The 144179-nt window shown below is 30.5% G+C and overlaps 6 protein-coding genes across 7 annotated transcripts; 3 read left to right on the top strand and 3 right to left on the bottom strand.

Moving 5' to 3' along the window:
• Positions 1-670: 670 nt before the first annotated feature.
• Positions 671-3755, bottom strand: LOC131842834 (odorant receptor 22c-like). The gene is made up of 5 exons (XM_059191402.1): positions 3001-3755; positions 2808-2907; positions 2259-2363; positions 1310-1468; positions 671-715 (listed from the first exon to the last, which is right to left on the bottom strand). The coding sequence occupies exons 1-5, from the start codon at positions 3750-3752 to the stop codon at positions 671-673; spliced, it is 1161 nt and encodes a 386-aa protein (XP_059047385.1). The 5' UTR covers positions 3753-3755.
• A 2843-nt stretch (positions 3756-6598) lies between these two features.
• On the bottom strand, positions 6599-9880 carry LOC131842835 (loricrin-like). Its single transcript, XM_059191403.1, has 3 exons — positions 9869-9880; positions 9090-9165; positions 6599-7254 (listed from the first exon to the last, which is right to left on the bottom strand). The coding sequence occupies exons 1-3, from the start codon at positions 9869-9871 to the stop codon at positions 6857-6859; spliced, it is 477 nt and encodes a 158-aa protein (XP_059047386.1). The 5' UTR covers positions 9872-9880; the 3' UTR covers positions 6599-6856.
• Positions 9881-15406: 5526 nt separating this feature from the next.
• On the top strand, positions 15407-21145 carry LOC131842837 (acyl-CoA Delta-9 desaturase-like). The gene is made up of 5 exons (XM_059191405.1): positions 15407-15705; positions 17882-18102; positions 18770-18900; positions 19940-20145; positions 20635-21145. The coding sequence occupies exons 2-5, from the start codon at positions 17886-17888 to the stop codon at positions 21137-21139; spliced, it is 1059 nt and encodes a 352-aa protein (XP_059047388.1). The 5' UTR covers positions 15407-15705; positions 17882-17885; the 3' UTR covers positions 21140-21145.
• A 3237-nt stretch (positions 21146-24382) lies between these two features.
• LOC131842833 (pyrokinin-1 receptor-like) lies at positions 24383-31578 on the top strand. Of its 2 annotated transcripts, XM_059191400.1 has the most exons (5): positions 24383-24733; positions 26503-27262; positions 28408-28505; positions 29703-29807; positions 31407-31578. In XM_059191400.1, the coding sequence occupies exons 2-5, from the start codon at positions 26512-26514 to the stop codon at positions 31479-31481; spliced, it is 1029 nt and encodes a 342-aa protein (XP_059047383.1). In that variant the 5' UTR covers positions 24383-24733; positions 26503-26511; the 3' UTR covers positions 31482-31578. The 2 variants fall into 2 exon arrangements, with proteins under 2 accessions (XP_059047383.1, XP_059047384.1); XM_059191401.1 differs by lacking the exon at positions 24383-24733 and having other exon boundaries at positions 26473-27262.
• A 5006-nt stretch (positions 31579-36584) lies between these two features.
• Positions 36585-39993, top strand: LOC131842843 (acyl-CoA Delta-9 desaturase-like). Its single transcript, XM_059191411.1, has 5 exons — positions 36585-36643; positions 37074-37288; positions 37932-38062; positions 38816-39021; positions 39525-39993. The coding sequence occupies exons 2-5, from the start codon at positions 37078-37080 to the stop codon at positions 39991-39993; spliced, it is 1017 nt and encodes a 338-aa protein (XP_059047394.1). The 5' UTR covers positions 36585-36643; positions 37074-37077.
• Positions 39994-62315: 22322 nt separating this feature from the next.
• LOC131842836 (pyrokinin-1 receptor-like) lies at positions 62316-128177 on the bottom strand. The gene is made up of 6 exons (XM_059191404.1): positions 128114-128177; positions 88124-88947; positions 84675-84781; positions 82891-82998; positions 70080-70256; positions 62316-62649 (listed from the first exon to the last, which is right to left on the bottom strand). The coding sequence occupies exons 2-6, from the start codon at positions 88914-88916 to the stop codon at positions 62446-62448; spliced, it is 1389 nt and encodes a 462-aa protein (XP_059047387.1). The 5' UTR covers positions 88917-88947; positions 128114-128177; the 3' UTR covers positions 62316-62445.
• Positions 128178-144179: the final 16002 nt, after the last annotated feature.

The following is a 144179-nucleotide window of genomic DNA, read 5'->3' as shown; positions in this document are numbered from 1 at the left end:
GTGAGTCTGCTAGTACTTTATATACATAGTTAAATAAATAAAATCAATAAAAAATTTAGCTTAGTTTTACTTTTATCATTTTCACTGTGTATGGCTGTTACCTTATTAATTTGCCATACGCTACAACAAAAAGTAAAAATTTGGCGCCTTAAATTACGATTTACAAGTATTCCGATCATTTGATTTTGCCAATGCCTCGTGGTAATTTCGAATAGACAAATCTAAATCTTCTACAAGTCTGAAGATTGTTTTAAACAAAATATAGGTAGGTCCTTTATAAGGGTGCAAAATAACATAATAATAAAATAACAAGTGCCTAATAGTTACTTTTTTATATATTTGTTGGCGGCCTCAGTGATCTAGCGGTTTAGGACACCTGCTTATTTCCGATGTCACGGGTTCGTTTAATCGCACGATACAAAGATTTGTATTCACTATTGTAATTGCTGGTATTGGTCTGGGTATTTTTTATGTATATTATGTACTTAGAAACTTGGAACTACATGGCGCAGTGTAAATTTAAGTTAGTATTAAAAAACAGTGTGATTTATTACATATTGTAATTATATATGATGTTTATTTATATGGTGATTTATTACATATTGTGATATTATTTACTTTTTATAATAATACATACTTATAATTACATGAAAACAGTCCCAAATGTTTTTCATTTTCGTATAACAGCATAATAAGAGTATGCTGTTCGGACGATCTGAAAAAAGCCATAAAATATTAATATTATTATGTAATCAAAGAAAATTTGAATGTCTAAAATACCTTTTGAAATTTGACCTTCAATATGATTGTATACAATATACAATATTACAATAATATTATAGTAGAGTGATATAAGTTATCTGTCATAATTATATAATGCCAAGTTACAAAAAGTAATAAAAAGACACCTATTTAAAACACAGGAGCATTCCATTGAATATTGGCAGAGCCAGCTTTGGATGCAGCCAAGGTGGGATGGGATTGTCATCGTTACATTTTGTGGCCAAATAACCCAAAAAAGCAAATAAAAAAAAATTGTCGGCTCAGTGGTATATTAAGTGAAAGTAGTAACTTATATCCGCCGTCTAGCAACTTGATTTGTAAACTGTTTTGATCGAAACGTGAGATTATAAAGAATGATGAAACAGTACAAAGTATGATATATTTTGTATTAAATAGCAACACTAAGGCAAAGGTCCAAAGACGTCTATGTATAGTAGACGTCCACTTACTAACATAATATGAGCTTGTTTACCATTCCAGTCATATATAAAGAGTGGTTAATGTAAAATTTTGCCTAATTAATTACCTGAATGAAAGATGGTAAGTTAAGTGCATGGAAAGGCCCTGCGCTTAGGTGGTGTGGACGAGACATGCCGACTGCCAGCGTTGTTAGCTCACGGCGAACTCTTGGACTCAGGCACCAGTACGCAGCTCCATTCGGTCCCTCGCCCATACCAACAGAACTCTAAAGTACACATTAAAAGTAGATATAGGTACATACTAGGTATTTTTTTATATGGTAAAGTAATATCTGTCCTTTATTTGTGGCGACTTTTTTTTGTCTATGTTTTTGTTATATAAAATGCATTTAAATGTTTATATACTTTATCAGGTATTGGTACTTTATACGGATCTAGATATGGGTGAATAATTTGTTGAGGTTCATTTTTACTTTATTTTATCGAAGTAGATATCTATTCTACAAAGTAGGCTGCGTTGGTAGCTGCGTCTAATTATATTTTTTTTTATATTGTAACCAAGGTATATTATTTGGCTTCCACTTGATTGCATATAGAATTAAGAAGATCCTAATCGGGCTGTAATTTTTATATTTAACAATGCGAAAAATCTATAGGCACCTATCTACCTACTTGAAGCGGAGGTATCAAGTGTGTCTGATGAGTGAGAGGTGCTGAGGGTAATATAAAATACGGAGATAAAATAAAATGCGACTAGTATGACAGCGATATATAATAGAAAGTGAACAATAAATAATATGTCAAAGAATATTATTATAAAATTTAAAAATAGTATAAAAACCTATCAAAGAGTTCGCTGATTGTCTTTACGCTTTTTCTATTTTAATGTTCTTCAAGGTTTGAGAGTTTCATTTGTTATGATCATTTTGTGAATGAAAAAGCAACCAATCCATAAGCATAGAAGTCACAGCTCTAATCATATTCGTCGTCTTTATTGATCTACGTAAGTATGTAATTTGTTTCTGATCTTCATTATACTAGGTACTATAATCAAACCTCATTTAGTACAGCATTCCCATATAGGCAGAAGAGGAACAACTGTGTAACTGTTGCGGACAGATACTGAAGCAATGATATCAGTTGAGTTAAGCTCAGTGTTTCCTGCAACAAAATGAACAATCCTTTAGTCAAACCTTTCACATAATATGGCACACGTCACTGTACATCATACAAATTATTTAATTAGTATTTACAGTAATTTTATCCGGGTAACCCCAGGATTTATGATTTCTTTTTTTTATGAGTACCATACGTACGTAGACAAGTGTCTAATAAGTGGAAGTTACCTATCAATATTTTTGTATAGATATAGATACTAATTTCAACTTTGTTGCATAGTTACGACTGTCCATTCATAGACTAGTGAGATACATATAAAATATACTTACTAAAAAATTACAAAGTGATTAAAGAATATTAGTCATTATTTATATAAAAAAATTTGTAAGTTCTTTGTTTCTGTAACTAGTTGATACAAAAACCGTTTAGAGGACATACTTTTCCTAGTTTATTATTGGACCCGTAAGTGTATTTTTTTATTCTTACCATGTTGAGTCTTACTGCCACGGAACATAGCGTGAGAGTTGCCACGAAGAAATATATTCCCAATATATCCTTCAGCAACTTACTCAAATCACCGATTATACTGAGAAGCAAATAGTTATGTATATACATAAAATTTATATAATTATTTTTATGTAATATTTATAGTTAGATATATGAATGAATTAAAACTTACTTGATAAGTATGTTATGCGTTTGATGACAATATCTGATAGATAATAGAGCATTTTCATCATTTTCTTTCGTAATACAACAATCATTACCATTTTTTCCAATGTTTTCACTATAATCACGTATCAATCTATACTGACCACAAAGAAATATCATTAAACCAACAGAGGATAAATCAAAAGCAACGTGTACGCAGACACAGTAGATAGATGATGCTATTTCAATAGCAACTGTTGCTATGTAACCAAATATATTACCATCAAATGGTGCCCATCCGGGTAGGATATGCGGATACACAGACTCACAACCTTTAACTTTTATGTATATATACTCAACGATCGGCGATAAAATATGTATGATAAGTGTAGATCCGTATAGTCTGATCAATATTGTGGACATGGTACTATATTTAGTGGTGTAACTGCGTATATAATAAATTAAATCAAATTCATTATCTCCGATTATATTTCTTGATATTTGCTTATTCTCTAACATTTGAACTTGATTAAAAATATATTGCCAATGGCGGTATTTGCATCGGAGAGACATTAATTTAAGAAGTCCCATCCCACAGAAAGATAAAACACTGAAGCATTCGAAGAGTCTTTTGATATTTTCTTTTGCAAAGTAAAGTTCTATAAGTTGTAAGATAAATGTTGTTACGAAGCATATCGTGGCTAAGTTTGCCAAGTAGTGAACGTTATTGTTAGTCGAACTCGATTGTAAGCCAGTGCGTCGAATAGCCCAACTGAACATTTCGACTATGTTAGGAGTATTTGACGTAGACATGATTTTTCGTCCTCGCTTCTGTAGAAACAAAAGATATAAAATAAACCTATGTATACAGGGACAGTATACAGGGGACCTATCTATACCTACAGAATAAGTAGTAGTAAGACATCTTAGTACGTATCACTTTTGCAGTTTATGTATTAAGGCAACGGTTACAGCTTACTAACCAGATGTTTGCTATTCCATTAAGAAAAAAGAACATCTATTGTTCTCCACAGCAAACATACATACTCCACCCATATTTCTAACATCAAAGCAGCTTGTATATATCTTCCAGTATTCAGTTACAACAATGTTGTACATATATTATAAATACAACATACAAAATGCATATGTATATTGTATATACAACATTGTTACTACTGAATACAGCTGCAGAAGAAAATACTTAGAATACAGAAATTTAGAAACATTGTAATATAATAGAGTCGTAAATAACAATCTAGTAATCATGTTTAACATTTTTGTGCTGAATCAAGATGTTTCATGTCTCTGAATTTCTAATACAATCTGTAGAAAATGTACGAATTTATAGAAAAAAAAGGTTAATTGTATTTTGAATTGAATACATTGGAATAAGTCACAATTTTTGTTGGAGTTGTAATACACGTAGGTATATTTTATTTTCCTTACCGTTGTTCTCATATTTGAGTACTTACTTCTACAATGCGAAGAAAACTATGCAATATTTAGTTCAAGCGAGCTTCTATTAAGTAGTACGAAAGAGGAGGTAAGTATCTACCTAATAACTAGCTAAATACGACCCTCATAACTCTCCTCATATGTAATTAATGTTGTAGTAACACGATCAAAACACAACGTAAACGTTTTTTTACATATACCTATCCATGATAAGTAACTTGATTGAAAATATTAATAATTTAATAGGAATATTATAAATGTGAAAGTGAGTCTGTCTGTGTATCTATCATTCTGTTTATATATCTATTCCGTTTCTTCCTACCTTCTTTTAGAAGATGCTTAATCTGCATGAAAATAATTTTCGGAAATTCAAAGGGAAAATAAGAGGAAACGGGTTAACGCTTTCAAAGCTGAGGTATTATAAACTATTACTGTAGGGACAAGTACGTACATTAATTATTTATCATCATCTATAGAAAATCATTATAGTATTCCTCGCTCAAAGACTATAAGAATTGCATCATTCAATTTCATATACTTCATGCAATAAATCAAATCCTAATATACTTAATTTTAGAACATTACTAAAAGTAAAAATATATAGGTGTTGGTCTGTATTTTTTATAGAAATGTGCGAATTAATTTTAAGTAGTACGGTATGGATGGCCACAGTCACCTAAAGCTTCAATGGTCACGGGGTTGGACCTATATTCTGAGATTAGACCGCAACACTAGGTCCATGCTCCGGGCGGCAAATTAGATAAACTAAGCAGATGAATACACATAAGTCATAATTTTCACGCACCTTTAACAACTTGACCACAGACAGACGAACGTCAAGTAAATTGTTTAAAAATGAATATATAACTGTTGAAAAAACCACAATAATTACCAGCAATACTAATTTGACAAATTGTATGTTAATATGAATATTGTAAAAATGTTGGGTAGAAGATAAGGAGGAGGATCCGAGGCTGCAAAGAAACAAAATAATTAATTCAATAAGTTTTAACCTAAAAAGTTATCACGATACGGTTAATTTATAGAGGTTAAAATACATAAATCGCTGTGATAAAATGCAGCGCAAAAGCAAAGTTCAATTTTGTATGGCCCGCAGTCAATTTGCTTTAATCCGAGTTGGAAGAGATTAGTGAAGGGCCATTTAGAACTTTAATTGCTGGAATTCGATCTGTCTGCCTATTAGATTTATTAAGCATCAACATTCAGAGATATCACAGTTTGTAATATGAATATTAAAATGTTATGCTCTGTACTTACGATTGAATCGTTATAATAACGAAGGATTCTGAACCGTATTTTAATTACTGTCATAAAAATGGGCGAAAACGAAGTTCGAAGTTGAAATATGAATAAAAAGATGTGTTATATGTCGATATATATAGGTATAGGCGATATATGTCGTATACATAAATGAAGTGTAGAGTAGTATTAAAAGAGTTTTACCATGTGGTTTTTATATAGTTACACTAGTAATAGTATATAATAATGCTTTTTTGTACATGCCATATAATACATAAGTAGATATTACGTAATTAAAGGAAACAGAGCAAATTAATACAACAATTAAAATTAACACTAGCTAACTAAATGGTAGAAAGTTGAGTAAATTGTGAGAATTCTGATTAGGTTAACTAGGTATTACACAGTATTATAGATAGATATCAATGCTTTCTTGTGACGTGTGTGAGTTTTCTTTCAATATTATATACAAGTTGACACCATTATACTCTACTAAAATAATAATTTAGTTAACTAAGTAAATAGTCTATGCAACGAGTATTTGAAGGTGGGAATTAAAATTGATAAAACTGTCTTTCCCTTTTCTATTCCTATCAGTAATGTGTGCTCTATGTATAAGCCCATTACTTGTATACACTGTTATATGTGTATAACAGATACTTCCTACTTTCTTCCTGTAGATAGCTAATTAAGAAATACTAATGAGATATCCACCTTTTGTACCTACCTACCTTCCTTCTTAAGATTCCTTGTGATGAATAAAATAAAAAATATAAATAAATCGGTAACTTTAATCGTACATACATTATAATAAATTGGCATAGAACAGAAATACACAATATTACAAATAAATTTATTTTAATGTTAAAAATATTATAATTGAACAAAATTTACTTATTTTACTGCTACATTGTTTTTATAATTCGCTTTAATTTTACAGTACTGCAGCATTCTAACAACACCCTTTCAATGTACAGAATAACGTCATACAAAAACAAACTTCAATTAAAGTGCACCTGCAACGAATCTCACGAACTAACATTGTAAATTGAAAACAAGCAAATAATACGTTTTATACATCTTACACATTACAAGCCAAAGCAAATATCTTTATACAATTGAAAAAAATACATATGAAATTAATGAAAAGGTTAAGAATAGATATTTTACCATCCCGATGACTGCCATCCGCTATTGGAGCGAAAATTTGAGCCTGAACCACCCCAACTATTGGATGACCTAAAACCTGAATTATAACCTCCGGAACCCCCCCAACCATCACTTGAAAAAGCGCTGCTGCCCCCATAACCTCCATCATCATATCCTGAATTATAACCATTGCCGTCATACGCATTTCTTGAACTGAATCCATTTGAGGCCCATCCGTTATTCCCAGAATATCCCCCACCGCTTCTTCCACTTGCTCCACGCCATCCTGAGCTCCCATGGCCAGCTGAACGGCCAAAGCTAGACCCAGAGCCGGCCCAGCCATCTAAAGATGAACGTGCTACCCCAACGGACGGTAGGCCGCCGAAATTACTGCTTCCTTGCCAGCCACTACCTCCTATAAAAAATTAGAAACGAAACGGTTAATTTTCAATTCTAAAGATAGATCTCTCAGTTGTTAGTGTTTTATTATTGAAGTTAGATTTTTATTGTCTTCAAAAAACGGGCACACCTATTACACATAATTCCACCTTTATTTATGCATACTTTTATTTTGGAATATACTTACTCTCCCTACTACGTTTATTGCTTCAAAACAAAAGTATAATTTTCTACGTCATCAGGTAAATCGATGGATTAGTTGTTCTGAGTATGAAAGACAGTGTTTACTTTCGCAAATGAAAACCGTAGTCCTGACGTAATGTAAAGCTAAAGAATTTTACATTATCGCAGGATTACGTTTAAAATGTAAACTAACTGTATTTCATTTTAATACACAATAACAAACTGAGATCAATAAATAGAAAAATAATTGAAATTCTCTACTAGGAGAATTTATAATAAAGAAGAAGCGGACCTCTACCTTGCCTATATTTATCTTTAAGAAGCGTACAATGCTATCTGCATTGGACGCTTTCTTTAGGTCTGTAGTGTGTATTACAAAATTTGAGTACGGAGGCATACTACCTTAATTTTCAAAATGGCATCGAGAACAATACAATGGTGTTCAGTGCTGTTCATGCATGTATGCGATAACCACCTCGCATCAAATAATTTGAATAGCCATTTACTAATGGTAATTATACTGCAATCGATTTAGAAGAACTTGCAATATTATTGTGACCACCAATCATACACCTATACTGAATGCTTGTATCATTCTTATCAGATGTTTTTTGTAATGTTTTACGCTTTTGTTATAATTGTCTTTGATAAAATTAATTATCTACGACAGAAGGTTAATATGAATTTCTTAAGACAATACAAGCATTATCTTGATCCCTAATTGTAAACTCTGGACTTCGTCGATATAAATATTTAACCAACAAGACATAATATAAGATAATTGTTCATCTCCACATCTTAACGGATCAAAATATCTTGTTTGGTCATATCTTAGTTGGTTATGAATTGGTAACTGTGTAATTAGTAACTATGTTTTTTCTATTAATTTTTGTCAAAATACACTTTAGTCAATTGACAATTTGAAATTAAACAGTATAACTTGAAAAAAAATGTCTTCCAATGAATACCATAATTTGAAATCTTTAAATAAATTCTTCATATGAGATACTCGATACGAAATCGATTAAGATGTTAAAAATATATTTTCATATTTGAGCTTGTTTCTTACAGAAAATTCTTCCCTTTTCTATTATTAAAATATATACCCACCAATTTCCGTTACATCTCGTAAATATGTTACGATATTATTTTATTTTAGGACGACTGCCGAAGGGCTCTCGGATATTTGTATGATTGTGAGGGGTGTAAAAAGCGTTTGCATCCTCGTGGAAACGGAATCTCTCACTTGTTGTATAGCGTAAGGCTACTTTTCAATACTAGAAATATACTTCAATTTATGCATTTCTCTGATTATATTATGATATGCAGTGTGTACTTGTATGGGTACCTCCTGAACTCTATTAGCTACCTACTTTAACCATGCTATGTGTAGTGTGAATATGATTAAAAATATATTGTTTATAAGTGGAAAACAATGTACTAAATTAGTTTTTTTTTCTTTACCTATAACTTTGTACCTTTGCTAACTTTATCTGTTCTTCACAGAAATAGTAGCCAAAAGAGTAACAAATCCTTTTTGGCATTTATTTTAATTTATAACTTAGTAACCGTAGTTATAAAACTGAACAAGTGCGAGCATCACTGTGTTGCTTGTGTCACTCGTTGCTATTTATAAAGGGTTATTTGTCAAAATTTCAATTAGATTACCTGGAGAACGAACTTGTCTACTGGCAAAGACTCCTGCGCTGACCAGGCAGGTCATAACGAGTAGCAGGTACCGCAGCTGTTTATAAAATGTTTAACATTATTTAAATATTTATTTTCAACTAAGTAATTATGGTTATATTATACTAATTTTACATAACCCATATATTCATCACTCTCATCACGATTTATGTTACTTTTTTCTATAATCATTGTTAACAGAACTAGTAAACACAGAATCCAAAAATGCGTGTTTTCGTGACAGTCTAATAAAAACTGCCCAATTGTTTACTGTCTAGATATCGTCTGCAAAAAAATATTTTTATGAAGGAACTACGATTTCTAATACATAAATTGAGGATAGCAATACATAAACTGTTGTTTTAATTTAAATGTAACATATAACTAAATAGTATTTATAAGAATAGAATAAATAGTGAATTGCCGAAAAATTTTAACTGACTGTATGAAGATACAGCGGATTTTGTTATAAGAAAACTGTTATACTTGCATCGGATTAAAATTTTCGGACTAAATTATATAATAACATATTTTGCCCAATTTACATAACATCTTTTTAAACTACAGAATATATATTATTCTGAAGTATAGATTTTGATTAAACTTTACTGAAAGTTAGTTTATATTACTGTAAAGTTTTATCAAAATCCATTTAGTAGTTATCCATCCATCCAACCCTCCATACTCACAAGCTTTCGCGATTATATTAGTACGAGTAATATTACATATTAAATAATAAAAAAGACTGCATAACTACATACCATTTTTAATGATCTCCGTTCTCTGTTTGGCTACTCTGTAACTTAGCGTTTAATATATACCAATGCAGTTCCATCTCAAGGAGTTTTTATACGTAAAATAGATGACATGACAATAGTAAAGAGTAATGACATACGTTTGTTTGTCACGCTTATCCCATTATTAAACTAATATGGGCCTATTATCACAGAGAACGCGGAAAGCTTTTTTGGACGTCAGTATGGAATACCCTACCAAAACGGACCTAAGACAATTTTGCGGAACAATAAAGTACCTTGTCACTTAGTTGTTGTTCTGGTACATAATATGATAATTATTCTAATGATCTCGGGAATTAATATGTACGAGCTTGTTACAGAATGTAGGCGTAGTTGCCAGGTTACAACCGAATTTAAACGGAGGTTGTGAATTAGACTGTATTTTTTTATCTCGAGATTGTCTTCAATTTTGAACGATTAACCGACTAAGACGCAATCGAACGATTATTTGTTTAGTAATGAACAGGGTCTAAGAATCCATATAACATTTATTAGCTTTGAAGTTGATTTTTATGTGTTACTTAGTGTAACGTAATTATAATACTAGCTGTTACAAGGACTATGTGCGCCAATTGTTAGATAAAAGATAGTCCATAATCATCCTCATTCTCAACCTAAGATAAATGTGTCAAATTAAATTAAAATCCGTTCAGCCCATTTAGTCGTGACAGAATAGACAGACTTCCCTATTTACAATGTCAGTTTATATTTTAATATTTACTGTAATTGAACATGCATTTAATTGAAAAGTAGGTATCTAGTCGAAATATCTGTCGCAAGATGATAAAAAAAAAAATTGTATACATATATATATATAAACTTCTGTAAACAATATCGCATGCCGTGGCAACCAGTAATTAAGTCAACACTATATACCTGAACTCGTAGTATATGTCTTGTTGGTCGTCATAGTGTGTCTTGTTGGTCGCTCAAATAAATCAAAAAAAAAAAGATTTGGTACAAAAAATATGGCATTGACGTCGATCTATTTATACACAACAGTAATTGGAACATTTCAAATATAGATACAAAATAAATTTCAATTTTTCGTATTGATTTGTAATATAGTTCAGATTTTTAAATAAATTAAACTAGTCGATCCGCGTGTCTTTGACTATGTCCCATTTACTTTGCTTTTGCAATATTTTCTCATTACAGCTCCGCTCCTTTTGTTTATAGCATAATCATATAGCCTCTAGTCTTTCTCAATAAATAGGTAAACATTCTGACTCAAAAACTTTACCTCTTTATAATATTAATAAAGATAAAAGCTATTCGATGAATTCGAGGGCAACAACTGGTTCAAAATACAACAGGATCACAAGTCCGTTGTCCAAAGATATGTATGTACTTATTAAGGATTTACAAGATGAGGGTTGAGGGTCTAACATAACGTATATTATATTGTAGTGTGAAGCTTATGAACATGACATTCGCCTGCTTACTTTTGCCGGCGTAGTGAAGGTTTTATGGATAGGTATATTATGTGTAGGTATATGCTATATTACATGTAAGCTTAAAAGGCTTCGCCGATTTTGTCCAATTGATATGTTTACACACTCTTGTCTGAATTCTTGTGCTATTACATAGTTATAAAAATCTTATTTTTAGCTTTTAACTATATTATTTGAAATCTGTTTTTCAAACAAACAATTACAAATTCAGTTTTTTTATGTACTTAATTTATTATTTTTATTATATTTATTAAAAGTAAAGAAAAGTATAAAAAAAAGTCTAAAAGTAGCAGTATTCGTTATAATTTGATATGAAGATTGGATGGTATCTTATTTGTAAATTTTGAGCAGACAAAGTCGGGGCAACAGCTAGTTGCCTTAGATGGATTGATCTTAAGAAATAAATTAATACAAAGGTCGACTTATCCCATAAGCTTGATTCCTTCCAATCAACCTTTGAATTAATGAAAAGTAAATTTTAATAAAATATAAGTATGTATTATTTCTGTGTTTAACTCGTAGACCAGTCTAATTCATAAAGGAACGGCAACACATCCAGATTTTGTTATTAAAAAATATAATTCAACGTATTCCATTTTTAAAGCATTTTAAATAAAATTTCATCGACTGGACAGATAATATTTAAACATAGTCTATAGATACTCATGCAAGTCACAAAATGCTGACTTTCTGTACAGTTTGAGCAAGTTGCTGATTACAATGTAAGCTGTCCTCATAAACACACTCCTCGGGGACGACGGTATACCTAACTGAAGTGTATTTACGAGTACTAGGTCGCCGGTGCAAAACAGCGCATTACATAAACTAGTCAGCCTTAGAAAAGTAACATTTTATTTTCTTATCTGTTTCAGACTTTCTTTTCCCGAGGGCACAAAGTAAATAAATAAAAGTAACAACGTTTTTTAAACGTTTACAAAAAGTAGGCAAACTCCTAGTTTTATTATTACGTTATTAATTTGCATATAACGAAACCTCTTTGTTCTTGTTAATTTGTATGTAGTGAAGTATTTATCGTACCAAATTTTGTACAACATTACGTATGTTTGAGTACAGCAATTACAGACGCCATGCGGCTTGTTTTATAAGGCTTAGACTTGTTTACCGTTTCAGTTAGATAATAAAAACTTTACTGGTTTCTGTACGAAACATAATATATATATATATAGGCGATATAGGTATATATCTACTATTCTATTTCTTGATTTATAAGGTACATTTTAGAAGAGGTATTAAAAGTAGAATACTTCTATAATTCCACAATTTGCTGCGTCAAGCAAAAATCTTCATATTTTTTTAAACCAGCATTTTATATCCCCTCATTTATAAGGTAAAATGATATAGTAATTATTAAATAAAGATGCATACCTTAGTCCTCAGGAATGGTAATATAATCATAATATATTACCAAAAGTGATCCCTAATGTATATCATTAATATTAGCCAAACTTGTGTTATAGGTTCTCGACAACAGATAGAAACACTTACTTTTTTGTAAATACATTCATAATTTATATAGAAATGCTTGTTTCTGGTATGGGTGAGTATTTATTTACACTGTTATTGTGGTGTAAATAATAACTCACCCAGACCGATATAAACAATCATACTCATGAAAACAAAAGTTTGTATCGTGCGAGGAATTGACCCGACTACCATCGGAAGTGAAGCTGTGTTTGCAGTCTACCGCTGGATAATTTTTCCATTATTCACGTCTGTTAATGACAGTTCTGATTTTCCATTCGGCGGGCGGTTTGTTTGTATAAAACCTTATTCCTTTCATGTATAAAATTCTATTTTATTGAGAAACTAGCTGCTGCCAGCGATTTCATAGCATAGTAATTTTTATTAGATAAAAGGTAGCATAATTCTGTCCTCGAGATACAATATATCATCTCGTCGAATTCCCTTAACCCTTTAGTCCTGCAAAGGTAATAAACAAACAGACAGGCACACAGACCCATTTTTATGAAGATTATACAACACGTATTTGTAATGTGTAGGTACATTACAAATGCGTGTTGTATAATAATATTTAATATATAAAATCTAAAACATGAATAATAATCTACAACAGACCACAATGTTCATATGTATATTATTTTATTAGGTTGTATATTCTTATTTGTGCTTCGTACATGGACGTTAAATTATGAAACTTTTATGTTTTCACGTTATTACGATACTTAATTAATCTAGAATAATTATTATACTCGTATGGTACATTTTATCTATATTCGCTATTAAATTATCCACGATATTTATATTATGAAATATATGGTTTTAATATTGTTATATCTTCATAGCAAAGTTACAAATCGTAGTAGCCATACCTACCACCGTGTCACGAAAATTTTTAGTTTCTATAACTGAAGAATCAATCAGAAGTAAAAATGGACACTCGAAGTTTTTGGTGTCGGCCATATTTGAACTCCCAGATCTTGTGGTCTAAGTATTCTTTTAAATGAATAATAACGGAATGGTGCATTTGACTGCGCGAAGGTTTATGCTGGCAGGGCACCATTGGAGGATGATAGAATGAGCATGAGGTTAGGTCAGTTAGTCCATCGTGACAAATTCACTAGAAGTTTACAGTAGTCGGTTGATCGGTGGTTTAAAGAATGGGGTAATCAGTACACCTTACTAACAATTTTCTTTTTCCCACTCTAAGTAGTATTAGTAGGCTACTAGATAACGATGCTGTGAAATATGAGGATATTATTGATGTTGTATTGTAGTTTTAATATTTAGAGATAATTCTCAAACTATTATGTCGTAAATCTATTGTTTTTTATCCGACATAATGGATTAGGTGTGAGTTCATTGTGTTCCACAAGCGTAATTACTATAATTTGTTTTTATAAAAAAAGTATCATAGCGATATTGTATCTCCTCATTGATATGACTTAATCATTCTATTAATATAATAACAAGTAATATAATAAGATGGAGTAACCCAGAATCTTTTGTCCATTATCAACATATGTATAACAACTATAGTCTGAGTAATCATAATTAATTGTCTTTACGTCATGAAAGACGGAGTAGTCAGTGGCATTGTCAACAGTCGTAGTCATAAGAATAACCCAGGACAATTCACACAGCGCCATCTAGTCTCAAGTTAAGCAGAGCTTGTCTTATAGTAAACGACTGATATAAATACTTTATACATTTAATCTTGTAAATATAATACATTCAAAATATACATCCAAAACACCTATATCGGTACAAAGAATACAAATGTTTGCACCGTGCAATGAAACGTACCCGGGACTGTCGGAAGTAAAACTGTGTACTAAATCGCTGAACCACGGAGGGCGTCTGATGTACAATACGTACATTTTGCTGGGGATGAGTATACCACCGTCTCTTGGATTAAGTGTTCATGTTATTGGTGTTCCGTCCATGGGAAAGTTAGTCGGAAATAGAAATTTATATTCGAGGCAATTAAAATAGTATAAGACTATGGTAGATATTTATATAAATACGCTGACATTGACCGTGACCGCTTAGTAGATATTAATTGTATGTTAAAGGTGTCGTTGAAATAGTTACGTTGTTTTAATGCTCTTTTCATATGTTTATGTGTGAATTCCATACACAACTTTTTTTCGGCTATTTGATTGAGAGTAGCCAGTGCAAGCTTCAGCGCTTGTTGTTATATTGTTACTAATTATGCTTATTATAAAAATCGATTATATCCTTTAAGAACTATACCCAAAATCTTCATAATTTTTTTACAAGTCTTTATTTTTTAAATGTCGTCTGCGTGGAGTACCTCAGTCTTAGTTATTTCAGTCGCCAAACAACTTGCTTTGCAAGCTGTGTTTGGATTGAAGATGTAGATGAAAGGATAGAAGGCATGGCATGTTAATCCTCCAGAATAGCAACGCATGAGCGGTATCGTAGGCTTTTACGTGATAACATGATATTCTTTGTACTATTCATGTATGTAGGAGAGGGTTACCACTTACCATCGGGTGGACCGTCAGTTGGACCGTTATTTGCCATTTCGATTACAAATAGTGGATCAACCAGACGTGGTTTAAAGCACATGCACAAATACCTAATAGAGTATTTGTTTTACTAGACCCTCTGTTCATTATAAGTATGAGACAATTGAATCGTGGCCATTTTTATGCATATTATACCTACGATAATCATACAAAGGTATATATTGAAGTGAGTGAATATCCGATTCCCTAGTCGTCTGTAATTCTTAAAATGGAACACATGTGATAATATTTTCTTTTAATTATTAACCAACCAAATACAAAAACGAATTGTATCCTTCATTTAAATTGAAATAAAACGGATTTATATTTTACGGTAAGTTATTTTTTTATAAATTATGAAGAATTAGATGATATATATTATTATTGTTTGAGAATTACTAAATTGAAGTTAGAGAATACAATTATCGAAATAGAAACAAAAGTCATTGACTTTCTTCACCTATATAGATTCTATGCGTTAGGTGCCATAAGCAATAAAAATGTCCGTGTGTAAAATCTAGGTACATATATCAACATTTTTGATTATATATTGGCCTATGCTTATTCCTTTGTAATGTAGAAACATCGAATCGTATATAAATATCTTAAGATCACACTTATTCTAAAACATTTTTTTATATTAGCGTTCACGCACTGATTGTATGTTGAAATAAATACTAAGGCATAAACATAATATTAGCGTTTTTCCAATTTTTATTGTTACGAACCAAATTGTTTTGTTTCTGACCAGGTCTAGGTCTAAGATCTACATTATATTTTGTACTCTGCTTTGTACTCTTTCGGATAGGGAAATAATCGGAGGATATCGATAAACAGTTACTGCGAGAGGTCTTTGCTGATTTATTCTGAGGAAAAGGCAAGAGTCTCTTTTGTTAATATATAGATGAGTTAAAAAACTAGAAAAAAATAAAAGTAATATAAATAGATGTAGAATTAGAAACTTTAATTTTCTGTTCACTTCCTAACTTTCGTACATATAATTAGATGAGTTTTGCTCTCTTAAAGTACGATATTTGTTTTTTGTAAAAAGAGTACAGTCAAATTTTTAAGGTTACAAATATTTGCATGTTTATAAATACATCATATGATAATCATCCAATTGTGAAGTGCATAATTTAAACACATTAACTGACCGGGTCGCATTTTATCAATTACATCAGTTTTAAGAAAAAACCGTTAGTTGCAGAAAGATTCTGATATTATTGTGAACATTATAATAACTGAACTACATCATCTGAAAGTTCTTATTGAATTTCAATCATTTGTTTATTGTTTATTGTGAATTGTTATATTTTATCTATATGTAATTATATACTGTTTTTGATATTAAAACTTTAGGTTTAGTCTTAATTAGTTACTTTACTTTTGTCTTTTGATATAATTATTATTTGCACTTCTGTGACCCATATACCGACTTCCAACGTTACGCTGTTGCGTTGACAGCAATCTCTTTTAGAGATAAGTCAATATTATTAATATTTATTTTGATTATGTATTTAAAAATGGAATAAAGAATATACATATATTACATTTTGGATATCCATTATTATTAGTAAATAACTTGACCGAATTGTACGTAGTAAGAAAATTCATCGTGTAAAATAATGTACCGTGTACAATTCATAGCCTATGCTGAATTGGGTTACCTATATTGGTTAGTTATTATCAATATAAAAATATAATAGTGTAAATTTCTGTAAATAATCAATTTATAAATCTTTTTTTTTGTATGACCAAATATATGTCATCTGTTATATGTAAAGAGGGTTAAAAAGAACAGCAAAAGTACGAAAATTATGATTTCTATTGAGAAACGAAATTACAACGACAAACGTCAATAAATATCTAAAAATCTTTCAGGTAAATCTATTACTTTTACTTATAGGGCGGTATTATTAGACTAACTCTTATTCCTAAATAATAAAAGGACCACAATTTTTTTCCCCAAAAAAATCACACACAATCAAAGAATGCTGGACTAGAATGTTTACAGATGTTTATTGTGTGATGTTAGAAAATTGTCCAATTTAAATGACATTCAAACCTATATTAAATTACATAAATACCCACAATTGTATTTTATTTGTAACATGAAACGTATTCTTTATATTGTACCTATATGTATTTTCAACGTATTAATTTTTTCTTACAAGCTTCTAACATATTTGTTAGTTTATTCTGAAATCCTACAACTGATTTATATTTATTCCGGAGAAACGGAAAAAGCCGTCTGTACAATTTCACGTTATGCTATATTTAAATACTGTGTCTTTAGAATAAAAATTAAATTATTACATGGAGGAATTTCCTGTACCCATTCTTATGTCTTCATTTTCCTATACATTTGTCTTACTATTTTTGAGGAGGTTATCACGTAACACAAATGAAAAAAAAAACATATTTAACAGCCTACTTTTGTAAATCGGTTGCAAAATTTTATTAAGTCATTTGTATTTTCATTTCTTCATTTGTATGTTCATTTCTTACAGTACAATGCCTCCAAAAGGTCAAGAAAAACAGTCCTGGGTACTATATGAGAATGAAGTGAAAGATAATGAGGATATTTACGACGTAGTTCCTCCATCAGCGGATGACAGAAAATTGGATATAGTGTGGAGAAATGTTATCATATTTATATTTCTACATACCGGGGGCGTATATGGCGCCTATCTGTTTTTTGGACAAATCAAGTTATTAACATTCATCTTTAGTAAGAAATATTATACATAATTAGTTATTTTTAAGTAGATTGTAATAACACTTTACACCCGCTTCCGCTAAGTGACGCTGATGTAAACTGGGAACCAGTGAAAGATGATATGGTGACGATGAGGTCGGGCCAATTAGCCCATTGTGTTGAAAGGAATTAACCACGATGGTTTCGCGGAGGAACCGCGTCTAGGTAGACTATATAAAAAGAATTATAACCAATTAGCCCACTAACTCTCTTCCTCCATAATTGTACATATGCAGCTTTGCAACGTAATTTTATATGGTAAAAGTAAGTAATATTAGCTAAGTATTTAATAATAATATATAAATACGTATTTATATTTGCATATGCTGCTGCTGAGTACAGGCAATATAACAAAAAATAACGTGCAGCTGTGTGCAATCGGTGTAACAATAGTATGTGACTGAATTAACAAACAAACTGACGGTCCACCAGATAAGAAGTGGTAACCGTTGTCTATATTGAATCACAGCACTACGACATTATAAGGCCCGAGGGTCTAGTCATGCATGGACATTCCTGAAATGCTAAAATAATTGAGACAGAGGTACCCACACTAACGATGTTGTACAAAGTTCATGAGTATATCATCATATATTTTTTATTCATAGTAATTTAAATTTATCATGTATTGTGTTCACAGCTGTTTTTCTGATTAACTTTTCGGGTTTGGGCATAACGGCTGGTGCTCATAGATTGTGGGCCCACAAGTCATACAAAGCTCGTTTGCCTTTACGTATTCTACTCACAATTTGTAACACTATTGCGTTTCAGGTTGGTTATTATTATTTTTTTATTACTTTTTCGATTCGCGGGTTCGATTCCTTGTACAATACAGACATTTGTGTTCCTGAGTTGTGTTATGTTCTTTGTATCGATCTGGGTATAGTCATCTTGATTTTGGAAGATCATCATGTCAGGCATGGTATCTTAAATGTGTCATAACTACATACCTTATATTTATCGTTGCCATATATCACCTAAAAATAAGCTACTTGGCAGCTAAAATAGGCGTGACCGAGCTATCCATGCAACTACGTAGGTACTTAAGTATAATAAAGAATATGTTATAGTTTTTATCTACTGCAGCAGAGCCGGTTCAAACCACTTCACTTAATAAAACAATCCCATTCATCATCCCAAGTCAACAACGAGTCATTATCTTTGCACTTTAACATGCTAGCCGTATTCAATTATATGTGTGTAATGAATAATATTAATTAATTATGCCTATATGATATACTAGCCGTATAGAATTTTCTTAAATCTAATGTTGGTAAAATAACAAAGACAGTTGTAGGACCCACCCGTGGTGTATTCTCATTATTTCTTAGCAGTCAAACTTTTTTCTTTTTCTCGGCTCCTAAGATCGCTGCGTGATGTTGAAATAAATAGCCTTTAGAATAAACTTTCTCCAGAATAAGGAATTCTATTCTTAATCTAAAATTTCAAAAAGGATTATTAATTAAATATGTTGCCTCATGTCCTGTAATTTTACTGCCTGATGTCAACCTACAACTGAGACACAGTCTACAAAGCTAGTTACGGAAACATAGCGCCATCCAGTTCCAAGCTAAGCAGATATTGTGTTCTGGGTACTAGACAACTGATATACATACTTAGATATATATTTTTTACAAATACATATACATAGAAAACACCCAGACCGATACAAACAATCATACTCATGAATACTAATGTTTACACCATGCGAAGAATCGAACCCGCATCGAAATCAATCGAAAAAGCGGTCTGCTAGATCGCTAGACCATCGAGGCTGTCAATTGATAGTATTACAAATGCTGTATTACAGGATTCTGTTATCGACTGGGCACGCGATCACCGACTTCACCACAAGTACTCAGAGACCGATGCTGATCCCCACAACGCCACTCGAGGGTTCTTTTTCTCACATATTGGGTGGCTGATGGTCCGTAAGCATCCACAAATCAAAGCAAAAGGACATACTATCAACATGAGTGATTTAAACGCCGATCCTGTACTTCGCTTTCAGAAAAAGTAAGTGTAATAACACAATAAAGAGATTTGTGTGCAAAAAATATAAGAATTTTGATTAGATTTTAACTTTTTTTTTAATAATAATAAGCCAGAACAATTCACTCAGTGTCATCAGTAGGAAATAAAGTGGAGTTTGTGCTACAGTGCTACGCGTACTAAACAACTGAAAGAAATATTTAAATACATTATTTTTTCTAAGTACATACATAATAATATAAATGAAAAATTTGATTTCATTTAATTTTCATTAACGGCATTACGACCGGGCCACTGATGTCTTCACTGAAATATATGAAATATTTCAGTGACGGCCTCAGTAGCCCGCTTTGACACATCGGTCTACTTCAGATGGTCGCAGGTTCGATATCTCGCACGGAGCAAATATTTGTGTTTCGATTGTATGATTCTCTCTTCAAATAAATGCGTGTCTTAAATTTGTTTTTTAAAACACATATGTACGTAATAGTTTTCAATTTTTACATATTTCAGATACTACAAAATTCTTATGCCGCTGGCCTGTTTTATTATACCAACATACATTCCTACTTTATGGGGCGAAACTGTATGGAACGCCTTCTTTGTACCTGCCATATTCAGATACGTTTACTCACTAAATATGACGTGGCTCGTAAACTCAGCCGCTCACTTGTGGGGCAGCAGACCATATGACAAGAATATAAACCCGGCTGACACCTTGCCCGTATCTTTTGTGGCACTTGGTGAAGGTTACCACAACTACCACCACGTATTCCCCTGGGATTACAAAACTGCCGAATTAGGCAATTATTCATTAAACTATACTAAGTGTTTCATAGATAATATGGCGAAGATTGGATGGGCTTATGACTTGAAGACAGTGCCTACACATGTCATACAGAAACGTATAATGAGAACAGGTGATGGAAGTCACTCAGTATTGAGTTGGAATGATAAAGATGTCACGCTTGACGATAAACATGAAACGCACATTGTGAACCCTGAGAAGTCTGAATGAAATAGTCTTATTAAATTACTTGATAAATGATATTAAATTTTATTTAAATAAGTGAAACCACTGTGACATCACAAATTAAAGTCATCAAGGCCTCTTTGAAAATCATTAAGAGCCGTAGATCTGATTCCAATTCTGAAAATTACATTTGTATGGCAACATCGTGATATTTATTCTTCTTCGTTTGTAATTATATTACATTTAATATTGAAATCATGTCAACGATTCATTTTTTTAATCCAAATGTCTCTTATAAGGTTATAGTTATATATTGATAATTGAATAAAATAGAAATAAACTTTTTTATAACTCACGTGTGAATAAATTATTTATTGGTACAGGATAAATAAATGTTATTTAAATTATTTATTATTCAATTTCAGTAGATCTGGAATGAAGTCAAAAACTAAATGGGTAACATAATATAAGGCATATAAGTATGGTACATAGAGCAATCCTTATAGGATATATATGTGTGTAAAAAAATCTTGTAATAATATATTATTTCTTTTTGTATTCATAACTTATGGTTATAAATGATAAAACTGCAAAACTGTAAAACTTTAGGTACTATAACTTTATGGACGAATGCATGTATATCGTAATTTATTGTAAAATAAATAATTTAATGTATTATAATCAATGTTTTCTTAGAGTTTGTGTGATAATTATTTTTCTAATTTAGTCTGTATGTCAAAACGATGTCCCAAATTTGCTGAAGATACTGTTATCTAACGACGGCAAGTGGGTGAATTTTTTTTATTTGAATAATTAAAAATTACAAAAGTATGACAACTGAACCCTATTAATTTGTCTCTAACACTTTCCTGTTTAATTACGTTATGCTACTTGACTTTCTATGAAAAGAGCAATGCTTATATTTTTTATTGTTTAATTAAAGGTTAAATATTAAAAAAAAATATTAGCTAGACTGAATTCGAGAAAAGCCATTCTATAAAGGGAGTTCAACTGATGACCGCTTGCTATTGTCCGGAAGGCTTTTCTAAATATAGAATAATTAGAAACCCGTTATGACAAAAAAAATTTTTGGTATTTTTCCTAATGTAAATGTCAAATGAACAAGTGATCTACTTGTTGAATTTGGTAACTACTATTCATGGATGTACATATAGCCGTGAAGACCAGAACTATTTTAATACGAGTCACTAGTCCACTTTGTAGAATAGAAGTATGTATGTTAACGATTGCTTATGAATGTATTACTCCATAACTACGTAATTGTTAATGATCCAGAATCAATATATCACATAGACAGTAGTACTAAAGACAATATGGTTAGATAGTCAAAATGGTAGATATATAAATATATACCTCTTTTAATTTGTATGTGTCCTACAATAATATACATATACTCTAATACCTTCATAAAATTAATACAAAAGACATAAATGATAAAATCCTACTTTAGGATCGAGTTTTCTATTTAATCCTATCCTACAGACTTATGGTGCAGTCACTGATCATCATAACCCGTCAGAGTTGATTTTACATCTGAAGCGTAATTTAAAAAAAATTTGGGATATAAATATTTTTCCGGTTAAATTGTCTTGAAACTGCGCATTCACTCGCTTTTACAAAATTAACGTAATGGCATATGTACTCGTAGGTAATTTTGAAACTTTTTGTAAACGATAAAGATGAAATATAAATATTTTTTATTCCGGTTAAAACGTGATGAGTTCTTAGAACGTTCAAGAAGTCTTGATAATTAGTGGAGGGTTCTGCGCATTCACTCGCTTTTACAAAATTAACGTAATGGCATATGTACTCGTATATTGAGGTATATTTTGAAACTCAAAAGTAAATTTGTAAACGAAATGTATAGTTTTGTTCGTTCTGAGATTTAGGTCTCATTTTTACCACACACACATACACTGAAAATATTATATTGGATTTTTTATAGCTAGAGAGTAATATTGTATAGTTAGTTGAATTTTACATATCTTCTTTAAAAGTTATCACTGTCTTAAATATGCTACAAAACAATGCCAAAAGCTATGCAGATACGTGCCAATGGCAACACTCGTATACATACGTTAATAGTAACACTGATATTTTGTTATCATGTGTCGTCTGGCAACACTAGTATTTCCGAAGGACTAAGATGATATGCCTCTGTACCCTGAAACTTAACTGCCTTAACTCACCATTCAATGAAAACCTAAAGCCTATAGCTTGCTTTGTAAGATATGTGAGACACACAAATATGTGAGACAGAATATACTAAATACTAGTCAATACGATTTTGTACAAATTGAAGTAAACAGTAGACCACGTATACACTGTAAGAGAACACAGTTGTAATTTTGTATAATTATAATAAATATAGAAGTAAGTTTTTGTATTTGTTACCTCTTAGCGCCTTAACGAGCTAAATCTGCCCAAAGCTGTAACGCAATCTGGGATACTGCTCTCATATTCCATGGCCCAACATTAAACGGTATTACTCAATCAATCTTCATGATATTACGCATACACGTACTTTGTACGGAGAAATATAAACATTTAAGTATAAATATTATTTATTTTGTACCTCGAGTTGCGTTGTGCTTGAGAGAAACATTCTTTATTCAGGCTCAGCTTAACTTCTATTAAATTAAGTTCTTTAACTAAAATGATAAATTGTTTGAATAGTTTAACAATAATTTAATAAATATTATTTTATAATATTATTATATCCAATTGCTAAAAACGTAGTATGATAAATGACCTTTTATTAAAATAGAAATGCATGTAATTTCAATTCAATACGGGGGGTATTGCATTGAAATTACACGGTATAGACGCATCATATTTTATTTCTGTAGTCTATTTGCAAAAAACGTATAGTTGACAAAAAACGTATACTCTATGCGGACGTAGGTATGACAATTATACCATCAGAACACCATATGAAAAATGGTTTACTAATATCATAATTTCGTTAATATCTTGCTTTTAATTGTTAATCTATTCAGTAATATTTTGTTTTTTCACTCAAGGTCATTGAAGAATTGGGAGCAAAACTATGAATTTCAAAGTGATGTTTCAAAGTCATATTATAACACAATATTTGTGTCGGATGTATATTTAATTTAATGTACTATACGATTTGAAATAAATACTTAATAAGTGACATACCCAGTTTTTACTTTTATTTTTTTCGTTGAAGATTATTACTACCACCCACATACTATTTTTATATGAATACATATGTAGTACCACTTTCTATAAATAAGACGCAAAAAATTTTGGTGCGATGTTTACGATTTTGGAAGATATGAGAAAAAATGTGATGTAAGTCGAGGTAGATAAGTCAATATATCTTGCGTTTTACCATGGAAACAGTTTACTGGATGTTTTGTGGAGACTCCTCAGAATCTAGCAAGAGAATTTTTTTTCATATTTTTCTCATTTTGTAGTATATTACAGATAGACATTTACGTATATAATATAAATTATACACTTACATTACTATGTCTACGAAATTTCAGCACGATATAATAAAAAAAATAAAACTACAGTAGTGCGACGACGCTCAATTGTAAGCACGTAACATTGCGCCATGTCGGCGTGTGAATATAGAATTTGATTAAGGTCGGTTGGGGACTGTTATTATTTTCTTTTCACTAGACCTTTCCACTTAACCAATAAAAACATTCAGCAATATCATTTCATGTGTATTTTTGCTATATCTATACTTACTCATTTAAGCGGAGATTATATTTAGAGTTTTCGGAGTTTAATTTTCTAGAGAAAGATTTTCTTAGATCGATACTTACTTTCTGAGTTTAATTTTCTCATAACAAAATAGCAGATTTTATTATGAAAAAATTAAGATTTAAGAAAATCTTTCTCTATTTCAAAAGTACATTATTCAAGAGTCATGTAGAATTAGTATTTATAATATATATGAAAGACATGAGCACTCGGGCGAAGATGAAGCGGGTTACAAGTGATATCATAACTGTATCTTAGAATATATTACATTCAAAATTATTCAAGAAAACTGTTACAGAGAAAAGCAGTGTTGTTTAATGAAACTTTCTGAATTTGAATAAAATTTCCTTAAACTGTAAGTGAATCATGTAAGCGTGTTTAGATATCAGTGAGAGAGTTTTGAACTTTCTTAATTTAATTTAAATATAAAATACGGATGCTCCGAAAGAGCTTAACACTTCGAGGCCTATTTTTGCAAGTTATAAGTCTATATGTGTACAGTAGACAGTAATTTCAATTAGGGATGAGCGTCTACAAACAGATATATGGTTGCCACCAAATTGACAGCGCTTGTGTGGATACGTATTCAATTACTGCCATCTTCAGGGTGTATGAAAAATTCGATAAGTTCATTTTTTCAAACTATAAATAAGTATGAATAATTTGACTGAACTATGATAAAATACTTATATGAATTTATAAATAAAATTATTTATGTTAGTTTTCTTTAATATCCACCCCACAAAAGTAAGTTATAAGTAGGTATATATATATATATATATATATTACAACTAACGAAACATTTTCTTTACATCGTAGTTTTAGTTTGACATCATATGAATAAATATAATGTATTTATCTTACTTTCTTACTTACAGTTCACATATAACCTAATATTTCTTGTTAATAATAATGTTGATTTTAACTGATAACACGAAGCTCATCATATATATTACATTTAAAAAAAAAACACTGAATAGGCGACTTAGCTTGATAGCGCTGTATTAATTGTCCTGTTTCATTATTATCTATTAAGACGGATAGAACTAGTAGAAATATTGTTGTATGTACTTAGTTACCTACTTAGGTAATTGAATAATGCAATTATAGACAGATTAAATATTTAAGGCATCGCTATAACTTTGACTAATGTTTCCTGCATTTTGATTGTATTTTATTTATTGCGACTGTATAAAGTACTGTTGCAAACGAACATAACAAATTTTATTTTTGAAACACAAACTTCGTAATATCTATAAAAATAATTAAATAGTGAGTAGTTACTATCTTTCTAATTACATCATAGCACTTGATTAATAACCGTTTTGAATTAATTGAATATAAAATATAATAAAACAAAGAATACAATTTCAAACATAAAACGGAATCATCCCATACGTTAATTTGAAGGGCTGTATGAAATTTTTCCACAGAACAGTTACTCCGCTGCGTTAGCCAGTAGAGCTACTCTGCGAAATAAAAATAAAATCGTAGCGAACACAAGTCGAGGATAGGTGGTAATATCAAAAGTACGACTTATTACTATCCGTTAAATAAATGTTGTATCCAACTTCATTTTAAAAATTGAAAAACAAATTTATAAATGTAAACTAAATGTTCAATTGAATTGAATTTTTCGTCTTTAGGCCAACAAGATGTCTTGGGAAATTGAAGATGAATATACAAATAAATCATACTCATTCTTTGGACCAGTGGGTATGGTGCTGTCAGAAGAAAATGGTTTGGATGACAAACTGTCCGTGAAGGTGACACTAAGTGTGTTCCTAGGGATGTGTATGATTTTAAGTATCGTAGGAAATATATGCACATGTGCTGTCATCGCTCGAGATCGCACCATGAGGACTATCACCAATTGCTACCTGTTCAATCTAGCTATAACAGACTTACTCATGGCTTTCTTCGTACCTATGGAAATATATTTGATATGGATACCAGAAGTCTACCCGTTGGGCGAGGAAGGATGCCGTCTACACTTCATTCTTTATGATTGGCTGAACAACTGTAGTGTACTCACGATTTCAGCTTTTTCTTTGGAGCGCTACTTAGTGATATCGAAGCCTTTCCTCCGACAAACCTTGTCGGTAAAGTCGCGTGTGTACAAAATTGTTGCCGTCATATGGGTAGTGTCCTTAGCTTTCTGCATTCCAGACATATTTTACATAGACCTGGTAGAAAAGAAAAAGTTCATTTTTTGTAATGTCACACTACCGGGTCCGCTACGATATCTAATGGCAATGGATTTGTTTGTATTCTTTGTGATGCCGATGACATTCCTTTTTGTGTTGTATGTGTTGATAGCGATCAAATTAAAATCAGCTCACTTTAAACTTAAGAATAGTCCAGTAAATGGAAATCTTAATAGAGACAAGGCCGTGAAAATGCTAGGTGAGTGTGTTCATAATGTTTTTTATTAATTACTTAAAAACTAAATAAATTTCACGTATTTTTAACAAGCTTTGTGAATTTAACCATGACACAATATTTGTATGTTATTAATTGTAACTTGTACTAAGTAAATGGCTATATCTATAATCTATATGTATTTATACCATACTACATTTGTCTTTATACCATATTTCGTTTATAGGAAGATTCCTAGTTCCAAAGTATTAATAAAAGGGATCTATTGATAGGGTAGTTTTAAACTATTTATAAAGTATTAATTCTGTCTCTAAAGTTAAAGTAAATATTTATAGAGCTGTATTATATCATACAATACAGATTATATATAATTCCGGATAATTTGAATTGATGATGTAACAAAATGGATAGATAGGTAATTAGGAAGCACCCACGCCTTTATTAGCAAGGGCCGTATTTATAATAGCCTTGTCTCTGAACCCTAATAAAACTACGTTATCAGTTTTATTTTTATGTTCGTATGCATATTAATAATATCTCTCGCATTTCAACTACATGTATGATTAGGTTATTTTTCTCAGTAACTACAAATGTAATTAGATATTAAGTCGTCACCTTGGGTGCTGAAAGTTATTTATGGTATTTTTATATTAATATTCTGAATGAATCTCAAGTGCGAATAAAAATCATGTGTGTAAGTATTGAGATACTTATACCTATAGTATCTAAGTACATTTTGTACAAAGTTATCTGCATCGCAGTCACGCCTATTTCAGTCGCCAGCAGCGTGCTTTATATACTTTGTAATCTGTTTCGGTTTAAGGCATAAAAGTGAAATTACATGCATGAATGACAGTGCATGAAGTTCACCTCATAAGTTTCAATTCATACCAGTTACAGACGTAATATTACTATAAAATATTTGTTGCATAATATGTCCGTAATGATACGTATACATAAACATCAATACGGTCATATTATATAGTCTATAGGTTGACCGTTGACATCCCATATACATAAAAAAAGAAAAATTAATTTAAGGTAGGCGTTACTTCTATATCCTGCTTTCTTCCATTCTGTATATAATTCAGTGAAGAAGTTATTTGTCCTAAATGTGGATAAACAGTGTCTTTTTGAACTTGTAAAATTTATTGGTTCCGTCCTTTCAGCCGCCGTAGCCGCGTCGTTTTTCTTCTGCTGGTCGCCATATTGCTTACTACGGTTCATGATGATATATCCTAAGTTTAGTTATGAAGATTATTATGATGTAAGTTCTACGACTTTATTTTACTTTATACTTATATTTTTCTAGTTTAGCTTTAAGTTTAGTGAATAGTGTAGGTACATTATTTCTCAGTCACAAAGAATTCTGACGAATTAAGAATATTACAGTGTATGTATGTATGTGTGTGTGTGTATGTAGAACATATGAGAAACGTTTATAGAAGTATTTACTATTAAACTAGGAGGTTTTCATAGACGTTACCTAAATAATAAAATTTCAGAGTCATGAAAATATCGACATACCTACCTACGTAATGCTAACTGGCTGCTTACGTGAACACAGACAGATTGATCTGTATCAAGGTCGTGAACTAGCCAGATGCTATAAATTTGCTATTTGCGATTGAGTATTTGTTTTATTTCAATGTTCCATTGATATTTTTAAGAGATAGGTGGATACACACTGTACTGCAGATAGAATGATTGTTTGATGATAAATATTTAGAAAAACTGTGTTTGCTTAAATTAACAAACTAGCTTTTTCTATAGTACATAAATACAATGTCTATTACAAGACTATTTAGACAGAGACCAAAGGAAAATAACGTTATAATCAGAACTTTTTGTCTATTATTTGATGTAAAAAATGTTATATTGATTATACTCGTAATTATTCTTCTGTTTTTTATTTATTTTTGGTATGTACAATTATATTATTTCTTCTTAGAAACCGTCTTTCGATAATTACATTTACCAGCCTAATATATATATACAGTCTTTTGCTTACAAATATATTTCAAAATAACTATTTTTACACATTGTGTCTATTCAGGTGATCGAGGTCATCAAAAGTTTTTACAGCTTTGCGTTCAAAAACTCACCGAATATTTCTTTATAGATTTTCTCAAAGTGCAGACAATGTTTAATTTTTTTTATGTATAATAATAATCTCAGGACAATTCACACAGCGCCATCTAGACCCAAGTAAAGCTAGCTAAAACTTGCCTTATGCATACTAGATAACTGATACAAATACATAGATATTTCTTTTTTCATAAATACATTCATATTGTACACAGAAAACATTCAAACTGACACAAACAATCATAATCATAAATACAAAATATTTGTGCCGTGCAAGGAATCGCACCCGCGCCCATAGGTAGTAAAGCGGTGTGTTAAACTGCTAGACCACCTAGGTCATCAAATATGTATAGACAACATTGTGTTATATTTGCAGATATGGAGAATAGTGAATTATTTATGTTACAATGGCTACGTCTCGACGGTCATAAACCCAATACTGTACAGTTTGATGTCAAGGAAATTCAGACAAGCATTCAAAGTAAGTACAATTTTAGAACCGAATTCACGTTAAAGTAAAACGTTTTATAATATGGACGTTATCGTAAAATGTTTACATATCCGTCATTGTATCAACCAGTACAAGTATAACAATACTATAAAGAGAGATCAGATTTTTTTAGAAATAAATTCCGGACCGCTGTAATATTCGATATTTTTTTAACTAGAGTATAAATAATGTTATTCTGAACACATAATCTACTCTGGTTATTGGATAGCAAATTGGCACAATTAAATGTTAAACTTAATTATCAGAATTGAATTGTTAGTACGTGGGTGCTGTAACTTCATGAATTTACTGTCGTCTCAAAATGCCTAGACGTTAAATATACATACATGGTGAAACAAAAATAGACTAATAATACAATTATAACCTATTTTCCAAATTATATGATCAATCTAAGAGCTAATTTAATTTTTAACGCCTGTTGTATGTCTTATTTCAAAATGATTATGTATTAAATATTTGCTACGAACTTTTTGAAAGGCATTATTTAACGTAAATCATAATATTAAATAATAATGTATAATCTCATTTGAAAAAAGTTAAGGCAGAGTTTCTTGTTAGTTCTTCTCGACTACATTCCGAAGTGACGGAAGAATAGGCAATTCTTCTGTCAGTTCCAGTTACCAATTAGATATTATCATGTAGATCAGATTTCGACTACCGTCCCATAGATGCGGACTCGGGTAGTAAACCGATAGGTTACAACGCTCTCGCTTTGACTACTTTGAATTCCAATCAGCATTGAAACTATTGCGGTAATGTTACGTAATCAGCTATGTTCCCAAATTTTATTCAAATTCCAGCAACCTATATGAACCGATTAAGCGCAATTGAATAAATCCCAAATATATTTTGATATTTCCATATAACGAAAATTCTAATATTTCTCTGTGATTGAAAAACTTTTGAAGTAGGGAGATTCAAATCGTCGTGTATACGAAGTACACGCCACACAAAGTTCTTGGTTCATGACTATTAATTGAGATAATAAATATAGACTAAAAATTTCCTGATGGTATCTCTATCCTTATGTCATTTAGTTACCTCTTTAGAGTCGTGGTGGTAGTGGTCGACTTACATCCTCTAGTGCATAACTTGGTATCTGACAAACACCATACAACTTTATGTGACAATTTATGTTTTTGACTAACTCTCTGGTAATGTTAAACACCCATCCACCACATATCCAAATTTGATTTAAATATATGTAATATGGGTAAATCAATTATTTCGGTCACCACATAGCCGACAGTTGAGGACGCCTCTTACTTGATAGGTAATCTGTTTTTTAAGTCGTTGGAACAGTTATTAGGCGTTTCGTCCTCGCTATTTCATACGGTCAAAGATATGATTTTGGTGGAAGAATTTTTTTTTAAATTGATTTTTTAGAGCACATAGGTGGGAAAGAATAGTGGCCGTCTGATGATAAACTGTTACCGTAGCCTTTGTACACCTGGAATACCACGGGTGTCACGTGTTTAGTCACTCATGTATTCAAATCTGTAATGAAGGTATTTTTTATAAATATTATTAATAGATCAAAATTTTTATTATCTGGTATCTTTCTTTCAGGATTTCTTCAAAGGTCGGACTAAAACAAGTAGACCCAGAATTACGTCAATGAGATGGACGGACTCAGGAGTGTAAGCAAATTTATATATAATGGGGCTTATATAGTCATCATTAAATAAATAGAAATAGTATGAAGGCATTTTTTATATTGAATTTAATAACGGATACTGTATGGTACAATTCTCTAATGTCTAGAATAACAAAAAAACGATGTAATATATATTATACAATATCTAAAACAATCTGAATTCGTTTTATTTAATATAATATCATATTTTGACTCAAGTTTTGTTACATTTTATGGAGTGAAATCGTAAATATTGAAGTTATAGTGAACGTAACAGATCTTATTGAAAATACCTATATATAATATAACATAGTGTTTTTTTATTGAGTTTTTTGGGCTATATATATATATAACACTATATATATATTGTGTTCGCGCTATATATATATATATATATATATATATATATATATATATAAGGTTTCTTAAGAATCAAGGATTAAGGATAAGTGACACCCCTGGTGTTTCTAACGTCCATAGGCTACGGTAATAGTTTACTATCAGATGGGCCGTATGCTTGTTTGCCACTTGCGTGGTGTAAAAAAACAAAGTTCGCTACCTGGACCCATCAGTTACAAGAATTGATGTATATTTTAACGATAGTTTTATCTCTACAGGATATTGTGTATACTTTCCAAAGGAGATGTATCGTTTATGCATGGGTAGGCAACAACCATATGTATAGTAGTTTCCTCTTCTGCTTGGCAACATCTGCAAATTGTTGTCAAGCTGAAGCCTACTTTTGCCTTATGTATGTTCTATTTATAGTGTACAGTGAGGCGTAACATAATTACTATACACATGTTTGTAGTAGATTTACAGATTAATAATACATATAGAACTCAATTAAATGAAAAGATAAGAAAACTCTATTACTTAATAGATCATATGTATTAGTTCATGTGGTAAAATAATTACATGTTGGTCGACAAAGTATTTCTTTACATCTCTAAAATTACAATGTGCCAGATGCAAAACTTCTTCGCTTAAGAGGAACAAAGCTTGCAACAATGTAAAGAAATGGAATTTTCAATAACAAGTCATCATTATAGACTATAAAGAAATCCTCGAGCATAAATTTCATAATGCGCCAATAAAGCATATAAATAAAAATCAATATCAGAATGTAAGCGCACCTCTTCTGAGAGGATGTATTTATTTCAATACTTCGACCTATTAATTATCAAAGCGAAGTTTGTACGAAATAAAATGATAGAAAAGTTTAAAAATCGGGCAAACAATCCTTTTATGTTATAGAATTCAATTCTATAACATAAAAGGATTACGTCTTCCATGTTCATAGATTGCTAACTGTCATATTGTTATTTGTTAAACATATGTGCTCTTTTTTTATTGTTGGCCGCAGCTGGCCTTTACAGCTTCATTGGACGACAGAGTGCGAGTGCAGATGGCACTTCAAATCCGCGGAACGGCTAATGGAGTAGCTGGCCTACTCCATTAGCTTAAACTTTAAACTTGGGCTAAGGCCGTCGTAATTTCGATCTCCGTATGAATTGGCCGGGACGGATTGATTGGAGGGAGCTTTTGCTCCTTTTGCACAGTTTGTGTTTCACCTCTCTTTTTGTCTATCCACGATCAAATTTAATAGCTCTTCCAAAATATGTCTTTAGTTTCGTAGCCTGACATTCTTATTACCAAGATAGATTACTTCACAACTTTCGAGATTTTCCTGTCACATCCATCATTTATCTATCGCCTCCGCCAGTCTAATATTTAAATCCCTAAACATTAAACAACCTAATTAACTCCAAGAATTAATTAAATATCGAATTAGCTCTAATGGTTTCTCTGTTACTCGTGTATTTCGTAATAGTATGTAATGTTATGTTATCTCTGGTAATAGTAACCATGAAATTTGTTTTATATTTTCTGTGGTTTATATTGTTTGTGGGTATCTTGAATATAACGTAAGAACCAAAGATATTTTTCCAAATAAGCTTCTTGGTATGTTTATTGATTGAGATGACGCCTACCTTATTGTACTTAGCAACAATTCGTCGTAAAATCTATTGAGAAATTGTAAATAATATAGGTACTTCGTATATTTTATTAAAGGCACATTTTTATTTCTTATTTGGTACGAATGTATTCAAGATTACAAAAAATCAAGTAACAAATCTATATAGGTATATAAGATATAAATAATTTTATAGAAGTAATAAGTTATAATTTTGTATTACAAAACACCTCGGTAGTAATAAAATTAATTTAATATGGAAGTACCTCAAATATATTTTGCACAGTATATTCACCAATTCTTGATGAGTTTAATTTGAATATCCGATATGAATACAATGTAATTAAAACGTGGATGATAATTTCTCACGAAGCTTCCAGTATGTTTCAGACAAGTCTCATCAACTTAATAAAGATGATTATTCATTCCGAAAAATTAAGTCGAATACGTTTGTATGACAGAAGGAGAAATTCATGCAACGTCGCTGATTTGGCCAACTCGCGGTCTCGCTCCAATTAATCTTTGCTAAACTCATTTTTAATTGCAATTTAATGGTATGTTTCATCTATGACTACTTTTATCCGTATTCCCAATATATAATTATATATTTTATAAATACAATAAAACAGTTTTGACAATGGAATTTAGATGCGATATTGGCTGGTTTCTATAACACTTGCAAAATTTATATAAACTTTGTACTTGTACATCACGGCGTTAATATAGCACAGCGCAAAATATATATTTTTTCAATATTTGAACGAAATAAATATTTCTTCACTATGAAATGCTTAATTCCTATATTTTAAAAATATTTCTTGTCAAACGACTGCTAATTTAGGTACAATATGTACTCGTATATAGGCCCGACGACACTGGCTACATAAAAACATACATGACGGTTAATAATTTGCCTTACAATTATGAAATCTACTTTAATAAGTTAGCATTAAAGACTATTTTCTAAATATTTTTGTAGATAGATAGACTCTCCGACGAGTGGACACCCTTATTTAGTTGTTAGCGTTGGAGGGAGTTGTTAGCAGTTACCAGGTTGACGTCTACACAGACCCCCTAGAAATTTCATGGTGACACGATAAGGTAACGGACCTAACTTCAATTTCATCCTAAAATATTCCACTTGTCAGCCATCGTCATACGGGTGCACCATTCTATTATCATCTGTAAAAAACAAAAACGATCTTTTATGTTGCGTCTTGTCTATTTGCTGTAATGTATGACAATAACGTCATCTAAATACAAAAACGTGTCGTAAATTACAATTTGAACGTATAATTCATAGTTTAAGTAAACATTGCTTTTCAATAACAATAAATTAATAGGATAATTAATATATAATTGATCAATTAATTAATAATACATACAGATAGTACATATTAAAGAGAGTATGATTATTAATCAATGTCCGTGTCAAGGATCAACAATTTAATGGTTGATTGCTTTCATATTTAATGCGTAAAATAGAAAATGAAGACGTATTAATAGATAATCAGGCATATATGATATGCCTCTATCTATATTACTATATACATAACTATTTATATGTATAATTAGTAAAAATCACGGGATATATATCACGGGTAACTATTTACTCAGCAAATAAATATAAAACGTGGTATTTTTTTAAATTATACGTATAAATAATGACCGCCAGATAAAACAGGTCTATTTACTCTAACATTTTTAAAAGCCAGATAACAGGTCAAACGCTACGCGCTTCTTTGTGACCGCAGTGCTGTAAAATACTACCAGTACCGCGGTTTCACTCATCCCTTAATTAAAACTGAATGGCGAACACCCTCGACCCCCGATCTATGAACAAAGAAGTCGGTTCTGTGCCATGACCCATCGAATTACATTGCCCACCCGAGCTATTTATTACTTCGTTTCCGCTTAGCGTTCCTTTTTTTGGCAGGTTTGTTCAAGAATAAGGCTATTGAATATGATAAGTTTTTTAAAATTCATTTGGCGTTGTAACGAACTCTATTAGCTTTATTGTATTATTATTGATTATATTGTCACAAACTTACGCACGTTACGTTGAAACCGTACTTAGAATAGAATAGATAGATTAGAATGATTTTTTAGTATAATTTAATGCGCTACGTATCGGGTCAGTGTTTTCAAATCATGTAGAAAACATGGTGCGAAAATAAGATCTGACAAGTGCGCAGGAAGCAGACTATAAATAAAGAAATAATAATAATTAAAGACAATTCACACAGCGCCATCTAATAGCAAGCTTGCTTAATTTGTTTTATGGTAAAACAATCGATAGTCATACTTAAATATAAAATGTAGTTTAAGGTTGCAATTAAGTAAATGCATATATCCTTAGAAATTAGTACATCTAGGAATGGTATTTCCGAGCCGATACGTTATTGAAACCTTCAAGAAAAGAACTTATTCCTTTTTAAATGGCCGACAACGTACTTGCAATTCCCCTGGTTTACGGGTGCTCATGGGCGGCGGTAATCACTTACCATCAGGTGAGCAGCAAGCTCGTTTGTTCCCTATGTTATAAAAAAAATCTAATAATGTTGTATATAGTCGAAAGGTATTCGGAAATAGAATTATTATTATAATTATATTATTCTATTATACCTACACGTTTTTACTATTTTGCTTTCTTTATATTTTCTTACCTTTTCCCTCCCTTGGGCTTCCGCAATCGGTCCAGCCGTTCTTTAGTTTTAACGAAACCACCAAACGTCATTTAATTTTCATATATGGGATTATAATAAAAAATGATGAAACAAATATTTTGAATGTACATACATTGAAAAAAGTAAGTATGTAAATTATTATAAATTATTTAGTGTAATGTAACTTAATGTAACAATGGCATTATTCTAAATCTAATAATAAAATATCACGTGTCTGAACAGGCATGGATGTATGTATTACCTTTTAACCTATCCGATTATAACCTTTTAACCTATACAGACAATTTGACCACGTCATTAATTGTTTTCCCTGTCGTCTAATGTAAGCAATTCAGTGATATATAAGAGCTTGAGAAAATTGCTATCGCCAGTCTTTACTAGGTATTATAATCGTGCATCACTGCCGATAAATACCTGAGCTCTCTCTTAAGATCAAGGTGCCATTGATAAGCAAGATTTTTGCATTCATCAAATAACTTGAAAGGGTTTCCCGTTATTCAGTTATGTGAGTAAAATAGTTTTAAGTTTTAATGTACAACTTAAAATTCACTTAAATTATACTTACTAGTTAATGTAATATATTACAGGAACTACCTTTAAATAAATTCAAAACATCTGTATTACAATACGAATCGATTACTTGAATGACAAATGTGCATGGCAAGAATAGTTCATGCACAGGATTTTCACTTTATATTAGACATCGACATCCAGTACACAATATAAAAAAAACTGACTATAAAATTATCATAATAAAAAAATTTGACGTTCATAAGCGGCTTAATTGTCCTAACTGAATAAATGATTTAATTTGATTAATTCAATCCTAGATATATATATACATAATGAAATAAACAGTTAGTGTAAAATATCTTTATCCATATATTATATACTCATTTCTAGTTTTGAGATATATATAAATATTATTTTTACAGAAAAATGGCACCACGAGGAGTAATAAAAAGACCTTATGTGCTGTTCGAGAATGACTATGTTGAAAACATTGAAAACACAGTCGCTCCGTCAGCGAATGACAGAAAAATGGACATAGTGTGGCCTAACATAATCATAATTGTCGCAGCACATATTGGTGCTGTCTACGGTGCTTATCTTTTTATAGGACACGTCTACATGTGGACCAGGGTTTTAGGTAAGATTACGATATCTACCTAAATTATTAACGGATATTAAGTTTCAACCATCTATCAAGTAAAACTACCCCAATTCGATTTTTTCTTTTAGGGTTACACTATTTTTTTTATTAAAATCTAAGTTAACCTCTAGGCAGATTTTCGTTACTTAATAAATCCCAATTAATCCAAGACACAGTGTCATTTCAACGTCTACATTCGATAATTCGTCTGAGTACCCCATCTCGAATTATATATATATATATTGTACCGTTCGTTGTATTATTACTATGAAGCAGAACAATTTGATTAATAATACTTGTACATGACAATATATTTTCTTGCACAATATTTAATTATTATGGAACAATATATGTATTATAATCATGTACTGAGATAAAAAAAGAAATGATGTTAAATTGAGTTCTTATTATTATAAAATTCAAGTAGAACTAAATAGATTCTTTGCTCTACAATTTAAAAGATATATTTATTAAGAAAGTGAAAATGATTTAATAAGAGATAATATATTCTAAGCAATAGGAGCTTGGATAAAAACACTTTATCAGCTCCTACATAAAGGACTCATTATAAAGATACATTCATTCTTTTATGAATGACAATTATTAATTGATACTAATTTTGTTTTTCTTTTACTTACAGCCTATATTCTGTATCTACTTTCCGGTTTGGGAATTACAGCTGGCGTACATAGACTCTGGTCCCACAGATCATACAAAGCTCGTTTTCCTTTACGGGTTGCTCTCGCTTTATTCAATACTATCGCATTCCAGGTTCGATGATTTTTCTTTATTTCTGCTTCTATAATATTATTAGCTGTATCGTAATCTTTTCATAGTACAATTACATTTCTACTAAGGTTCTACTATTTTATTACGAGCACAAATATAGACTTTTAATCTCAACGTTATGTAATAATGCTATGCTATCTATAATAGATTCAAACTAATTCCTTGATTCCAAATTTCTAGACCCAATCTCACTCGATACTAACAATATTGTTAAAATATTAGCACGTGTTCTGCTTTCAAACATAATTTTGAGTTTCCGTTAAATACATAACTAATAATTGGTACCCAAAGTTATGCAGAGTTCCAATTGTATCTCGTAATTATTTAAGACCCATACATTTAGATACAGCCAAAACTTGACTAAATTGCTGAAATTGTGTCTAGTTTCCTCTAGAAGTTACTTAGTAAAATTCCAGCTATATTTAACATTATATATAGTATTATAATTCTGTTTATACTTACAGAGGCCATCTATTAATTCAATAATAAAATAGTAGGTAAACTATTAAAAATATGTACAAAATTAATATACTCCTATCTCTAAGCTTACATTGGACAATATGTTATATATTTAATAAAAATTTTATCGTTCAATTTCACCTCTAGCCATTTTTACGTGAATAATTAAATAAACAGACAGTGTTAGATTCGACATATGTTTACAATTTTATTATATTTAAAAAGATTTGTATAATAAAGATAAAAAAGATGTTTTTATAATATATATAATTATAGTACCCCGTGCTCAAATGGGCACGTGACCACCGAGTTCACCACAAGTACTCAGAGACCGATGCTGACCCTCACAACGCCACTCGAGGGTTCTTCTTCTCGCATGTTGGATGGCTCCTGGTCCGCAAGCATCCGGAAGTCATAGCTAAAGGACGTACTATAGATCTCAGTGACTTATATGCCGATCCTGTACTTCGTTTCCAAAACAAGTATGTTTACACAGTACATCATTTTAGTACGGCCTAGGTGGTTCAGCGATTTAGCACATCGCTTTACTTCCGATGGTCGCGGATTCAAGTTCTCGCAGTATACAAACATTTGTATACATGGGTATGATCATTTGTATTACTCTGGTTACATTTCGATGGAAATGTCTAAACTGAGAGAGATTTCAATGGTATTACAAAACTGATGGTAAGTGATAGGTACACGTCGCCTATATACATGAACAAGACCTCACGTCATCATTGTCGAATATGATACCGCTCATGTTTTATAATTTTATCACTTTAGAACTTAGATGTCACGCCTCTTATCCTGTAATTTTACTATTTTTCTCACATTGTAATTTTACTGCTTTTTCTCACCCTACCACCGAAATAGCTTACAAAACAAGCTGCTTATTGGCCGACATAACTGAGACTGCACCCACCCAAACGACTTTTCACAAACTCAACCAATATATATTTTTGTAATAATATATTTGTTGCAGGCACTACATGAAGATTATGCTCATGACCTGCTTCATTCTTCCTACATACATACCGACACTCTGGGGCGAGTCTGCTTGGAACGCTTTCTTTGTCTGCGGTATCTTCAGATTTATTTTCGGGATGCATCTTACATGGCTAATAAACTCAGCAGCACACAAGTGGGGTAACAGACCATATGACAAGAATATTAACCCAGCTGAAATAAAGCCTGTATCACTGCTAGTATTCGGAGAAGGCTACCATAACTATCACCATACGTTCCCATGGGATTATAAAACATCCGAATTAGGTAGTCCCTTTAATTTTACTAAGTTGTTCATTGACACGATGGCTAAGCTTGGCTTGGCTTATGACCTGAAAACAGTATCTCCAGAAGTTGTTGCAAAACGAAAGATGAGAACCGGCGATGGTAGCAAGCATGACATGGAAGATGAATTTCCGTTTGTTGATCCCATTAAGTCTGAATAAAATTGTTTGATTGCATCATAAAAGCATTACAAGTATATTGTCCACTTATCTATTATAATTGTTAACAAATATTACTAAAATACTTTAATATGTACCTAAAATATCATCTATGTTTAATACATTGTGTTATTCAACTTGTAATCAGAAAATTTCTACCTTTTTTAAGCTAAACATATTTGTTACAACCTTATCTATTATAATTTGTTAACCAACATTCCTAAAACACTTTAATATGTAAACTATCATCTAAGTTTAATACGTTGTGTTCTACTTTTAATCAGTAAATTTCTACATTTTGTAAGCTAAACATATTTATTACAACTTAGTAAAATTAAGTATGATATTAATATAATGTTTTATTTATCGTTTCTTTAAAGAATCTGTATTCTATGTACTTACAAATTCTATTAAGAATTAGACACACGGCCAATATATCTCGATGTATTAAAATATTGCACTACAACACATATGTATATGTATGCAAATATAAATAAATTAATATATTCATTAAATATGTATTTTTATATTCAAATTATTCCCTCGCTTAAAAAATGTAATAAAATAGGTCGTAGGTAATGTATTAAAATATGTAGGTATTTTATTATAATGAAATTTATCTCCTGAACTGAAAATAGCACTGATTTGAAAAATTCTGACAATATTTTAAAGATACGATAACATTTTACTACAGGTAGACTGTAAAAAGTCGTCTTCATGGGTACCTCAGTTTCGTCTATTTCAGTTATCAAGTAGTTGGCTTTGTAAGCCGTGTTAGGATATTATTTCACTACCCAATTAGAGAAATTGCAGGATTAGAGGCGTCATGCCTCTATTTATCTGGATTGACGTGGGTATCACATGATAACGTGATGCCCGTAATGTTACCGTTTACTATTAGGTGTTCCATCTGCTTGTCAGCCATTCTTATTATTTTAAGAAAATATATAAATCCAGAAGACTACGCAAATGTATTTATACGTGATATTAGTAGTGGAAATATTGAGTACCAAGATATTAATCTTTTCAAAACATCGCTTACCTATTTATCATTATACTGCATAATCTTACTTAAGATATTACTTTGATCGTTTAGTTCCTGATTATAACATTTCTGAAAAGATATTAATTATGTATTCATAATTAATATATTTTTTATATAGAGATCAAAATAGTTCAAAAATTCGTTATGTATAATATCGTGAAGTGATTGAAATGATTAGTTATTATAATAAACTATATTTATATAGAGTGTTATCAAAATAGTTCAAAAATTCGCGTCTACAGTGTATAATATGAAGTGCAGATATTCATTACGATAGGATGCCATAGGCTACGGGAATTTATATCTTTCTAAGCATAAATTATATTAAAAAATTGTGGTGAATTTCATGGAGATCAAAATGTGTTCGTGGAACGTTCGATCCGAAACATATCAACACCATTTTCCAAGATTCTCAAAAACGTCACTTCTATCTTTCAATGTTGCTGTATATCTGTTTCTTGATATTATTCATCACGCCGCTGTGCCATCTTTCCAAATGTACACCTGTAAAGCATTATTTTGTAGTTGAAGCCACATCACTCATTACTTGTAAGTTTACTGGAAATTTAAATAATAAATATATCAACAATAAGATTATTAGTAATGCCCATATAGGAATATAAAATGTACAAACTGTCTTTGTTTGGAAATGGATTTGTGATGATGGAAATGGAAATGGATGGTGATGTATGAATTTTTCATAGTAAAAAATACATGTATGTTGGGAGATAGTTATAGAATTTATACGATTAATGTAAATTGAATTCAAATAAAATGCACATCGTATATTTATTTTATTCTTTTAGTCATTTGTATTTCACGCTTAATAGCCAAATAGATTCCAGAGTGGAAGCTGGCATGGAGCCAGCTAGGAAAGAAACGTGTACTGTGTCCCACGTACCCAATATTGCAGCACCAACCATTTAATAAAATAATGGTATGTTCAAACATAATTACTTTCACAATTTATGGGTTTAAACAACACTTGCCCTTTTTTAATGTTGTGAAAAAACGTGGCTCTCCCTAAACTAAGTTACATACTGCAAATTAACCGAAGAAATTCATTAGAGCCATTTATTTTTTCATAAAAAAGTTTTAAAATATAGCAGGCATTTTTTAATAGTCTACTACAAAGTTTGTTTCATATGTATTATGAAACATAAAAGTTGATCACATATTTTATGTGCAATAAGCACGTGCATTATGGTTTCCGTGTAGCTATTGCTTTGTCAGCAATATGCAATCCTGCATTTTGAAATTGTACATACATTTTATTTTTCCTCTTATGTAAATTAAATATATTCCTACACAAAATCTTAATGTTCTATAAATTCAACTTCATTTAACGTATCTGGTGATTTAACAAATAATATTCTGTGGGGTGATTAATTTATATACCTAATTAAGTACGGGAATTTTCCTTTTATTAAAATAAACTAAGCCAACGCTATTCATCACAGTACAGCCGTCAGCTTTTTCCTGCTATTCATATAACACCCAAACATACTCGTACCACATTCCCTTGAGTTCACTCTCTAACATCATTGTGCACTCATAGCAATACTAATTGAATTAAGTTATTTTATACCGTATATATATATGATGTGTGTGATACCATCAGACCATACATTCTTAATGCTTGTCTAATGCTTGAAGTTAACGTAAAGCTAAGGTAAAATGCTTGTAGTAGAATTACAGACCTGGATAAAAAACTCCGGAATTAGTTCCGAAAAAAGAGCTATAATCTAAAAAGTTACCCAGACATTAAATATTCTAACAGAGAATGAATCGTACATTTTGATAAAGCTAATCAGTGGATTACAGTGAAAGTGATAGGGATTTAGCTATGCTGAGTAAATTCATACGAATAATCGGGCACGTTCCGTTACTACCTCTGAAAAACGTAAAAACAAAATGTATTGTAATAGGGGATCATTTTTTAAATTTGTTCAATAACCTTTTCACCATATTTGCAGGCGTGTATCTTCGATTTTTGTAAAAATATTCGTTGAAGCTTTACTCCGAAATTGGTTGCAGATGAATATATATTACACACATATATAGTAAGAATTTATTTTAACACATATATTAATACCTGCACAATTGTTTATATGTGATAATGTTTCTACTTGAAATGAATAAACTATTTTAAAGATAGTAGTGTGAACTCAGATATCCTGTGACAGAAAAAAACGAGCAACCCGAAATAAAAAACCACAACAATAAATACTTAATTTTATATTTGTAATTGGAGACTACTTTTTTATTTGTTACAATTTGATGTTACTCTAAACTACTTCTAAGTAAATACATACACAATGAGATATTGTATTATATTAGAGCGCTACAAAATGAGCATTGAATTAAAATATTAAAATACCTATATAAATCTTACGAAACCCCTTTATTAAATTAATCCAACCCATATATTTTAGGTTATACGCTGCATAAAAGTTCCATACATCATCATTACTGTTACGATATTAGTAAAATTGTAACCTTAATCAAATATTTAGATTTTAACAAAGTTGCCAACTGAATATTAGTAATTCCTTGTCTTACCAGCAAAAATATTAAAGTATAGGTATCCAGAAATTTGACACACTAATAAAGAACGTCTGTCAAATTACATTCAATATTTTGAATTCAATAGGTACAAATATATAACTAAATAACTGAATATGCCTCTGAGGGTGGTATTACACAGAAGCTATTTGTATAAAAATAAAACAGGCATCTTATCTTGGCAGTATTTTGTAGTGATGTTACGATTATTATCTGTCGTTGTACCTGGTTTTCGTTTCCAGTTTCCATTTTATGATACCAACTAACTTAATTTAGACTAGGATATTTAGATTTCTGTAACACAATAATACAAGTTACATAAAGGTTCAGTATCTTTTACTAATGTCTAAGTACATCTTTTTTCATTAATACCTACATCGAATATAGTAATGAAACTACCGTGACAAAAACATAATAATTATGTTGTTCTGTGTATATTATTCATATTATTATCTATAGCATTATAACCAGCTCAGTTGCATATGCACAGCTATGTATTTACTAAAAAATAATTTATTCATGTAGGACATTTTAGCCGCTTATGAACGTCAAGTTTTTTTATGATTAATATTGTTTTCACTACCTCCACTTCATTAGTCCAGATTAGTTGATTATTGGTAAAATAAATACTCATATACTTAATTAATATATGTCCACAATTAAAACAATTAGAATAGACTAATTAATTCACAAAACTGACTCTTTTTAGAGTTCAGTTTTCTTTGTCATAAAGAAGTGCCCGTCGCGGGTGACTGCAATTCATACTGTATATGTTCATATCATAATATTCCTTATTGATATTGTAAATGCGAAATAGTATTTGTCTGTCTGCCTGTTCTTCCATGATTAAATGAATGGATCTTAATGTAATTTGATATGAAAATAGACGAATATTAGGGAAGTGATATAAGCATTCTTGTATCTCTAAAAAGTCTGATAGAGAATGAAATAAGTAAAAAAAGATAGACGAAGTCACGGGTAAGCAATAAGTATTTATTAACGAATTGTGCGAATGACAGAGTGACGTCAAATAGACAAACACAAAAATAAGACTTATTAAAATCACTAAAACTATCACAATCCGCAAATTGTATGCACCAAATATAATTAATTAACAATTGTTTCGCTTTTGTGAATTTTTTTTTATTATAAAAGCATGTAAATAAGAGCAAAAAGAAATCGCGGTGATGAACAATAAACAGCTTTATACCTATAAAATACATTAGTAAATTCAGTTGTCTTTATTTGCCTCCCCGCTAGTTCGCGAGAAGCAATAAAATCACAATTACTTTGTAGAGATTAACATGACTAAGCACTTAATCTATACAAACAGTTCCCTTCACATAATTAAAATTTAGTCTATTGCATGTAAACTTTAACTCAACAACAAAGCATTGTTTTCTATACTATAAACACAAAAGTGAGTTTGATTATTTGTGTGTTACGCTTTCATGCATTAACAACGAAATCGATTTGCATACTGTGTATGTAGTATTTAGGCTGAACAAGGAAAAGGTTATGTGGACGACGTTGAAATAATTTTTTTATAACCATAGACAATTCACACGGTGCCATCGAGTTTCAAACTGCTTCAAAACTTCAAACTGCAGTGCTTGTGATATGGGTACTAGACACCTGATAGAAATTATTTTATTGTAAATACATAGTAAACACCCAGATCAATAAAAACAATCATAGTCATGAATACCAATATTTGTACAGTGCGAGGAAGCGTACCCGCGATCATCAGATATAAGGCAGTGTGCTAAACCGCTACACCATCGAGGTCGTGAATTAGTTTAATATATTTATATTTGCTTTTATAACAGCCTATTAGTTACACGCGACTAATGTATGTCTAAATTTGCTATTATTTTGTTATCAAATTCAATTAAGACCCGTTCAGACATTTAATAGTGAAAAAGTCATCGTTATAAAAATCATTATTTTTCCAATTAATTACGTATGTAGATTTTTTTATATATATATCTACATTTTTTCCATTCGTTATCATCTATATATATAAATAAAATTGGAGTGTTCGTTTGAAAATGAATATAAATACGGTACATACACCAAAATAACATTTTATTACAAATTTTGTCTGTCTGTCTATCTGAATGACCGATTTTGACGGGACTTTTTTTGGCAGGTAGCTGATGTAATAAGGAGTAACTTAGGCTACTTTTATTTTAGAATAATAAAGTTAAATTCCACGCGGACGAAGCCGCGGATACAGCTAGTCTCCAATATATATCGTTTCAACCGACAACATCGTTATTATTATTCCACAACATTTATCATTAACTGCAAAATTGCAATACTAATCATGTAAGTTACCTACTACCACCAGATAACCAACAACTTATTTCCCATGTCAGTCCCATTCAGTATTTTTTAACTAACGAAACAAATAATAACATTTGCTAGTAAATAGTTATTTCTTTTTATTGAAACGATAAAAATGTACACAGAACCCCCTCAAAGGACCTTGTAATAAATCCAATTCAATCAGATTGCAGGAAGGTGGGTAAACAATCTGGATCACGTACAAGCTTTATGAATACATTCATGAAAGTTACACGGTTTAAGCATTACATTTATCTGTCGTTTACAAATTGTAAGCTGAAAATCAATCCACAATATAAGATCTTTAAAATTACCCAGGTAAATCTTTGTACTAAATTTACTTGTCTGCAATAATCATCTAAAAAAATATAAACTAGTACATACAATTTAAGACATCAATGAGCATAATGACAGATTTTTCCAGAAAAAAGATTATTCCAACCAATTTATGAATTACTTAAAAGTTATAAAAAAATAATTACTGTTTGTCTATTAAATAAACAAACGCTTGTAGGATATAGTAAGGACTTACCATACGCATCGAAGCAATCTGTTAGAAGCTTATGATATCGAATATTGTGATTTCAGCAGATTTTCCTATTCATGACGAGGAAGGAATGTAAACAATAAAGCATATATAATATTTTTTTCAAACATAGGCTTTTAACATTTGTTATTAGTTCTGGACACAAAAATACTTATACATAATATTAGAGATTATCATTATGTACAAAATTTGTATCATGTGTAAAATACAAATCTTATGTTACTGTGGTAATAATGCATTATATAATTAAACTTGTAACTACAAGTCTTTTTATATTACTTGTGTCTTTTTATAAACGTGTCAACTGAAAGTAAACTTTTTTAACTTGAATATACAATTTTCTCTGTTTACTGTGAAAATTATGGTAAAAATAATTAAACAAGTTGAATTTCCTTTTGAGTAAATATGTCATTTTTTTATAATTTATATATTAAAGTATATCTTACTTTCAAAAGTTCGTAATGTAATAAAGATATACATTGAACATTCTGTATTTTTTTTTTATTTACAAACCAAGTTAATGGTTGTTGTGAATACACGGCAATAGTTTCACGGAACCCCAATAGTCATCGACAAAGATTCAGGACTGGCTGGTTTTGGTTACGTATTCAGAGAACGAACGCAAAAGACACTTTACGGCGGTAGGCGGTAGATAGGAAACAAGCAACGGAAAGCAAATATCCGTTCTTTCTTTCACTCAATATACTCACTCCAAAGAAAATTTCCGACAATAAATCATGTAGTTTTCTATTTATTTTCACTCTTTTCTTTCCTGATTTATTGCTTTTAAGTATGTATAACAAATGATTCTACACATATGGAAAAACGGTACGTAGTTACATGTACATTTGAGCATCTGATATAATATAAAAAATAAATTCACTAGTGATGTAAAATCATGGATATATCGACACGTTCAAAGCAAGGTGGTGCAGAATAACACATGCAAATCCCATGGAAAACTCATTAAATAGCTTGCTTCCTACACGGTAATTTTTAGAAATATAGGTAAATAAAAAAAAACGGCTATTGTACAAACAAAGCTGTACAAACTAATCTAAACATAGAATTTAACAGTGGTTTCTTCGTAGTGAATTTCTCGGAATTCCCTATAAATGTGTTTTTTAAAGATACCTAATGCTTCGTAAATATCAAATGTGTCTTTCAATTACATGAACGGATTTCTTAACTATACTTGGAAATGTGGACCATTTTTCTTTGGTAAAATATATATTTTCAAATGCTTAAAACATGATGGATTTATACGACAAAGTTATCTATGTAAATATCTCCATATTTTAAATAATAAAGATAGCATATATAATATATTTATTGTCACATAAATTGACGATTTGATATTCTAGCGGTTTAGTACACTGCCTTACATTCCGATGGTTGCAGGTTCGATTCCTCGCACGCTGCAAATATTTATATTCATGAGTGTGATTGTTTTGTAATGGTCAAGGATGATAAGAGGAACATGAGGTCGGAATGAACAGTTGACCCATCTTAACAAATTCATCATTAATACCAGGGGAAACCAGTGGAAGTCAGCCTAGCCTAGTATATTACTAGCAATTCATATTACTATTATCCCCTTATACCTTATCCAGGGTTATTATTATTATTCTAACAAGACACCTCCAAAATTGAAGTAATATTTTTTTAGATATAAAAATAATAACGAGGCAATAACTGTATTTGTCTATTTATCTAATTATGTGGTAAGACTTCACGTATAAACGGCTGTAGAAAATAAAATAAAATTAGCTCAGATTAAGTCGTTAAAGCTGAGTAAAAGACAGGTATGAAGTAATTAATTTTATGAATAGTTACAATATACCAAGACTAATTCTAATAAAAAAACATTAAAAAACAAATGTTTAGGTGCAATGGGCACCTAAATATTCGTTAAAATAAATAATAAAATTATAGGTAGCCTTTTCAAAGTTAATTAGCTTATTTTTAGGAAAAAATAGCTTTGATTTGGGGATATTTATCTCAACTTTTTTTAGCCTATTAAATAATATATAACGTACTCTGTGAACATTTCCTAATAACTCCAACCTTTTTACATTAAATCTTAACACTTAAACAGAAACAAACATTCGCCTTATCAGTATTTTATTATATATAAAGATAATGATAATAAAGTAGAATGTATTTTAAGCACAGCTTTCATTATCATTCCTCATTTAGTAGTCGATGTAATTTGCAGTCACGTTGTGGTCAAAATTTCTCTAAATGTCCAAAACAAACGCATTGTGCGTGCCTTCATAGCACTTTCATAGCTTATGCACATTGTTATTAGTACATGCCGTCTCTGCAGTACTGGCAACACACAAATCTTGTTTTTATCGAAAATAAAATAAATATTTCATATTTTCCTGGTATACAATAAGTAGCGTGAAAATTAGGTTGTAAAGCGTTGCGAAAACAAATATTTCCTTTTATATAACTGACTTTCTATAGAGTCTTGTTCTCATTTTAATTGACAAAGGTAATTTGAAATTGTAATTCGAAGATTTGATATTAAAACAAGTACTAATTTGGTCTTGTTCTCAGAAAAGCCCATTAAATCCGAAGTATAGTTTCATTCCATACAATCATGTCGTAACTTTGTTTGTAGGTACGCTCCTCTGGTTTTTTGGTGTGACATACCAAGAGTGACACCAAGTGATAGATTATAATATAATAATAAAATATATTAATATGCAGAACGAACTATGGTAAAGACAATGTAACAATAATTGAAGTGTATTAAAAACATGATATGTAAAAAGAATTATCTAAAACTATAAATTTAAGAATAATATAATGTCAAAAGAGTTTGCGGCGGTCGGTCGCTAACACCAAGAGTCTTTATTAACTTCCTGATGCCAAATATGGAATGTTGTAAGTTTGACATACCTATGTATCTGTCTAAGATATCGTAACATCAAAACGAATGTATCGATTATGATGTGTTTCTTTTGTCTGATCTGACGTGATCGAGATGGTTTTTCAATACCTACAATTTATGAAGATATTACGAGGTCACCTTTATATAAATCATTTCTGTCGGGAGAGAATGAAAATTTTTAATTGTACAACAAGTTGACTTAATTAAGATCGTCTGTTTCAGTATAGATCTTCTCATTTTTGCGTAATAGTCTGAAAATATTTACTCCATTTTCTGGCACAGTAGACATAATTCCCTTACATTACTAACTTTGAGTTTCTCGACTCTCTTAGCAGTTGCGGAAAATCTCGTTAAATCTAAACATCACATGTTAGAAGTTTAGGTATATATGTATAACTATACTTACTGTATACGGAATTCCTAAGACGGTACACAATGATACGTTCAGCTTTAATCCAGTTTTATATATATCTATTTATATAATCTATTAGGGATTAAGTAAAACATTACAGGTAACTTTAATGATCCATATAAATGAATCCTGAACAAAGTTTGGTCCCAAATTAATTGTCTTGATTTTTACCTATGCTTAGATAATGTTTTTATTTTAACATTTCAAATTGTAAAATTGTTAAAAACTTTACATTTAAATACTACGTTATCCTCCTACATTAATTGTACATTTTTAACCCCTTTGTAAATTGTAAATTGAATGAGTAAATTTCATTTTAAGTAGCAATGTCGAAGATAACATCTTATACATTCTATAATAATAATATTTGTCTTGATTTACTCTTAACTAAATTTATTTCAGAAAATTGTCAAGTTTGTTATTCTTATTTAAATGTCTTATTTTTTACACATGTTTCTGTTTTTTACGAAGTATAATTACACTACATATATCATATGTAGATATGTGTTACATGATACTCGATTAATGCAAATATTTTATTTAAATATACAAATTTATTTCCATTCTGAATCTTTTCTCAGTAGAAGTTATTTTTTTTATCACAATCATTGTTGTTTTTAATTTTATACATGTCCCATTTTTTATTAAAAATAATAATGGTCACATTAGTCATCACACGACACTGCCATCGTACTAAAGTAATTTATTGCTTGTATATAAACATTCGTACCAACTTACAGCTAACGAGATTAATTGTCTGTCAATTGAATTTATATCCGCAGCAATTTACATGGTAACATGGTTATCAAGAATAGAACTGTATGTTTACAGCATTCGCTATTGACTGGGCTATATTTGGAGTCAAATCATAAATTTATATATCATACTTTAGATTTATTTTTGGCTTCCGTTACATTAAATTGATTAATTGTAACTACTTTACATTTATGTCAGATCTTTAAGATTATATTTCTAAATACATATATGCTCAGAAATTGTTCCTTTGCAACGATCGATATTACCTGTAGCTGTAGCTGTAGAGGCCAGCTCTGCCCAACAGCATAGGAATAGGTAAAAAAATAGTTTTAATTTATGACTTCATGCGAGTAATTGTAACATATTGTATTCATTCTAATTGAGTTCTGAAAGCTCTTACTATTAGGCCACAATGCTTTCCAGAGGACCGCGACAAAATCTACCTGACATGGTTACCAGGCAAATAACCCCCCCCCCCTCCACCTTATTTCCTCATTACAGATTACATTACTAACCTTCATACATGAGCCACGAGTCTAGCCACGAGTACATGTAATTGAATGACGCACGTAGCAGCACGTAGCTTATACTATGGCGTAGCATACTCTCAATTAAGATACGAAATGCCATAGATAAGAGAAAAACTTGCAGTTAACTATTGTACATATTTTTCTTAAAATTATTGATTTTTAATAATAATAATATCTACTTAGTTTAAAACTTTCTTCAGTATACAGTTTGATACAGTTCTGACTCCAAAACTAGCGTGAATTTTAAGAGTCAATTCCTAGTCATTATATCGTCACCTAATGACCTATTTATTATGTCACAGTTAATGATAATACACTGCAATTTCGTTAAAAAACAAAACGCATTCGATACTTAAAACATTTTCATATGGGAATGGAAATGCTTTAAGTTTACATAGATGAATATATTTCTTTTCTTTAATTTTTACTAACGTCATAAAATTTTTGCGAATATTCTAACCAAAACTGTAGATATCATATTTAATTATACTTACAATTCTCCTATTTTCCTAAATCAGATCCACAAAATGTGTGTCAAACATTTATTATAAGATATTTCCCATAGTAGTCTCCTCAGTAATTGGAAAAGTTAGGCCAGAAGTCCAGCAAAATGACTCGCGTGACCAGTAAACAAATTACTGTCCTTCAACCAAATAAAGGTGCAACGGTCAGCTGAGACAATTCTTCGCATGTAGGAAACCAAGTGGTTATCAATTATACTTAATCTTCATTCTTTAACAATGAACTTAAAATATCTACATTTGATATCTTAGATACCTCTTTCATATGACGAGTTGAGAAAAGAGGAAGCTCTTTACGAAATATTTAGATTGAAAATATATAGGTATGGTGACAATAGAATATGTAGGTCTGTATAAATTTCAAGATTTTGTTGTATTTTATAAATTAATATCGGATTAGCAACGAGGTCTTAAATATACATTTACATATTATATCTTGTATAATAATTACCAGACATCATGTTTAATATCTTTTTTATTTTGGACTTACTTTTATATTGTATTTACTGTTATTTCCCGTTTCAGTAAGAATTAATCAATTTTTCATAATAATAGTAGATATAAAGTATGTTAAGATTAATGGTAGTATACATACATGTTTATCGTTGAACTACTTTTTTATTTAAACTATAAACGCAATAAATTTCACAAAAAAGTAACATCTAAAAGCCACACAAAATATTTATCTATAACTCCATTGCTACAAAAGTTTTCTATAAGAAAACCTTAACAAATTGGCTTCCAAACTCAGCGGTTCCAAACTAGGAACCCGGAACAAATAACAACTTACCGACATAAATTTTATAGAATTGGAAATCTTTTTTTGTTTTATTGTCTCATTTGTAAAAATCAAATAAAGTTGGTGTCGTAAATTCTGATTCACATTCAAAGTCTGAAATTTATTCTTATAATAATTAACAAGTTAAATAAACGTAATTAAACAATCGTATCTAATATTCAAAACATTAGGCTCCAAAGATATTAAGGTCCAAGAAACAAATAGTTAAGTGTCATATATAACGATAAACGACTACAGTCAGTCCTTGCTTAACGACCCGAGAGAAAGTAACAGTTGTGCGAAAATCCAATTCTCGAAACTTCGGCAGTTGATTAGCTACATATAGCAAACTGGATACTTTTTGTTATCCACTAGCTTCTATATATAAAGGTAAATAAACACAATCGGTATATTTACAGGATTGATTTGTCCCTGTACCGAATTAATTGATGTTATCGAGCTCTTTGCTAAAATTAATTATTTGAAGTTACAAAAATGTCCAAGTAAGTTGTTTATTCAATAGCAAAAATCTGGACATTTGATGTAGAAAAGATAGGTATAAGAACTACAAAAAAGTCTTCCTCGTCGTGATATTATCTACGTTATATTATATGTGTTTTAGCATAACCAGAAAAATATAATACATTGTTTGTAAGTACTTTTACTATACAATTTTCTGCGCTCATCCGTTTTTCTACCATATAACTATTGGATTATATTAATACATCACTGTATATATACATATTTATGTATTGACTGAATTATAATACACATAATAATAAAATTGAATGAGGGGGGAAAAGGGGATTCTTAGTAATGTGGATTGATGGTCAAGTCATCAGTATTGCTAGTAATGTCAGGTTGACCTCTACACGGTTCCCCCTAGAAACCATCATGATAAATTCTAACTGGGCTAACTGACTTGACCTCATGCTCATCTTACTGCTCATTATCATCGTCCTCCACTGCTTCGCCAGCATAAACTATTAGCGCAGAAGGGAGCACCATCATCATCCATTAAAAAAATACCAGTACCGTACAATTTTTTTTTCAACTTCGAAGATGATAACTTCTACATTAGATTATATTCATGAGCTATATTTTTACTGATGGTTAACTGATTTTATGATTGTTAAATTTAAACTTTCGTGTTTAATATACATTATATAAATTATTAACCGGGTCTTAACACGAATAATTTTATGGCAAATAAAGGTATTGCCTCTCTCGACGTTTCGACTAGGTTGCACTAGCCGTGGTCACGAGCTGACTTGAGATACCTATTTGTCTTCATTCGTAGGACTGAAAGATGTAAATAGATCACAGCGATATAATGAATGGGCATAAGCCAGAGTGCTTATCGGGTCATGTCAATCACTTATTCTAACATGGATATAGAACGTGCCAATGCATATCCGAGGCATAGTTGTTTAGTCACAATACTATTAATGAATATCAACAAGTGCTCCCTCTAAATATTTTTTTACGGCTACCTAAAATCAAATCGAATGTATTTATCTTTTATGAAATAATTATTAAAAAAAAATTATTCCCTCTACTTGTGAACATAAGTGTAAACATGTCAAAGAAAACCAAACTCATAAAAAGTAATATAAAAATAACATCAAAGGAAGTTATGTGGAAAAATCTGTTTAGAAATAAGAGAATGAATGGAAGTATATCTACCTACTAAAGTAATGTATATTATAGGATATTCTTTATGTACATATCTCAAAGATGGTATGCCAAAATGACGATAAATAATACAAGAATTTTCCGAAACCTCTCATGACAATAGCGTTATCTATAAAAGATATTTACTGCTTTTGATTGACACTTCACCGGTATTTCAGTAGATACTATAGTTTCTATATTATCTAAGCTTCTGCTATAATTTTCTCAACTTGACAGTATATTTTACATGTACACAACTTTTATAAAACTAAATAGTGTTCATGATTGTTGTTGTAGTAGTGTGTGAGAGTAAATGATTGTTACTCTTCTTGGTAATCGCTATCATATTATATCCGAACGAAAATTGGTTCCTATATTAATATATATAATATCGTAGATTAACATATACAGATAATATGCGGGCAGCGCCGAAGTAATGAGTCAGTCCTTAAATATTTTCACAGGACTGTGTCTTTTTATATTACTGAGAATGATAAACAAGATTACGGCTTACCAGAGAAACCACTTCAGAGGGCTAAAGTGATTTCCTTGAAATCTATACTAAAATTATAAGGATGTAAACTTAGTGAGATTGAATGTTCGAGGTAATATCTGGTACTACTGATCCGATTTTGACAATTCTTTTAGTATTGGATAGCCCATTTATTGAGAAAGCTATATATGCTACATAATCACGCTACAACCAATAGGAGCGGTGCTACGATATAAATGTTGCTAAAATGTTATGCAACCGAAGTTGCGCGAGCCCGCTCATGAAAACGAGTCCAACGATTTAAAAAACAGCAGTGACCAAAATTTCCCAAACAGCTATTTAAATTTTCAGCTAATATTGTCAATATTAATCGACGGTTGACACTTCTATATTAACACTTTCTCTCAGTATGGTGATATTTCGAGAAGCAAGTATTACCTACCTAATAAAGCCTGGTGATTAATGTTCAGTTTTATTCTTTACTTTTTCTTTGGCTTCCACCACATATTGTTATTTTTTAGACCTAGTCCTTTGGTTATTGTGTGTTGTTGATCATAGATTCTTTTAAAATATTGCTCTGCGCTCGCGGTTAACCCTCGTGAATTTTATAGCCTACTTGTCATTCTGATATATAAGCTATATTATTGTAAAGTTTCATTAAAATCCATTTTATAGTTTCTCGTAAAAGAATACTCACATCCATACATCCAAACCTACAAAATTCCGTTTATAATATTTGTAAGATATCTACTACATCTTACCGTCATCGTTGGGTAATCTGACATTATATCAAAAATATTATAAAAACCACTACCATAATTAATAAATTATCTTTTGACATAATTCTCTAATTAAATTCAATGTCAACCCATGAACTCTGGAAGTAATATTAACAAACTATGACTCTTTTTTATCTATGCGAACTATGTTTATTTGTTGACGAAAAATAAGTAGTTTCGTTTCATTTCTGTTTCCAACTATGTCGATGTAATTCAATACCGAAATCTTGTCCTGTTGACTTGTCTTGTTTACTTTTCTTACTCAATGAGTATGTTTTTCTGACTATACAATATCTATTTTAGTCTTAGAAAAGGTAACAAACAGACAGACAGACGTGTACGTTTTCTCGTTTTTAATATTAGTTTAGTTTCTAATATACATGAGTACATCATGTCAATATAATATTTTATTTGGTAAGTATAAGTCAATATAGTTTTATGATATGTGATTTATTGGGGGTCGGAGAACAAATAAAAATTCAACATTTAAAATATTTTATTTTAACATTTATTTATTTAACACATTCTTATAATAATGTATCATTACTTTTTTACAACATCTATACACAGAGAAGTGTATACGAGAAGTGTAACATTTTTCGGATTATTGTAGTTTAAAAAGGTGTTACAAATATTTATGCATATGATTATAAGAAACCACTCAAATACATGGAGATAAATATGACAAATTATTTCTCTGCATCTGCTCCCATTTCTTTATTTATTTATGTAATATCTTAATACATACTACGAGCTCTGCCATACCATAAACAAGAGCGAGGGTAGCTTGTCATTATAATCCATGACAAAATAAAATAAATTCCAAGACATGGTTTATGCAAAGAAATCATAATCATTCTAAATCGAAACACTTGTACTACTATTTCATAATTTACATATCCATGTATTAGATGGTTTCCCCATATATCATTGTCAAATATCTAGCATTTCCAGGTATTGAGATCGTTTGCTTTATTTTAATAAAGAAAAGACCTTATCATGGAACACGTACAATTTTCTGTGTGATACATTCAGAAAATTGTAAATTAGATTTTAATATTTTAACAAATAGTTACCTTATTCAATTAATATACGTGACCAATATAAACGCATATCTAACAAGTGAATAAATAAAGTATATTAATATTATTATATTGTACTGCTATAGTGGCAAGAGTTGGATCTCTCTATAGTGTATTATACCTCAATGTTACATATACGCTTATCTCTGATTGTCCTATACTATATAGATTTTTTTATAAAACTTCAATGAAATAAAATGGTGGGTACAAATAAAGGTAAAATTCAATGAATGTGATATATCTACATTAATTTTCTATGATACTTATAGGACAGGTATGTTATACCATCATAAAAATACACCATTTTATAATACTCGTAATACTCAACGTTCCTGGTTTGTTAAAGATCCACACCACATATGGATGGACAAATTAGGTAAATTTAATGGATTATGCCCATTGTATTAAGTAGCAATACAACATATAACAAAATTGACGCAATTAGCTAAGTCATAAAATTTCAATCTGTACTGAGAATTATTGGATAAATGGTCAAAATTAATTTTCTAATCTCTTTAATATTATAAATGTGAAAGTTTGAAAATTAGCTTAAATATTGCGTAACGTTAATTAAAATTAGCGAACAGATAGATTATTTTCAAGTTGTACGTGATTTTATGAAATAAATTTATTAAAAGATACAAGTCTTTTTAAATACACTAAAAATTACTATAAATTTGAAAATATCAGATAACATTTTATTGTAGAAGAGTTTGTTTTAAATTGATCCAATTAACGAATATACAACATTTGTTGTTGTATTTTTTTTTAATATTAAAGAATAAGATAATTGCCGATCCTAAACAAACAATTTCTAGAATTATGTTAATTCTGCTACATGTTGTGAAATTTTGTATATAATATATTGGTAAATGAAGAATAAAATTCCGTATGTACATTTAGCTTAAAATTGCATCACGCACAAATATTCGCTAACTTTAAAAGGCAATTTATGATACAATATTTTTCCAATAATTTCATAATATATTATCAATCATTGAATGTATAATTTTACGTTTGTATTCTATAATCACATTAAGCACCAATTTGTATTCTTTTTAATAAAGTACATTTCAAATAATGATACAAATTGTAATAATAAGAATACTTAACCTGATAATGGCCAAGAAGGTAGCTTGGTGATTCTATAATAAATTGTTTTATATATCTATTATACTACAGATAATTGTCTACAAACTGATGGCTAATATCACGAAAATATTACAAAATGTACCTACTCCATATTTGCTTAAAATAATAAATAGATTTCTATTCAGACGATAAAGTAAAGTTATACGTAAAATAAGTAAAAAAAATACATTTCAAGTCAGACTAGATCACTATTGTATAAAAAAATTATTTACAATTCATAAACTATGAATGACTGTGAATGATCTGTTTAATAATAATTTATATACTAATATTATATTACATGGCAATTTATATATATGCATAATATGTCTAAATAAACTGCCACATTAAATTCTATACAATTTATTTTCTACCAAAGATCACTTAATTGGAACCTAAACATAAACATATTTACCATCACGACTGTCATCCCAGATGGGGTAGTCAGAGGCGTTGTCAACTGTTGATGTTATAGTGAACACAACACTACATGCCCATATGTCGCTTAGTATGTTATGTATCTATCCTAGTAATTCCAGAACAAAATATTTACATATATACACATAGTAATGCCCAATTAAAATGGCCTACTTTAATGACATTTTTGTCGATAAAAAATTTAGAATATCAAATCGCCAAGTCTTCCAAATTGATAAATAAAAAACTGAGATCTAAGGAGAAAATGTTTATCGCAACGTTACCAAATCAAATTTGTGTAGACTTCTTACAGAGTTTTATGGCTCACATACAATCAAGAAGGAAAATAAATATGGAAGCACCTAACGAACAAGAAAACCTATCACACCGAGTTGAAACTCAAATTGGAACTCCAAATATGGTAAACATAATAGTTTGTATTTATTTTGCAAATTAGAACGTTCTCTTCATGGATTTCATTTTAATATAATCTATTAAAGAAACCAAGAATCCATAAAAAATATTTAATTCTTCGAACTCAACTCCTAAGGCTGCTAAGCAAGAAAGAGCACCGAGGAATAAAATTAATAGTAGTATATTACGTTTTATTATTGAAGCATATTAAAATACTTCCGAGGACACATGACGTGAAAACTTATGATAACTCTTATAATATTAAATATGTATATTTTAAATACTAATTTTAAAGTTCCCTATATACAAAAATATTTTGGGTTTCGTAAGATTATTTAAAAAACGAAACCGATTGCAATAATTTATTTTTGCAATCGATTCGTAGTGTAATAAAGTTTACTCCAATATCGATCCGATACAATCCTCTCTCTCCTCTAACACGACCTCATATATGAGTTTCAGCGTGTTCCAAAATCGCAATCTCGAAGTTTAATGAAAATATCGATCTGAATGCTCTAAGCATATTACGAGTTCTATTAAATTTTCAATTGACTTTCGGATTGAAAACTCATACTATGTGATATAATATGTTCCAATGATAAGTACGTATAATAAACACCTACCTACATATAAATATATATGTATACAGCTTTTCACCAATTTACCAAAAATTCTGTTTTACGAATAAAAAACTACAACGTTAATTGTCACCTGTAGACAGAAGAAGCTCAAAATAATATAATTTCTGGTGTAATTAGAATGCCAAACATGCTGACAGTCGATTTCAACTCTCATTAATAACTAAATACGTGTTAGTGATCTGTACTAATAACATTTATCTCAACAAATCACAAAAGTGACGTAATTCATAAACTTCCTGAAATTTTCTAACCTTTATTAATAAAAGTTCGTTTGTTGTTATATCAGAAAGACCTTATATTATTTTTGCGTTTCCTCAAATATGCCATCCCTTTATTATCGTAACCTGATGTTTGTTACCTAGTACTACATAGAGCAGAAAAGGAAAGCGGAAATTTTCGAGATAGATTATTTTCGAAGTTTTTCAAATTATTACATGTTTCTTATGCGATATCTTTGTTAAAATCTGAATAGATTTCTACAAAATATACATTAATACATATTTATTTCAACTACGTATTATAACAATCTTCCTATATCTTTACATTTTGTTTCTTTCTAATCAATTCTTTTATTGAAATAACATCTAAGGAATTTATATTTGTGAGAAAATAAATAACGTCATCAAAATAATTATTTACACTATCCGCTGGTGTTTTATCTGGATGAATCTGAAATAATATTTTTTAACAAAAGATCGTTTGATTCAATTCAGATTATCCATTGATGTGAATAAAATATATGGTTGTGTGATTCTTGCAGTACATTGTTCGTTATCACATCTACTAACTGATAAAATAAATAATCTATAAAATTACAATATACATAAACAGATACATATCGAAATAGCTCTTTGCTTAACTTATAACAGCCAATCTTTTAATAATATTGCTAAAAAATTATCATGGTGTTACCTTCGAATCTTAATTTATGTACTGACAGCTACAGTAAGAAATTTTAAATTCAAGTGTGTGAATGTTATTTAACAATCCTTAAAAAACTTGCAGTCTGAAACATTGACGCATTATGTACGCTCGTTACACTGGGAGATATATACCTAATGAATAATTCATTAAAACAAATGATGAATTAATTGTTTGTTTTAAATAAGCTTGAATATCTTTTAACAAACCCAAAAAGACAAAGCCAAGTGAACAGAATAATTATAGTATTGTAGTGTAACAGGAACTTAATATACACGTGTAATTTTGTTGCTACCCCGCATCGTAACTTTAATAGAATTCCAACATATTGTACTGATATTATTAAAAATATATATCGCATACAGCAACATTGTGCAATAATCGATGCATACATACGTTATTCGATTATGATGTTGTACTAACTTCGTTACGATATAATAATATCAACATATAATAGTTAAATTACTATTATGAATACTAAAGAAGGGATAGAAATACTTAAGTACCAGACCAATACAAATAATGATTAATACATTATTTTTATAGTGCGATAATCAAATATGTAACTTTCGGAAGAAAGACGATTTTATGATTTAACCAGACTACCGAACCTAACAATAGTTATATATTGAAATTGTAAGTACAAGTGAATGTATTTTCCTATTTCGATATGATATATGTGATAAAAAATCGAATCATGCATTTATAAAAAGAATAAGTAATGTTTACATGACATTTTAAATATGGAATATAAATTATACATTCGTAATGAAGTCAATCAGTAGATGTTTTTGCTGCATCGTATAATTAGATTTGTATTTAATAAAGTAGATATGACATTACATGAATAGACCTTCATTATGAGTATTTTTAATAATATTTCTATGATTTTGATCAAGCTTCAAAAATTAAGTTTTTACTTTAATATTGCGACATATTGTTAAATAAATTATTCATATGTTAAAAGGTATGTAAAAATGTACCAAATATATAACGTAAGGTATTTTATCTTGTATTATATTTTCTTTCCAAATAATATATAGAGACTATGTCACAAATATTATGTTAGTCGATGATATACCTACTATACCTACGAAAATAGATAATAATAAATTAATGTACGCACACGCAACGCTGAATGCGCAAATGTACCTCATCTCATACACATTATAGTACTAGACGACAAGTAGGTAAGAAAAGTCACAAGCTACATAAGCTAATTTAAAATGTGAATTTGTGTCTAATTCTATGTAATAAAGAATTAAACCCAAGAAAGAATAATATGATTCACAAAATCTCTCTAAGCACTATATATATACATATTACTACAGACAGGGTCCATTACAAATAAACGAATTAAACAAATATAGACCCAATAACGGAGAATTTCAACACAATTTAACAAATAAGTGCCAGGTAGCATTATTTTTGTTTGTAAATCAGATCAAACAGAACAATAAAATAATTATATGATTTTTACATATTTATAATATCTATACGAGAAAAATATTTATTTTCCAATTCATCCATAATTATACCTTAGTACAGATAAATCTTAGTTTTACGTAATAAAAAGTAGGTAATATATTGTTTCAAATATTTAGAATTGAGTCGTGTAAAATGTTATTAATTATGTACTTTATTTTAATATTATATATATAATTAAGAACTTGCATATTCTAAACATGTATAATTTAAAAAAAACAGTTAAGACGTGTTAGTATTCGTAGTGTATGATTGAACCGGAGTGCCAATTTACACAATATTGTATATATAACAACACCACAATCTTTTCTAAACAGTTGCATAGTTCTATTCAGGATATTTACGGTAAGTAAGAATTTACCTAAAAACTGAGTTTATTAACTAGTTCTAAACGCTAATTTCGTGTGTAAAGTTATGTTTTTCTACAACCTTCACATCAATTAGATAATATAAATGTAAGAATATTTTATTGATTAACGTGATTTATAAAGATATATTAGTGACTGAATAAATTTAGCGTTTATATTATTAAATTACATTTAATGTTTTAAACATGCCGTTGTTGTCTAAACTTTTGGAAACAATGGACGAAAAAAAAAGTAAAGCGGACGGCCAATATCACAGCATGCAATTGTAATAATTAATTACTAATTAATAAACAATAATAATAACGCTATGTAGCAATAATTTGTAAAGTTTACGCAATTGACTGGATTCTGAATTGAAACAGTTCGAAATTAAAGTTTGTTTAATGTCGAATTTATAATAATTAATTTAAATTACCAATTAGTTGAAAGTAAGCGCAGTCAAATCAGAAACCCGACTAAATATTGTAGTATGCTAATTTATATGCAAAAGGAAAAATCTCTATTATTTAGTCTAATTGTATTTAAGTGATAAACCGGTAACAGACATTTGTAAAAGTAAACACCAAACTCTCCCATCGGCCTGCTGACTATTGATAAGCGTATTTCAAAAACTGGTGTTTCATACCAGTTTTAGACCGGCGTGTCTCAGGTAAGTCCTCCTATGTCACGGTTGACTTGGTACATATACGTAGCCAGTTCTTCTCCAGTCAATTCTTCCTCGACTTCTCGTAGACTGCTATTAGAGATGCTCTGAGGAGAGCAATAGGGCTGGTCACGCTGCCTCACCCAACCCCAGTGATTCATCCAAGGTGACTTCTCGTCTAACGCGTGTTCGCCTCCATCGCAGAGCTGCAATACGTATGTTTATTAGGTATTCACCATTTTTATTTTTTTTAATTATTACTCATTGAAATGACTATAGTTCATGAGGCTTTTGTAAGTTATATATAGTAGATTTAAGTAAGGACGCACGTAGTCGTAATCGAAACTTGTTACTTGATTGCTCACATTAATTGCTTTGATAAACTCTACTCGTGTTCTTTATATATAAAGTTTATTTAGCATAGTAGTCATGAAAATATATAATTTTATTTACATTCTAAGAAACCGGTTTATTTTTATTTCGTTATACTGTCGATATTCTGTTATATTGTATAGGGAAATGTTCCAACAGTTTCCAAAAATCAAACAACACAAGCATGTTATTATACAAAAAAATCGTGTAGTTACTTAATGTAATAATAATTATTTAACCACCGCAATCCAACAAACAAATTTTCTTAATAAATCTGATTTAAGTACCTGCCTACACATAGTCATAACTAGTAAGTTATTATAATATTCCTTACAGCATATACACTAGTAAATAAGTAAGAACCATGCATTACTAGTTGACAAAGAACATTAATCATATATCATATTTTCTCTATAATGTTATATTGTAGTTACAATTTCATTGGAATAACTTATTCGTGCACAAGGCAATAAAGCTACTTCATTCCATTTTATGTCCCTTCCTCACTTCAGCGCGCAAGATATATTATTTAAGAAGCTCGGATTTCTCGTATTTCCTTTCAAGTTATTAGTCATTTCCAACCAATGAATCATGTAAGATAAATCTTCAGATCTATAAAAAAATAACAAATGACATCCGAAGCACGAATATTCGACGAGCCACTCAGCATCGAGCAAGATGGCGTCTAAATTGCATCGGTTATCGCTATAAATTCAAACTTCCCTCCAAATAGCCTATAGGACTACGCACAATCAGGAATATGCAGATTTTAGGGTCCCTCTATAAAATATTGTGTATTGAGGTATCTCTATACATCATTACAGATATCCACATGGAAATTACTTATGCATTACATTTCAGCAACAGGTACAATACGCTTACGTCATTATTCGTTAACGTTAGGTGAAACATTATTATATTACCTGTATATGATAATAGCAACACCTATATATCATATTTCAACGCTCCATTTCGTCGGAAAAATATTTCCATAGAATTTTGTCAGGAGTAATTTAGAAGCTATTTGCCAATTTATTGTGTATTTTCTACACTTAACCTCCTAATTAATTACTTCGAAATATGGCTTACAATTAAATTGTCGAATTAATTAAACATTTATGAAGTCGATATATGTATGGAATATATAATATACCCTCTACTGTTAATTGGTAATAACAATGTTTATAGGTCAGATAATATATATTTATAAATCGCACATAGGTTGACTAACTAAATCATGGACTTTTAATAGCATCGTGATTATCAATAAATATAATATCAACTAAAAGTTTCATGATAATTTAATGTATGTATTTAATGGTTCTTTTAAAAATTAACAATAAAAGAACACAATTAAAGTGTATATAAATTAACATTTTAGCCAAGAATTTAGCCAGCTAAACCATGTTGATTTCAAAATCTAAAACTTATCTACAGTATACGATGTCATTATCAAATAACAAACGAAGGTATATATTTGACGGTAACCATTTACCATTAGATGGGCCGTATTCTTGTTTGCCACCATCTTAGTATAAAAAGCAATCTTCACGCCATGTCTCATAACATAAACATATAATATTGACAGTGAGTACATCTTTCTAATATTCTGATAACACCATTATGAAATTAAGTGAATGTTTGATGTTAGGTTCAATTAACATTGGATATTTAATTTAATTTCAAAACGGCTCTTTAAGGTAACGTTCGAAAATAATTTTGAGTATGAAATTAAAATTAAGTCTATATTATGTATGTCATTTCAATTAATTTAAAGTTAATTTAAAAATACAGGTTAAACTTGATTCTAACATATACATATTTTATCATTATTTCTCTATTTATAATTCTGAAGAGCTCTGCTCATATCTCACAGCGCTGTCAACGTGAATTCTGATAAAAAATATATTTGTTATTGTAGGATTCGATATAACTGTGCACCTATTTTCTAGGTTTCGCGTGAAAAAGTAACAAATACACATTTACGAGTATATAGCCCCACAAACTTTCCCTAAAACAATTATTCGCAAATTTACTAAGAGATCAATAATAAACTTTTTACAATTAATAAACCCAATACCAAACATCAAAACAACAATGGGACATCATCTCGGTTGCTGATATTAAAAACAAAAGATTTTATTAATTTTGAAAGTAAACAGTCTTTTTTCGTATTCAAACAACCAGACCCTCCGGGTATGAATCTAAATAATTGCGCCACGGTTGTATTTATGTATTATACATATTTTTTCAATTAAGTATTAGACTACTGTAGACATTATGCAATGTCGTCTGCGTGAATACCTCTGTCACACCGATTTCATTCGCCAACCTAAATATATTCTACATTGAAAGCTTTTTATTTAATAATTAAGCAAAAGTCGAGATATGACAGTGAAATTATATAGTACAGAGAACTAATGTGACGTATGGTGACGGCCTCGGTGGTCTAGCGGTTTGGCACACCGCTTCGATGGTCGCGGGTTCGATTCCTCGCACGGTGCAAATATTTATATTCATGTGTAGATATATTATTTGTATCAGTCTGGGTGTTTTCTATATATATATATCAGTTGTCTAGTACCCATAACACAAGCTCTGCGTACCGTGGGACTAGATGGCGTTGTATCCTGGACAAATATGTCCAGGCATATTTATTTATACATATGTATCAGCTTATTTTGTCCATCTTTTTATAGGATATAACTATATCTTGTTATGAGAAAGAAACGTGTAAATCTTTTTAATGGTTATACATACGCTACCATTCTGGAAGATTAAGATATCATACCCATTATCCTACGATTTCACTGCCTAAACTGCACTCTACAACCAAACACATGCAGCTTACAAAAAAAACTGCTTGTCGGCTGAAACAGTGGAGACTAAAGTACCACTCAGACTGCTGTTTACAGTATACCTACCTCAGTAAATATATTTGTGTGTAAACAAAGTGAAAGGAAAACAAAAATGAATTCTTAATTTATAAAAAGATGTAGACACGTCTTATGACGAAAACATAGTCTTAACGTAGTCGAAACAGATACAATAATACTAAATAATATTCACACTATAGGTATCTACCAAGTTTTATCTGCATCGCACTGTATCGTTTGCTAGAATTTATGAAAGGATTTCCAGTTACTTCTGTTTAACGATTGTTCATTATGAAACCCGGTTGCGCCAAGATGAAACGTTTCGTGGTTTATTGTTGCTTAATTTTCCCAATTTGATTCGTCCTAAATCCCTATTAATATATAAAGCAAGTGCTGCGCCCAACTGGCTCATAGTTTTTGGGACAGTACTTAATGTATTATTCAAATTTACGGCTAGGTATATTACCAATTATTATTATATAGCTGAAAGGAAATGAAGAAAGACATCGATCGAAACTGTTTACACATAGTACATATGTATATATAACAAATATATTTAGAAAAGCAATGAAGTAAAAACTCGTCCCAAAAGACAGGATTGTTATTTTTCAGCCCAGTATCTTATCCAGATAACGATGTAGCCGCGAGACGTAACTAAATTCGTCATACCATATATTTTTTCAATGTCTTCAATAGAACTTCTCCTTGTAAAAGAAGGATTTAGCTCAACAATACCAACTTCCTTTAGTTTCATCCAGAGTTTTCCTTCTCATGTACCAATAATAGCAGTATTATTCTTTGTTTACTTAATGAAGAAATACAATAAACATAAGTCAAGGATATTCCTTTTTTCATAAATTACTTTTTCACTGAGCGAGCGTTAACTTTTTACAAAAGAGACTTATACAGCAATATTACATCTTTTACGTAATTAACTTCAAATAGAAAGGTTTTAATTTTGCAGTATATTGTACATAATGCATAGTTGTAAATACAACTTTTCTCACTGTACGGAGATCGATCCCCAGAACATGGACATGATGATGAACAAGCGGATAATCCACTTTATAGTAAATTGTACTCCGCCTTTATATAAATATATATGAACAGTACCACATATCCGTCATTGACTCATAAGTTGCTATTCCGCGTTCTCGATAACATTTGAAAGTTATAGAAAAACTAAATCGATAACAACAAGAATGAAGAACAATAAATTAAAACATTAATATTCCAGTTCATTAAAAAATATGTTATTAATGAACATAATCTAATTTTGTATTCAACTTAATTATATGTCTTCAGAAAGTTTCCTTATTGTGATGTGATGTTACTGTGTGAAGTTTTACTAGGACGCGATAAGAAATATACTACCATTTCAGGTGATAAAATATGTCAATCAACAATAAATACTGTAATATCTTTGGTATAGGGTTGCCGCTCCAGAGAGTAGTTGCTATAACAATCTCACAGTAAAACTCAGATTGTTAGTTTTACTGTGACTCGTCTGGGAGAATAAATGGTATCATCATGTTACCAATTTATGCCCTTTACTAACAATGTACGCATTATTTTGTTTCAATCTGAAACATAAGATAGCTATTGAATATTTTGCCACAAACCGTATATTAAGCAGGACACGGTGATATTCTAATAGGTAAAATGTTGATTTATCTAAAATTATTCTCAAAGTTCAAGGAGCGCAAATAAATTAGTTAAAATAAAAACATGTTTAGAACTTGAACTATTTTTTTGGCAATATCATATACGTATTATATTACCAAATTAATTTAATATTTCACATTTATTTTGAACTAATGTCAAACAAACACTTCTTCTTGTTAGACCTTTGTCGTATATTTAATTGTAGAATCATCTTGATTAAATTAAAAATAATTAAACAATAAGGCCTCCTTTTTATTAAGCACATTATTACAAAGTGTTCCTTTTATACGTTTTACTTTTTATAAGTGCGCAGTAAAGAGTTTTATTATTATTATTCTCATAACTGTTTTATATTTTTAAATTTAATTTAACAAAGGCACTGTATCAATGTAATTAATTCATTGATGTCTATGGTGTCATTTTAGTCACAGTGTCATGTGGGATCATATTTACATTAATTTATCAGTTTATTTGTATTACGTTAACATGAAAGATCAGTTTTCAAGATACATATAGATAATTGTTGTAATAGAAACAAAATAGAGGTTGCTGGTACTGTTTTTTTAGCTATTTGTATATACATATATTTTATTTATACTATCTATATTTAATATAACATATTAATTGAATTACCTGACAATATGAAAACTCAATCTTGGATGAGCAGCTTTCAAATTAATAAAATTGGAAATTAAAAAAACAGGGAGTTTGATAGAGGGACTAGTAAATTTAATCCATATTCTTAAAATTTCACAATCAATTTGAACACTTTATACATGAGTATAAAAGCAGAATACTGATTTCTAAAACAATATCAGACCCGTTTAGATGCATTCATAACGTAGGTAATAAAATTTCGTAGACATTCTTACTAACTTTTATTCAATCAGCTATACCTAAAAGCCACCACCCTTGGTATTCCTTAGGAGTTATTTGTGTTACTCTCGTGTCGCCACAAAGTAAACATACTTTACTTTCGATTGTATTATGGTAGTTAATTTGTTTCATTCAAGTAAATAAATTCGTAATTTTTGTTCTATTTATAATACGTACCTACCTATAGAACCAATACAGAAGTAAACTCTTTAGATAAAAAATAACCAACTGGATCGATTTAGATGTTTTGAAACAACTCCGATATATTCATATGTAGGTATGGTATATGCATACAAAAATACGGTCGAAATAGTAATGTTTTAAACTTGGTTAATTAAATACAATATTTTATGAGCACTAGGCTATTATAATGATTAATTTTAAATTGCTACAAATAAAGTATATATATCATGTACCTATCGATAAAATTATACAGCTTATTTGCTACCTATCTATTTACAAAAATAACATTTAAATTCTTTGGCCAGAAATTCTTATACAATAAATATTTCTATACCGACAACAGGTTCAACAAGTATTTCACGTTACATAATAACGGATGCAATATATTTGTATCATCAACTTCTTAAAATGGGGAATACCTAAACAATTTAAATTCCATGTTTCGTCTGATTGCTTTTTGTATCCGCCCCAAATTTTGTAATTCAGGAATGTTTTTTGAAGAATACTTTCGATGAATAAGAAATCATCAATAATATTTGTTAAACAATTTCGAAGGTTTAAGGTAATGATATTCGTAAATTATAATAACAATGGTCAAAATGGCGACATTAGTAACGCGTCAGTGAAGAGGTGAGAACAAAAAATCAAAAGAAATTTCCGCGTTCATCGGGTGAAGAGGTGAGGGCGAGTGAAAATGGCGTCGGAAGTGAAAAGGGAAGGTAAATTCTGTGCCACAAAAGTAACAGCTTTTTCGAGTGTTGAACAAATCTACCTCGATTATGGGATACTTTGTAGACAAACTGAATGTAGAAATGGTGAGCCACACTAGTTCTAAACTGTCATATGTTTGAGTTGTGATGTACCATACTTATGAAATAAAAATTATAAACAATATTTCAAATAATATTAGTAAATTAAAATTTACTTTTCAAACAGTTAATTAGTCAAATTCTACTATATTTTCACATTTTATGGTCCGTAACTAAGATCTGAATATTATATATATATATATTGTGCCTACCTATACTTTAAAAACATAAACACACATACAGTTGTTTAATTACTATTTATTAGAAATTATTCATGAGATCATTCTTATAATATAATTAAAATTACTAGTACTTGTATAATTAAATAAAAACGTAAATTTCAAAATAAAAGAACTTAGGTACTTTTTTGTATTACTGTTTATACCTATTTAAGAAATAAGAACGTCATTGTAAATCCTATTTGGTTACAAATATGTATATCTGTTTTTCACGTTTTTAACATCAATATACCTTGATTGTATGTATTATCTATTCATTTCTAAGAATATTACAATACAATACAAAATATTACAATAACTAACTAAGAATATTACAATACACGCAAAACTATACAAACATATAATAAGAACATGCACATTTGTATAATTAATCATATTAATTTTCATTCTAGACTTATAAAGTAATAATAACAGTCTGATACAACTTGAATATAATGTAGAAATCTAGGAAGAAAACTTCAACTTCATTGTAAACGATTCATATAACTGGTTAAGAAAGGATATCTAAATAATGCAATGCATATTCTATTTGCGGCATTTATACAGCTAATGTAGCATTATTAGTAAAAAGACCACAACCACAAGCCCAACTAAATTTGGTTGTGCCTGACCTCACCTGCGCTCTTGAAGGCGCATCATAGAGCTGGGTGGTTGCCGTGTTGAGCCGTTGGAATCTTCGTGGATGATGTTCGGAAGGACAGGCTGCGCGTTGCTGACGAAACGCCTGGAGTGCGCTGTAAGTACGTCTCATCCGTGGTCCATGTCTCCGCCCTAACCAGCTTGATAAAGTCACCTGCAGACAAATGATAAGATTAATTGTATACTAGTAGAAATATGGCAGTGAATATGGCAATTTCGATATGACGGATAACTATGTAGAAAGTAAGTGAAGAGAAAATTGTTAGTGATAGGCCTAATGGCCCAATTTCTAACAATAGAACCAATCACATAGAACATTTCGTAGATTCCTCTGGAAGCCATGGATATATCTAGTATGCATAATGAGAACAAAATCGTGTACCGTCCACCCTATGGTAAACAATTCTAGGTCTACTAGACCAATTGATCTGACTTCTTGCTCTTACTATCATCTTCCACTAGTGTCCCGACAGCGTATAGCGAAGGTTTTGCCTTCGCTATGCGCTGGCGGCACAATATTCCTATATCATTTTTAAAAACCGTGTATGTCGGGCCAGCAGTATAAACACCCTAACTCCCTTTTCTAAGACCATTTACCTCGAAGTAGATCGAACTAATTAATAGTTATGGCCAGATGTATAAAAGTGTCACATATCTTGTCTGAAGAACCCCCAAGACAAGAGATTACATATTAGAAATATATATTATTATATTACATATATTTGAAATCAGAGATCTATTTCATTAATAGTTAATTGTAGTTTATTTTTGTGCAGTTTTTCATAATCAGAACAAAAATTACTAAATGAAACTTGCGCAGTAACAATTCACAGTACCAATTAATCCCACGAATTATTACATCCCATTACATCGTCATCAAACTTAATTGGTACTCTTACCGCCTATTGCATCTCACCGAGTAAACTAAATTTTATTGGATACAGGTCAATTAGTAGCGATTCTTGTAGTCTTCCACAGAATCCTTGTCTATGCAACAGTTTGTTTGTGAGTAAAGGATGTCAATAGGTACCTATAAAATTGTACCAAGAATTCAAGCGCCAAAATTTAATGAGTGTGAACTTGTTAAACGAGTTTCCGATATTTTTAAGCACCTACTAATACACAAAGCCCTAAGATAAACAGGATTAAAGGAAAATCCCAGCAAGTTGAGACAAAATTTCTTATAAATAATGAATTATTTCACGTAAGAATACATACTGTATCTATATATATTGTTTAAATGTCCAACGCGTATTAAAAGAGTGTACATAGCACTAGTGAACAAAATATAGTTTGTTATATAAGCGACTATTGTATATTTAAAAAGTCGAAATAGAGTAGTAAGTAGTAAATTAATTTAAGCATGTTAACCTAGAATGATATCTATTAAAATTTTAATAATTTTAACTTTTGCTTTATTAGCTGTATTTCTGTTGAGGTATGAGATAAGGCAACGAATTTACAAAATATGAAGTTATACAGGTGACGGTAGCCACTAGGTGGTTCGTGAACCCGTTCGCTTTTTATCAATCCAGTTCCTAAAAAAATAGTCTAGCATGACAAATATACAAAAAAATCATTAACACGAAGAACCGTCAACGCCTGAAAACAAAAACAAACGTTTGCAAAGAAACAAACAGTTACACTAGGTAAATATAAATAATCCTGCACAAATTATAAATATACGACACTACCTACGCATGGGTACGACGATAAAAGATTTCGTACATAATAGCTTGTGTACATCTCATTTTATTTGTTTTTCGGCGTGCAGCTATTTATTTTCCTTACACCTAATACAAAAATAAAAAAATATACAGTGCATTACGCAAGCTCTTCTGTAGGAAATCATATATCGTGTTAGGATACATATTAATTCAGTATTCTCCAAATCAGTTAATTATCAGAAAATGTTAATCTATGAAGATTACCATTTCTAAGTATAACATTTTCTAATATATGTATATTTCCAAGTGTACAGACATTAGCGGATACTTTTTTTCATACAGCAATATTTAGAACTTTGAAAATACGAAAAGAGTTTTTAACAATAGACAGAGTGATTCAAGTAGACGGTTTATACCAACTTGTATAATACACGAATATAGTACAGAAAGGTCGAGACACTGAATGACTCGTAATGCACCCGAAATCGGGGCGGGTCGCCTGTATTTATTAAAAGCTTCATTAGATTAACTCTAGAAATCATATACATCAGCTATACATACATTAGATATTATTCAATAAGAATGATATCCCAAATTAATCTCAGGGACATACTTAAAAATCTATTTTTTTATTAAATAACTGTAGAAATTTATGAGTATTATCACTGACCATTTGCTCTGTTATAAACTGCTATGTCTTACATGCGTATATACACAACTGGAAATAAATAGGCCTGAAAACCAAAAAGAAAGAGCATTTACATAAAATATTGACCATAATTTACGAGCAGCCGCAGACCGCATAAAATCCCGCCTTTGCCTTATGGCATTGCCAACACCATTTATGAATAATGAAATTGCCTTATAGAACATTTTGTTACGAAAAAGAAGTCAATTTTAAATCTTCACTTATGCTTAGTTCGTAAGCTAGTACACATTTCAGTTTTTGTTACAATTAAACATTGTTGGCGTTAGGTCTATATATAAATAGCGACATACGTACACAAGTTCTGTGTTGTCACCACAAAAAATATAAAATTAAACATTTTTTATTTACACCCTAAAATATCGTAATAGGTACATAAAGTCAATCAACCAATTAGTGAAAACTGCGTAAATGTCTATTACATACTCACAGTCATAAATACATTAAAAATATATTATGTATATTGTTTAGCGTTAATCATATAAGTATGGTTTCTCGAAGTCTCACAGCAATTATTATTATATATATATATATATATATATATATATATATATATATATGCCCACAGTATTGAGTACAGGACGGTGTCAAGTGATCAATGAATATAGGTGGGAGTGAGCTTAGTATGCTTAGTAAAATATTCAATTGTCATTTTTCTTGTATTGCAATCTACGAAGAATAAAACACTTATTATAAGAAAGATGTGATGATGTTTCCTATTATATATGGGAACTCTTCTAAAAGAACCATAATAAAAATATACATCAACAACATATCCTGACAAAAATAGACAAGACCGTGGGTTTCTCTCGATCTCTATTTTGAATCATTTTCGAATTATAATTAAAACTTAATTATTAAAATCTGAACAGTATTTACGAAGTTATGAACAAATAGAACATGGACATAATATATACGCATTACGCAAACACCTAAAACATTAATCTCCAGTCTTTGGCAAACAGTCACCTGTTTGCTAAAATTCTATTGTAGCAGAAGTGTGAGTGTATTCGATTTTATAAAAGCTCATATAAGAAGCGACCGAAACAATTTGAAATTTTAATGTTCACTGAAAGGGACAGAGAAGGGTCTGTTTATTTTTTGGTCCTTAAATAGTAATCTAGCGAAAATAGCACTACGGTATAAACAAAATAATAATTTCACATCAACAAATGTATTTCATAATATATTTTATAAATAAGTAACAATTGATTTGATAGAATTCATTAATTTAACCGAGTCTATTAATAGACATTTTCGAGATTATTATTCGCATAAATAAAGAAATATAATATTTCCCCTTCTTAATCAGTTTGTTATAGATGTTTTCGAATATTGTACGTAGGAAGAAACAGAACAGTAGATAATATTGACATCTGCAATTCTATTTTTAAATTTATAAAATTTACCTTTAGAAAATATTTGAAGGCTTTTAGAATCGCAGCCAGAATAGTTTTACATTACTCAATAAGCTGTCTTTTTGCATAATTTTAATATACATTATTTGAACTTAAACAGTTACAACAACTCTGTTATAACGAGAGTCAATCAAACAGAGAAAATCGTTTAGGTAATCCATTACATTATATATATATATATATAAATTAATTAATATAAATAATAAAAAATAAAGATGTATCTCTTCTAACATTGTAATATAGAGCAATTAAAATATTAACTATTAGTAGATTTACCGTCCTCACAAGACATGATCGTGCGCCGCAGCCCAATTGTAGCAAACCCCAACGGATCGGGAAAGATTAATGTTATTTTTTCAACGAAACTGTATACCAGTTCTCGTATTTCAATATCTTACAATAACTGCTTTCCTACAGTAAGCAGTTATCGTTTCTTTTTTATACGACTGCCGAAACGTCCCTATTCGAATGGATTATTGTGTGTTGTGTTATGAGTTTAGTAAAGGATATCGTTGTCAAAACCGAATAGATATCGATACTTCTTTATTCTATTCATGTGTTTAATATACATATTGTTCGTATTGTTGCTTCTTATTTTCAGCATCAGAATCACAGGAACTTTTCCTACTACGAGTAAGTTGATCACTACGATACATGAAATGGAGAGACCAGATGGCCAATGGTAATTATCCAGGGGCATTACTTTAATAACAGCCCAAAGGCAGGGCTATACCCTACTTAAATACTAAATATAATAACTATTATCATCGCCATCTTTCTTTCATAGCTTAATTAATTTCATTCCATAACAGTTAGGGTGGGTAAGATAGTTATTTTCTTCAATTTTTAGTTACATTTTTAACATACTTCATCACGATCTTAAGTTAATAAATATAATATCAACATATTATTAATTGTCACTTTCTTAGTCTTGAGGATATTAGATTACGTCGTCTAGTGTTTGACTATCCGAGAGCTCAAGTTTAAATCCGGTGAACACGATATAAAATATGTATGTAAATAATCCATATTCCTGACTTACTCTCCGCTGAAAAAAAAACACAAAATCAAAACAAAGTATAATCCAAGAGACGACGGTAGGCTTTTAGCCATTGGATTAAAATATACCATATACCGCCACGGCATCAACAGTAGACAATTCCTCTGACTACCCTATCTAAGATAACAGTCATGACGGTATTTACGTAAGTACGCATATCCAGTGGTTGATTTTTTACGCACAACAGGCATATTAATATGTCACATTACCTTGAACCTCAAGCACGCAACTAAGTTATAGTTGTGTCGTGTATAGCCTTAGGCAATATCACGGACACCAATATAGTATACATAAAGTGATGTTCATGAGAATACAATACCGGTGTAGGATAACTTAGTATATTGGTGACTTGTATGAGAAGGTATTGGTATAGATTAGTTAACTAGATTTAGGCATGACAGAGGAGGAGGAGGAGGATAAATGATGGAGGAAGAGAGTTTGAATAAAATCTGATACAAAACTGAAAAGACGACAATAAACTGAAAAGCGACGAACGCAATATAATTCAAATATTTCACTATTTATATTGACGAAACCAAAAACAATAAAACTTTTTTTATTTTTAGTCTCATTCTATGGATATTTGAAGTACACGCGTCGACGGCGTAATTCAGTAGACCATTCCATGAATACATTAATAAATTATTAATCTTACTACCGGTTATAAAACTGGCCATTAACGTCCTTTAATGTACGAATATATACACCAAGATTTGCTTTTATTGTACTAAAACTGACGTACAGATAACAATAGTCTAAGAAAGTTTTGTTAACATTTTTGTTGTTAACTACTAACCTACTAGGGTGTACGCAGGGAGTTAAGCAATAACGAGGGGACGAATCGTAAACATCCGATTATCGGCACATCACGATTAACGGATATCGTAAAAATAACTGTTACGATACTTGCTGTCCATCACCATTCGAAATAATAAAAATAACAGTACAATTTTTGCAGTAGTATAAACACTTTGTTCCTGTAAGCTTAAAGTGTCATTTCATACACAACACAGTTGTTAGTGTTTGATCAGTTTTATTACTACTGTAATTATAATTCATGTTTCTTTCTAAATATATCGTCAAGATGAAAACAAATGACAGTTTCAGTAGTTAGCCAAGTATAATTATATGATGTAAAACTATTACGAGTATAATTTACTCCAAAATTCTACTTCAATAGTAAGGAACTTAATAAATAACAAGCATTATATGAATACCTAAATTCTATTACATAAATAATAATAATTTATTCAGAATTACACACAAAAATCAATACACACAGTCAAAGCTCATTATTTTAAAGTCGGTTAAAAATAATAGTGTTTTGTTTATATTTTTACTTTCATTCATCAACCCTAAACTAATGAAAAGATATAAAAATCTATCATTCGTTTTTTATGGAATCGTAAAAGTTATGTGCCCTTTGAATCCAAGTTGTGTCACAATAAAGTCGCCAAGGCTAGGCAATTGATATCATGAATTGAACATACCTATACAAATAGACTACTTTTTAATTATCAAAGTCAACTTTAATTGTGTATAACCTTTGGTAACTTTTTAAAAGATAATTAGCTTCCTGTGTAGTTATTAAACTTAATTAGTATTGTGGTTGGAAAATATCACTCACAATTAAGCGAGCTTGCTAATTTGTACTTACTTTGCTCTAGAGCCACCACATTTATTAAGTAATTTTTTTACAGACTCTAGACAAGAAGAAGACGTAAATCTTAATATTTTTATAAAACATATAAAAACATGTTGCCTAATTTAAAAATTTTAACAAGATTGTACTTTTAGTAATGTTAATTGGAATTTAAACTTGAACCTATATATGGTATTATAAAAAGTTGTCGAATTTTACAGCTTATCAGCTTGACCATGGTACAAACATATGATCATATACCTAATCTAAAATCTAATGAAGCTTCTTATAAAATACCTTTTCATGAACCAAATTCTCAGCTTGACAACTATACAAATTTGTACAGCGTCGTGAAAGCCCTATTTGTGAACCTAATTACATGGCTGTGAGTTTTTGTATGTATTCATATATACTCGTACCTACATATTAACACAATGAATACAATTACCTCGAATTAGATATATATTGAAAACCCTCAATGTGAAATAAAAAATTGCATTTGTTAACAAAATATATAACTCAAAAGTGTCATATTTCAAATAGTTTTCCTCAAATATTTTTTTATTCTCATGAATGATTCAATCTATTCCCTTGCTTCCTTTTCCCACAAAACTAGCGAATTCCAATTGAATAGTGAATCAAAAACACTCGAATTATTTATTGGTATATTTACCACGCTTCTAGACAAACTTAGGACTCTGGCCATACCTTTTTTCCTTCTTGTCTTCCATTAATTGATGTTTGTGCGAAATTATTACTTCTTCAACAAAACATCGACGTATCGTCATCCGTAAGAAATATAACAAGACATGTAAATTCTGTAACTATAACATAAAGAAAAAGACAAACTTATCTAATACAGGATCTCATTTTTCTCGACGATTTTTATTATGTTTTAACTTACAACTCTATTTTTGATTTCATGGGATAGGAATTCGCAAGAACCGTGGGCTAACTGCGTGAGAAGTGACAATTACAAATCACTGCCTGAAAAATTGCTAATTGTTAAATAGAATACTGCAATTGTAAACAGACCGCTTATTCATCGTTAAAAATATGGTTTACTTTCAAAACATCGGTAGTACCAACTAAAAATAGAATATCACTATTTTTAGTCCGTAATTGCGTTTATGTAATACGAAAGTCGTGATTGACAGCGATTGTTGTGGAATTTTCGGCTATTCCAAACCAATTGCAATAGGATTATATCTGTACCACCTGCTAGCCACCGCTTCGTCTGCTTTTTTTTAGATGGAAGATAGCTTTTGTCCGTCGTCGTCAAACACTCTATCATTACGTCATATCATCGTGAGAATGTAACAAACAGACAGAAAGACACGCTTTATCGTTTATAAAATTAGGAAAGAATACACCTATTGCGATTCATAATTAGAGGGCTAATGTGATTAGTAACTAAATGGGTATAGTCCCGTGTTTTTTCCGTACTTAGTTTGTCGGTGTCCGATGTCAGTTTTTTGTTGTGTTGTTACAAAATCATACATTATGTTTATTTTTTTATGTTAGTGCTTGCTTCTTTTATTACAAATTTGAATGGCTACGAACTTTTTTATATGACTTCTTCTGATGGTCCACCAAATGGTAAATATTAACCAATGGCAACCACGTCTTCATGCAGTGTTCATGTTACCATTCATGCATTGCTATCAGAGAAGAGTCATGTCGTACAAAACAACCTACTTGACGGCACAAATAGGTGAGACAAATATACCCACGCTAACTACCTTGTACAGTCTACCTCTGGAAATTATCTGTCATAATAATATAGAATCTATGTAAATATCTGTAGATATAACTTAGGCACTAACTATTAAAATATTATCGTAAGACCTTTCAGAATACAAATCGGTATATTATTCCAAGCAACTGGCAGCGCGCTGACAACCACCCCTCCAGCAAGAAAATAATTAGACGTTTAATCATCATTGGACCTACCTACTACATATTTATGAGACTTCTAACTGTATTCCGCGGCACTGCCCATTTTTTATATAATTGGTAATGGTAAACAAGTTAACGATCTACCTGATGGTAAATAGTATCCGTCGCCTATACACTAAAAGCAATATGGACATCACGTTATCATGACATCCAAGATACCACTAAAGTGTTGCCTTTCCGGAGTTATCATGCCTCTTACCCTGTAATTTCACTGCCCTGTCCTATGTATCGTACCTTTGTCGTCTATGATATGATGTGTCAGTATACCCAATTTCTGTCGAATCGGTCCAGTAGTTGTCGAGGTAGATCCTCAGAAATGTTTGCGCTTCTAATACTAAGACGATTATTATAATGAATTATTCGAAAGTAATTTATAACAAATTGAAATATGTCCATTTTATGTAATAGAAAATATTGAAGGTTATGTACTAGATTTTATAGAAATTTTAATCAACATTAAAAAAGTCTTTCCGAGGCTCTAAAATGTAATTTTACTATTTTATAGATTTTATTATGATTAAGAACTATAAATAAATATATTGTATATACATATAATCATATAAAGGAAGATTTATAAACACACTAACAGAATAAATTATTTGTAGCTAATTAGAGCAGACTAGTTCCTAGTCCGTATAAGTATCACTCGTTCACGGATACGATGATAATATTATGTAAGAAGTTTAAAAATAAAGTTTGTATAATAATGATATAGTGCCACCAGTTGTAGATACTGGGGCAGGTTTGGAGCAAAAATAATATGCCGACATATTATTCTTTGCAAAATAATATTGCAACCAATTATTCTTTGCACTATCTAAGATTGGCCGGTAGAAAATGCTCCGCCAAAGATATATACTACTACTTTTGATATTGTGTGCATTAAATTTGAATCCAATTACAATTAAATTTGAATACAATCTCTTCAGTCACGAGTATAATAATTATAAAATTAAAATTTTAAGTAATCGTCAAATAAAAATACAAGTAATAAATTTTAGCTAACTACAATCTCGATCATGCCAGATATCAAGCAAAAAAAATTTAACTGTCCATTAATTTAGGTACTACGATGCCATAGACACACAGACACTTCTCTTTTTGTGTCTAAAGTTAAAAATAAAATTTATTTTATTTTTAGACATTTAAGTAATTGTTTAAAAAATCATAGGTATTACTAATATTTAAGTTATAATATGTAGTATGTAGAATAGAATGTAATATATATGTTCATCAGATAGATAAGATTAAATTAGATAGATGTTCATTACTCTTTTCTGCAAGAATTACCTAACATGTACGAGTGAAATTTGATACACAAGTGGATCATATCATTTATATGAATATAATATTCGTGAATTTATGTGGACAAAGCCGTAGGTTACGGGTTATATAGAAAAGTTATATACAGGATCAAACTTTGGCAACTGCGTCTCTAGAAATATATCCAGGACGAGCAGGCTAGGCGCCGACAAGTGCACTGGTATGACGTAGGCATTAGGGGCTGAGTTTCCGACTGGATCTGACACTGAGACATGTTTGTGGCGCCGGATTTTATTCGAGCACTCGTTGACATGGACAGAACTTTGAGGTTTTGTAAAAATGTTCTTGTCATAGTTTATATCTGCAGATAACTATGTAGGTATCTATTTTTAGTGGATAAATATGGAACAGAGCCTGTACTTGTTATAACAGGAAGTGATCTGGAGAATAGATGAGTACTACAGAATGTAATTAGATATTCACAGAGGTTCTTAATACATTATTAGGCACTATTATTCTGCTGCGGCTTCGTTTGAGTGTATAGAAATGGAAATGACTGATATATATTATTCAATTATCAATAGTTAAGATTACCCGTTACGTGCCACTCCTAGTGTTTCAAGCGTCCACCGTAACTATTTCCCGTTAGATGGGCCGTATGTTTGGTTCCCACTTATGTAGTATACAAAAAATCTATCTACTGAACTCTAGATACCATTTTTACCAAGAATAAATCTACAAGTAGAAATAAATAACGCTTGGCCATACAATAAATGTCGCTTAATAGTGTTGTCCCACATTTCGACAGTCACTAGTCGAGTTCTATCTCTCGTCAGAATCTCTTTGATCTGATTGATCAATAAGACTGGGTGATTATTGCCATATTAATGTGTGTTTACACTACATATCTCCCTATAAGAGTAAATATTTTTGTTAGCGGTTAGTTTCTTCATTTGCTCTATTATTGGGGAAAAGCAATTTACGGACAATATTTGTTTGCTAAGAAATAATAACACAAATTATGAGCATGAAGTTGTTACTGCGTGTTTTATGCTGCTAACGATGACTCGCATTTTATGATTTTTCTGTCTTTACTTAACCTAAAAGAATTTCGAGAACAAAAAACAATTAGGTATACATTAACAAATTGTTTAGTCATGGGGTTAAAAGGCTTACCATTCTAAGAGTCCCCACGTGGTCTTGTGTTTTATATAATACTAGCTACCCACACCGGCTTGGCACGTACATGTATTATACATATAAATCATCCTCTTGAATCACTCTATCTATTTAAAAAAACCGCTTCAAAATCAGTTGCGTAGTTTTAAAATTTTAAGCATACATAGGGACAGACAGCGACAGCAACTTTGTTTTATACTATGTATTAATGATTTGACTATTGTATATTAAACTCTATTGAATATTTCTAAACTCAATATGTCTTTAGTATATTTGAACTAGCTGTTACCTGCGACTTCTTCTGCTTTTTGAGACAGAAAACAACCTTTGTCTGCCTTCATTGGTGAAATCTATCTTCACAAAGGTAAACTTTAATTAGGTTCCGTTTTATTATGAAAATATAATAAATAGGCAAACATACAGAAATACTTATAATGTGAGTATAGATAAAGATGTTAGTGATTTAATTCTTTGTTCCTACAAAATAAGAGGGCAATTTTCTCCAATATTTTCTTTAGGATAGAAATAAATAGTTTACCTTAAATTAATTATTAATTACCGTAAATTTTATAAATAATTTAGTTTCTATTTTGTACTCTGAACATAAAACAAAATATCTGCAATGACAGCTCATACCATTGAAAGTATATATTTAAATACAATGTTGGAATTGTTAGCAAGAAGAAGAGCCTCTTAACGCAATGACTAAGCATTTTGTACACGTATACCTAATATAGTTTTTGCCCTTAAAATCCTTTCAGTTCATTTATATTAATTTATATAGGGTACTTGTACTTGGTGATTTATAATTTAAACACATATAATCTATACGCAGTAAAAAATATGGGCGACAATGGCCAATTATTATTTATTTTGAAAATATAAAATAGAATAATTGGATCGGATATTCAAATTTAAAATTATGGATCTGCGTCGGAAACTTTTTCGCGCCAATTTTATAAATATTTCAATAGAACAAAGTGATTGCTCTATGTTTTACAGTTTCAAATTTGCCAGACTTGCGTCACCAGGAACAAAATCATTTTATGAATATGAATATGAATCTGTGTAACGTTTTTTTAGCATTGCATATTTGCAAGCAATTGTTTGCATAGCTTCATTTTGAATGTTTGAATTTGCAAGCCCCTCTCTAATAAAACAAAACATTTTTTATTTGAATTATGCAAAGTTATTTTTTACAACCTTACATAGATTCAATTTTGAAATTCTAATAAGTAAGGTGTCAACTCTTAACAAACGTAGTAACTTGCTCTGTGAAATTTGCTTAATGTTATATATTTTCGGAAAATTAATTATTATTAAAACCTTCCAATAATAATTTATTTTCTATTGATATTACCTCCTTTATTATATTAATACCCAATAGTAGCACCAACTATCGAATGCTTATCAGAAGTTTTCAGTACAATAAAAGTATAAACAAGATTCCGCGCTTCCTTGGCTGAAAACAAGTAAGTTTCTAGACTGAACTGTACGGTAAAGAGAAAAGTCTTATCAAGTTCGTGATAAAAGAACTTTAACTGTGAATCCATCTTATTGAAGTCATAAAAGTTCCTCAGTACATCATTTATATTCTTAATGGCCGTGAATTCAATTATAACAGAACATAGGAAAAAGCTTTATATATAAAATACTAAGTAATACTGCGATTTCGTTTTTCTAATAAACGTATTCGCAGTTGCTGGCAATAGATGAAAGTATTTTTTAAAACAGTTTTAATATTATTTTAATTGTTCCATATTATTATTATCCATAATGCTACAATATATAATATAATATTTAGTTTAGATACTAAAAATATATTAAGAAAGAAATATTACTGTTTACCTATTACAATTTGATTTTATTACTTGTTGAAAATTGAGATCCTTACCTTAAATGCATTTCTAAATTTGTTCGACATAATGCTGTACAGGAATGGGTTGATTGCAGTCGATAAGAAGTAGAGTATACCGGACAACCACGTCAGCACGATGTAAGTCTGTAAAAGTGCAATGAGATATATAATATAATAATATAATTTCTTCCTATATACCTTCACGCCTTTGTTTTAGGATAAGTCAATAGTAAAACCGTGATAGAGGTCGATTTGAATTGACTAAAATTAATACATTAGTGAGAACAATGCGAGTACTAACCTTATTCACTAATACTTTCTACACACGATACTAAAAACAGGGACAATATCAGAACAGAAGTGATGAGGTTAAATTTGGCCGATATAAATTTTGCTGAACAATTTATCACACACACGAAGCCATTTAAGAAGCGGTCCAGGGCGCCTCCACCACTACTCCGACAGTGACTCTGATTTTAAGATCATGTGTAGACATATTATAGTGGAGCTTTATTGTTAAATTTATATCCAGTCATATTTGTTAGAAGACAACTTATAACTAGTATTTTATATTTAGAAAAAGAGTGTGATTTTTTACTTCTATTGTTTGTTGAATATTTGCTGTTGATACATTGTGAGCCTTTCACCAGACATAAACATATTTTACTTTTATAATGTACTATATATATATTCACACTGCGGATTCAAGCCCTACAAATTAATAATAAAATTGGCCTTTTTTTAAATTGCTATCAGCCTGAGCGGTCACATGTTACATAACAAAAAGTAACCTAATTGAAAGCCCTTTTTTGGATGTTGTTCATTTCAAATCCCCATCTTATCATATTATACTAAATTAATGATAATAAGCTTTACTAATTGAACACAATCAACGATTAATTTTCGGAAATTTCCAAAACGGTAGCTGCTTGTAAATTAATGACAGCCTTTCAAATGGGCGAATTATACAAAATGCCGGCCGGCGACAAATAATGCATTATACATCAAGTTACTCTCACATTGGGAAATTCACAGTTTGGCCCTCTAATTTTCACTTAATGCACATGCATATAAAATATGCATAAACAAACACTATTTATTTTATTTTCTTTAAATATACAAATAAATATATTTACCGAGACTCTAATAAGTCGTGTGTATACCTCAGTTGTGATAATTTGTTTTGTAAGCTGTTTGTTGTTGTTTCGGTTGTATGGTTAGACAAGAAATTACAGAATAAGAGTTACTTAATCCGCCGGTATGGCAACACATAAATCTATGTTTATATAGGCGACGATGGTTTCTGTGAAACTTCATGTATGACACTTATCATTAGGTGGCTCGTCAGCTTTTTTGCCATTTCAATTACACGAATAATCAAATTTGTAAGGGTTTAGTGGTTTACAACTCAACTTAGATGCAAAAATTGTGAGTTCGCATTGGACTCCAAAACTTTGTGTATTCATTTATATTATAGACGGATTCTCCAGTGATGGCAACATTTCAAACAAAACAACAATTCAAATTAATCCTAATGATGGAGTTTGGATTTTAATATACCCAGCGATATATAGTCAAGTGTGTTCACGAAGACCTCATCATTTTCTAAGGCTTCTTACTTAGGGATTACTTATTAATTGATTTAATTATTTCAAAATATCATGATATATGAATTAATAAAATATACAGAAAAACCCCAAACTAATGATAATTGTAGAGACAACTAAGATCAAATCCATAACCAAAAAAATGTGAATATGTTAACACAATCACATTATAATACCATATATTAGAGTTTTGGTAATAAATATAATACTTACTAGATAAAATGTTTCAGATGGTGTGTTCAGACGCTTGCCGTAGATGGCAAGTAACCTCTGAACATGAAATGGCGCCCAGCAGATGAAGAACGAGAGCGCCACAGCCACTGTATAACAGAGAAAATCTTTAAAATACTCTATGACATTAGGAATCCTTACTCCTTACTAATGCTATAAGTGTGAAAGTAACTCTGTCTGTCTGTCTGCCTCGCTTTCACGACAAAACTACTGAGTTGTAAGGGGTTGAAAAGGGAGATAAAAGTATGTGTGGAAGTATCGTCATTTCTAATGCTAGAAGCATGAAACTTATTTTTTAGGCTATTGATTAAATATAAATAAATATGACATTCAAAGTTTGTAAAAATTTTACCCTTATGGAGGTAAAATGGCAGACGATATTTTTTATGGAAAATCGTCATTTATGAAGCTAAGACTATAAAACGTTTTTCTTTAGCTTTTTTGGGTTAGATTATTTAGTATTCTTTCATCATTTGGTCAAGGTCACTATAACAATTGGATGAAACCACGAGCATAGCTAGTAATATATATTTTATCAAATACAAATACGAATGGGAAACAAAATAGAGATTTACCCAAACTGACAACAGTATCATATATACATGATCAGAACCATGAATATCATGTCATTATTTACTCCACATCGAATGCCATGTCTGAGGTCTGAGGTTGAGGAGGAGAACAAAACAAGCTGATTCAAAAATAGCATAAAATAACTATTAGTAATAGTTATTCTATGATAATATTAATTCCAAATACCTATTTACTATTCTATTATTGCAGTTGACCGCGTTATCATATATTAATAGACTTGTTTACAAACTGACTTGTTTTTTTTTCATTTGACATTATCTATTAATAAAAAATAGTATTAAAAGCCAACTGTAACAAAATCTGTACCAAAGTCTCTTTTTCGCAAATTTGATAATTCATAGTCGCATTTTCTATGTAATACTATCTTATTTACACAACTAAAACGAATATGACAATACACCGTTAATTAAAATGTATTACCTAGAAAACAAGCTACCCCTTTCCCGTTTAACATACTTTAAAAACCAATATTTATCTAAGGCATTATCCTCATTTCCTCGAAGTTGAATTATGGGTTCGATTATAATAGAAAATTTTGTCATAACTATACCTACTATTATGTCGTAATCTGAGCTTTTCATATCCAAATTAAATAACGTTATACCATTTAAATTCAACACAACGTGTTTATTAAATATTTAATTAATTATAAAATTACAATTTATACTATTACAAAACAGGTAATGAAATTTAGTACAATATTAAAAAGTTCTTAAGCTATAAAATTCATTCTGTAAAGTTAAATTAGAATGACACCTTCCCAAAGTTACAAAAAAATCCAATTTCGTCAAACTTTGTTACGCCTATTTTTTAGGTAATTTCTAACATAATTCAAACATAAAGTACATTTATGTTTTATAAATACATAGCAAAAATATGTTATATTCATGCTCTACTCGCTATTACTAGAAATATATTAATTTATTATTACTATATTAAATACTTTTCCACTATACTTTATTTATAAGCTTTTTTATTTACCATTTCTAACTTCCATCATTGTAGCCCATACCAATCAACTCCTAAAAGCTTCCCCACTCCGAAACACATTATAATTACATCAATGCCATTGACTTTGCAACATGGCTACTTATCACTTACTTGTCAGTTGCGTTTCAGTTTCAGTCACCAGTTTGTTTTGAAAGGTAATATTGCAGTGAAATTACAGGTTATGGACTCGACGTCATCTTAGCCCTCCTTAGAATGCGACGTATGAATAGTATAAAGGAGCGTCACTTAATAACATAATGTCTGTGTAGCTGTACATGTATAGTATATAAGCAACAGTTACCATTTACCATCAGGTGAGCCCTCAGCTTATTTGCCATTCCAATTATAAAAAATAAAAATAACAGACTATATCGTCTACTCTGTCTATTCCTGATTCCATGTTACGAAACCCGTTTCTCAAACATACTAAGATAATAATGTCCCTAGCTTCATACCTTAATGGAAAAACCCACCATCGGATATCCTTATCGACTTATCTATACATGCATCATTACGAAAAGGTCACAATGAATAAAAAACTTTTATTTCCAAACTTTGTTAAATGTTTATATAAATAGGTATTAGTGCCAGCGGCTATTGTGAAGAACGTTAAGTGGTATAAACAACTTCATTTACGGCAGTCCATTAATCTCGGACTGAAGGAATTATTAAAACCTGTCAAACTTTGCTGAACCGTATTCCTGTCAAAAATACTGCAATTATAAATGAATAAATTCGTTATTACTAATTAATCGTAAATGGGAACAGTTGTTATTTATGCCATGTTCCTCTCGTCGTAATAGGTAAAATACTCGATCATACTCGTCATTAAAAATCGGATAAATTGGAACAAAAATACATACAGAAGTTAGGTCAGATTTGAAATTCACTAATTCGTGTTTTGAGTTTTGTAAGTCATATAATCAACATTACAAGTACATCTTATGCTAGGACTAGCAAAAAAGTATCCAGTTTATTTAGAAGAGTAGATAACCTACATAATATATTTATAACCTTGCAAGTAGATTACTATATTTCTACAAAAACATAAATAATAAATTTTATAGTAATTAAATAAAGAATAAGAATATTTGCATAGGCCATCATTGTTTTATATCTATTATATAGGTATAACTCAATGAAACTCGGGCGTCTATCGGAGTAGATTGATATTTTCCTTCTTTTTGTCGGCTTTGTTCCCTTTTTTATAGAAAGCAAAGGTTCAATACTTATACAGTTTTTCGTCTTATGTAAAAGAAAAAAACTAATTTGTTTTGTACTGAAAGGAAACTCTGCGCCTCTCGCAGTGCCTTCTGTCACAATAAATCTTTCAAAAATAATATTCTTATTTTGGAATCAACACTGCCGATAGAAATCAATAATACATTTTTGAACATTACTACACATACCATTAAAATAAAATAAATAACTATAGGTTTACTTACAACTATCTTACATATATAATTCTCATAGATTAAATTTTAAGAATGAAATAACTTAAATAATGCTGCAAGTTGTGTATTATAAAAATAAATCACCCCCTAACAATTAGAAAAAAAATTGTAAATAATTGATAGAAACAAATGAATGAAAACTTTATCTCCTTATTCATAGTAAATGACAAAGTCTGTCTGTACGCTAATATTCAAAATTACAGATCAAATCCTTTTTAATCACTATATATTCATCAATAAAAAGTGATTAATATGTATAATTCACGGATGATATCCATGAATTAATTATGAATGAATAGTAAAGAAACGACGAGAAATTAAAAGTTTTGTAAAGAACCCAAATGAACCGGGCGACGGGCGGTAACATTAATTATAAAAAATAATTTAACTCACCTAACATTCTAATAACTCGGCCTTGCGCTGTACCATTTTTATATCGAGTGCTGGTCCCAGTGGAACACCGCTCTTGGCTTTCGACAGATGGTTTTTTCACTTTCAATACAGTGGAAGTTCGTAACTTGATCCCTATCAACGCGTACAGTACACAAATCACAGACATTGGCACTACGAAAAATATAAAACTCGAAATGACGAACACTTGATGAACACCTTCACCTTTCACTGTGCACACACTAGTGTTTTGTATATTGTCGACATCCGTCACTATACCAAACTGCATGGCCTGTGGCACTGCAGTACACAAAGCACACACCCAAATCACAAAAATGAAACGCACCACTCGTGATAATTTAGACATTGTATGCGACATAAATGGTCGACATATCGCTATGTATCTCTCAACTGTAAAAGCTGTTATTGTTAATACAGTAGCATTGGCTGATGTTTCTGATGCTAAGCCTAACGCGATGCAATGTGGTTCCCCCAAAGGGTAAGTAAACGGATGCCATATCCGATGCAACTCGATGGGAAGCCCACATATAAGGAGTATCAAATCGGAGATAGCTAGACTGAATAAGTAAAAGTTCGTAGCTGTGTGCATCGATCGATTCCTAGCGATGACAACGCATGTACTGATGTTTCCCAAAATGCCGGCAGCGAATATAATGCAGTACGCTATGCTCACTGGCACCAAAAGGTTCAAGGAATCAGGTTCAGCGTACGCGGCGGCATGGGCCGTGGCATTTGAAATATTTAGCATCAGTATATCCTCGTAGTCATTCTCCATAGTTGCGGAAGTAACGGCGTCATCACATTACCTGTAAACAAGAAAAACAAGTTTTAATAACGTGTTGACCCTTGCTTAATTCAACTTTATAGTACCCTGATTAACAAAAACTTAAAACCATAAAAACAATCTCGATAAGACCAGACTTTATAATTAATGGGGCACTAAAACAAAAATTATTCATGGTGAAAAGTAAAAGTGACGAAATATTGATTGGTGAGTCATTTTTTCTTCCTTTCTTTATATCATTGAGCAAACATAACTGAACCTGATAAATAATATGTATTAATTATTTTGAATACGCAGTACAAATACTTAAAACATATTTTAAAAATAAGAGGGTAAATGTTTATTTACTGTCAGGCGCCTGTTGAATGTTTCTCAATACGTGAAAAAACAAACAAGATTATCCACTACGGTAATTGAGACAAATTTTTGTAAAGTCATCGACCGACTATAATTGCTGCGTCGTAAATAGAAGATCAAGGTTCATAATTGCTAGGCCTATATGTATGTATATAAAGTTTTTGTAGCAACATATTTTTATGTTTTTGTACTCCCAAGACGTTTATCAGAAAAACCTTAAGTAATTACTCATTCATCAATAAGCATTACAAGTAAATTAAAGAACATCAAAATAGTATGTCTGGTTCTCATGATTATACTATTGCAAAACATGGTGTAGGTAGGTACTTTACCTATGTAATAGATCAATTAATTTATTTAATTACTAAGTTTTTACATCAACAAGTGTCAAGCCAAATCTCAAGAGTGTTAAAGAATTGTGGTATCCAACTTCATGTTAATCTGTACCGTTGCGCACCCTTCTTTTCTTTTCTATTCTAAGTTTGAAAGTATACGTAACTACGAAACACGAAACATCATTGGACTGGCTTTGAGCTGATATCTACCAAATTGACGATAAATTAAAAGGGCAAGGTCGGGAATACCCAAACCAACCGTGGCTAAATGTGTGGGAGTGGTAGCACAAAAATAGTCTGAGACGATGTCAATTACCACATATTTGTCCAAATAGCACTACAAGATAGGGTGGAAATGTAGGTTGATAGTCGGTTGATTTAGCTAGAAAGTTGTGTAGTAACGTGAAATTAGTACCGTAAAAGTTGACTTTAATTATTTGTTTTAACTTATATTAGAGCACGACCCACTGCTCTGTTAGAAGTGCAACTTCAAAAAGAAGGTAAGTTAATTGTCTGTAAAAAAACAAGGAACCTTACATTATAATACATTTTGATTTAACAAAAAAAAGATATAAGTTTTGCAGGTAAGCAACAAATTACATTATACCTATGTTTCAAAAATTCCAATACTATTATTCGTTGTATAATAATATTATTAGTTAACTATTTATTGATCTGACCTTTAGTAGCGTGTTTTGTATGCGTTAGGAAATACCTGTTCCTTGCCCCGTCGAATATCCCACAGATTGGAATATATAAATTAATTAACAATAACAAAAACGCTCTACATTTAAATTGACTGAGATATCTGAATGTACCTAAAATATAAATGAACCAGTTTAACACGAGTGTTCTTTAAGTCACATACTTCATTCTTATTTTCTACTCATATTTTTTTCTCTAAAATGTGTCAACATTCAATATTAAAAAATACCTGTTTTAAATTATAGGTACTATGTGAATGTGATATCTGAACGCGTTGTTTAAAATGATGTACGTATCTTTGTTATTACTTTAAAAATATATACTCATTTCGTATTACAGTAGATAAGTAGATATTATAGACTGGGTAAGAGATTCATACATTGTTATGGGAGGACAACAGAAACCATCATAGTAATTTCCTGGTAAATTCGCCACTATTTGCTAACTGAAACGTTATCCTTATCCTATCACCCTGAAATCCTGTACCGTTAGCGCAGGGACGTGCACAATTCAATATACGACCACTAATAATACCTATTTGTCGGGGGGAAAGGGGATTGTCAGTAATGTGGACTGATAATCCCATTGCTAGCAATGTACCATGTCAGTTTAACCTTCACCCTGGAAACCATCAGACATATCAACCAGATATATTCATTCAATTTACCACGATGGGCTAACTGACCTCACCTCATGCTCATTTTATCGTCCTCCACTGGTGCCCCGCCAGCATAAACCATAAGCGCGGGTGGGTGCAGCTTTTCACTATAATCCATCCAAAAAAAATACCTATTTGTCAGAATGTATTTACCATTCAGTAGTTGCAAGGAAACAGATGAGCCCATTCAAGCAGAGAATGATACAAACTTAGAAAAAAATATTCTATATCCATTGAAAATAAGTTAATACGTAGTTATTTGGGGATATCGGTGATCTTGGCTGTTTAGGCCACCGCATTACTATAGTTGTAAGTTCGATTCTCGAAAGATACATTTGCACTCACAAGTTTCTATTCGTGTGGATGTTTTCTATTTATCTTATAAGCATATATACCTATATATTTACAAAAACAAATATATCGATTTTCTATTATTTGTTTTGTACCCACAGTACAATCTCAGCTTAGTTTGAGACTATATGCTGCTGTGTGGTTTTTAATGTTTAACAGTTATAAGACAAATTGAGTCCTAGTGAAGCTATAATTCTAGAATTTGGCACTCCTCTTCCATTAAGTTTAATAGCCGTCGCGAAATGTTCATGTAAATATTTATTTGACGCATAATTAAAAGGTTCTTATCATCTGTCCCATTAATATTGGATTTTAATATACGTATAAATTTACACGTACATTTTCAAAATGGATATTTTAAAAGTAGAATAATCTAAAGCAATTTAGATAATTGTGAGTTACCTGATAAGTTATATTAATTGTTGCATAATATTATTAAGTTACTGTAACATTGAAATCCGCCGACCACTTAATGTTACTATATATAAAAATTCTGTACCTACTGAGAACTGATATAAATATTTCAGTTGTTTTTGTAGATATTTGTATCCATGTTATATGCATACAAAACACTCTGACCAATACGAACAATCGGTGAATTATGTTTGTATCATCCGGGAATCAAACACGTGACCATCTAAGATAAAGTGGAAAGCTAAATTAATCGACACCGAGAATTTGTAATATAACTTTAATGTTTTTCAGCCCTACTTTGTTACAGTTATATATTATGAAATTGAGCTCATAATGACATAGACTCCCTTTATAGCGCTTTGTAGACCAATTTCTAATAACATTTCAATATTTAAGTCCTAATTTTGTACCCCATTACTGCCAACAAATGCCACCCTCAATTTCATAAAAGGCGCCGATTCTCATAACACTTACCCCGTAAAATATCAATGAAAATATAGCACCTAATTTATACTCACATTTTACTGTCCATACTAATATTACAAATGCGAAACTGTATATATCTGTTTGTTTGTAACCTTTTCACGGTTGAAGTGATCTTGATGAAATGTTAAGTGAAGATATATTGTATCAGGCGGACTGATAAAGGCTCATTTATCTCAAAAAATAATGTAGAAGACGTGACATAGGAGACGAAATTTATATGCGAAATAAATCTTTTCGCAAGTGAGAGGTTATTTTTTAGTTTTGTGAACATAAATATGTTCATTAAACTAAAAAATAATCTACTCAATATATTAAGCTTACTTTACGCTAGTTTGGGAGTCAGGACTGCATGACGTACTAACGACGACGACGTAACTGTACACTGATGAAGGTTTAAATAAATATTATTATTATTATTATTATTATTACTTTATATATGTTTTAGATATCTCCCTTTTTAATAATAACGGGGGTAATGCGTTCAAACACCCCGCGTGTTAGCCAAGCATGAATGAATTTAAAAGTTATATGAGGATGATAAAAGTGATGACGAAAGGAAATTTCCTTAAAATACAGAACGGACGGGCATATGTTAAAGATTATTCTTATTGTTATTATTAATTTTAAACAAACGAAGTCCTAAATATCACTTAGTAGGCTATAAACGACTTTCCTTTATCTCTACTAACGGAAATGTTCCTCGAAATCAAATCTAATAATAAATCATCTGCGACCGACTTGAAAAAGATGGGCGTCGGATTGTTTGACATTCTGAATCGTGAGAAATGAGAAGGTCCTCAATTGAGAATTACTTACTAATACAAAAACTGTTGAATTCGATTTTATTTATATGATGATGATTCCCGATACTACAACCACCTGTCAAATATAATCACCAGAAATTGAAGCTTTAGAATTTTGTAAATACTCTAAGACCTAAGAAATATTCTTTCCCTCTGCCTCATACATGGGTAATTTTCATGTACCTAAGTATATAATCCAAGTATGTGTATATGTACATATACATATATATGTATCGTACGTAATTATGTATGTCTAATAATATGTATTATTTAAAAGTTACGACGTAAACGTTTGTAAACTAAAATGCGCCGCTTACTAACTTCTCAGTTTGCCTTATGGTTGACTGGTAGAGAACGCCCTTAGGTGTAAAGTTCGCAATACTTGTATGTACATTTATATATTGTATTTGTGCATTAAAGTTTAACTAAATAATAAATATCCAAACATATTAACCTTCTTATTTATAATAAGTATTAATAAAGATAGATATGGCTTTGATTTCTGTATTTTGTTTCATTTTACATATATTATATATATGAGCTATACGTACAATACATATAGCTCAAAGCAACCAAGTTTCATAACTTTTACAAAGACTTTATGCTTCGGTAAGTCTTTTTGTGTTATCAAAGAAATGGAAATCTCGTACAAAGTTACTGACGGCCAGTTTCATTCCTATAAGTCAAGAAAAATCAAGTGTTTAAAAATATTTTATTACAATAGACTTTATTTTTTGGATAAAATTAATTATCTCTGGAATGTTCTGCGTCATGTGCATCATACATACCTACATTTATCTATAAAAAAAACTTTGTGGTATTAAATTGCAACCCTTAATAAATACATATAAGATTTTCATACTGTTTTAGCGTTTATTCCACAAATATGGATGTCGTTACTGCATTATTTTATTAGAATAATAATAACAGACAGATATACATTCCACGACAGAAGGCTATTATTGTAGACATACAAGACAATATTCGGTACAGGACAATATTCCGTCACTTCCTTAATAATGCAGTATAAAAATAAACCCGTTAAAAAATAAAGTAACGAGAATCTTGGCACAACCCGTCCTTATGGACTACAAACCTGGCTGTGACACGAGAAATAATAATTTATATATTTCTTAGATAAATATGGTAAGAATAGCAATATCTGTCAATACTTACCTATAAATAAGATACTGCAGCAACTAATCGTATTAATAGTACTGTTTTAGTACTGGATTAGGCTTGTTATCAATAAATAGCTTCTATATTATCAAGGCAAGAGTGATGCCAGTAGTTTAATAGCGACATTTTATTTTTCTACGAACTGGGATACTTGCGTCATCTTTCGACGATAACTCTTATGGGGTATACCGACTACTAATTATTTACAATGTATATGTATAATGTTTTGTTATTTATAATATAACTAGCTGGCCCTTTGTCTCCATTATACTTACTTGACATTTAACGTTATATTTCGCTCAATTAACATAATATTTTTTTTAATTATAGTCCATGTGTTATTCCGATGTATATTACTATAAAGTTTCATCAAAATCCGTTCAATCATTTTTGTGTGAAAGAGTAACAAACATCCATCCATACTCACCAACTTTCTCGTTTATAATATTAATAATAATAATAAGAAAATGTTTGGTTTTGCGTCTGCAAAAGTTAACATTACCTACTAGAGATATCTTTGTAAGAAATTAACAAACCGTTGAGTTTTAATGATGTGCCTACAATTTTACATAGGTAACTATAGAAATGTGGCTAAAAACCTAAATTCATTTTTCGCCAGCTTCATTTATTATGGTAATAAAAACGTTCATTCTAAGTTCGCAATTGATTGAAATACGTATAATATAAAGTATAAATTTAGTTTTGTTTTTCAAGTAAAATGCGTGACAACATACATAAAACCATTATCGTTCAATAGGCGAAGCCATAATCATGAATACAAAAATAGATTACAAAAATAACAAGACGTGAAAATATTTTTTACTCTAACTATTTATAAATATGGATAGGTATATATATATTGTGTAAATATGATAGAAGTTTTGTATATTTTATGGAAACAATTATAGATTCCATATTACAGTGCACCTTCACAACGCATTGAAACGATACAATGCTTATTCACGAAACACCCTGCATTTCGTGTTCCAGAAATGTCACACAAAAGTCCTATTCAAATTCACGGACTAGGCCATTCGCCATCAAAATTATAGACATATAAATTTGGACCTATGTTCTTACACAAAATTTATAACGGACAAATATATCCCTTTTTTTCTTTAGAAAGTATACCTAACTTTGCCTACTAATCATTACCTAGACATTCAATCTTAAGAATATTATATATACCATCATACGGCCTATAATGAAGATGTGTCGCAATTACAATGAGTAACTGTTAGATTACCAATTCTGGATATATGTACATATTTCATGATTCTGTACGTAATATTCTTATTAAATTACTGTATTCTGTAATTATCATATTCATAATGATTATTTCAAACTAGATGTAATTAATAAATATTATTAAATGTATATAATACAATAACAATTATAATATTAAAAATTAATTACTTTTACATATTAAGAACATATTAGCAATGAAAATAATTTAGTTACTCCGATAATAGCTTTGATACTAGCTACTAGCAGTGTTATAATAGTTTATTTAAATTTTTTCTTCAAGTTAGGCTCTAAACTTAACAAATTATTTCATTGAAATATCCACGATCTTTTTATAATTTTATTCGTTTCTTATGGCGATATGCCATAATAAACAGCAATGACATGGAAAAAATCATGATTTAATTTAAGTATAAAGAAAGCTTTAAATATTTATCGATCCCGTAAATATTTCTTTTGATAAAAAAGTATTCCTTGATTTTTATTTATTCCTCAAATAAGAAAATCTTACAGTATTATAGTAATAAAAATTAGAATAGTGTTTGGCGATAATCCAAATTCAAACGCTTACGCGTTATCCAGACTTCCTGAAGACGAATTATTACAATATTGCCGATTCAGTTTAAACCTTGCAAAAGTTAAATACTTCATTATCATCTATTAGAACCTTTTCCGGTTTTATTTCAGTTGTAGAGAGGGATTAGGTAGTGAAATTGCATTTGCAAAAATACGATGCATAACATCTTAGCCCTCCAAAATGGCACGAGTCATCACGAGTCACACATGATAACGTGATGTGCATAGTGCTGTTCAGGTATATAGTTGAAGGTCGCCGCTTACCATCACGTAGGTCAGCATGTTTTCCATTCCAAATAAATTAATTGAAAGTAGGAAAAGGAATTACGACAGGTTTTATGTTTTTTATGGATGATAATGGATTGGGCACCTGCCTGCGCTAACGGTTTACGCTGGCGGAGCACCAGTGGAGAATGATAAGATCATGAAGAAGAATTTATCACGATGGTTTACAAGGGGATCCACGTAGAAGTCAACCTGACATGGTACAGGTTTTTTGTACCTCCTTTCCCTAGTTTTAATTTATTTTACCTTATTTCATATTATTAGATTTATTTTAATTACAATAGTAATCTCTGTCGTTTTAATTTAGGACAAATTACGCAGCAGAAGAATTTTGAACGTTCCTTCGCATAAATGAGGATTTGATTGCTATGTCAAACTAATTTAGGAAGGAAATTGTTCTTAACAGTTGTTGATGTTTAAGGATACGACTATTAGTTATTTAGTTCCTTTACATTTCTACAAAAGTTTTTAATTTGTTAAAAGACAAGATATTCTGTTTAACTGTTCAGTAGTAGTAGTTGCTATGAAATTCATTTGAAGAGTTGAGATGTTCATAAAAGTCTTTTTAATCAAAGGACACATTTTTTTACCGCGTGGCTAGTTGTTTGACGTTGCTCTAAGAGTTTTAATTAGTAGTCTCATCCATGCTCTTTGAACCAGGAAATTCTTGATTACATTAAATGTGTATAAAATGTAAAAACAATGTTTGATCCGCATTAGAACTAAGAAAGAAATTCATTTATTATTAAATTATTTAATTGAAAACTAATTCTTTGATATCATTAACAATAATTTTTTAAGCACTTACATATTAAAACATTACTTATACGTGCCTCCTAATCTATACATATAAATAAAATTGGAGTGTTGTAATATTGAAATAACTGTTTTTTACCACATGCATATGAACCTACACTAAAAAAACACTTTTTACAATTTTTGTCTATCTGTCTGTCGGTCTGTTTGTTCCGGCTAGTCTCTAAAATGGCTGTACCTATTTTAACGGGACTTTTTTTGGCAGGTAGCTGATTTAATAAGAAGTAACTTAGGCTACAGTCCGCGACGAATGGCGCCGTATTACCAAAAACCTCACTCATTGTGATTCAAAATGTTGACCACGACCACTCTGACAAGAGTGTACCGACTAAGAAGAAGAACTTAGGCTGCTTTTATTTAGAAAAATTTTTTTATTTTAGAATTATAAAGCTAAATTCCACGCGGACGAAATCGCGGGAACAGCTAGTAATAAATATAAGTGTGAACTGTCTTTCATTTTGTTATGAAGGTAAACTAATAACCTCTCGCTAATGGCGATTAATTCTCTATATTTAATATGTTTACATATGCCATAGTATACAACATATGTATCACTCATTCATGAGGTATCATCAAGCAATCGATCGGTGCTTGGAAACGTAACACTAAACTTTCTACACCTGAACTACGATTATATCTACTGTTATATTTAATACCTGTTTTGTTTCTAACTTCATTAATGCTTCTGACCTTCTATTGGCATTATATATATTATGTTAATGCATACTAAATTTGCAAAGCCGGGCCGGGCCGACTATTCTCAATATTGCTAATTCTCAACAAAATAATAGAGACTACCTACTTTTATAAAAGTGCACGTTAACCTAGTTAAGCAAATTTTAAAACGTGCCTATACATATTTTACTCCTCTGCATAATACAACATACATAGGTGTACATCATTTAGCCACCTCTATACATAACTTTCCTACCTCACAAACACATTCTCAAATATGTATATGTAGGTACAATACTGGTACAAATCCCCGGCCCACTAGGCACATAAAGGCACGCTTACATCGGTCATTTCGGGGATCGTTAACCAGATGCGAAACGCTTCTAGAAGCATCTAGAAACCTCTAATTTATACGGCTCTTTAACGACACGTGTTTTACTTCCATACCACATCAATAAAACAATGAATAATAACTGTCGGAGTATAATGAATTGCATTTGAACGCGCACGTCAGTCATCGGTTAAAGAGCAATACATTGAATAATATTTTTAGGTTTTTCATTCAGTATTCAATTCGATATTGTAATTATAGAATAAAATCAATATTGTATCCCATATAAAATACACTTACAGTAGTTCAATTAGAATTTTTAAAACCAAACGCGTACATAACATAAATATTATTTATACTATTACTTGGTCACTGACTAGTACCCGGTAATGTAGCACAGTGAAAAAATGGGTGATAAAAAATAAATTTATAATATGAGTTATATAGAATTGATATTTTTTATTGACCTTCCGGTAATAGAAACATTGATAGCAAAACTAAATTTATTCAACAGAAACTTCAGTTCTACTTATAAAATAAACAGGAAAAATAGGTGTTTACAAATAAGACAGCAGATTTTAAGAAACCATCAAGAATATTTACGAAACAGTTTAATGTGGTCAGGTTTTTTAACCACAAATGGCCGAAACTAAAACAATTATCATATAATTAATAGCACAAAAGTAATAACAACTATTTAAACATGCCGGACATAAATCTGTACTGCCGGCGCGCCGTGGGTAACTATTGTTAGTAATGGGAAACAGATTAACAGAGGCCCCATTACTAGCAATGTACAATACCAAATAAACCTCCACGTGATTCCCTCTGAAAATCATCATCGGTAATTCCTGCTGAAGTCCCCACAATGGCCTAACTGAACTGATTTCATGCTCAATTACTCATGCTATCATCCTCCAATTACCCGTCTGTTTATTTGTGGCCTGAACACGATTTAGTTTATTTCTAAGTAGCAGTCCGTCCGGCTTTGCACGAATGCATCACAAATTTCTCGGCTTATTCTATTTTATAACACAAATAAATTATGCATATAAACCCTGCTCTTCAATTGCTGAAAGTCAATCACTCTATCTATTGCTGAAAGCTGCATTTAAATCCGTTGCGTTATTTAGAAGATGCGAACAGAGAGCAGTGACGATTTCGTTTTATAGTATGTAAAAATGTTGTTATAATTTATGTATCCAACTCTTAATTTCTTGTTTTTTTGTACTTGGACTGGAGATAGAGGGACAGTCAACCTGAGAGGGAGACTGTTTTGCCCGACGCGAGACAGTCACAATACAAAATTATGTCAACCTACTATTATTTTGTATTATAACTTTACGTGTATGGTGAGACGATCACAGATATTTGTAAATGCCTTACCTTCCTTTTTTCTTCTTTTGTAGCTTTAGGCATACTACTGAGACTTGTTTATTAGTTCCACAAAATAAATCTAAACCGATAAATATCAATTTATTTCTAATAAATACTGGAAGGTGGAATCGTTAACTTGGGGGAGCCTAACGACGTAAAGTCCGAATCAATAAATTTCAGTTACTGAGACAGAACCTGAGAGTTTCATTATGTGACTTTAGAGATAAATAATAAACACTGGATAAAGTTTATGTAAAAAATACATATAGAGTTCCTTATTTATTTAATAGTTTATTTAAAAGACTACAGTAACAGAGTGGACAGACAGAACAATAATACCTAATAAAAGGCTATTGTGGACTAAATAACCTGAATTCATGCTCATCCCATCAACATTCACAGCAGACTCATCTCAGGTGCACGAATACGTCATCATATGATCTATACAAAAATTACAAGACTAATATTTAAGACTAAAATAAGAATAAAAGATATTTTAAGAATAAAATTTTAAGACTTTTAAAAAGAGTACCTGCGCTCTGATACATGGTGAAAAGATCAGTAATAATACATAATATTATCTTATCTGCATTAATAATGAAAATACATTACTAGCACTATACCCTAATATCTAAGATCATATCAATGGTTGTGTTTATGCCTGATTGTTCTACATTATATAAATTAGCTATATAATATAGTCGTATATACCTAAATATATGTATATATTAATATCCATCTAACTCTCCAATGCTGGCAAATAACATTAACATAAACAGGGAATAGTCATAACGACGGTTCGATAAGCTCTAAAAGCGATTAACCTGTTTCAGCCATTATTATCGGGATCAAAGATATATCAAATTAAGGTTTCCCGGTCCAAGGTCCTGTGCTATAATATTCATCAATAATTACAATGCAGCCAAAGATATTTAAGTCGATAGTAATAATATCTTCCTAAATCAGTTGCCCCGATAAGAGAAACCATAGTAATTTAAATTTAAATAGTATACAGATTATAGCTTTGGTTATAGCATTCAAAGCTATTATCTAGCCATAAAGAGTGTTACAATAAAAAAAAACATATTTAAATTTGGAACATGTCATTCTAGTCTGAATTACAGTCATTGTAGATTCTCATTTTGGCACTAATTGTTGTAATTAATATTCTAGAGCTGTACCTATTAGTTGCAGTTGAATGTTATTACCTCTGATGAGATATATTGGTGTCTTTAAACACTGAGCAAGAAATTACTACATTTTTATATTTGATGAACGTTATTTTTATTAACGAGATCTTTGCAATATTAGTGTTAAAACTAAATTATGATAAAATTTATACTCTCGACATCGAGATTATTTCATGTTCATTTTTCGGAGAAAATACAGGTATACCTATAATTGGCTGTAGGTATATAAAATTTACTTATTAAGACCTATTGGAGCTACTTTAAAGGAACAAATATTTACTTACTACTACATTACTGTAACATCTAAATACATATAACACAAAGAGAAATAATATTTCCCTTGTAACAATATTTACAGAAAGACTAAGTTATTCTTTTAGTACATCTTATCGGATTCCTTACTTAGAAATCCTTTGAACCTAGATACAGCTGCACTCAGACGGTGAATTCAGTTTTGAAACTAACACAAGTACTAAGAATAACTCTGGAATAAAGACCGCCTAAAGTAACCTTTTTTGTGAAACTATGTATATTAAATTTTCCATTCAATATACTTGTGTAGAACAAATACAATTGTTAGCTAAAGTGATATCATAAAAGCGTAAATCTAGTGAATTAATCCCCCTCTGCGGCTACAGGGTAAATGGCCCATGTACTGCGGTGATAAATGGAGTAACAAACTTACAACCCGGATATTTTGTCTATATAGCAGACCTGTATCAGATTAAATGTAGTATATATACTGTTGTGTGAAATATCTATGTATAGTCCCATTATATTCTTATCTAAACGTCTAAAAATAATGTATCGCAATTCTTTGCCAAAATAATGGATGTCTTTTTTCCTATATACTATTTTCTACAGTCTTGACCTTTTAGTTTTTATGATTATGATATGCTCGAAAACTTAAGCTAATAAGGTTAATGACTATTAGAGATTACAGACACAAACAGTACCTATGTAAAACGAGAAAAGCTCTCGTTTTTATAATTAGACAAAAATAAATAGTACTTACTTAAGACCGTTTTATTACTAGATATATTTACCTCGTAATAAAATTATTTTAACTTTATGACTTTTATTAATATATAAGTTGAGTTCATCTTATATTAAAATTTCTTTCAATTTTTTACTTAAGGTAAATATTAAAATTCTCTTCCTTAATTACAACGGAAACGGAGTAGCAAACAAATTCTATCACCCACGATATAATACATTTGTTCTTAGTTATATATGTGTATAATATAGATTTGATTACATCAAACAAAACATTAATTTAAAAAAAATACTTAATTTAAAAAAATTACTCAATTACTTAATTACGTTATAACGTAATTATTAAAGTAAATTAAATAATTTATAATTATTAGAAATTAGAAGAAACAGGCTACAATTCTATGTAAGTTAAATAGTCTATTCTTCTCCATGTTCAGAATTTGTAGAACCCTTCAATTAGACTTGTCATTCATCTTTATATGTATTATATTTGGTAATATACTCGTATAGGTAATAACATATTATATTTATCTTAGAAAACAGAATGTTTGATTTCCCAAAATTACCGTTCATATTTTGGCATGGCCATATTTTACGCTATTTCATTTGCAATAGCACTTATAGTCAAAACATAGACTAGTCTATATATATATATATATATATATATCCAATATCACATACGCCTACAATATATTATGATCTATTTTCATCATTATTGGCGGCGAAACCTTATAAAACATTATATAACGTCATGCAATGTCATTGTCTATTGCTGAAAATACCAATTCTTCATATAAAACTTGTCCTGAAAATCACGTGTTTCAGACGGTAAACACCTTGCATTAGCTTGTCTATAACGCAAGCTGCTTGACATGCTCAAAGCGTGTAATTTCACTGCCTAATCTAACAAAACAACAGCTGTGATTCTGTTGTATGGTGAGACTACGGAGTGTACATAATTTGAGGCTTCAAAATTTAGTCTCCGCATGAATATTACGACCATGACATCATAACGTTATTTCCGTTATGCTGTTCATGTACTCTTATATAGGCTACAGTTACTACTAACAATCTAGGAGGCTGTCAGCTTATTTGAAAATGAAAAAAAATACGAAACCGAAACCAGAATTCTCCATAGATACTGAACCAAACAAAGATTTATCAGATTAATCATAATTATTTCGAATTATAATATAGTAAAGTGAATTATTCAAAGCGACGTCAGTGTGCTGTGTTTGCTTCATACCACAAATATGCGATATGTGGCAATATTATACATGTAATAATATGTTGCATTCACCATATCGTCGACAGATGACAATGCTTCCATCTACACCATTTACTTTTACAGTCAGAAATACATTAAATATAGGTCAGTTCCTATACATACAATTAATTTTAATTTTACAGCTGCATTTCTCATTTCGCAGTAGACTCCACTTACTTGGTTGTGGCATATAAAAGCCTTGAAATACCCATGTAGATATAGTATTTACTTCAGTTAAATACTAAAATTATAAAGCTTTATTTGTACTTAGAACTTAAGTATATATAATATATACACACAGATGAGTTGTCATATTGTAAAAACCGTGCTTCAAACAAACAAAACAAAAACAATTATTTTATACATCACTAGAACATTCTTAAGAGATACGAATCTGAAAACTATTTTACAAGTAGATAATAACTACGACTCTGACGTATGCTATCTACTTCATAGAGGATATTTTGTATATTTATCCTAGACTTTAGGTGTATCAGGCACTATCATGTCACAAGATGCCGCGACGGACGAACTAACGTTTATAATAAAAGTGTAAATGTTTATAATAAGATAAGTAGAATACATTGCAAATAATATCTGATTTCGGTATTGTAATTTGTATAGTATAATCTTGTAAATAATATTGTTATAGATAACTTGTAAATAATAGATGTAGTAATTATCGTTTTATACTCTATTTTTTACGTTATAGAGTAAATTATACACCTAATTATTACTTTACTTAGCTTTAATTATAATTTGCTACAACAACAAATAATATGACAGAAATTGATTATAATATTAATAAACAAGTATTTCTACGTACCTACATATAGTTCAACGGCCGTCATTGAATCAAGTTTTTGCAAGGCAATATTATCATAATAATCATCGATATAATTACTAACTTTTTTATTATCGTGTCTTTCGAAGTCAAATTTTATGATCCTGCAATAGATGGTACGCCACTACACATTCTTTACCGGATTCTACAACATTTTTATGAAGACATTTGAGCTCCACGACAACGTGTAACAATTTATAGATCTAGACACCTAATACTCTAGCGAATAGATAAAATATTGAATGCGCGAATTATACAGGCTATATTAAAGTCTAATGTGGTATGTAAACCTATACATATATAATACATTCCAAATAGTTTAATTAAATTAGTAGAGAACTAGCGTAAAACAAATCGCTTAGATAAAAATGTCTATGCAGGATTTAATGACTAACCGGTTGGACTGATATATCGGGATTGCGCGTTCTCTATGTAGAACATACATAGAGATGTAGATCCGTTTAGCCCAAATAGTCTCCTCATCTGCCAATTTGTTAAAATTCTAGAAATCGGTTTACAGCAACAATTTGTTGCCATGCATAGAGACTAAAAATCAGTAGTTCGCTACGTACTGTAAAAGTACGGAAAAAAAATGTGATGGGTTGAAAAATTTAAACTTCCAATAACTAGCTTGATTTGATAGCATTGGAAACTACATCACTCAAGTATCTGAGCCGAGATGATTCCCAGTTTACTCCACGGAAATATTACTACTATTCTGTTGCAAAAAACATTATTTAGACCTTATATAAATAGGCATTGATTTGACTTTTATTTGCATCATCTCATTGATAGTTCTCCATGGTATGTACATATTGACTATTTTATTTGCAATTCCATTACTATATGGATTTTTTCAGTATCTAGGTACATAAATTTCCTGATCATTAAAAGTAAAACTGGTTTTGTGAGTCTTGATGAGTTGGACTTTCATATAATCCAGGCCTTAAAATATTTTTGTATTAATTTATTTACACAATTTTTTTTATTTAAATGGTAAAAGTAAAAATCCGACACAAATAGCCCTAATTAGAAAATACTAAATTTCAAAATGACATTACTAGTTGCTGGTATACAGTATTGTTGAAGACGTTCATTTTACATGCCAAAAATATTAAATAATTAATAGCGCATAGTTTGCCATATATAAGCCTTCATTCTTTGATATAGTAACTAAAAACACATTCGATCGAATAGATAAATTACATATATTTGTTTATATGTATATCTATACTGACTTACGGAGCTTTATGTAATGTATACACGGAAAGGTGTCTTTATAGGCGGCTATAATAGCAGATGTTAACGGCACAGGTTTAAGACTTGTAAGGTCATCTAGTTTATTTTGGTATAGATATTTTATTTTACAGTAAAATTATAATACGCCTATATTTTAGGCGGTCCCGTACACTTATGAAAATAATTTTTTTTAAATTCAAATAATTTATATAACTGGATTCGTTATAAGAATGATGTTATTTTTCGAACAAGAAAAATACAGTGTTGCTTGTAATATTATTAAGTGATGGCATAGCGATCATTGCACTTACAATCACTTGGGTCATAAGATGTTTTGTCATTAGTTGACGGCCTCGGTAGTCTATTGGTTTAGCACATCGCCTTACTTCTGATGGTCGCGGGTTTGATTCCTCGCACGGCACAAACATTTGTATTCGTGAGTATGATTGTTTGTATCGGTCTGGCTGTTTTATATGTAATATGTATATATTTAAGAAAAAATGTATATATTTATATGTATTTGTATCAGTTATCTAGTACCCATAACACAAGCTTTAGCTAGCTTAACTTGGGTCTAGATAGCGCTGTGTGAATTTCCCTCAGATTATTATTATTACATAAAAAAACTGGATAAAAGAGACCTTCAAACAATCTAACGTGGCAAAACATTAGTTGCAGGGAGTAATTAACAGAGACGGTGTTAGGTTATATCTAGGATTATGACGGGCTTCGCCGCTAAATGTTTCATTATGATTATGTGTAATGTGGCTATAGATACAGGAACCCTATTAATAATGTATGGCGAAATAGTTCTAAAATATCTTTGATCTTCCTAAAGAATATACATACATATTTGTACGATAATTTAATATTATTTAGTATCACTGATAATCTCATGAGAGGTACAGTATATATATACACTGTACCTCTCTATATACTAGAGAAATAATCCATACATTTCCTATATTCTTAAATTACCTAATTAATACACAAATGAATGTACCTATATATCAAAAATATATTGAAATAGTCAGACTTTTATACTACTTTTAAGTTTATTATATACCTACGCTACAAAGCGTGTCGTATATTCAATATTTTATTATTTCTAGATATATCAAACGGCTCTTTGCCATTAGATGGAAATCAAAAATATTTATATATTTTATAATATTTATTATATCTTTTATAATATTATTTAATGTGACTTTTTAGAAGATCTTCTGAATATTTATTGAGCTTCATTGAAAGATACGAAAACACTTCAACCAAAATGCTTCTATAAATAAATTAAGAATGTTTTCATGAAAATCTGTAAGTACTATATTTTTAATTTTAATCTTACATTGATTGCCGACAAAAGATATTTATTTGCATGTAGACATCAATATTATTTTGCTTGCGTTCTTGATGTCAAGAATTTTTTTTCAAACTATGAGACCAGATCTTACCTTTATACTTAACTCGGCTGTATATATTAATCCATAGTATATTGTATACATAGAGACGACATTCTTATTTCAAAAAATAAATAGTTTATTCTATTACTACCACACATAACATAATATTACATAATTACTACAAACATTATGTCAGTTCTAACATGGCTCTATTCAAATGGAGTCTACATAATGGAAGTTCACTCTTACTTATTAACTCATATTTTTACGATACTTGTAAATTAAGTTAGTTAAATAATAACATTATACTATATACAACTTAATTAATGAATTTGTGTAATGAAATTAAATGAGATGAGTTAACCTATATTATAAAATGGATATCTATATATCTTGCATAAAAATCATCACAGTAAACAATCAGACTGACCTATAACTATCTAGTCTCCCTGAAAATTGTAATAATCGGTTAACACCAATGTTCTAAATACCTATTTACATCATACATTCTGTCACGCATCACCTACCATTTTCACATAACCTTAGGTAATTGAAAATAAGAGTAACAACCTGGCCACTGTGAGAACGTACATCATAAACAATAATGGATTCCTTGGTATGCAGCCAACTGTTCAAATGTCACGAAGTTGATGTAAAGATTGAAGGAAATTAACATTTATTTTCGTAGGTACCTACTCGTGTTCCAATATATTTTTGTTCAACGCTAATACTCGCATAAATCTACAGTGATAGCGCCAGGCATAGCGTTATCATTTTATCGCTATATATTAAGTGACGGTATTACAAGGTAATATATTTATTGCAAACGCGATAATAATATATAATTTGTTGTTAAATAATATTTACATTACTTTATTTTACGTTTCATGAATTGCACGTTTTTAGATATATTGTTTTTCGATTAAGAATCGTGATTATATTTGTAGCACCTAAAAGAAATGAACAAATTCTTTTATCATTTCTCCTAGTTGCTACAACTATAAATACATAGATAGTTACTTTAAGCATACGAAATGCTGCTAAAAATAGTAGAAATAAATTAATTTTACCTATTGCATCCGAATTTTCTTAACATGTTGTTAAGAACGTACAAATTGTTATTGGATGCATAGATAAAATTTTAAGAGGCTATTCAAAGCGGTTCACATAAAAAAACGCTAACTAGACAAAATTGTTTTTTTTATTTTTTATTATGAAGAAATTAATAAAATGTTCCAAGCATATTTTTATTACACTGGGACTTTACAGCGAACTGTATTATCGATGAACAATGGGTAAAGCGAGTAAAGCGAGTATAGCACTTGCCTTTTCATATTGTTAGCTATATAGAAGCTCTAATCCCAAAGGTTACAAAACGATTTTGGTGAATGCATAAAAAATAAAATTATTCACAGAACTTCCATAATCAAGGGAAAACCGCAGGCTTTTAATCTTGTATTGTAATATTACAATAGAGTTTAGAAGTACTTAATACCCAACTGTATATATTATGTATCAAGTATAATAAGTATACAATTATTATGTTCCATTTCATGTCATATGTCGTATTGTACGTTCTGTTAGCAGAGACAATGAATTTACCTATTTTAATGTTATACTTAAATTATTATACAATTGTTGTCATGATAGAGTGACGAGTTTTATGACGCAGCAGTTGAACACACTTCCCCATGTTCCAATGATCGCCAGTGTGATCTCTTCCATAAATATTTGTATTTATGTTATATATATTATTGTCCAATCTTATTAGTTTGTAATCTTGTTATTTTCAATTTTTATGTTTCTTTTGTTAGTTGTAGTTTAGACCTTAACTTAATGTGCTATAGTTGTCGTCGATCTCTTATTGTATTATTTTACTGGTGAAGGTTATAACAGAATAGCAGACAGCAGAGAGGGTAAACTCACTGCCCTCATTGAGTTACAGACAGTTTTGTCTCCTTCATTAGTTTTAAATTATATTATTGTATGGGGAACAATTGTATTAGTTTTTGTTTGAGACAAATAAGGATTATTATTATTATTTATGTCAGTCTTGACTTTCTATATTTAGTAAGTACATGTGTATTTAAAAACAATGTTTGTGATAGCCGTTTAGGTTTTTGTATCTGCAATATAAGTTTTATTAGTTTTGGACTAATGGCGCTATATATTATGTCCATGAGTATTTAATATGATTACAGTAATTAGTTAAACTCGAGTCTCAGTTTTATGTATTTAACCTTTCAAGGGACAACGGTTTAATAATTAGATGTAATAATAAAGTTGTCCACCAGCGTATATGCCTTGTTCAACTATATTGTCTTTAGCAGTTAAACAACATTCTTGAAGTCAAATATATGGAAATAATTTAATATTACCGGTTAAGGATGAGACAGATAAACAACCTTCATTCAAACAAGTTTTTAAACTACTTCTAATAAACGTACCATTATTATGTTGATGTTAAAAAATTCGAATAAATTACACACATGTAGCCACGACATTATTTAAATTGTATTCCTCCATAATTATATTAAAAGTAGGACTTATAATTTGTGACTATTAACGGAATCGTCCGAGCGGAAATATGATTGTGGAAAACCATTATTTCAGCTATATTTATTTGTTATAAAGTTGTACCACTCATAAAAAAATTGTAATGTATCCATAATACATATATCATAATTTAATTAGAATATGTATTTTATATACATATAAGCACCATGGATTTCACATCATCGAACGATTACCGTGTTACTCCTCATGCTTCTATATCCTATAATTTTTATTACTATATACTATTTTTAAGTAATATATATAATAACTGGACAAACTCAGCACCATCTGGTCCCAAGCTAAGCAAAACTGGTGTTATGACTACTGATCAACAGAAAGAAAACTTAATTATTTTGTAAATATGTACATACGTAATATATTATAGAAAATACCCAGATAACTATAAAGAACCCTACTCATTAATATAAATATTTGTACCGTGCTAGGAACTTAACCCGCGACCATCGGAATTAAGCCCATGTGCTAAACCACTAGACTACCTAGGCCATAATAGTCATGTAACGAACAATTCCCAAAATTAATTTGAATTCTACAACTGCGTTGTGTTGTAACGTCACTTCCAGTAATTTAATAAAGTATCAATATACCGTGCACTACAGGCATATAAACTAACACATTGACCCTCAATGTTTAATCTATGAACGTTGCCCTCTATTCGTAATTTGATACGATATGAACCATTTATTCCACGACGGGAAGCCAATACATCAAAGTCCCCGAAATAAGAAACTTCCCTGCCTCGAAAACTACAAATTGATCATGTCATTTGTCACTATATAAGTACTGAATACTAAACATTACGTATAACTCGACAATATCATCACAAAAACTATGTGTATTTCTATAGTCGGCAGTGTTGGTACTTCTGTCTCACATGTTCCAGCCATCAATCAGCACGCATTGTAGCGTTTCGGGTTATTATGGCAGTGAAATTACAAGGCATGGCATCTTTTTCTTGGAACTATTCTAATGCTGTTGGCCTGTATAGGTTCACTGAACGATAGAGCGCGAGTGTAGATGGTGCACCAAACACATAGAACGACTTATGGAACGGCTGAAGGCCAACTTCTCGACTACAGTCTGAGGACACCGCTTGGGATTGCAACCCCAGTTCTGGCATTGTGATACAGTTTATGTGCGGTCCGTTAGGTTATATCAAACACTTTCTTATCAAACACATTGTAGCTGTGACGTGGTCGTGTGGAATGAGTAGTCATGCTCACTATAATGTCCAGACATGTGGCGGCGTGGTGGGCTGGGTATTCGTCGACCATATTTTAGCCCAATGGGCTAAAATATGGTCGAGCGCAGTGATGGCTGGCTCATCCGTCATACTCGTGAACGAGTGTTGCTTGTAGGAACTGGTCTGCACTTATCACTACGACTGTTTTAATCTTATTGCATGATTATATTTGACCCAAAAAATTAGTGCTTGTTGGTAGTTTGTATTCACACGTTTCGACTTGTAAATGTAAACTTACAAGGATTATTTAAAAGAGCAACACACAAGTTTCTTGCTCGTTCTTCTTGTGATGAGACAGCTTTCCGAACGAGTGGTAGATAAAAAACAAATTGTTATGACTATTCAAAAGTGCTTAAATTAAGTTTATTTGAATAAATGATTTTCTATTCTATTCTATTCTATTCTATTCTTTTATGTAAAAGAATAAGCTGTAACTGCATCTCAATATATATATATACTTAATCAACCATAACAAAAGGAACGCTAATTCTAGGCTATCGGGTGCAAAGCCCCAAATGACAGCTTGTTTACAATAAACTGATATCAGCAAATAAAACCATTATACTTACCTTGAATAGTGTTAGGTACTATTTTAAGATGCCTATTAATTTCTTTGTTTACTTGCGCCAGTATCTATCCCATAGAGTTTAACGACACTAAAGATGTGTGAAAAATCTGTTATTATTTATAGTGACTGTCGAGGTAACAAATAAAGCTAAAATTAGTATTAACACGCTGTTTTACTATGATTTATTATCAAGTCATAAAGTACGTTAATTACAAATTAAATCAAATCAGATTATATTTTCATATTATATCATTCATACGAGTATAGGACATTTCGCCCTTTAATACTCGTCATATTTTTTCAGCACCATCTCTACCGTCCAGTGCATCTAGCTAATTCAGTTCAAAACAATGCTTAATGCCACAATAACTATGTAGGTAACCACTACAGAGTTTGTTATAATTGACTTTTTTTATAAAAATACACTCTGGACACGCCAATTACGATAGTCATATAAAAATAGAATGTATTTCAACTTAAGTTATATTAAGAAAATACTACATTTTAAGTTACTAACTACATATACGAAACGAGCGACACCATTGAATGCTAGAACAAATGGACTCATAACGCAAACCACAGTTGCCACAAGAACATAGTCAGAGTTTTGTAGATTTAATACGAAATTAACAATATTCCTATTAAAACTATCCAACTACTATATTGAAATTGTGACATTACGGTCTCGTTTATTCCTTAACGCGAGTAAGTTCTGATCTTCAGCAGTCTTAGTTAAAGCTCTGCACTGCATATGTAACACGCCTTTACATATACATTTTGATATTTATTCAATAAGTATTGGTTTTCTTATATATGCTTATATAAATTCGAGACTGTCCTTACTACTTAAAAAGGGAACTAATTTCCCTTTTTAAGACAAAACGGCTGAACATTTCTTAAATCTAAGAAGATGTATAAGAAGATACATTGTACCACGAGGACGAATATCGAATTTTATCTCATAAATAAGGATTACAGCTCGTATGACATAAAATATAAAACTCCCCATGAAATGGTGAAAGTTTGATGGGATCGTCCTACAAACCGCGAGATGACGTTTGAAAAGTAAAAAAATTGTTTTCGTATTTGTGATGTTTCTGAATAAAGTTACTCGATTTTATGTATACGTACCTACCAGTTAAATGTTACTACGCCAGGTTGAGGTAATGTACTTTTACTTTTGTTACTAAATATAGATTATTATAAAAAATTTGAGTATCTCTAGACATATTTATAAATGCGAAAGTATATGTCTGTCTATTACCTTTTCATGATTTAAATTGGACATGAAGACAGATTGTATCATAAATTCACTGATGAATCCATTAACTATGAATTATCTCTATCTATCCCCGATAGTTCGTTATCATCATTATTTTATTGTACTTATTATTATTTTCCTTCATCATTACATGTTTGCTATTTTATTTGTATTTTCACCTGATTGCATATTACCTACTTGTTCGTTATTTTCGAGTTCGAAGTTACCTTGAAAAGATTGCTTTCAGTAACCAAGGCCGTCTTATTGCAACTATACATGTGTCATTTGATATATTGTCTATGTTTTTTTTACTGTATGTTAGAATATACAAGTAATATCTATGTCTATCTATGTATATTTTTAAACAAAAAATAAGTAGTAAATAATTGGATAGAATGTAATACTAATGAATCCTATCAATTACAAGTATGGATATTAATCAATTGATCAATAGAAGTGTCATTTAACGAAGATGTGGCGTAACATACAAGCACACAATACCCTCGGTAATGACGCCTAAAATATAAAAGGTAAAGTGAAAAATATTTATAGTCGTTAGAAAAATAACTCTGTGTAAATTAATACATATATGGATGCAAGTTATAATAACATTTCATATATGTTTGACAGACAGCTTGACATAATTATTAATAGTTAACGACTCATCACTTTTGTGTAATGAAATGTGTAATATTCATTTTAATTTAAATATGAATGGCGTAATATCTAAATAGTAGGAAATTAAAGTATGCATGCATAACATGCTGCTCATGTATATAGGTTACAATTATCACGTTATCACGTGATACCCGAATTACTCCTAATAAGGACCAGAGAACTAAGATATCATACCTGTTATCTTGTAATTTCACAGCTTAATCGTACTTCACAAGCAAAACCCAGCTTACAAAGCAAAGGGGGGTGAAATATGTAAGATTGAGGTACTCACGCATATGATTTCTTACAGTCTACTTATGTACAAAATCCATACAATATGGTTTTCGAAATAGGAATAAAATCCATACTTACTAATATTATAAACTCGAAAGCGTTTAGGTCTCTTAGAATGTTTGCTAGTTACTGTTTCGCGTCTAAATGGCTAAACGGGTATTAATGAATTTAACGTAAAGATAAAGCTACTTTTTATGTCACAAAAGGAGACGAAGTCGCAAAACGCTAGTATAGTAATACTACAAGTATAATAAATTCGTCAATTTATAATTGTACTATATCGCGTTATCGTCCACCAGAATAAGTCTGATCTAGACCATCGATTGTCTGTTTTTCGAACTATGTGGCCGGCTTTGCAACTTTTTCTTGCTGATCTTGTATGATAAATCGGTCACTGCTCCCTAGGCTGTTGTCATTCTAGATTGGACCTAATGTATATATGGACTACTGTACGTTACAGACGTATTCGTCTGCTATTTTAATATAAAAATATTGCCCGTCTCCGACCTTGCGATATAACTATATTCAAATTCATAAAGATGTCGTTTAGTCGTGAAAAGTTAACAAATAGACAGAAAGAAAAGCAAACTTTCGCATTTAAAATATTAGTATGAATATTTAACTTAACAGTTTTGATAACTTATATTATAACTACTATGTGAATATATGATGTCTATAATTCCTCGATAGATATAGAAAAAAAAATTGTTTATGATGACAATCATAGCTTAAATTTTAATACCTCTAACTGAATTATATATATATATAGTAATACACTTAATGCATAAGTGAATGCTATTAATATTGTAATAAATACTTATAATTAAGTAATTTCTAATTTTCAATCAAAACTCTCTAAAATTTTAAATACTATATAAGTATGTATACCTACTAATACTGCTCTGTCCTCTTTCCATATACATATTTTATATAGATAGTTATTATTAGATTATATTCACAAAAATGTTAAATTTAACTCAAACCCTTGTTTCATCTGATGTACATACTTCTACTATAATAAACACAATTCCGCCCTTAGTAACTTCAGTTATATTTATAAACTTCCGCATAAACTCATTTCTTATTCTGCCATTCCATGTCACCCTAGACGTCGATCATATGATATGAATATTTTGATCGCATTATTATGTAGCCGTCATTTATCCATCGCCTTTATGGAATAACAATGTAGTTAATATGCGCATGGAGTGAACATTACAGCCTACATAAAGCGACTACACACTACTCTAAAATCCTAATATTGTATCTTGTAAAATAATCTCCCTAGAACATTTATTTTATTGCACACAGCAAATTATTATTATTACTCTTTGAAGGTTTTTGGGTGATCTAGAGATTCTTTTGGTTTACCAACACTTTACATATAATAGATTTGCTAAGAAATTTAAAACTTATTTATAAGAATTAAAGTCTATATATATAAATCGCTCTTTCCTTGTAGTAGTACAATACAATGTCCACCCCCAAGATAGTGTAAAATGACTAGTACAAATACATATTATATTAATATAGAAGATATGAATGTTGAAACAATACTCTATACGATATCACTAGCATTATAATAGTATGAATTGTCGTCTATATGAACGAGAATCTGTGCCCTGTAGTAAGATGAGAATATATTGACTTACAAATAAAACATATATTTTCTATAAATAATTTCACAAAAATAACAATGCAATCGTCGCTCTCATAGAATTACATGTAGGTACATAGATCCATTTATCGATTGTATTGTTCATTCATCTATAAAATTGGCTTGACATTAATACCTCTTTGATTTTGTATTGTTCTACGTGATTTAAGAAGGTGGTGTTGTTGTAATATTATATTCTTCAGTGCATCCATATTTTTTTTTATGAAAATGCCTAGAACATACGTTTTATTTAATTAAATCTCGTTTTCAGATCTACGAGTCAGCTTTAAGGAAATTAATTTAACTTGAACCTTATTATACCTTTGAGTCACATAACATGAACCGTAGTTAAGTAGGTACGTTACTTCACTGAAACTCCAGGGGAGGAAACAAATTGTCTTTTATTACGACCTTATAATTTTTGTACATACTCTGCCTTCTCAGATTTATTCTACTTACTTGCTCTCTAGTATTTTGTCTTAAAATTTAAATAAACATTTACATGAGTATGCACAATATCTATAATAGTAATATAATGAGCAAAGCTTTTATTTTTTGTTTTTTTGTTTTAATGGAAAAGCATTTTATTGAATTTAAAATTTCTATCATATATTTGCATTACATTATCACTAACATTATTATAAAAGTGAAAGTGAATCTATACATGTTTTCTTACTTAACATAACATATAATACATTTTTTTTTTTTAATATTATAAATCGCCTAATCTGCTCAATCTCATCCGCGACCCATTATTTAGAGTCGGCACTGTTGACTGAATTAAATTTATTTACTCCATGGATAGAAAAAAATATTGTTCAATTAAAAATACTATGGTTCCGTATTACTGTAATATTATCTTAACTATGGAATATAAATAAGCATCTACTCTCTTATATTTTTCATAAATAAAAGTGGTAATTTTTGTCGTGAATTTTATTAACTGGTTTGAGATTTTTTTGTACAAACAGTTATGTGCACGTATCTCTGTTTTAACCATAGCGGTAGTAAAGCAGGTTGTTTTGCGAGCTGTGTTCCGGTTTAAAAGGTGAGCCCCGCCCATATTGTTCCTACTAAATTCGCAGCAACTGAACATATGGTATACGTATGGTTACAAATTCTTAAACAGCGACATATGCAAACCAAAATTTTATGTTAAGTGAATTCATGAAGCTGTATGAATTTCGGGAAAATGTGGCTGAATATGCTGACTTACAGACACAAACAGACAGACAAAACATTGTGTATACTTCTGACTGACATTCGGTGACGGAAATACTAGTAAAAACATGTAATAATGAATCCGAGAAGCGGTGCCCTGCTACTTTGCATATAAATATATCATGTGAAGTGTGAGCGTCTCAAGTTGTGTTCGACACGACCACTTCGACAATTGACAATGTCTTTGACTACCTCATCTAGTCGTGATAAGAGACGTGATGTGATGATGGTACTGTAATGAAACTGAGAAATCATAAATTACATCAAGCCTATTAGCTAGCCCAGGTTCTATTAACTAACTAAGTCGACTAGGTTCGTTTCGACAATGCGGCTACGGAATACTAAAATCCGCCTTTGTATCACGTCGAAAACATTAAAGGATTTTTACTTGGACTCATTGGAGTTAACGGTATAAGCGGATTTCTAAGCCAGTTATCAGGAATCCGCTTTTTCCATTGCAAAATACCACAAATTACGTCCGCAAACGGAAGCATTTCTTTTAAGAATATTGTTCCGTTTTGTACAAAGGGCTACTTAGTGAAATAAAAGATATCCAAATTATTATTTTTCATACAATAACAGTTTTATTAATTTTATTTATGACGATCATTAAGCATTTTTAACGTAGTATTCTGTGTGTTTAGTTCCACAAAATAGATACTTCAATTATGACGAAGCTAAGAGAAAAAGTATCCAAAAGTCACATTATCATATTGTCATATTGTTAGTCGGTTAAAGAAACTTTACTTCCGTTAAAATAAGTAAACGTTTCCTACCTGAAACATATGTTCATCTTTTGACGGTGGTAGCAATTTAATTAATTAATACTAGCAATTATCCGTGGTTACGCCCGCCATTAATGAATTTATGATGACGTCGTTACATGTGCCATAATATTCTTTACTGTGCTATTTTTGTATATCTAAATTACTGTTATGAGTTCAATATACTGTTAGTTTAGTAAATATTTGACTACTCTTAAGTAAAAAAGGAAAATCGACTAATTTTATAAATTGCTGTAGCGAAGTTTCCATACCTTTTTCGATTTAAATTTATTTGCCGCTATTCTTATGAAACAAATTTCAAACAGTTGTTATTAGAATTGGAAGGCTTCTTGGCTTCTCATATATCTAAATTGCGTATTAGGTAGTTCTTTCAATATGTTGTAGTAATTTAATAAATTAAATAAGATATAATCGGTTTCTTCACTTATTTACGATTCAAAATAACCCTAAAATGTACGATTGTTTTAAAATAAACAATGATATCTATTTCAAGAGTTGTCATTTTGATCGTTTACTATTATTTAACTAGCTATTATTCTGTATAACAAGAAGAACCTTCAAACAGATTAGAAAAGATATCCAGTTTTGTACAGGCACAGATAAAATTGTACGGGTAAATATAGAATAGGACTACGTAGTGACGTAACGACAACCTTAAATACATAGATCTCCAGATAATGCAGCCTCAACGTAGGTAGAACTACATTATATTTTCAAGCTAATTGGGATCCCAAAAGGATCGCATTAACCCATCCAGCTCAAATTTCTTAGTCAAAACAGTTTAATCCTTGTAGGGCTCTAAAACTTGACGTCAATCGTTTTGGGCACCGTAAAACTGTAAACTAGCTTACATTAAGTTGTTTTGTCAACGTTGTTTACAAAGTTCATAGTAAACTATAAAATTTTATTTCCGTAATTTTTTTTTCTTTGAATGTCGTAGTCCTTTAATTTTTACTATGTTTTCTGATTACAGATACGTTGTTTTCAACCTACATAATTACACACATTACTGTACATTATTTACAGGATCATGTCGACCAACTTCAAAAAAGGAAGAATTTTGTTAGACAAAATCTTTGAACAAAATTCAATTGTACATCATTATCATTATTACAAGGTCGCTGTCTCTGTCTGTCCCTATATATGCTTAAATCTTTAAAATTACGCAACGGATTTTGAAGCGGTTTTTTTAATAGATAGAGTAATTCAAGAGGAAGGTTTATATGTACAAAACATGTACAACCGTGCGAAGCCGGGGTAGGCAGTGTCAGCAGATCGACAGTCTTTTATACGTTTTTTTAATTAAAATACTTATATATCTATCTGTTTTATACTTTCAACATTGTGCCTCATAAGCTAAAATGCATGTTACGTATAAATAAGTTTAGTTCAGAGATATTAGCGTCGGATTAGAAACAAAATCGGTTGAAAATATTAAATGGGTGACGTAAAAAACATTGAATTTGACGAGATACTGTTGATGGGTAATCCTAAATAATTTAACTCACTGTGGGCGTTGCGTTCATTTTATGAGGATTTGAAATTAGTAATGAAGCTAAGTATAATGTTGCTGTAAACGTATGGATTTTATGTTGTCAAATTTCGGCCAGCAGCCAAATGTGTTATGCAATTAATAAGATTAAATATTTTTAATTATTCTTGCTTAGTGACGACCTTGAGGGAGTAGCGGTTTAACATATTTTCCCACTTTCATTTGTCAGGATTTGATTTCTATATTATACAATTTGTACATATGATTCTGTTTTTATACTCTACGTGTTTTCTGTGTAATTGTGCATATATTAATAACAAAATGTATTATATTATTTGTCATTTTTCTTCTTCCTTCGCGCCAATGGCAAGATAAATCTTAATTTTTATGGCATAGTCGATCTTCCTTTTTTCAGGGTGAGGGACGAGCAAAAATAGCTGGAGAAGAGATGAAACATAGGAATGGTGGACTGTGGTCGATAGTCGCAAACCTTCAGAACCCATTTCAACCGGTTAATCCTGCAATAACATACACAAACACACACACTCAATTTAGCCATAATAAAAACTTCACTTATTATTAGTTTGCCACTAAAACTAATATTATAATAATTAGTGTCAATCTAAATAGAACTTGTTTAATGGATATTAGATAAATGATATAACTACTTTAGTTACTTTTTTTTAAATACATTCATAATATACATGGATAACACATAGACCGATACACGCGATCATTGGAAGTAAGCTCTATGCTAAAAAGCTAGACCGAAACCGTCGTAACATACATACTTATAGTTAGCAAATGAACATTTTTCAGTACAGGAAAAAGACCAATTTATACCGTTAATATGCTTATTCAAATAATTATATCAAATAAATTATTCTGCAATTGTGAAATAAGTAATCATTCTGAAATGTTATTCTTCAAAGCGTGATTAGACAAGGAAGAATCGATGGCACATATTTTTCCTTTCAGAATACATATAACATATTCAACATAATGGAATTGCATTCTAAAACGTGACAATGCTAACGTAAAGGAAACTGTATTTGTTTTTATTTCTTTGAAAAGGAAAAGCTCCCTGTCATTAGCTGCAGCTTTAGAGATAGACAATTTGTTTTATATTTAACTGATTGTTCTTGTATATATATTAGCTGTCAAAACTGTAATGAATTTTGATAATCGTTATTGCAATACAAAAGGTTATACAAAAGTATATTTAAATGTGTAGGTACCTAATACCTTATTTTATTAAGTTAATAAGAAGACTATGACATCCTTTCTATAGTTTACTTTTGACTGTCTTGAGAGTCCTCTTTAGGAAATATATACCCGTAAAATTATTCTAGTTTTTTTTATAATTGAGTAGTGGCTCTACTCCAGTCACAATCAATACAGGATTAGAATTAATAGATAATGTTTTTTATTGTTGAAATTTGTTGTTAGTTCTTCTCAACTGAAGTAGCTAGCCGAACTGGACCATAAGGATTGTCATAAAAAATCTGACACACTCAAATACATTCGGATTCTTTGATTTTATATTTTGTGAAATCCAAAATAAAATCGATGTTAACCTGACTAATAATAGTTACCTTACCATATTCCTCACGCATTATAATCTGACATCCATGACACCATAAATCTTTTTGGGGATTAATCTGTTACTCCTATTAGTATTTCTTACGCACACAATTTAAGAGCTGAAGTCGATAAGCCGTGTTACTAATCATGTGTTCAGATATAGGGCCTACATATCTTGTCACATCAAATATTCATTAATTTTATTTATTAAACAAGTATCTTGAATAATCAGTAAATCGCACTGTGATTAATCACTAAATTATTCACATAATAGGATGCTCTAATTATATTATTATTATCATGGATCATAAACTGCTTATGCGTGTATCTATACTAAATACGAATAGGTATCAAAATAGTATACTTAGGTCAAAATAATAATTAATTTGATGAGCATCAAATTAAAACTATCCCGTAGAAGAAAATACCAGAGAGTATAAAGTATATATACAAACTCTAGATGCAGATGCGCTTATTAAGTCTATCACTAAAGAGATCACTTTCAAGCTATATTCTGATTTAAAGCATGATATTAGTTTTTAAGTTTATTAAAGACACCAGCGCGTTACCAGTAAACTTGTTGACTGATGTAGTGTTCATAGGCTGGTACTGGCAACATATAGTAAGTAATCTGTGGTTACATAAAAAAACAATTTGGCGAAATTATTTCGTATTTAACAATTTAAATAATTTTAGCAATTTAATTTAGCATGTTAGCAATAACGAAGACACCCCACTACAGCTCATTTCAGAGTTACTCGAAAGACAACAAAATTTTATGTTACAATATTTGTTTAGTTTAATGATACGCCCGATTTAGCCCAAATATGTAATAGAATTGGAATAGCCTACTTACTATCCCCAAATGGCAATAATTTCAGTAAGGTTCACCGAAATTCAATATAGCTGGTCGAGATGTCAATTAGGCACAACATCCGCCATGACACCACAGAAGTAGGCGAAAGGCAGCGATCGCGGGTGTGAGCCTATAAATCATTTTAAAAAAAAACATTTGCTCTGTTCTTTAGATATAATCTAATGTGTTAGCATGTATAGTTTTATGCTAACAAATTCATAATAAACAATAATTACTATTGTGAAATGTTTTAATACAGGAAATTATAATGACTAATTTTATTCTTAAACGTTTAGTAAATTTTATCAACCAATATTATAAACTCCAAAGTTTGTGAATATAGGTGGACAGATGTTTGTTATTCTTTCTGATCTAAAAATAAAATTTCACGCTAGTGAAACCGCGGGCACAGCTAGTAATGATATATAAAGATGTATTAAAATCTTGGAAAGTTTGTCGACCACATAATATGTCGTTTCAGTGCAACAACTTAATAAGCATCCACTTAAGTAGATACATAAATTGCAATAGGTATACGCATATTATGCGTTCAAATAATGTAAATAACTTACAAAAGTAAAACTTGCATTATGTCAACCTAACCATAGCACAATATGCTACGTAACGAGTTATAGGGTATAAGTACATTCTATATAATATAAAGGTAACGGGTTGGTACTGTATATTCTAGGGAAAGCCAATCTCATTTTGAGAGTTGAGTTGTAGGGGTCTCCCCAAAACGGAACTGTTAGTGCGTGAGAAAAGTATCGACTTACGTGCATTAACTTTTATAAAGGAAAATTCTTGGACGAAGGTTGTATCGTATCCATATGTTTGGGAATTTCCGTCCCACATTTTGTCGTACGTCACAAACAAGTGATATTACATGTAAATGAAGTTATTTACTGTATGTAAACTGTTTGTAATTGTACAACATAAATAAAATCGGCCATACATAACTGTGGTTATCGGACTAAGTCGGAGAAATTAATAATTTATATATTTTTTTGTATTTCAAAAAAGAATAAAACTTCGAAAGATTCTTTTCCATTAAGACTTCGAAATCTAAAATATATATATATATATATACAAACATAAAGTGCAGAGTTGTCTTAAAAGTTCAATATGTACACACATTTCCTTGACAAAATTAGTATAATAGAGTATCTGTCAAAAAAATACTAAAAACGAATTACGTGTAATATGCGTTACCGCATACAAAAAAAATACAGCACAAATATATTATAGAATAGTATTCTAAATGGACTCGAAAGTGTAGAAACCGGAATTATTGATTGCATACTTCTTTCTTACTACCTCAAAGTCAAACGGAACTTTTGTATTCCTATAAAATATTGATTCAGATACGACATGTAAGAATTCCTGGTTTTATTGACGTATTCAATATGTCACACCCGAATAAAATTATATTATAGCAATTTAGTTTCCATAGCTCGACAACATTCGTAACACGTTTCATGTATGTACCTAATATAATACACCTAATATAAATAATTTTAAATATTTTTACATATTATATATATATACCAACGTATAGTAGATATGTATTGTATAGTTAGACATATAGAAAGAACACCACCAATATTTTTCCTTTAATAGCTGTCACAAAGTTGGTAATATGAGAACAAAATCAGCCAAGCCAGTTCGCCGGTCACGAGGAAATTTACATGAATTCATCAACAGATAGAGTCAATTAGACATGTTATAGACAGCTTATAGGGTCATTAGTCTCCATTTCCTAACAATGATCTACAGCCCTCTCGCTATAAACTAATATCTGGGTTGTATTAGTGTCTATGATAAATTGTGATTAACCAGTTATTAATAAGAAGAGACGTTTGTTTATTTATAGAAAACAAATAGACTGTATAAACAAACTTCTTCCGTATTATAAGTGGAAGATTTTATTACTTTTGGCTGTCGTTTCGTTGTCCTGTACAAATTGTCTACAATAAGTAAGTGACATAGGAGCCATCGCAAAAGTATTTTTAATTCCCTCTTTCCTTGTCCCTTATACTCGACCTCTATCTGACAACCTTGATGGTGTAGCAGTTTAACACACTGCCTCACCTTCCTAAAGTCACAGGTTCAATTCCCACACTAGCATGACGCTTTGTAGTAGGGCTTGTTTGTATTACCAGGATGTTTTCTTATTTGGTACACATTATTTGTTGTGTTATTAGTTGAAAGTAGAATTAATTTTGAACTGAAATAGTTATTATTTTATATCATAAGTACAACTTATTTCCTTTATCTGTAGCTTATAAAGCTACAGGAAAGAAGTAAATTTCAAGGAAATCGTTAAGTTTTGTAATCTTTCAATTATTCGTTCAACAAGGACATTGATTAGGAATTTATCGTCAAAAGTGTAAGGTGTATTAAAATCAACTGATATCAGTTTCTCAAAAGCCTTCAAATATAAGAATAAATTTGTACCTATACAAATTTATTATAAATTGTAAATATTTTTGTGTACTTTTATTTTTCTCATTATAAACTACATTTCTGAAAATAAGGTCTACTACTAAATGTGACTTTATTATAATGTTAAATTAATAGAAGATATAAGTACTACGAGTATGTATATTAGAAAGGGTAAGTACGTCAAAATGATTTTTTTACTCAATGAAGTCCATTGACTTAGTTGACTGTGCTATAGATCTCTACATAAAACTCATACCCTTGTTATCTTGTAAACAAACAGAACAAAATTATTTTCATTATGATGCCCTGAACTAACTCTTTGTTGGTTTTATTTCTGTAGGTTTATTATACTGTATACATAAAGATCGTAATATAGCAAATTGTATCGCATTAGTTAGTATTTCACTCATGTAAAAGTTAATGAATATATTCAGGTCGTGTAATATTTTTCTTTTCGTCTAATTACTGTTTTTTTTCTAATTGCGGTTGAAGATTATGTTGCTAAAAATAATTTTATTTATATTCCAAAATTAAATAAATATACTGTTATCTTTTTAAATAAAATTCCGGTACTTAAATACTTAAAAATCCACATTCATTACTGACTCGCTTAAGTCGAAATAAGTCTCTTTCCCGTGTGTAGGCGGTATTAAAGCCAGGATTTAATGCATACGGTATACCTGTTACTCGTCCATAAACTGCGTTTTTAATAAACCAGCTCCCCCAAACTTCACATGCAATACATAGGTACATTCATACTCGTGTTGTTCTAACAACACGAGTATAAATGTATGTATTTTTTTATATATTTATTTGCGGTGTTCTAGCAACCCTTTACAGATTCACCAGACGAAATTGTACCGAGTCCTGAAGGTACTCTAAACGTGCAAAGACTTATGGAGGGGCTGTAGACCATCTTCCGCCTGGCAGATATGACTTTAATCTCAACACCTCTGGGTATCTCATTTCACCTCGTTCGAACTTCACCCTAGGACGCACTATTTCGATTCCCATTCGAATGAGACAGAGTATCAATCGGATATATTTCATGGTGCTATGGTATTCAATCTAGATATATATAGGAGCAATTATTAAAGCAAGGAATGAAAACACATAATAAAGGCGGTCAAAATGAATCGCCAGAATAATACGTAGTGGATACTGTTATGGCAATTCTAATATTTGAACAATAAAACAGCTTCCACGGAGCAAGGTATAGTCATATCCAATACCTACAATAACAAAAACTACCTACTTACCTAAATATAGTATAATATTAAAAACCTTTAATTTGTAATGTAATTATGTCAGTCACTTACCACGATTTATTGTAATTAAGTATGTTAATGATATTCCATTAAGAAGTAATACGTGACAAAAAATTTCTTATCTACTTATTATATGTATGTGTATATATAAGTATATTTTTATTTAAATTACGAAAATAAATGGATAATTCATTAATATTAAATCTTAAGAGATTCATTTACTATAAATTCATTAGCAAGAATCTGCAAATAGATGTAACTGTCGACTGTCCAACACAAAGCTTGAAGGACCAGTGACAGATTTATATTAATAATAATATCTCTCGACAATTCACTCGATACCTACCAGTCCCAAGTTAAGCAAGGCTTGTGTTATGGGTTTAGACAACTGATATAAATAAATACATACATTTTTTTAAATACATACATAATATACATAGAAAACACACAAACCGAAACAATTAATACTCATAGATATAAATGTTTATACTTTGCGAGGAATCGAACCCGAGACTATAGGAAGCTAATCGGTGTGCTAAACCGCTAAACCCCGAGGCCATCAAATTATATTGTTTATACTGTGGACCTTATGAATGACGAATTTAGGAACTTTATTCATACACATAAACTCAGTGCAAGTCCAACACAAAGACGTCAATCTTTATTTCAGAGAAACAATAATTCAGGTAATGTCAATGTTAATAAATAAATACTTACAGTACTAATCGTTCAGTCTAATTAAGAATCTCCGATTAAATTATATATTGCTGCTTATTGTACATATCTACTTAAACGATCTGGCAGTTGATTGATTGTACCTATCTTGGAAATACTGTAAGAAATGTGTATATGCTAATTTCAGTGCATGTTACAGTTACACAACGATCAATAAAGCCGTAATTCATCGCGAGAACACGATAGTACGGCAGTACTTTCCTCGGTTCAAGCAATGTCGGACTACCTAATCTAGAATTTAAAACTATAAATAGAAACCAAGTAGTTTACTTGAAGAAATTAATTAAATTTAAATTTTACCAAGAATGGCAGTTGAACGTACAGTTGAATACATTTAATATAATTTCCTGTTGTTATACATAGTCTTAAGTAATTTACATTGTCTATCAGAACTTCAATATCACACGCATTAATGATGGTAGAAATAGACGAAAAACTATAATAAACATTGGTCCCACAAGACCTATATCTAGATACTGCTATAAACAAACATGTTTCAGATAAGACGTCATACGAGACTATGACGAAATTCACATGTACAGACATCTTAAAAAAGTGAAAATTGCATGAACACTTTTATAAATATTATTTTTAAACTGCCTATTTTATATTATAATAGACTTATAATAAAAAATGCATGTTGATACGTAAACATATAGTTCAATAATCATTTTAGAAAATGTCAATACGAGCAGAATGAACATTAATTTCATTTAAGATATATTAAATAGAAAAACTCTTATTTATTCGTAACTAACTAACTATATCTACATATGTCAGTATAAGAAATAAGTGAAACTGGCAAATAATATAAGGTAATTCCTGTGTTGCCTTATATTTGTGTTATCAATAAAAGAATTCACTAATTTACAAGATCAGTATGAGAAAGTAAAGGGGACATGGAATCAATATTGGGAAAAATAATGACAATATATTTAATACAAAACTGGAAAGAACTACTAGGAAAATCTGGACAGATCTATTAAAACCAAAAAATATTTTGTGCTATCTAGGGAATCAAAAGTTACTAATGTACTGGACTACTACTACTACTAAAGTACCGGATGTACTGCATATTGTTTTCTAGTGCAGGGTTGCCAACATTAAAACATTTAACCTTACACGAAGAAATAACTATACATAGTCCGATTTGACTCTAACTTACATCAGCGTACTTTAACTGATTTCCATCGGTCATGATCTCGTACGATCGGCATGCATATCATGCGTAGCATGAAACTAGTTAGGCTCAATTGTGCTCAAGTAAGACTTTTGACACATAATTCTCTTGATCTACCTTAAAGGATCTATATATTATGAATATATCAATAATATATATAAAAACTTATAGCAATGATAGACTCAATCTCATTGTAATTTAGATAAATACAACGTGCTTACAAAATTGCTTACAAATTCTCAGTGGATTGTTAGGTGAAATAACTCGTCTTTTGCGTTGTGGTATGGCGTCGTATTTAAAAAAATACGTCGCACCTCAGTAAAGATAATAATTTATTTCCAATATTCATTCAGATGTTATGAATTACACGTGATAATAATACTGTAATTGAGATGGGTCCTTTGATGTTTTTACTCGAAACCAATCCCTCTGAATGACCTTCACAACCAAAACAAACTTGTTCTACAAGTCTATTTTTATAATCGTTAGGTACACGATAATAACAAAATTAGATATGAAATAAAAAAATATCATGCAAACAAATTTCTACTTATTATAAAATACTTTTTTTGTAAAGACAAACATGCTGGCAGCCCATGCTGGTGGTAAGTGGGAACTGTCGCGTCGACTATGTTCATGAATAACCGCTCGGATATTATGTCATCATATGATACTTGTAGTTGTCATTAGTTACAATTTCAGAGAAATGAGGTGAGGTAATTTCAGGATACGAAGGTATAACTTTCGCATCCTGAAATTTCACTATCATATCTCACCGCCCATTCAAAACATAACTTTAACATTTAACATAACTGCTGAGCCCACCTTATGGAAAAGTGTTGGCTGTTGTAGAAAGGATAAATATACATAAAAAGTATAAAAAAAATAAAAATATAGACGCAAACAAAAACATAGAGTCTTCTGAAAATTAAGGTGTTTTGCTTCCATAGACAACACTAAAAAATGAATCAGGAGAGACTATTACACATTTAAAATTGTATTATTGAACACCTTTTTTAAAACAGCTTAAGAAATATTTTTGTATTTTAAACTGATCCGGCTGCAAATAATGACACTCGAAACTCTTATAATAAGAAAATCTGTCAATTTATGACGTCGGGGGACTTTGTACAAAGTCAGGCAAGGGCAAGTCTAGATCCCCTACTTCGGTCATCCAGAAGTCTTTGGCTTGTTGTAATATTTTAGTACATTTTTACTACTACTTTTATGTATGAAAGTTATTTTAATATATCAATGCACCTACATGCCAGCACTAACGGTACACGCTGGCGTGGCATCAATGGAGAATAAAATTTAATTACAACGGTATAATTACTTAATTAATTCTTAAATAAAAACACAATTTTACCACATCATCTTCAATATCATATTTTATTTCTTGCATATAAAATAAGCTGAAGTGGTTAGAAACCCTAAACATTAAAAACTTAATCTTAAATTGAAAAAAGCTCAACATCATTTTCTATTTCAAAACTGATACATCTTTATTAACGGCCGAAGTTTATTTTCAAATGAATTAAAAAAAAAAGTTTTCTTCGTAGCTATCATCAACATATTATTATTCACACATGGGTACCTATCGCTCGTGCTAAAAGACGAATATAAATACTATAAACAACCTAACATCAATCATGCAGTCGTGTCTGTAATGATCTTGATTTTCCCTGACAATTTGATTCCTATTGAATCAAATTGTCCCGGGTCATTTTTAGTTAAAATATTAAAAAAAAAACATTTATTACTGCTAATTTATTTTACCACATAGAACTTTATTTTAATCATTACTCCTGCTTAAGTATTATTAAAAAAACTTACTCTGTAACTCGAAGAGAAGTGAAAATTTCCAAAACTTTAAATAAATAAATCAATCTTAGACTTGTTAGAGTCATAAATTGCAATCACTAATTATTCCATATCACTATTTAACTAATATGTGGCAGTTTTCATTTAAAATATAACATCGTCAAAATGGAACGATCTCATTTGAAATATACTGACGGATACGACCAAGTAGCGACGCGGTCGAAGCACCACTGAAATCAACTACCGTTGTGCCAGGCGTATGGGGACAACCAAAATGAATTAGAGGTCAATATAGGTAGACCCTGTACACGCTATGTCAAGTTCACCATAATAAATCAAAATAAACTATAAGCTTATAAATTAGCATATTGATGAACGTCTGTTTGTTACCTGAAAAAAAAAAGAATGGTAATATAATATTGAAATGGCAATTTAGCGTATCTTGAGATTTTTAAGATTGCAATAACACAGTTTTATGAAGAAAATATGATGTGACATTTCATCAGCTTAGAATATTATTTTTTTATGACGGAATGTGTGCACTGTTTCTTGTTTCAAGTAGGTAGAGCGATATTACTGCGAGACGATAACATAATAAAAGGTATTGAATGATATATACAATAGTGAATGCATAGTACATTTCTTGTTTATTTATAACTTCTTCTTTGTTATAATTTTTTTTTTATTCCAACTAAATATTGGTACGATTTCTCTATATGTTATCCTTTGATATATGCTAAAAACTCCCACTCCATAAACATATTACTACTATTTACAAAAGTTTTTATACCATGACCTTTTCAGGACAATCAGCCCACATAAGAGAATGTGTGAATAACTTACGTATACATAGGAATTGCCCTGTTTTAATTATATATAAACAACATGACTTGAAATTCAACAGTAAAACTAGCTTCTAAGATCTGTACTTAAGAACTAAAAGAATTCTATTGGTGAATACCTTATAAGTTATTATAAAATATATTAACTTATTGATAAAGTTGATATATTTTATATATATATATATATATATATATATATATATGATATACATATATATTAATTATATGACATAAATAATAATGTGTTAGGGTGAATATAATGGTTATAAAGGAATTGTATTTTCAATTTAATAAATGTTAATACCTATATTTATTTTATTTGTATATGTAATTAAAATATATATAAATAAAATAAATATATTATACATAGCTGTTTAATAATGATTGTACATTTTTATCTAATATTCTATAAAATTAATTTATCTTCGTGACCTGCGAATTTAACAATAAGAAATAAACTCTATAACTTCTTATTTTAAAAATTAACTAAGGAATTCATAAATTTTGCCTATTTATTTTGTTATATCTGGGAATAAATAAAGAGTATACGTACAAACCTGCTCAGATGTGCGACATTTTGTCCCCAGGAGACTATTCACATGTAGTGCAGTAGTTTTAAAACTCATGTTGACATCTGAAAAAGTTACAATTCTATTTTACGAAAGATATTTGAATAAATTATATATGTCGTAGAAAACAAACTTTTAAATTCAATTTTAATATAGGTAAACGCACACGCTATTGTAGATACTGTACGTCGCACAAACACATTCTATTATATAAATTATGATTTACAAAACATACACAGAGATTTGTAGTTAATCTTTTCTGAAAAACCTCATGCTGTAGTCTCTCGAGAAAATCTCGGCAGGTAGTTCATTCCACAACCTAAGTGTACTCTGGAGGAAGCGCCTCTGAAACTGCACTGCCCAAGTCCACATAGATTCCAGCGTTTGGGAATAAGTTGGTGTTGCGAGCGGTGCTATGGCAAAGGGTAGCCGTAGGCATCATGTTAAATTTGTCAGAACACAGTAGAATGTACAAAGCGATGCGAAGTCTCGCCTCACGCTAAGTGTTTCGATACCGCCTGAGGGATAAATAAATAACTCTGGACAATTACGATAAGCAAAGCTTGTGTTATGGGTACTAGACAACGAATATAAATCCTTACATATATTTCTTGTGAATACATACATAATAAACATAGAAAACACGCAGACTGATACAAATAATCGTACTGATAAATGCAATAGTTTTCACCATGTGAGGAATCGACCTCGCGATCATTGTAAAGCGTGCTAAACCGCTGGATCACCGAGGCCGTGAAGCATATTATCATATGAAGCTTAGGGTAATAAATCTGATCCGTTGTCATTCCACCTGTAATTTCCCTGCCATTTCTCACTTTGAAACAAAATACAGTACCATAAAAACACGTGCATGTTTATAAGTGCCACTAAATCAATTCCTATCAGTTAGTAGGTATTTTTATTTATTTATTTTGTATTACTTCCGTTTGGAAATGTGATGAAGAACAGTAAGCTGTTTTAAAGTCTAAACTTCGTTACGTTAGTCAGTTGGTCAGACACGTGTCTATTTATTTTCATGCTACGAGGAAATGTTTTTCCGTCAATGATTTTATTGATTTATTAGCCATGTTATAGTAAAACAATATTTTAAAGTCTAATACACTTTCCATTTTACTTTCTTGATACTCATAAGCAAATAATAAAAAAAAATATCTATTATATATTTATAGTTCTAATATTAATATACTAGATATTATAATAATAATAATTACCCTGGACAATTCAAACAGCGCGATCTAGTCTTAAGATAAGCAGAGCCCGTGAGATAGGTACTAGATAATTGATATATTATTTGTTTGTAAATACACCACAATCAATCGCGATCATCGGTATTAAAGAGGTACCTATGCTAAACAACTAGACCACCGAGACAATAATATATGTACTACATTTACTGTACAATTAAATGATCCTACAGATGTTTACATTAATAAACTTTCTGTGTTAAATTTCAAGAAGGAGCAATTAACTAAATAATATATTTTATTTAGTTGTTACATTTTCTTTTTGTTGACCTACTCCTAAACCTAAATAAGACCTAAATCTATGAATAGTCAATTGATGCATGTGCCTCTAAAATATTCAGGTTGTCATTGGCAAGAAAGACCGACATTCAGGAAGACCATCGAACTGGCTAATATAAAGACGACGATGATTCATCTACTTATTAAAAGTACACCGAAAAATAAAAATTAATGTTCTACGGCATGCAGGTAGAGAATTGTATAAACACTCAAAGTATTTTTTTTAATATTCTATTACAGGAGCTCAGGGCCTCGTTAGTCACTGGGACTAGGGGCGTTATTGTTAGTAACGCTGATGTCAGACGGATGCGTTCCGAAAAAAAAAATCCACAAAGCTTGTTTTGAGTTTATTTGAATAAAGATTATTTCTATTTCTACACAATTATGTACCTAAAGTTGCCCCCAAGATTAATGTTTAATTGACCAATTTTTAATGTTAATTTTGTCCCACTCCTGCTTTCATATTTTATATACGTTTATTCTGCAAATCATCGTGATGAATTTCAGACAAACGAGCACAATGGACTAAATGAACAAACATTTACATTCACATATGATTTTATATTTACGATTTCTTTTTTTTTCACATCCCCGTCGTTAAAATTCCGTAATTATCTATTTAAAAATATAACGAGCAAATAGATATGTACGAACCAGCTACAGATTTTAGTCATGTGATTTATATAATATCGCAGATAATTATATTGCACAAAAATACTATACTTATGTAACATGTTGTAGATATAAGAAAGTATTCATTTTATGAACCTTGAAAATGTATTTGACGATATTACTCATTTACTATGCTATAAGCTAATAAACTCGTAAAAGGACGACCTCGGTGGTCTAGCGGTCTAGCACACCGCTTTACGACCGATGGTCGCGGGTTCGATTCCTCGCACGGCACAAACATTTGTATATATGAGTATGATGATGATTGTTTGTACCGGTCTGGGTATTTTCTATGTATAATATGTATATATTTACAAAAAAAAAATATCTATGTATTTGTATCAGTTATCTAGTACCCATAACACAAGCTTTAGCTAGCTTAACTTGGGCCTCGATGGCGCTGTGTGAATTGTCCTGAGATTATTATTATAAACTATTTTTTAAATATAACAATTGTATAAAAAGAAGTAGAATAATATTTATCAAACTTTCCAATTAAGTTATATAGAATTGTGGTAACATTTTATAAACTACTAACTACATTAAGTCAACGTAAAATATAAAGGATTTTTTTACGTTTTATCCCTATATTTGTGTTTTCGCGTCAAATGTAAGAAAGTACGACACGAACTCCTTTAGCACTGTATAAAATACTTATATGCCTAAATTAAGAGATTTCGCGCCATTCATCTTGGTGTATCAATTTATAATATCCACTCACTATTACCCACTGTCCTCAGTTATGTCGGCATAGACCTTTAATTTCCTATGTGAAATGAACAGTCTCAGAAAATTACATGTAATAAATATTACGTTTCCTCTATCGTCTTGTTTTGTATGACCAATAGATACGAACTTATATAGATTTTATATTGACTACTCGTTTGCAAATTTAAGGAAATTTAGAAAAAAGTTTTAAAATATATTTTTACTAGCTGTTTCCGCGACTTCGTCCGGGTATTTAACTTTATTTTTCTAAAATAAAAGTAGCCTAAGTTACTCCTTATTACATCAGATACCTGCAAAAGAAAATCCCGTCAAAATCGATCCAGTAATTTCAGAGATTAGCCAGAACAAATAGACAGACAGACAAAAATTGTAAAAAATGTTATTTTGGTCTATATAACGTATTTATGTTCATAAGCAGGTAGTAAAAAACGGTTATTTCAATATTACAAATACTCCAATTTTCTTTACATGTATAGACAAGCTGTTTTGAATGATTTTTTTTGTTTCTGATGTATAATCTATGTTACTGTAAAATTTCATCAAAAGCAGTTCAGTACATTTTGCGTGAAATAGTAACGAACATACATCCATACTCATGAACTTTGCGTTTACAATATTAATAAGATAAACTGTCGAATAACGCTACTTAGGAAAATGTTTCATAATCATACGCGGCAACACGTGCTTTATATTCAGTATAAACCACGTGTAAATGTTGTCATTTATTACAGGTAACAACAGTAATTCACAGTAACATTTATGTTATTTCATATATGTAAGTATATTTCAGAATGTGTAATAAAATATTTAATGTCTCATAAATAAATATGAGGGTTTTAAACTTAACGTTTAATTATACAATTTGACACGAAACATAATTACAGACACTAAAATTATACTTACGATTGCTAACACTAGGTAGGTACTTAGGAACTAAGATTTATATTCGATCTGCAACAGCTTCCTCGTAATGAAGACTATTAATAGGATTTAAACTAATATATGTTACAGTAATCTTCGCAGATCGCTGAAAACGCTAACCTAAAATGTCTGAATAATGGAATTCGATTAATACCTGTATAAAGCAGCTTATCGCCTCATGTCATCCTGGGTCCATAAAATATTATTACACATCACCCAGGGACCATTCATGTTCTGACGTATCAGACTTTAAGGGGAAGTTGCCGAAGTATGACGATGTACAAGCGATTGAAGAAGTCACAAATTCGTATACAAAGTAACGAACTCTAGGATCTCTCCCAGTCATCTTGAGAGGGGTCATTTTATTATATCATCTTTAAATTTTTGGTATTAAGACACGAAATTTGAAAATGTGACCTACTGTAACAAGCCTAGGAGGTGGTGGAAAAATTACTGAAATTCGTGTGACCTAATTGGGTAATTACGATCATATATTTATTCATTCATAAATTTAAAAGCAACGCACTTGTCAGTATAGCTCTTGCTCATATATTTATAACAAAACAATATTTGTGCGGAGAAAACCCCGGAAAGAAAGAAACATAGAAACAACCCGTAACATTTTATCGATATAGGTAATAAATTATAACGGAATTTGTAAAGATGTTCAGGATATCGCGGGCTGTACGAAACGTGACACCATTCCAGATAAGCTTACTGATCTGAAAAGGAAAATTGTAATTCCACAAAATGGTAACATTTATAATTTTAATAAATTACACAATCTATGGTCTTATCGCAAAATTTTATTATTTTGAAAGTAGGTATATTTGTTTGTTATCTTTTGACATCCTGACAACTCTTGCATCTTCATGATCATGAAATTTAGCATATATGCATACAACAATTGGGATGGAGAAGGACATATGCTTCATTAAGTAATATTATTAATAATTGGACTTTTTTAAGAAAATTACGCTAACGGCGGACGACGAACTCAGTGAATGAAATTTGGAAGTTTTACATATTTCACGTTCTCCATATAGCTTATAGGAGAATGTGTACGAAAATATTTCATGTTTTGTATATATTTTAATGCTTAAGAATACATTAAATAAGTATAAAATCAAAGTACATACTACCATGAGTTTGACACACAACACGCACATATAAATATATATTTAGTCTTTGACAATAAACCAACAACGCAACAGTTAGAAATATAATCTTATTCAAATAACCTATTAAGATTATATAAAAAATACTGTTCAATAACTTATATCTATTATTATTTTATCTGACTTTCTCTTAAAATGCAGATTCAGCGAAGAACAAATAACAAGAAACTTGCAGGAACATAGTCTGTTCTACAATATACTTGAATGTATTAAATACTTCTGTAATAGAATTGTTTAGTTCTGTTTAGTGTAATGAAATAAACGTGTTCTAATTTTCCAGCGAGAGGCGACCAACGAAGATATCTTGGTATTATTAAATTGCGTTAATTAGGTCAAAACAGTACAGCAGCTTAACTGCTGATTAGTGACGAGTAAGATACATTAGTTTTATCATTATTTCTTTTATTGAGCCTGTGCCTTTAGATGTGCCTATCAATATTATTATAATTATTTATACAGATATTTATTATTCTTATATATAAAGATATATAGACAGATTGAAATAAAATTCGGTACGCGAATAGATTATGTCCTAGATTAGTACATAGAATATTTTTACCCGAATTCACGAGGATATAGCTATATAACATAAGCAATAATTAATTTTTTTAGAAGACTAGATTCTTCTAAAAAAATTATTTATTGATATCGAGTATCTGTCGTAGTTAAATGTCGGTACTTTATAAACACGCCTGGTTTAACATATGGTACATCCACTAAACAGTAAGCGGTTTGCAATATGTCTTCATGCTGAATAGTAAAGTTGTGTAAAGGAGAGAAGACCGAAAGTATTATGTGTCACATGAATGAAATAAAATGTTGAAGAAGACTTTCGGAGGAAATTTTTAAATACGTATCGATGACTGCTTCATCTCCATGACATTGATTCTCTGGAACAAACCCTGAATAGAAATTATGATCCTATAATAATAATTTCCAAAGTCGGTGAATAGGTACTTCTCTATTTACGGGTATACTGAGTAATAATCGAAATATATCAAGTATCTATATGTACATAATAAAGGTAAATTAGTTTACTAATATATTACCTACTAAATGGCAATAATCCGGTTTGCCTATTCTATAATTAGCAAAATTAGCAACACTTAACTATTAATTACATTATGTAAATTCTAGAAATTGCCCGAACATCTGTTCCTCGCAGACATCTAATTTTAAATTCAGCTTCATACATCAGGAACCCGAATTAATAGCCTGTTTTTGTAACTTCAATTTAGTGTTAAAACCAATGACAAGAGATAGATAGGAATACTAAAAATAAGCAATAAACTAATCGAGAAAATTAAAGACCCATTTTATCTGTACCTATGTTCGGAGCTTTAATTATATCCTTCATGAAATGGCAAACATGATTATGTATATATATTCCAATTGTGCAGTACTAACTGTAGTAACTAACTCACCATAAAGCAATTAGTAAAAGTTGCATCTGCAGGTTTCAGAATAAAACAAAATTTTTACTAAACTACCGCCTATAGTGTTATTAAAATAATTGTTTCAAATACATACAAACGCGTCATCCAAGCCTATTTCGCTTCCGGACAGCACAGAGAAACTATAAAAAGCTTCAAATTTCAAAATCCAAATCGCCACTCCCTACTCCGCTCAATCTCACCTGAACCCGCCTATAGTCATGGTCGACTACGCACCGAGGAGACATATTCGACATCGCCCCGAAGCACGTTTTTATTGATCCCTACGACCCCATAACGGTAGTTAACCTCCCTATGGTTCCTCCCGTTCTGTCCCAACCACACACAAAGACGACGACCTCAAACACACCATACCGGCGCATATTAGTGTGGACTAATGCCCCTCCGTTCAATTCGCCGTCCAATTCAAATGGGAGTCCAAATTTCGACGGCCTAAACCAAAATTCGAACCCCTAGATGTGCCCTCAGGCCAAAGTCGTACCCATCAGTCAAGAGTTGACCTTCAGCCGCTCCATAAGTCCTTCCGCGGGCTTGGAGTGCCATCTGCCCTCGTCCGATGAAGCTGTAAAGGCCAGCTCCGGCCAACAGTATTAGAGTAGTACGTGGAATTCATCTAATAAAAGCAACTAAAATTCGTCAGCATACAAATCCTTTGTTTTTAAAGTATGACCACAGAAAAGAAACATCAATCCATTTTTTAAAGACTGTCGCAGCTTAATTAACTGTTACTATTTCCACTAACAAAAATTGCGGCTACGTTTCTTTTTTTTAAATCCATGAAAATTCACAAAGACCTTTTGTAATAGGTCTATTACCTGTTATGTTCTTTATGGTTGATTCGATAAGCCTACCTTATCGAAATCAACAGTAAACCTTATCATTAAAGGTCATCGGAGTTAGGCGTAATAATATGGATTTATACAATGAAGCTAATTATCTTCTTCACCAGAAATTAGAAATATAAAAAAACAAAAAGGAATGTATGTTTATTTTAATTGAATAAATACAAGCTTTCGTGTGGATGGCACTTAACGTATACATTTTCGAATGTATCTAGCAAATCAAACTGATCACAAAACCCATTCAGTTTTACTAAAAATACTAAGTTGGTTTACCATTAAATATTTATTATTAACAATTATAACGGAAGATCTTGAAGACAGCTACTACTCAGTAATGTTAATATTTTTAAATAAGTGTTTAATGTATTGACATAGAAGTTGATTGCCTCCTTTACTAAAAAAAATAAAACGGGTATACTTATGATCTTTGTTTGTTGTTGTTGTTGTTACTTGTTTCTAAATTATTTAAGATGATGAATTTATAGTACATAAAATAAAAATTATGTGATAGCGTTGTTTTAAATTATGAGAATACCTAATACGTTTTTTGTATAGGAGACTTTTATTCTGGACGATTGACAGTCTTATAAATTAAAACCGAAGATGTAAGCACTACTGCATCTCAAGTAGAAATATTAAAAATGCTAAGATATTGGTAAGATTATCCAATAACTAGTCTTTTGCCTTATATACGTTTGTGCTTATTTTGATAATATCTCATACAATGCGGCTGTGGGAACCCAGTTTGAGCTTATCTATGCGTTGCTTTAACTTTAGTAAGCGACTTACTTATAGAAAACATATATGCAGGATGCTACGTCTACTTTCCATTCAAACTCAGGTACTAGTACATTCATCTCTCTTTGGGATCAGTTGTGCTAATATTGTTGCTAAATCCTATTTCTGTCACGTAAAAGACTGATCTCAATATACTCTACGTCTACAAACTGCTATTTTAAATCGTAGATAGTTCGAGACTTTTTACTGAATATTTGATCAAAAGATTTCTTCTTTGATACTGCGTACTAAATATATACAAGGTTACAGGTAACAGTAAATAGTATACCAAGTTGAGTCAGATAAGAATTAAAAAAACAGAAAATATGAAATAATTTAAAAAAATATATCTGATACTTGTACTTAATTATTAATATTAAAAACCTTAAAAAATATAATATAATAACTAAAAAATATTATTAAAAGGAGTCCCTTTAAGGTTCCGAAGATACTGGCAGGAACCCCTGAAGGGGGAACCCCTTTGAATTGCTCGACTAATTCTTTTTCCGAGGTAGTTGCCAGTTCTTCGGTCTTCTGCGATATTGACTAACCTTTTTGCTATTTCCATAAAAAAGTCTTATGAATTATATTATAAATATGAAATTATAATCAATTTTAATGCTAAATTGTATGTAAATAGCTGAACAATTAGTTTCATATTTTCTGTTCTTTTTCTTGGAAAAATAGTAACAGTGATCACACCTTTTGTATGGAGTTTTTAAAGATTATTATATATCCTCTTTGTTTATAATTACGAATTCACATTTTTTACATCATAAAGATATTATATCTTCAACTGTATTTTGTTTTTTTATTACCGAATTTTAGAGAATAGTAATACTATTGTAATAAAATTATGGATTAAATCTTAGTTATTATATTATTAATTATAATTCTGTTAGACAGAGACAAGTTTAAATTATTCTATGGATACCAAGGAAATTTAATACTGCAGTTAATGTTTTGCAAAATTCTTATGTCTGCCAGAAATCAAAATAGAAAATTAATCAATTGTTAAAATGTTCAAATTAGTCGATTATATTCTTCAAGTATAATAAAGTCAATAAAAGAATCTCGCAAAATATAAAAAGAAATGAAAGAAAGAATAAAAATTCAGCGTCATGCAATTTGGACCGATTTAGTGGTGGCACCGACCTCTACTTTATCAAATAAGCTGAGATAGGCCAACCCTTACGCCATCTCAGAAATTACCAATAATTCTATACGGACTGAGGAAAGACTGAAACCCGATATCACGCAAACAACTCCCTGTTTTATTTTCCAATCATTGTCATATTTTTACATACAATTTATATAATGTTTAACTATTGATTAACAAAATTCTTCAAAGTACTATATGGTTTATAAAGATTCGTGTTGGTGTTAAGTCTGTCAAATATACTGTTACTTTTGTACTGTGTGTATTAAAGTTATATAAATAAAATAATTAAGTTTACACAAAGTAAAACTATATGACAATTATTCATGTGAATGGAAGCAAAGCAAGTAATAATGATATAGCGTCTGACTATAGAACGCTTTTACAAGTACATCTGTATATAATTATCATTATCATATGTATCTAAGTGATGGCTTGATTTCTTAATTACATAATGTTGAAACTTGAAATATAATTATCTTAGTCTACCTAAATATATCTAGATTTTCAGTAATGTGTCGTAATAAGTAATTACTAAATCTTGGAATAAACTAATAATCAGTCTTAAGTTGATTCTCAACTTTGTCTTATGATTTATGTCATAGTATACCAAGTATAAGCAAATAGTTCTTAAAATACATATTTTATTTCAAATCATTAAAATAACGTATCGTATATATATATATATACGTATAAACGTATGTAGAAAATAATTATATATAAATACAGAATAATAGAAACAATCTTTATTAAAACCTACTTGTGTATAACTTATAAATTGAATAAAATATGAAATTCATAATAAAGAACAGGTACCCTGTTCCTTTGTTAGATATAATATTCACTTGATAACTGAGCGGAAAACTTTTGAAATCTATTCCACTTCTAAGTTTACTTGCAGAGATTCATTTTAATGTAGGAAACATAGAAAACTAAAAAGACAACTAGTCCAATTTATGCAACGATAAATTGAATTCATTGCTGATTTATTCCAGAGAATATTTATAAAATATTTACATAAGTTATCAGTTACTAGAACATTCTTTGCCAAGGACAAACTGTAGAAGAACAATAGAGAAAAGTCATTGCAAATCTTTTCTTTTATAAAACTCGAAATGGTAAATATCCTGAGTAACCAAGCAAGCAAATGTTGCTTACAAATATGTATTAACCGGACCACGGCAATCATGTATGTATGATATTTCTCATCCGCGCTTTGTCTGCTTTAAATATTTTATGATATATAATACCTTTTTAGATAAAACATATTATATTCATGTTCGTAATACAATCTATTTCTTTATTAAGTTTCGGTAAAATTCATCTATTTAGTCTTTAAAAGTTAACAATATTTATAAAATTTTAATAATTAAATAAATTTCGATTGACGGATGAATGAAATATGGCACTAGAATTACAAAGTATCTCTGAAATCTATAATTACAATTTATAATTACATCAAAATATGCTCATACATACAGTTTTGACATATCACAATTTGTGTGTTTTATTGTAGTTTAAATTATACGCCATGAATTTACAGAAATGCGGTAAAAAAGTGGTGAGCTAAACCAACGACCATCGAGGCCGTCAGCGTTATAAACATCTTTATATAAATAATAATTGTTTTTTACAAACCTTTCTATAATTCTTCCAATTTGAGGGAAAACAATGTAGTGTATCTTAAGTTAATATCTTAAATAAATTAAATCAGATAATTACGTTTCGCAAGTTTTCTAATCATTTTCTGCTACTTTCAAGAAAGATAAGCTGTCAAAGTATCTTAAAATTGCCAAAGTTTTTCCTCATCTCGCTTTTTTCAATGCTAACTATGCGTGTACAAAAGTCGAATTATATCAGAACGACGAACGAACGAACGAATTATACATACGACACCAAAATTAGAAATAATATCGGAGCAGTGGTAGTGTGGATAAAATTGACTCTACGGGCACACAAGAGGAATCAGATTTAATTTCAATACACATGAGATGAACTAGGAAGCGATTCAGGGTTCGACCCCAGTATTGAACTCTACTTTAGTGCCATGTAAGAACATAAGCATAGTATGTATAATTACAGTCAAGGCTATTCGCTTTATTTATTAAAATATTCCATATTTATTATAGGACATCTCTCTACAATGCTATTATCTAGGTACATAATGACTGCGATTATCAACAATGGTCACCTGCACGTTTAACTTCGTTTTTAGTTCTGAAAGAAATAAAAAAAAGTTCATTTAATATATATTTTTTACGATATTTAGAATTTTCTTATTCGTTGTCTAAACATTAGGAAAACCCCAGATGTTTCATTCGCTTGCCATTCATTTAAAATCTATTTTTAGTGGGCCTTTGATGATCAGCAACTCAATGAATCATTCACAAAACAACAAAACCTTTAATGTGTGGAAATTTTGTCAACAGTAACAGTAGGAACTTTTTATTTCGAAGTTTAGACACTTAACGAAACTTTTTAAATTATGAAGGTACCTATGTAGTATATTGGTAACAAAACTCAGACTTATTTAATGTAGATAAACCTATAGAAATATTTTAGTACATTAGATCTGTACTGTACTGTATTACTTTGACATAATGATAGGAAAGTATATTGTTACCTTGTCTATCTATTCATTTAATGTAATCTCCTTAAATTGTTTTTGAGTATTTAATGATACCTCCAATGAAACCTGCAGTCCCATTCAAACAGGTATCAAAATTACGATGGCCTGAGACGGTTTTGAAACCCTAACAGTATCCTTAGACTAAAGTAATAACCATCAGACAGGAGTTGGCTTTCAGGTGCTCCATAAGACTTTTGAGGTATATACATCGTCTAGCTATGGCCAATATCAATAAAAAAATTCGATTTTTTTTTTATATTGTTTGCAGCTTATATTTTTCCAGTAAAATCATTCATACCTTTCACTCCCGTACCTATTTCTGATTTGTCTAAAGTTTGTTTGAAGTCTGTGTTTATAGTTCTTAGAACTTTTAATAAGAAAAGATAAAACCAGGACCATTCTTGTTAACTTTCCCAATAAGCGTGAATTCTGCATGCAGTTAAAATGCAAACTTGATCTGTTGTTTTGAAGTGGTTGCTGTTGTATTAAAACAGGTAACTTTGAATTTTGAGAAAAGAAACTAGTTATTGAAGTCGCTGGCGGAAGACCCAAAAAAAACCAATTTTATAAGTAAACTAAATTTAATTCTAAAAATTAATTATTACAATTATATAGGTGTCTTCGGATCGATGTGTGATCCGTAAGTGCAATTATATAAAATTAAAAATCAGGGAAATGGGTATTATTGCTGTGGGGACTAAAATGCTGATTCGACGCAGGTGGTTTTCTCGGTAGCGCACCTTCTTGCGTCATGCTTGGTGGTCCGATCCGATCGCCGTTGAGGATGTGTCGTAATACTTGCTAGGTATCTACTATAACACCTCCCCGTTCAGATTAGCAATTATTTTTGAAGCTTCAGCTGAGAGAATATTGCGGACTGTGGCATCTCGATACTGGTAGGGGTTTCAGTTTCAGGGGGCAGTTCTTCAGGTGTACCTTGATTAGTCTTATATTTCCATACTGTAATTATTATAAGACAGCCCAATATAATGATGTAAAGTGGAATCGTAGTATGAAATAGGAACGATTTTGAGGTTTGCTCGTGTGTAGGATGCTGCAAGATCACCTTGTGCTGAATTTCATGAAGTCTTGTAAGGTCTATTGATTTAAGATTTACATGAGGTATTTTATGGTCATGGAGTTGCATATTCTGGGAGAATTGCAGTATCTTCATAGGTTGTCCTTCCACTCTATTATTAATGTTAGTTATGGTGAATTCCGGGGTATAAAGAAAGCAGTTTACTGGGATTGTTGCGAGATAACTTCCATTCAGAATACTGTAAGTTTCTTTTCCACATAGTGTATGAATTGTAGTAGCATTGGGGAATGATATTATATAGTGTCTCTCATCTAGCTCTTCCATAGCCACTTTAGATAGGTTAACTGTTGCTACTTCGCAGACTGGGTCGATAGATTGCTTGAATATAAGATTCTGTATGCAGTCAGGATGCTGTCGAAGTTGATGATCCATCTTATCTCCGCAGACATACCAATTTTCATACTTCGGGCATTCTGCCTCTATATACACATAACCTTTCCTGTTAGTTGCAATCAATGGATAAGGAGGAATGAGGACCTGCTTATATTTATTGGGAGCTACAGCCAACTTGTATAAATCGTAACTATCTGAGGAAAATATGGGTATTTTAAAACTAATAACTATCTGATTATCTGAATAATAGAAACCTGGCTTAATTATATCGTAGTATACCCTAAGTTCTAAGTTTAATATTCTATCCTTACCATAAATCTTAACTAACTTCTGGACCATTTTGTTTAAAGTATCGATTTTAATCATAGAATGATGCATAGAAGAAGCGCGAATGAAAGCTAATATATTTTCGATTCTAAATAGTTCATTTAATACGTCGTCTATATTTTCAGTTATAATTGCTAAGTATTGAGCGAATTTAGCGTATTTTATTAGGTCGTTATCTGAGTGAGCATCGTTATCGTATACCAGCTGCAAAGTCTCGTTAATTTTTACCTGATTTTCAACTAATTTATTAACTATATCCGTATGTTGAGCCATCCACTCCTTACTGAGGCTGATATGACTTTCAAGCTCATGATTTACTTTTATGTCATTACTTTGGAGAATTTTGATAGCATTGTCATACTTAATAGCGTCAGATTGATCTAGGTTTCCCGTGATACTTTTTATTATAGAGCCTATACCATCGACGAGACCTCTCCGTACACGCTTTGGCTGTAATGTATCTAACTGATCTTTAACCTTACATAATTTATTAGATAAATATTCTATTTGAAGTTCGTATAGTATGTATGTATCATTAGTTAACATAATTTTATAATCTAATAGCTGGTTCTGTACTAATTCTAACGTATTACTAATATTATCTAATTGTACGTGCTGTAGAAAGATATGGTAATGGGTTATAAGCCTTATTGTTCCAAGTCGGAATGGTAGCAGTCCAGGACCATCATCGAGACTCTCAAGTGTTATCTCCTGATTGATCTCTTGAGGAGTTATCAAAGGAGCAACCAGGATCAGAAGCACCCTGTAACAATTGGGCACTTTTAGGGGTTCTCTTTAATCTGCGTTTTGCGACGGGTCCCTTTTTCTTTGAGGTATATATATGTATAGGAAGATCGGCAAGAACTGTATCCTGACTATATCTAGGGGCTATTTTCTGACGGCTAGCTAATGGGTTACTAATATATACAGTTTGTTGAGGTTGATATTCAAATTCTGGCTCTCTATTTTTATTACGATTTTCCATTATACGGGTGCGGCTTTC

The sequence above is a fragment of the Achroia grisella genome, unplaced genomic scaffold (assembly GCF_030625045.1).
Source record: "Achroia grisella isolate CSIRO2021 unplaced genomic scaffold, CSIRO_AGI_Agris_v1 utg2547, whole genome shotgun sequence".
Classification (NCBI taxonomy): Eukaryota; Metazoa; Arthropoda; class Insecta; order Lepidoptera; family Pyralidae; genus Achroia; species Achroia grisella.
This window is presented reverse-complemented; position numbering and strand designations above follow the sequence as displayed.

What these genes read in the sequence shown, in the direction of transcription:
- LOC131842834 (XM_059191402.1), bottom strand. Translation starts at nt 3,752, where the DNA reads ATGTTCAGTTGGGCTATTCGACGCACTGGCTTACAATCGAGTTCGACT. An exon ending in TGGCAGTAAGACTCAACATG is followed by an intron (nt 2,364 to 2,807) that starts GTAAGAATAAAA and finishes ATTTTGTTGCAG; the next exon opens with GAAACACTGAGCTTAACTCA. An exon ending in GGAATGCTGTACTAAATGAG is followed by an intron (nt 1,469 to 2,258) that starts GTTTGATTATAG and finishes TGTGTACTTTAG; the next exon opens with AGTTCTGTTGGTATGGGCGA.
- LOC131842835 (XM_059191403.1), bottom strand. An exon ending in TAGACAAGTTCGTTCTCCAG is followed by an intron (nt 7,255 to 9,089) that starts GTAATCTAATTG and finishes AATTTTTTATAG; the next exon opens with GAGGTAGTGGCTGGCAAGGA.
- LOC131842837 (XM_059191405.1), top strand. Translation starts at nt 17,886, where the DNA reads ATGCCTCCAAAAGGTCAAGAAAAACAGTCCTGGGTACTATATGAGAAT. An exon ending in GTAACACTATTGCGTTTCAG is followed by an intron (nt 18,901 to 19,939) that starts GTTGGTTATTAT and finishes GCTGTATTACAG; the next exon opens with GATTCTGTTATCGACTGGGC. An exon ending in GTACTTCGCTTTCAGAAAAA is followed by an intron (nt 20,146 to 20,634) that starts GTAAGTGTAATA and finishes TACATATTTCAG; the next exon opens with ATACTACAAAATTCTTATGC.
- LOC131842833 (XM_059191400.1), top strand. Translation starts at nt 26,512, where the DNA reads ATGTCTTGGGAAATTGAAGATGAATATACAAATAAATCATACTCATTC. An exon ending in CAAGGCCGTGAAAATGCTAG is followed by an intron (nt 27,263 to 28,407) that starts GTGAGTGTGTTC and finishes CCGTCCTTTCAG; the next exon opens with CCGCCGTAGCCGCGTCGTTT. An exon ending in GTTATGAAGATTATTATGAT is followed by an intron (nt 28,506 to 29,702) that starts GTAAGTTCTACG and finishes TTATATTTGCAG; the next exon opens with ATATGGAGAATAGTGAATTA.
- LOC131842843 (XM_059191411.1), top strand. Translation starts at nt 37,078, where the DNA reads ATGGCACCACGAGGAGTAATAAAAAGACCTTATGTGCTGTTCGAGAAT. An exon ending in CATGTGGACCAGGGTTTTAG is followed by an intron (nt 37,289 to 37,931) that starts GTAAGATTACGA and finishes TTTTACTTACAG; the next exon opens with CCTATATTCTGTATCTACTT. An exon ending in TCAATACTATCGCATTCCAG is followed by an intron (nt 38,063 to 38,815) that starts GTTCGATGATTT and finishes ATATAATTATAG; the next exon opens with TACCCCGTGCTCAAATGGGC.
- LOC131842836 (XM_059191404.1), bottom strand. Translation starts at nt 88,916, where the DNA reads ATGGAGAATGACTACGAGGATATACTGATGCTAAATATTTCAAATGCC. An exon ending in CCGAGTTATTAGAATGTTAG is followed by an intron (nt 84,782 to 88,123) that starts GTGAGTTAAATT and finishes TCTGTTATACAG; the next exon opens with TGGCTGTGGCGCTCTCGTTC. An exon ending in CATCTGAAACATTTTATCTA is followed by an intron (nt 82,999 to 84,674) that starts GTAAGTATTATA and finishes GCACTTTTACAG; the next exon opens with ACTTACATCGTGCTGACGTG.